Raw genomic sequence first — 144,179 nt, forward strand, 5'->3', positions numbered from 1 at the left:
TAGACAAAAGATTTGTTTTTGTTTTTTTTTTCTATATTTGATGCCTGCCTGCCTGCTTTGTTGCCTGTGTGGTTCTTCCCGTGGGTGTCGTAGAAGGCGACTATGGGATATGGGTTAAATTGTGGCGTAGGCGAGAGGCTGGCAACCTGTCACTGCAATGTCACAGTTTCGTTTCCTTTCGACCCCTTTTTTGCCAAGAGTGGCACTGAAGCTTTAGTAGTTTCATGTGCTCTGCCTACCCCTTTATGGGATACAGGCGTGATTGTATGTATGTATGTATGTATGTATATTTGAATGTATTTTCACATAAAAAGTAAATGTTTTTCATAAAACTGACACTTAAAAGAAGTCGGTTAATGAGCTTTTGTACTTGAGTAACACTAAGATTTTTTTTTCAATTGGTAATAAGAACTAGGCGGTATCACATCTAAAGTATCTAAATGTGGTCTTAAAATCTTTCAGGTTATTCAGGCCCACGGTGTATATACAATACATCTATACATAGACCAACTACAGACTTATTTTTGAGATTTGTTTTGTCATGTCATAAAAATGTCGGAATATCATCACATGAGGTGGAAGAAACAAAATGGTAATTTTAATAGCTACCAAGGACGATTACAATTAAATGGTTCTTGATAGCTACTAATTTATTTCATTATTTAAAGAAACATTAATATCAATGTTTCCCGAAAAACAAAACAAAGAAATGAGGCTTTTAAAGTTTCTTGTATTTGTATGTGATGGCAATGGTATCTAAAAGTTTCAACGTTTCACTGAATTGTCTCAATATTTTACTGTATCGGAAACGAGCAGCTGCTACTGAAAAGACCATGCCCCTAAATAAATTTTGATTACAACTAGCAGTCATAATCATCCTTGAACTATCGTGGTTTATGGCATCAACTAATCTTAATTATTGGTATAATAAGCTAAGCACTAGCTTTTACAAAACCAGGCCGTCCCTATCGCACTTACAAATAGGGCGATAGGGACGGCCTGCTATTTTATCGTCTATCGCGCGACCATGCTTCCCGTGCTGACTAGACTTTATGGGGATTAATTCGGCTTCCTTAAAATGTTTTTTTTTTCTTCAGCGTAAAGCGACCAGGTAGTTCCTAGACTTTCAAGAAAGACATCTTTAGGAAACCGGACTAATCCAAACTAGCCCAAGTTTACCATCTGGGGTGGAAGCACAGGCATTCGCTTTCATGAAACTAGTGTCTACGCCAAAACCTGTGATTGGTTGCCACTGACTTCAGGGTTTCAAGAGCCGTGGCAAAATGTGGAATAATGCAAATAGTTCAGTAGGTACGATCGTACATGACATGACTCTTGCTGGTATATCTTTTATATGTAGGTATTGCGAAATAGGAAAAACAAACATTTAGGGTCTAAATTGAATTATAATAGGGTCTAAATTAAGATTATGCCTCGTGTCAAACCAAGGTAAGTTGACAGTACAGCTCTTGTGATGGCACAAACCACAAACTTCACAAGTGTCGTTTACGCGTCAAACTTCAATGAAATTATGACGGTTACTTTACCCTTGAACAGGTGGAGCTACCAAAACCACTGCCAACTTAGCTTAGTCTTGACTCTAGTAATTAGTAAATAGGTATAAATTGTTGACTGCGCTGAATCATAGGCAGCCTAATATAAATAATTAAATATAATTCGAAGCTTATACATACTGTACGTACATAAATAGTACCTACCGATGTCTATTAGATTCCCAGAAACTGAAGATACACTTTTAATTTCAAACGCAAAGAGAAAGTATATAAGTACCTACACTTACGGGATCACCTATACAAAACGTTCACCAGCCCCGCAGAGCGTGCTCGTTTCCTTGCCTGTTCCGAGTGGGAGTCGGGCGCATGGCTACACACTTTGAGCGACAAGTCATTATTTCGTACTCAGTAAAGTCTACCAATCACAACGATACCACTTGTCAGCAGTATACTCTCCAGTAGTCTCCAGTCACATCAACTTTTTCCGAGACCCTCTCGCCGCTCTACTAATACATAAAACATGGCTTAATAACGGCAAAGTAAATTTACGTGTTTATAGTAATCGTAACTGAGCATTGCATAATAATCTAAAAACATAGCTTAATAACCGCAAAGACACTAAACAATTTTATACTATCGTATATGCTCTAAAAAAATGCTGTAACCGTTTTTAAGCTATGCAATGACTACTAACATCGAAATAATTTGTATGCATTCCTAATCTAAAAGCCCGCTATATGACAAACCAGCGACGATTACTAGGTTTTAGCATTGTCATTCTTTTTAAAAGGAGTTTATCATTTTAGCAATGTCCTGTTTACCTGCAGTACCTGCACTAAGTTTCAAGAGCAATTCAATTTGTTAATTGAATAAAAGACAACTGTATGATATTGTAACCATTTATTTGCATGCATAAAAAACCTCGTTATAAGTTATGCTACAAATCAACATATTTATACTTAATATAATATTCTAACATTAGTGAAAACTAACATAACATTAATATGAAACAATAAAATTCGCTTTTTACATTGCAACAAATCAATTTGCTATACCGACACGGCGAAAGGTGTCGCTCTTGGATATCCAAAGTTATTCGTATTATTACTATAATACACTATTAAAATAATGTTTTTATTAGCGAGTTATATAAGGTTACAAACGGTTGACATTGGCAGTTCTTACAAAAAGAAACACGGATTTCATTTATTATTCGCCAAGCAAGTGAAAATAGCAATCTTTATTTATTTTATACTTCAAAAATTCAAAATACATTTAGGATTGTTTGACATAATAATTTTCTCTCTTTTTGCTTGATTCCGTTCTTCTTAAAATGTATTTTTCTTTTTTTGTGCGTTTGATTTTCGACAGTTGTATTATTAATATTAATATTACGAGTGTAGTGCTCTATATCGACGGTGGTTCTACATCGATAAATGGTTATATGTACTTATGTGTAGGTCAGTCCTCCTTTTCTGTATGTAAAACTTCTGGATTTGAAGGGTCTGAATGAATTGGTACAGCAGAATACTTATATATCATACATCTTTTTTTTTTTTCTTTAAACTAGAATCAATATAGAGATCTTTGTTAACAATTTCTGGTAAAATCAGGTGCATCGTTGCTTAAAATTGTATTAACTAGGTTAAATTTAAGTCTGTTTCTCTGTTTTTTGTATGAATTGGAGCGGATAAATCAAGATAAAGCTTCATTTTGGATGATACATATGTTGTCATTTTACAATTTTTACATGTTAGGTATAGAGTTCTTCTTCTTTCGAGTCATCACTTGTAGTTTCAATGCGTCTGCGACGGAATAGTCAAAAACCTTCTTTCCTTATATCAAGATGAGAAGCATTTTACGAATGATTAAAGAAGTAAACGTTGTTCGATTTTGTTACAACGAAGGATAAACCCAAATTCGATGATCTCCAGCAACGGTTTTAGCTTGGACCAGTAAAAGGGAGTTTTAAAATTGATGTATTTTCGTCAGCATTGAAAATTAAAGCAGAAACGTTCGACGTGGCTAAGTTAGGCAAAGAATTCTGAGGTATCAATCTCAAAAATTCTTGAAACAATACACAACGATAGAATGTTCCTTGGTAAAGATCGAGTTGAGCAATCCCCTTCTGTTCTACATTTATTAAACTTACTGCTGGTGTGATGACTTGTGGTCGGTTTTTCGGTATTCATTTTATTCGCAGATCTCTGTTATCGTTTGTATCCTGAAGTTCGTAACAAGCCTAAAAGCAATAACATTAATTAATTTGATTTTTGACTGCATTATTAAATCAGCTTGACGGTAATATAATGTTGCGCAAGTAATCCATACCTACATGGGTACTAAAACATTGTAAGGTTAATAAATGCTTACAAAATGTATGTGGCTATGGCAATGCCTACATAGCAATAGGATGGTACAATGTAATTTCTTGACTTTTTTGTTTACGCTTTATTTGTATACAATTGTTTTAACTGGGCTCTTGATCGAATAACTTATGAGTTAGGTATTTACTTGTCGCGGCAAACGTGTGATAATACGTTAGCAAAACGCAAGTTGTGCTTGAAAAAAAAACCTTAAAAAAAAGATATTTAACACTTACCCGGTCTTCGGTTTCTTAACATTTTAAGGAGAAAATGTTCATTGTCACTACAGCCTTCGCACAACCTTCTGCGCGCGAGCCGTCGACTACGAAGCGCTTCACGAAACGAAGCGCTAGTAGATATCTATCTCTATCGCGCTTGCGTATTGGCGCGACAGAGCCAGCGGCGTATCGCTTTCGTTTGGCGTCGGAGAAATGCCATTCGGCTACGGGGCCCGATAGAGATAGATATCTACTAGCGCTTCGTTTCGTGAGCGTTTCGTGAGCGATTGTGCCATTCGGCTAGCCACCCTGGTCGGACTGGCGCAATAACTTTGGATGGTATACTTTTACAACTAGCGGGGTTTTAGCGTAGCTTTGCTGGTTTGTCCTGTTTCAGTGTGGCATTATGAATATTTTTTAGTAATAAATTCACCGTAAAGCGCAGTAACTAGGTTTTAGTGATGTATTTGTAACCGAAATTCATAGCTGGGCACCGTTAATCAAATAGTTAACTTCGATAATCGTTAATCCGTTACTTAAAAAGTTAACTTCGTTAATCGTTAAAGCGATACATTTCGGTAGATTTAACGGAAGTTAAAGTTAATCGATAATCCGTTAACACGTCATAAAAATAGGACTTCACTGTAGGTATTATGTATTTGTATTTACTCAGTATCCACCAAAAACCATTAAAACCTGTGACGCCAATCGGTAAAAAACCGAAATGTAATAATTACGGTCTCTTCGGGCTTTTACCGCCGTTGGTTGGCTAAATCCTAGGTTTTACTTCGGATTGGTAATTATCGGGTCATTCATGCGGTCGCGATCGTGGTGCGTCGGTTCTTCAGATTGAGATTTGAGATGACAACTCGATGCTGTGGGCCACGATAACTTGGTAGAGTAATCTAAGGCCCGCGCCGGACTCTAACTCGATTCGTCGGTTGTGCGATTTGTCTGTCATGGCTGATGATTGCACTCTATTCCCAGGTTAGTGATCGATCTAGCACGCCTAATTAAGATTTAGAAGATCTCGAATAAGTGATCCAAAGTCGCCAATTGGTCTTTCGATTGTTTACAACCGACGGATCTGCTTTTACCGATAAATCCTAGGTTAGGCCGTACTACGGGCTTTTAAAGTAGCAGTAAAAAAAAAATGAAAATGAAATATTTATTTTTCAAGTAGGCATATTACAATGCGCATATGAACGTCAAATAAAGCTACGCCGGCTCTAACCCTACGCCTCAGCCTCGAGAAGATTTCAGTCCCCCCTCAGTTGGGAGGGGGGTATCCACTATGGGACCGGCAAGAAACTCGGCGGGCAACTTCTTTTCAAAACATTACATCTTATAATTAACATGCAGTTAGGACGTGGTTTTTGCGGCGCAGCGAGCCGCTTGGGGTTCTGGATTAACGATTAACGGACTCGATGAAATTTAACGGAAGTTAACGAATCCGTTAACATTTTTTAAAGTTAACTTAAAAGTTAATCCGTTAACCGAAATGTTAACTTCGTTATTTAACGATTAACGGATTAACGAGTTAATGCCCAGCTATGCTGAAATTACAATGAAAGTCTTTAAATACACGGTTAAAGGACTTTAGCCGTGTTTAAGCGTAGTATTTTATTTAAAAAAGTGAATGTTATAAAATGTAATTACGCAATTAAACGGCTTTAATGGGAATTTATGAAGCTTATGTCAAGTAACGTTGTTATAGTTATGTATCGTGTGATAAAACTATGAAGATAAACAACTGCTAAGCGCTTTAATATAAGTTATAGAAGACAAATGTGGGTTTGCGGTTTTATACTATTGAAAAGGGTTATAAAATAGTGCACTTAGCGAGGTATGTCGACTCTGTATCTCGGTAACTAAAAATGATAAAAATATGATTCCAAGACCAGTCGATGGGGAATTCTTTCCTATTTAAGAATATTTATCCAAATAAAAACTGGTAATATGCAGCTTAGAGGGGTTCTAGTGATAGGACGGCAGTAATATTCTACTAAAAGACGTTCAAACATACAAACCAATTTATAAGTTCATTAAAAATACAGTGATAAATCTTTAATAACTTAATCATAACAATACTGCAGTGTAATCAGTGACTTATTATAAAATAAAAGACTTGGCTTAAAGGTCTCGTAACCAGGCCATAAAATCTTCAAAAAAAAAAAACGTAATCCTGCAAAGGATACGTATAGGAGGTGCAAGCACTAATTGCTCGCCCTTAGAGTTGGTCAAAGGCACCTAGCCTTATCAGAGATAACATACACTAGAGAAATTTCGTTGGGTACCGCGGCGGGCGGGTGGTCTAGTGGTGAGGACGTTAGCCGCGTAAGCTGAAGACCCGGGTTCGATTCCCGGCTCGGCCACCAGTGGGCCCTGTCGTTTTTTCTTTCGTGTATGATATCTATTTAAATTTATAATTTATATATAGTAGTGTAACTACTTGAAAAAAGAACAAATCGAAAAATATTCAATAAAATAATTTGATTTGTTCTCTAGTTGTATAGATGGCAGCACCATGTCTCGCGCTATATCGTAATCCTGCAAAGGATACGTATAGGAGGTGCAAGCACTAATTGCTCGCCCTTCCATACTTAATGTTAAACAGTAAAAAGGTAAACCAATCTAGTATATTTTTTTAATAAAATGACTACCTTTTACTCGTATTAAGAACTTGGAGAAAACTTACAGTTGTAAGTTACCATTACAAATTTGTAAGTACAATATTGTCGTTGTAAACTACAGGCGTTTTTTTACATATTTAAATGTTTATTGGACGGCTTTTACAATGGCTACAATTGTACGTTATCTAATTGTAGGTGTCTTACTTATTTGTAGGTTTTATTGAACAGCACTTGTAGCAAAACTTTACAAATATGTCACTTTTTTACATAATTGTTGAATTGTAATGTTTATTAAATGGGGCCCGATCTAACATGACTTATACTTAGTTTAGTGCCCTATAAACAGTCCAAAATTGCTCGTTTGTATTTAGAACTACAGAAAACATTTTCTTTCTGTAACATTTTTCTATGCTGTCAGTAATATCTATATAAGTATGTATTAAGTTTCCGATAAACCATGTGTACCTATATAATTAATTGTGCTTATAGAATTCACTGCCTTAGCTTCAATCATAGAATCACACAGCATAAGTAGGTTACTACCCCAGGTAAAAAGTTCACCTTTCCAAATTCCAAATAAGCGAATAATTGCTTTAGTGCTAGAGGCCAATAAAGATTGTCTAATTATCTAATCCCTCTAATATTTCTAAGGCAAGTAGGCGTTGATGTTACAAATATAACAAAATAATTTTAACCTGTACTGAGCTTTTCATTCGACAGTTACAAGTTGATAGGTACAACATTTTTTATTGGTAATGTAAATTACTTTACGAGATACTTTTACTTTAGTCATAATCAGAATGCCATGCATTGTCTCCTAAAAATGACGACAATATCATCAGTTCATCGCATGGGGTGGAATGAAACAAGTATGATAATTGTAGTGCCCACAAATTTATTTATAATTGTTAATGAATTTATTATTTAATTAAATATACATATTACACTATACAAAAATTTCTTGATCTAATATAATAATTAAGTACAGTGTAAAGACAAAATAAAATTGTAAAAAAACCTTAGGTAATATGCAGCAAAAACAGTCAAACTTTAATTCTAGAAAAGTACTTACAATTAATAACAACTTCTATGCTACGTAATTTCGTGGACTTATGAAAAATAAGAATATATAAATATATCAGTTGCGTTATACTTGATTTTGGCCATTAAACAAGAAAGAGATATTGTACCTATATGAAATTATACAAAATAAATTGAGTAGTTGAAATAAACTTACAGCAAAAATAAATAAAACATACCAACATCTGGTAAATTACTAATCATTAATGAAAACTACTACGCTACCTAATATCGTAGATTTAAACTATTAGATGATACAAATTGATATATGTATCGCATGTGTTCATTTTAATGAGGTACCCTTTAAAGTCAGGCAATCTTATTGATTTAAAAGAGACATACACATAAAAATGTAAATATTTATAAATTTATAAATTATTATTTATTACATGAATACAATTTAAGATAAATAATCAAATATACTAAGCTAATTGCACTGGGATTCCATAATTTTCTTACAATTAAATGTAAAATTTATAAGTTACAATACAGCTAGTTAGTTCATACTTCATACTTATATTCTAAGTTCGTTAAAAATATAAAACTTTTAGTACAATAATAAAATTCATGCTTTCTTAAATAAAAAAACTACAAAGGTTTAAGTAGGTAGGTTTTATGATATGTTCTTGTTATCTAAACAAGAAGAAGTTTCATTAATCATTATGCGGCGATGGAGGAAAGTTTTTCTTGGTTCGACAGGCGTTTATTTTTATTCTTTTGACGACTGCGGTACATTTTGCTCTCATCAGCACATTTCGTAGTTATAGTCGTTCTAAAAATAAAATAAGCACATTAAATATTTTTGTAAAATAAAATATGTAACATTATATTTTTCGCGTTATGACTATTGGAGTACAATAAATATTTCGGTAGGACTTACCGCACCAAGCTTGCGTTGACCTTTGATTTTTCAACGACAATCTGCACGATGTCATTGACGAGCTCGGGATCGAGACGTTTCTTCGCAGGTTTTCCCGGGAAGGCAGGAGAAGATTTCCCGGTCAATGAATGAGTCGCTAACTCTCTACAAAAAATTTATAAAATTAGTATAACATAAAATATACAAAAACAAGTAATATTAAAATAATTATAAGTATTAAATTATTATACCTCTATATTATACTTATAATATAATAACAAAAAAAGTTACCGGCGTGTAAACACCGAAGTCAACAGTTTCCTTGTCGCACTAGTGTATGATCTCCAATAAATTTGCTTAAGGACCCTGGCTGACACTGTTGCGTATCCCTCTCCAATCGGCACCTGAATTAAAAAATGCGAATAATCAGTAACTATAAATATTCTACATAATTATTTAACTAACAGACACATGAACAGTCAGCTACCGAAGTACGTGGACACATTCTAAATTATTTAAATTAATGAATTTATCAGTGGTATGTGAGATAATTATTTACCGGCTCATTCCCCTTAGGTGTCTTGATGTCATTAATATTTTGCTTGCTTGGCCTGTAATCCTCAGGCTTCCACTCATCCTCAGATGCACCAGTGCCCGAGTTTGGAGTATTGGCCTGCATGTATGGAAAAAGTGATCAAAGTGGTATTATTTAGTATTTATGACAAATATTTCAATTGATGATTTTATTTCTAAATACATGTGCTCCAAAACAGCGTCGAGCTCATTTCAGTATTACAGGTTTTAGCAAAAGAAGGTATGCGATGCCCATACATTGATTCTTCCTATAATCGCTAACTGCTATAAATCACATAAATACAGTATCTTCCTGTTAACAGCAGTTTTGGAATTGCGCTTGCTATGTGACTTTATACACTTAGCTATATTTTTGGAAATATTGTATAAAAGATTAAAAAGATGTGTTAGACACTCTAGTGTCCGATTTGTAGAATCTCATAGATAGCGAAAATTTTGTAGTATTTGTGGAAGTCATTAAAGTTTCCAGATCGTGTATTTTGCGTCACATAGCACAGCAGGCTTTTCTTATAAAAATTTAGCCTACTCTCTTAAAACTTGGTGGTAATTATGGTAGGTGAGTTTGTAGACAAGTGTAACCACTATAAATGAGACAGAGAGTGTAGTTTCCCTTTTTGTTGAGACTACGTTCGGAAGTACTCACTCTCCGACGCCAAACGAAAACGAAACGTAGTCCGGCTCTGTCGCGCCAATACGCAAGGGCGATAGGGATAGATATCTACTAGCGTTTCGTATCGTGAGCGTTTGTGCCATTCGGCTACGCACCCTGAGACTCTGACCGAATAGTTATTTTTTAATATTTGTGAAAAATAAATCAATTCAATTTGATTTTTAAGATTGACTGTCAGAAATTTATTGATGTTTAGTCTACTGACAAATTTCTTGTAGGTTTCAGTGTGTGTAAACGAATATTATTACAAGCTATCGAATTAAGATAAAGTTATGATAAGTAACTCAAAAAACAGCAAGTTATTTAACGTTGCCTTGAAGTGTTGAGTTAAGACATCGTTTTGTATGAAATTTTGTGTGATAAGATCTATCTATTCTTTCTGGAATCATTTTTAAATAAATTCATGAAAATGAAATGTTTAATAAATGAAAAAAGCTGACTTGAGAAATCACATAAAGTTTAGAATGACAAAGATGTTTTATCTTTTTAGAAAAATATCTTTTCACCACACCAACAGTTAAAGGCTTATTTTGCTATTCGAAAACAGATAGCAAAATTGCATTTTATCCACAAGAGTGCAAAGTAATTTCATACAAATTTTAACTTAATGTCTTAAATCTTAAGCTGGCTGGTAGAATTTACCTATAAATGATGATTTTGAATAATAAAAATTAAATAAATTGATGTATTTGATTTATTTCGATGTTTTATAGTCAGTATTTTGTTCGTGTTGGTGTGGTGAAAAATTTTGTGTTTCACTCGGTAGCAAAGTTTGTTTAACCTTCGTGCCTTGAAACCCTCGCAACGCTCAGGATTCCACTTTTTGAACCACTCGCTACGCTCGCGGTTCAATACTGGAACCTTTCGCTTGCTATATCAATAATAGCACGTGCGGTTAAACAACTACTTTGCCCCCTTGTAAAACAAATAACTATTGTCATTCTAAATCTATGCCAAAAGGAAAAGGAGGAAAGGATCTGTGCCAAATTCTTCCTCATTTAAACTCCCTTCCCATTGTTTCAATAAAATACCACGATATTCACCACTGGATTGAGACTTGAAATTTTAAAGGCTTATTTTTTTTAAAACAGGTAACAAGGTTGGTCCATTGATAACCAGATGCGCCAATTGTTATAACAGTTTAGTTATAAGATAATCTTTATTGGCCTCTAGCTCGAAACTAATTGTTCGCTATTTGGAAAAGGTAATTTTCTACCTGAAGTGGTAACTTAACTACCTAGTATAGTATGCGATGTGTTTGAAATTGGTTTATTTTTCGGCAGCCTGTTATTTATATTAAGTATAGGTCTGTCATTATACAGGCAGTGTTTAGTTATTTTATTACATAATAAATATATCAACAATAGCTGTTTATGATCCTCATTGAAAATTCCATATTTCTAAAGAAAGTTTTATATCAGAGATATGATAATAAAATATATTTTTGAATAAAACGTGTGTATATAATCAATTATAATTATAAAATTCATTGCCTTTATTTATGTTAAAGAATACCTATTTATAATGTACCGACCGAGGCAAACGTGAATTCAATTTGTTACCTATTTTTAACTGTGACGGACGTTTTGAATTTAATTAGAGGTACTCGACGATATCAGTGCCGATGCCGTGGTAAACTATCTCGATAGAACGTGAAAAATGAAGTAGTACACAAGAACTATAAGTTCTTACGCTAAGCAAGTCTCATATTAATAACGTTTCATTATATACTACGAATCAAACAACCTATGTTATTGTATATATAAATAATAAATAAATATTGGGGGACACCTTACACAGATCAACCTATTAGCCCCAAACTAAGTTAAGCTTGTACTATGGGTGCTAGGCGACGATATACTAACTTATATAGATACATACATATTTATATACATAGAAAACATCCATGACTCAGGAACAAATATCTGTGCTCATCACCAATCGTCATAGTCATAGTACGTACATGAAACTCATAAAAGCGCCCATTCTCCCCATTATGCACAATTCATGCATTAGACCAGTTGAGGTTCCGTACTCGGTTTGCATCACGCAGAATTGATTCTGTACAAAAACGTTTTCGCTGCGCTGTCCGTCCAGCAGGTTGAATCTCATCAACAATAATTGATACGTATAGATCAATGCCATTTTCACGGATTGTAGAATGTTGCATCTGTAACAATGAGAAAGTAGTTCAACAAGCGTCCTATTGTTATGTCCTATTCTATATAATCAGTATAATCGCTGACGGATTACCCATAGGGCAAAAGTAGGAAATGCGACGGGCCCCGTGAACTAACGAATTGTTACACATTTAACTTCCCCCCCAATCATTCATTTATAGTTACTGTATATAACCATACATATTAATACTCGCTATGCTCGTGGTTCGAAATGTGGAATGTTGAGCGTTGCGAGGGTTTCAAGGCACGAAGGTTAAACAAACTTTGCAACCGAATGAAAGCCAACATTTTTCAATACACCAACACGAATAAATACTAAGTATTAAACATAATCAAATCCACCAATCTAAGTATTTCAACTTATGATTAAAAATAAACATATAAATTTAAAAGGTCAATTCTATCGGCCAGCCTAAGGAGCAAAAGGATAAAATGCAATTTTGCTATCAGTTTTCGAAGAATCAAGAGTCAGTGTGGTGAAATAGTTATTTTCACCACACCAACTGGTAAAGTCTTTCTTTGCTATTCGAAAACAGATAGTAAAATTGCATTTTATCCACAAGGGGGCAAAGTGATTTCATACAAATTTTAACTCGATGTCTTAATCTGGCTGCTAGATTTCACCTATAAATGATAAATATTGAATAAATTGATGGATTTGATTTAGTTTGATGTTTTATAGTCAGTATTTTGTTCGTGTTGGTGTAGTGAAAAATTTTGTTTCACTCGCGGGTGGCAAAGTTTGTTTAACCTTCGTGCCTTGATGCCCTCGCAACGCTCAAGATTCCACTTTTTGAACCACTCGCTACGCTCGCGGTTCAATATTGGATCTTTCGCTTGCTCAGGTATCAATATTGGCACGTGCGGTTAAACAACTACTTTGCCCCCTTGTAAAACAAATAACTATTGTTATACAAGGGATCAAAGTCGTATTTTAACCGAGTGTGGAATTGCAACACGAACTAGCGAATGGATTCTAGGGTTGAACTACGAGCTAGCGAATGGATTCTATGGTTGAACCACGAGCGAAGCGAGAGGTTCGAAAATAGAATCCTGAGCGAAGCGAGTAGTTCAAAAATAGAATTCTGAGCATAAAGAGTGTCGCAATACACACGAGGTAAAATAACTTTGCATCCCGTGTGGTAACACATAAATTTTCAGCTCACTAAAACGAGGACACACGCAGTAAAAACAACTGGAACATAATTTCCACGATGCACCGACCGACAGCACAAAAGTTTCAAAAGTTTCACAAAATTCTATTGGGTGCGTTCCGTTACACGCATTTTGAGATTATGTAATGGAAGAGTCAAAATATAATTTCTTGTACTATTTCTAGTTTTTTATGGCATAAAATTGTTTGATATGAAATTATTTTTTTTCGTTCGCATCACATGATTTGTTAAGACAATTTGAGCACAAGTAGAAAATTGTCGTGTCTGGGACATGCCTTTACAAGAAATTATATTTAAAAAACTAATGACACGTTCGGATTTCAAATATTCTTTGCACTCTTGTGGATAAAATGCTATTTATCTATCTGTTTTTAAAGAATAAAAAAGTCCCTTCCGAGCTAGTGAGGTTAAAACATAATTCACGTTACATTCGGTTGACTCGGTACAGTTTAAATAATATTTAATAATAAAGGACGTATTTAATATGTAGGTACAAGTAATTTATCAATCATTTTATACATATACGCTTCGATTTTATAGACATAGTAGATTGCTCCGAATTTTTTTACGATTAATTTTGAATAGCACATATCACAATAAAAATTTAACCATCAAATAAGTACACTTTTTTAATAATTGTTTTAATAATTGGCGTAAAAACGGGTGCGTTACTATCGATATAACTTTTTTTGATATATTTTTAGTCGTAACAACAAATTATATATACTAAAGCTCCGAATTTTTTTACGATTAATTTTGAATAGCACATATCACAATAAAAATTTAACAATCAAATAAGTACACTTTTTTAATAATTGTTTTAATAATTGGCGTAAAAACGGGTGCGTTACTATCGATATAACTTTTTTTGATATATTTTTAGTCGTAACAACAAATTATATATACTAAACGAATTGTAAAATACTTATTTAATATATTGATAATATTTTCGATTAACATACATTGAGTATAATCCTTATTTTCGATATATTGTATAACATTAAATCCTTCTGAAGCGCAAGTTAGAATCAAATTAAAAGCTTGTGAAAAATGTACAATAAATAAGATTTTTTAGTTATTTACCAGAAAAGTGGATAAGGTTAGAACTTTGACCCGGCTACACACAACGAGCTGCTACCAGAATAACCTAACCATAAAAATTAAAATTTTGAAAAAAAAAAAACCCCGACCGACTAACACTAATTATCTAATCCCTCTAATATTTCTAAGGCAAGTAGGCCTTGATGTTACAAACATAACAAAAGATTTTTAACCTGCACTTAGCTTTTCATTCCACAGGTACAACACCTAGGTACAACATTTTTTATTGGTAATGTAAATTATTTTCGAGATACTTTTACTTTAGTCATAAGCAGAATGCCATGCATTGTTTCCTAAAAATGACGACAATATCATCAGTTCATCACATGGGGTGGAATGAAACAAGTTTGATAATTGTAGTGCCCACAAATTTATTTATAATTGTTAATTAATTTATTATTTAATTAAATATACATGTTACACTATACAACAATTTCTTGATCTAATATAATAATTAATTACAGTGTAAAGACAAAATAAAATTGTAAAAATAACCTTAAGTAACATGCAGCAAAAACAGTCAAACTTTAATTCTAGAAAAGTACTTAAAATTAATAACAACTACTATGCTACGTAATTTCGTAGACTTATGAAAAATAAGAATATATAAATATATCACACGCGTTATACTTGATTTTGGCCATTAAACTCGAAAGCGATATTGTACCTATACGAAATTATACAAAATAAATTAAGTAGTTGAAATTATCTTACAGTAAAACTAATTAAAACATACCTTATGGTAAATTACTAATCATTAATGAAAACTACTACGCTACCTAATATCGTAGATTTAAATTATTATATGATAGAAATTTATATATATGTATCGCATGTCTTCATTTTAATTAAGTACCCTTTAAAGTCAGGCAATCTTATTGATTTAAAAGAGACATACACATAAAATTGCAAATATTTATAAATTATTATTCGTTATATGAATACAATTTGAGATAGATAATCAAATATACTAAGCTAATTGCACTGGGATTGCATAATTTTCTTAAAATTAAATGTAAAATTTATAAGTTACATTACAGCTAGTTAGTTCATCCCTATATTCTAAGTTCGTTAAAAATATAAAACTTTTAGTACAATAATAAAGTTTTTGCTTTCTTAAATAAAAAAACTACAAAGGTTTAAGTAGGTAGGTTGAATGTTTAGTTCATGTTATCTAAACAAGAAGAAGTTTCATTTATCATTATGCGGCGATGGAGGAAAGTTTTCTTGGTTCTTTTTATTTTTTTGACGATTGCGGTACATTTTGCTCTCATCAGCACATTTCGTAGTTATACTCGTTCTAAAAATAAAATAAGCACATCGTAAATATTTTTGTAAAATATGTAACATCATATTTTTCGCGTTATGACTATTGGAGTACAATAAATATTTCGGTAGGACTTACCGCACCAAGCTTGCGTTGACCTTTGATTTTTCAACGACAGTCTGCACGATGTCATTGACGAGCTCGGGATTGAGACGTTTCTTCGCAGGTTTTCCCGGGAAGGCAGGAGAAGATTTCCCGGTCAATGAATGAGTCGCTAACTCTCTACAAAAAATATATAAAATTAGTATAACATAAAATACACAAAAACAAGTAATATTAAAATAATTATAAGTATTATATTATTATACCTCTATATTATACTTATAATATAATGACAAAAAAAAAGTTACCGGCGTGTAAACACCGAAGTCAACAGTTTCCTTGTCGCACTAGTGTATGATCTCCAATCAATTTGCTTAAGGACCCTGGCTGGTACTGTTGCGTATCCCTCTCCAATCGGCACCTGAATTAAAAAAATGCGAATAGTCAGTAACTATAAATATTCTACATACTTAACTAACAGACACATGAACGGTCAGCTACCGAAGTACAATACGTGGACACATTGTAAATTATTTAAATTTATCAGTGGTATGTGAGATAATTATTTACCGGCTCATTCCCCTTAGGTGTCTTGATGTCATTAATATTTTGCTTGCTTGGCCTGTAATCCTCAGGCTTCCACTCATCCTCAGATGCACCAGTGTCCGAGTTTGGATTATTGGCCTGCATGTATGGAAAAAAGTGATCAAAGTGGTATTATTTAGTATTTATGACAAATATTTCAATTGATGAATTATTCATAAATATGTATAAGAATAATGACATATTGATTAATGTATTGTTATTAATTATAAATCATCAAGGACAGATATAAAATAAATAATTAAATAAATAAATATAATAGGACATTCTTACACAGATTGACTGAGGCCCACGGTAAGCTCAAGAAGGCTTGTGTTGTGGGTATGAAAACCTGAAGGCAACGATATATATAATTGAAATATTAAATGAATTACCGTAATACAAGAACTCGAGCTTCGCTTATGGTTTCTTCTATGATTTTGTATTAGGGCAGTTTTCTGCTGATTGCTGATTATTCTTTCATCTTCATCGGTAGCAACATCAGCATCTGGTTTTTCAGCCCTAGAAGGAGGTGAACTCTCGAGAGCTTCCTTTAGCTGTTTGCGTAAAGATTTTATTGTCTCACACATATCCGAAATCAATTCATCGCCATCAGTTTGTGTCCCCTGGTCACGTGTCGTTTTGGACTCAGACTAAAATTAATAAGATTAAAAAAATTAACTTTATTAGTTATTAATTACAAATACATGTATGTATACATATATGCATTAGATAAATTTGTATATGTATAAATTAAATCTACGTATTACGCAGGCGTCACATAATAATACATACAAATATATGTTTAAAAGTAATACATATTAAATTTCATTCTTACGAGAGTCTTAGGAGTACGAGGGCAATTCAGAAATAGAGTAGCAGCGCCCTCTATCTCCAACTTCGCACCCCCTGGGGCGCACTGAAGCTGCAGTAAGGCGTGGGCGGCGTTAAGCTCCATGGATGAGTAAGATGCGTCAAACGACTGAACCGACATATTTTACTAAAACAAGATTGGTTAAAGATTAAAGTAAAAACAGTCCTCTTTATTTATAAAAATTTTAAACATTTATTGTAAAAAGTATCGAATTATTAAAAATAAACGATAATTTCATAGAGGAAGTTCATAAAACAGTAAGTTTTACTTATTCACATATTTTAATATATCTATCGCAGAACCATAGTCATATTTCGTGATGTTTTTAATTATGTCCATTTTATATAAGTAAAATTCTTTTCAATATTTTGAAGTCTTCATACAGGTACAAATGAAAATAGAAATTGAGACAACCATTAAAAATTGGTGTTTAGTAGGATTTTCTCAATATTGAAAAATAAAGTAGGAAAAGACCAAGCCGAGTTAGCGGCGATTTTATTAATAGTACAATCTTCGTTTTATGGAATTATATGGGTCTCGTTTAATAACTTTTAAGCCCGGACGCATAACAACAGTAAAATGACATACTCACAAGGGCCTGATACAGACGGACTGAAATTCAACTGTAACATAATATGTATGTATATGGAAACTGCACGCCGACGACTCTGACGTGCAGTCGACCTGCAGTTACTATACCTACAAGTTGCAGTACGACTATATCGGCCCACATAGTAATACCCACAGTCTCACAAGTTCTACACACTTTACCTAACGTACTAAATAACAAATACAATAAATTAACAAATTTCAATTATAAAATTAAATAATAAGTTAAACACAGTAAGAAAATAATACTCACCCAGTAAGATGATTGAGAACAGCACAAACTCTAATGGACAAACTATTTGAAATTCACACTAGCTTTCAAGCAACCCTCTGGTTAAAGACACAGATGTATACTGAATGATCTATGCCAAATTCTTCTTCATGTAAACTCCCTTCCCATTGTTTCAATAAAATACCACTGGTTGAGACTTGAAATTTTAGAGGCTTATTTTTCAAACCAGGTAACAAAGGTTCGTCCATTGATAACCAGATGCGCCAATTGTTATAACAGTTTAGTTATAAGATAATCTTTATTGGCCTCTAGCTTTAAACTAATTGTTCGCTATTTGGAAAAGGTAAACGTTTTACCTGGAGTAGTAACTTAACTACCTAGTATAGTATGCTATGTGATTGAAATTGGTATATTTTTCGGCAGCATGTTATTTGTGTTGTTAACAGTGTTTTGCCAGACTTTAGGTATTAGGTAATTAAATAAAGTTGGGTAAATAACTATAATGATTATTATTATGATTTTATTTTAGATACTATTGGGACCTATTAACGGATTGACTGCGTTGAATCATAGGGAGCCTAATATAAATATAATTCGAATATTATACATAGTAGCGATATCTATTAGATTCCTGAAAACTGAAGATATACACTACGCATAGAGAAAGGTAGGTACTTACTTATATGCAGGTGATGTTCCTCGCCCACTTTGTCGAAAAAAAAACTGTACTTTAATGTAGGAATTAACAACATCTTTCCAATTAGTTGAAAAAAAAAACGTTAAAAATATGAAACGGGGGATATCAAAATAATAATGATAACCTAACCACAAAATTACAATTTTGAAAAAACCCCCGACCGCGACATAGTAGACCGGTTTTCATGAAACATGGCTAAGAACACTCCCGACTTACTCAGTTTTCAAACAAAAAAAAACTAAATCGAAATCGGTTCATCCGTTCGGGAGCTACGATGCCACAGACAGACACACACACAGACAGACAGACAGACAGACAAACAGACAGACAGACAGACAGACAGGCAGACAGACAGACAGACAGATAGACAGACAGATAGACAGACAGACAGACAGACAGACAGACAGACAGACAGACAGACAGACAGACAGACAAACAGACAGACAGACGGACAGACAGACAGACACGTCAAACTTATAACACCCCGTCGTTTTTGCGTCAGGGGTTAAAAAGAAAAACATACAAACGCATTGATAACGTCTACATTTTTAGATTTGGAAGTCGGTTTAAAATTGGAAATTATCGCATTATTTAAGTATCTCAATAATTAGTTTCTTAAATTGTTAGGAATAATAACAGACAAATTATATAACTCATAATTATGTTTATTTTCTTTTATTTTTATTAAATTTTTATTGTCTACTTCAAAATTTGTCTTTAACAAATCTCAACAACCGATGAGTATAAAATCGAAGCATATAAGCATACCTAGGATCGGCCCGTCGTCACTGTGTAGTATGACCACCCATGCAAGCTATGGTTACCAACATTAAGAAACAAAAAATCCTACCGAACTAAAATTACATCTATTGCCATACACTAAGGACTATTATACAATATTTTGATAGCACAAATCTACGTATTTCCTTCAAAACGTCAAACAAACTTCAAATGATCTCGTAAGTGTCGTAACTCGTTGTTGCAATTTTATAAATACTTAATAAAAGAACTATAGTTTATTATTTGCCAGTGTGAATTGTTTCGAAATAATGATTTTTCTTCCCACCCGCCTGCGCTTAATATTCTACTAAAAGACGTTCAAACATACAAACCAATTTATAAGTTCATTAAAAATACAGTGATAAATCTTTAATAACCTAATCATAACAATACTGCAGTGTACTCAGTGACTTATTATAAAATTAAAGACTTGGCTTAAAGGTCTCGTAACCAGTCCATAAAATCTTTCTAAAAAAAAAAAACGTAATCCTGCAAAGGATACGTATAGGAGGTGCAAGCACTAATTGCTCGCTCTTAGAGTTGGTCAAAGGCGCCTAGCCTTATCAGAGATAACATACACTAGAGAAATTTCGTTGGGTACCGCGGCGGGCGGGTGGTCTAGTGGTGAGGACGTTAGCCGCGTAAGCTGAAGACCCGGGTTCGATTCCCGGCTCGGCCACCAGTGGGCCCTGTCGTTTTTTCTTTCGTGTATGATATCTATTTAAATTTATAATTTATATATAGTAGTGTGACTACTTGAAAAAAGAACAAATCGAAAAATATTCAATAAAATAATTTGATTTGTTCTCTAGTTGTATAGATGGCAGCACCATGTCTTGCGCTATATCGTAATCCTGCAAAGGATACGTATAGGAGGTGCAAGCACTAATTGCTCGCCCTTCCATACTTAATGTTAAACAGTAAAAAGGTAAACCAATCTAGTATATTTTTTTAATAAAATGACTACCTTTTATTAAGAACTTGGAGGAAACTTACAGTTGTAAGTTACCATTACAAATTTGTAAATACAATATTGTCGTTGTAAACTACAGGCGTTTTTTTACATATTTAAATGTTTATTGGACGGCTTTTACAATGGCTACAATTGTACGTTATTTAATTGTAGGTGTCTTACTTATTTGTAGGTTTTATTGAACAGCACTTGTAGCAAAACTTTACAAATATGTCACTTTTTTACATATTTGTTGAATTGTAATGTTTATTAAATGGGGCCCGATCTAACATGACTTATACTTAGTTTAGTGCCCTATAAACAGTCCAAAATTGCTCGTTTGTATTTAGAACTACAGAAAACATTTTCTTTCTGTAACATTTTTCTATGCTGTCAGTAATATCTATATAAGTATGTATTAAGTTTCCGATAAACCATGTGTACCTATATAATTAATTGTGCTTATAGAATTCACTGCCTTAGCTTCAATCATAGAATCACACAGCATAAGTAGGTTACTACCCCAGGTAAAAAGTTCACCTTTCCAAATTCCAAATAAGCGAATAATTGCTTTAGTGCTAGAGGCCAATAAAGATTGTCTAATTATCTAATCCCTCTAATATTTCTAAGGCAAGTAGGCGTTGATGTTACAAATATAACAAAATAATTTTAACCTGTACTGAGCTTTTCATTCGACAGTTACAAGTTGATAGGTATAACATTTTTTATTGGTAATGTAAATTACTTTACGAGATACTTTTACTTTAGTCATAATCAGAATGCCATGCATTGTCTCCTAAAAATGACGACAATATCATCAGTTCATCGCATGGGGTGGAATGAAACAAGTATGATAATTGTAGTGCCCACAAATTTATTTATAATTGTTAATGAATTTATTATTTAATTAAATATACATATTACACTATACAAAAATTTCTTGATCTAATATAATAATTAAGTACAGTGTAAAGACAAAATAAAATTGTAAAAATAACCTTAGGTAATATGCAGCAAAAACAGTCAAACTTTAATTCTAGAAAAGTACTTACAATTAATAACAACTTCTATGCTACGTAATTTCGTGGACTTATGAAAAATAAGAATATATAAATATATCAGTTGCGTTATACTTGATTTTGGCCATTAAACAAGAAAGAGATATTGTACCTATATGAAATTATACAAAATAAATTGAGTAGTTGAAATAAACTTACAGCAAAAATAAATAAAACATACCAACATCTGGTAAATTACTAATCATTAATGAAAACTACTACGCTACCTAATATCGATTTAAACTATTAGATGATACAAATTGATATATGTATCGCATGTGTTCATTTTAATGAGGTACCCTTTAAAGTCAGGCAATCTTATTGATTTAAAAGAGACATACACATAAAAATGTAAATATTTATAAATTTATAAATTATTATTTATTACATGAATGTAATTTAAGATAAATAATCAAATATACTAAGCTAATTGCACTGGGATTCCATAATTTTCTTACAATTAAATGTAAAATTTATAAGTTACAATACAGCTAGTTAGTTCATACTTCATACTTATATTCTAAGTTCGTTAAAAATATAAAACTTTTAGTACAATAATAAAATTCATGCTTTCTTAAATAAAAAAACTACAAAGGTTTAAGTAGGTAGGTTTTATGATATGTTCTTGTTATCTAAACAAGAAAAAGTTTCATTAATCATTATGCGGCGATGAAGGAAAGTTTTCTTGGTTCGACAGGCGTTTATTTTTATTCTTTTGACGACTGCGGTACATTTTGCTCTCATCAGCACATCATAGAGGACCCTGGGCAGTTTTTGACGCCGCCATTTTTTTTTCAAAATGGCCGACTTTTTTTTTTGACAATTTTTCAAATTTATCGTGGAGTGCTCAAATTTTGGTCGTAGAATCTCCAAGCGGCCTTGATTCGAATGAAATAAAAAAAAATTGAAAAGTGCTACAAATGTGGGAAAACTGGCCACTTTTATTTTGTATGGCAACTTTTAAACCGTAAGAGATATCCGGGGTGCTCGACCAAATGTCATACAGGTATCCGAGTAGAAAAAAGTTGCATTAAAAAAAAATCAAAATGGCCGACTTTTTTTTTTTTTTTTTGAAAATTTTCAAAATGGTCCTAGCGCGCTGAGATTAGGCACACGGGTGGACGGTCGCGCTAAGATTAGTATTCAAAAAGAAAATTTTGAAAAATTCAAAATGGCGGCCTTTGAGGGCCAATTGAAATTTGAATGGAGGTTTTTCTTTTAATTACCATATCTCCGTAACGGTACAAAGAAGTGAAAAGTGCTCAAACAAATGTTATACAGTCACCCGAGGTCCATCGAATGGCATTAAAAAAAAATCAAAATGGCCGACTTTTTTTTTGAAAAATTTCAAAATGGTCCGAGCGCGCTGAAATTTTGCACACGGGTAGACAGCCACCCCAAGATTAGTATACAAAAAGAAAATTTTGAAAAATTCAAAATGGCGCCCTTTGAAGGCCAATTGAAATTTGTATGGAGGTCCTTTTTTTAAATCCCCATAGCTCCGTAACGGTAGGGAAAAGGTTAATAGTGCTTGAACTAATGTTGTACAGTTATCTGAGGTCCATCGAATGGCATTTACAAAATTTCAAAATGGCCGACTTTGAAAATTTTTTTTTTTATTTTCGGTCCGAGCGCGTTCAAATTTGGCACGTGGTAAGAACGGGGGCCAAAAATAGAAATGAGAAAAAAAAATTTGGAAAAGTCAAAAACGGTGGCGAGAGGGGACAAAGTCAAATTTCCCTACCAGTTTGTATGAAGGTTTTTTTTAAATCCCCATAGCTCCGTAACGGTAGGAAAAAGGTTAATAGTGCTTAAACTAATGTTGTACAGTTATCTGAGGTCCATCGAATGGCATTTACAAAATTTCAAAATGGCCGACTTTGAATTTTTTTTTTATTTTCGGTCCGAGCGCGTTCAAATTTGGCACGTGGTAAGAGCGGGGGCCAAAAATAGAAATGAGAAAAAAAATTTTTTGGAAAAGTCAAAAACGGTGGCGAGAGGGGACAAAGTCAAATTTCCCTACCAGCCTGAGGGAGCGTTCTACAGCCCGACGGTCATTGCTCCGGTCCAAGTTCCGAGCTGCGTACAGACAGTGCTCCCAAGCAAGAAAATATAAGTAAAAGTGTCTAAAAAGCGACGCGGCGGGCCGGAGGCCGCAGGCCGGAGGTCCAACTTCCCTACAAATCCTACAATCCCCACAGTAACTACGCGGAGGGCCGAAGGCCCGGAGCGTGTCTGACAGGCTCCCAAATACGCGAAGGCCGCAGGCCGAGCTGCGGGCAGAGTGCTCCCAAGCACGCGAAGGCCGCAGGCCGAGCTGCGTGCAGACTGTGCTCCCAAGAAAACAATAACAAAAAGTATCTAAATAAGCGAAGCGGCGGGCTTCGAAACCCAGCGAAGGCCGAAGGCCGAGCTCCGCGTAGGGCCGAAGGCCCGGAGCGTCCCTGATCGGCTCGCCGGCGGACCGGGAAGTTCGAGTTTAAACACGACCCAATAGTAAAAGTGTCTTAGAGAAGCGAAACGACGGGCCGGAGGCCGCAGGCCGCAGGCCCGTCGTGAGCTTCTCAAGACAGTTTTACTATTGGGTCGTGTTTAAGCTCCAACTTCCCTACAACCCCCACAGTAACTACGCGGAGGGCCGAAGGCCCGGAGCGTGTCTGACAGGCTCCCAAGCACGCGAAGGCCGCAGGCCGAGCTGCGGGCAGAGTGCTCCCAAGCACGCGAAGGCCGCAGGCCGAGCTGTGTACAGACTGTGCTCCCAAGCAAAACAATAACAAAAAGTATCTTAATAAGCGAAGCGGCGGGCCGAAGGCCCGACGCGGAGCTTCGAAACCCAGCGAAGGCCGAAGGCCGAGCTCCGCGTAGGGCCGAAGGCCCGGAGCGTCCCTGATCGACTCGCCGGCGGACCGGGAAGTTGAGCTTAAACACGACCCAATAGTAAAAGTGTCTTAGAGAGCGAAACGACGGGCCGGAGGCCGCAGGCCGCAGGCCCGTCGTGAGCTTCTCAAGACACTTTTACTATTGGGTCGTGTTTAAGCTCCAACTTCGCTACAACCCCCACAGTAACTACGCGGAGGGCCGAAGGCCCGGAGCGTGTCTGACAGGCTCCCAAGCACGCGAGGCCGCAGGCCGAGCTGCGGGCAGAGAGTGCTCCCAAGCACGCAAAAGCTAAAGCAAACAAGCAAGGCAATAAATCAAACAAGCAAAGCAAAAAAACAAAAAAGCAAAGCAAAAAAACAAAAAGCATAAGCAAAGCAACATTATATTTTTCGCGTTATGACTATTGGAGTACAATAAATATTTCGGTAGGACTTACCGCACCAAGCTTGCGTTGACCTTTGATTTTTCAACGACAATCTGCACGATGTCATTGACGAGCTCGGGATCGAGACGTTTCTTCGCAGGTTTTCCCGGGAAGGCAGGAGAAGATTTCCCGGTCAATGAATGAGTCGCTAACTCTCTACAAAAAATTTATAAAATTAGTATAACATAAAATACACAAAAACAAGTAATATTAAAATAATTATAAGTATTAAATTATTATACCTCTATATTATACTTATAATATAATAACAAAAAAAGTTACCGGCGTGTAAACACCGAAGTCAACAGTTTCCTTGTCGCACTAGTGTATGATCTCCAATCAATTTGCTTAAGGACCCTGGCTGGCACTGTTGCGTATCCCTCTCCAATCGGCACCTGAATTAAAAAATGCGAATAATCAGTAACTATAAATATTCTACATAATTATTTAACTAACAGACACATGAACAGTCAGCTACCGAAGTACGTGGACACATTCTAAATTATTTAAATTAATGAATTTATCAGTGGTATGTGAGATAATTATTTACCGGCTCATTCCCCTTAGGTGTCTTGATGTCATTAATATTTTGCTTGCTTGGCCTGTAATCCTCAGGCTTCCACTCATCCTCAGATGCACCAGTGCCCGAGTTTGGAGTATTGGCCTGCATGTATGGAAAAAGTGATCAAAGTGGTATTATTTAGTATTTATGACAAATATTTCAATTGATGATTTTATTTCTAAATACATGTGCTCCAAAACAGCGTCGAGCTCATTTCAGTATTACAGGTTTTAGCAAAAGAAGGTATGCGATGCCCATACATTGATTCTTCCTATAATCGCTAACTGCTATAAATCACATAAATACAGTATCTTCCTGTTAACAGCAGTTTTGGAATTGCGCTTGCTATGTGACTTTATACACTTAGCTATATTTTTGGAAATATTGTATAAAAGATTAAAAAGATGTGTTAGACACTCTAGTGTCCGATTTGTAGAATCTCATAGATAGCGAAAATTTTGTAGTATTTGTGGAAGTCATTAAAGTTTCCAGATCGTGTATTTTGCGTCACATAGCACAGCAGGCTTTTCTTATAAAAATTTAGCCTTCTCTCTTAAAACTTGGTGGTAATTATGGTAGGTGAGTTTGTAGACAAGTGTAACCACTATAAATGAGACAGAGAGTGTAGTTTCCCTTTTTGTTGAGACTACGTTCGGAAGTACTCACTCTCCGACGCCAAACGAAAACGAAACGTAGTCCGGCTCTGTCGCGCCAATACGCAAGGGCGATAGGGATAGATATCTACTAGCGTTTCGTATCGTGAGCGTTTGTGCCATTCGGCTACGCACCCTGAGACTCTGACCGAATAGTTATTTTTTAATATTTGTGAAAAATAAATCAATTCAATTTGATTTTTAAGATTGACTGTCAGAAATTTATTGATGTTTAGTCTACTGACAAATTTCTTGTAGGTTTCAGTGTGTGTAAACGAATATTATTACAAGCTATCGAATTAAGATAAAGTTATGATAAGTAACTCAAAAAACAGCAAGTTATTTAACGTTGCCTTGAAGTGTTGAGTTAAGACATCGTTTTGTATGAAATTTTGTGTGATAAGATCTATCTATTCTTTCTGGAATCATTTTTAAATAAATTCATGAAAATAAAATGTTTAATAAATGAAAAAAGCTGACTTGAGAAATCACATAAAGTTTAGAATGACAAAGATGTTTTATCTTTTTAGAAAAAATATCTTTTCACCACACCAACAGTTAAAGGCTTATTTTGCTATTCGAAAACAGATAGCAAAATTGCATTTTATCCACAAGAGTGCAAAGTAATTTCATACAAATTTTAACTTAATGTCTTGTCTTAAGCTGGCTGGTAGAATTTACCTATAAATGATGATTTTGAATAACAAATATTAAATAAATTGATGTATTTGATTTATTTCGATGTTTTATAGTCAGTATTTTGTTCGTGTTGGTGTGGTGAAAAATTTTGTGTTTCACTCGGTAGCAAAGTATGTTTAACCTTCGTGCCTTGAAACCCTCGCAACGCTCAGGATTCCACTTTCTGAACCACTCGCTACGCTCGCGGTTCAATACTGGAACCTTTCGCTTGCTATATCAATAATAGCACGTGCGGTTAAACAACTACTTTGCCCCCTTGTAAAACAAATAACTATTGTCATTCTAAATCTATGCCAAAAGGAAAAGGAGGAAAGGATCTGTGCCAAATTCTTCCTCATTTAAACTCCCTTCCCATTGTTTCAATAAAATACCACGATATTCACCACTGGATTGAGACTTGAAATTTTAAAGGCTTATTTTTTTTAAAACAGGTAACAAGGTTGGTCCATTGATAACCAGATGCGCCAATTGTTATAACAGTTTAGTTATAAGATAATCTTTATTGGCCTCTAGCTCGAAACTAATTGTTCGCTATTTGGAAAAGGTAATTTTCTACCTGAAGTGGTAACTTAACTACCTAGTATAGTATGCGATGTGTTTGAAATTGGTTTATTTTTCGGCAGCCTGTTATTTATATTAAGTATAGGTCTGTCATTATACAGGCAGTGTTTAGTTATTTTATTACATAATAAATATATCAACAATAGCTGTTTATGATCCTCATTGAAAATTCCATATTTCTAAAGAAAGTTTTATATCAGAGATATGATAATAAAATATATTTTTGAATAAAACGTGTGTATATAATCAATTATAATTATAAAATTCATTGCCTTTATTTATGTTAAAGAATACCTATTTATAATGTACCGACCGAGGCAAACGTGAATTCAATTTGTTACCTATTTTTAACTGTGACGGACGTTTTGAATTTAATTAGAGGTACTCGACGATATCAGTGCCGATGCCGTGGTAAACTATCTCGATAGAACGTGAAAAATGAAGTAGTACACAAGAACTATAAGTTCTTACGCTAAGTAAGTCTCATATTAATAACGTTTCATTATATACTACGAATCAAACAACCTATGTTATTGTATATATAAATAATAAATAAATATTGGGGGACACCTTACACAGATCAACCTATTAGCCCCAAACTAAGTTAAGCTTGTACTATGGGTGCTAGGCGACGATATATTAACTTATATAGATACATACATATTTATATACATAGAAAACATCCATGACTCAGGAACAAATATCTGTGCTCATCACCAATCGTCATAGTCATAGTACGTACATGAAACTCATAAAAGCGCCCATTCTCCCCATTATGCACAATTCATGCATTAGACCAGTTGAGGTTCCGTACTCGGTTTGCATCACGCAGAATTGATTCTGTACAAAAACGTTTTCGCTGCGCTGTCCGTCCAGCAGGTTGAATCTCATCAACAATAATTGATACGTATAGATCAATGCCATTTTCACGGATTGTAGAATGTTGCATCTGTAACAATGAGAAAGTAGTTCAACAAGCGTCCTATTGTTATGTCCTATTCTATATAATCAGTATAATCGCTGACGGATTACCCATAGGGCAAAAGTAGGAAATGCGACGGGCCCCGTGAACTAACGAATTGTTACACATTTAACTTCCCCCCCAATCATTCATTTATAGTTACTGTATATAACCATACATATTAATACTCGCTATGCTCGTGGTTCGAAATGTGGAATGTTGAGCGTTGCGAGGGTTTCAAGGCACGAAGGTTAAACAAACTTTGCAACCGAATGAAAGCCAACATTTTTCAATACACCAACACGAATAAATACTAAGTATTAAACATAATCAAATCCACCAATCTAAGTATTTCAACTTATGATTAAAAATAAACATATAAATTTAAAAGGTCAATTCTATCGGCCAGCCTAAGGAGCAAAAGGATAAAATGCAATTTTGCTATCAGTTTTCGAACAATCAAGAGTCAGTGTGGTGAAATAGTTATTTTCACCACACCAACTGGTAAAGTCTTTCTTTGCTATTCGAAAACAGATAGTAAAATTGCATTTTATCCACAAGGGGGCAAAGTGATTTCATACAAATTTTAACTCGATGTCTTAATCTGGCTGCTAGATTTCACCTATAAATGATAAATATTGAATAAATTGATGGATTTGATTTAGTTTGATGTTTTATAGTCAGTATTTTGTTCGTGTTGGTGTAGTGAAAAATTTTGTTTCACTCGCGGGTGGCAAAGTTTGTTTAACCTTCGTGCCTTGATGCCCTCGCAACGCTCAAGATTCCACTTTTTGAACCACTCGCTACGCTCGCGGTTCAATATTGGATCTTTCGCTTGCTCAGGTATCAATATTGGCACGTGCGGTTAAACAACTACTTTTGCCCCCTTGTAAAACAAATAACTATTGTTATACAAGGGATCAAAGTCGTATTTTAACCGAGTGTGGAATTGCAACACGAACTAGCGAATGGATTCTAGGGTTGAACTACGAGCTAGCGAATGGATTCTATGGTTGAACCACGAGCGAAGCGAGAGGTTCGAAAATAGAATCCTGAGCGAAGCGAGTAGTTCAAAAATAGAATTCTGAGCATAAAGAGTGTCCCAATACACACGAGGTAAAATAACTTTGCATCCCGTGTGGTAACACATAAATTTTCAGCTCACTAACACGAGGACACACGCAGTAAAAACAACTGGAACATAATTTCCACGATGCACCGACCAACAGCACAAAAGTTTCAAAAGTTTCACAAAATTCTATTGGGTGCGTTCCGTTACACGCATTTTGAGATTATGTAATGGAAGAGTCAAAATATAATTTCTTGTACTATTTCTAGTTTTTTATGGTATAAAATTGTTTGATATGAAATTATTTTTTTTCGTTCGCATCACATGATTTGTTAAGACAATTTGAGCACAAGTAGAAAATTGTCGTGTCTGGGACATGCCTTTACAAGAAATTATATTTAAAAAACTAATGACACGTTCGGATTTCAAATATTCTTTGCACTCTTGTGGATAAAATGCTATTTATCTATCTGTTTTTAAAGAATAAAAAAGTCCCTTCCGAGCTAGTGAGGTTAAAACATAATTCACGTTACATTCGGTTGACTCGGTACAGTTTAAATAATATTTAATAATAAAGGACGTATTTAATATGTAGGTACAAGTAATTTATCAATCATTTTATACATATACGCTTCGATTTTATAGACATAGTAGATTGCTCCGAATTTTTTTACGATTAATTTTGAATAGCACATATCACAATAAAAATTTAACCATCAAATAAGTACACTTTTTTAATAATTGTTTTAATAATTGGCGTAAAAACGGGTGCGTTACTATCGATATAACTTTTTTTGATATATTTTTAGTCGTAACAACAAATTATATATACTAAAGCTCCGAATTTTTTTACGATTAATTTTGAATAGCACATATCACAATAAAAATTTTACAATCAAATAAGTACACTTTTTTAATAATTGTTTTAATAATTGGCGTAAAAACGGGTGCGTTACTATCGATATAACTTTTTTTGATATATTTTTAGTCGTAACAACAAATTATATATACTAAACGAATTGTAAAATACTTATTTAATATATTGATAATATTTTCGATTAACATACATTGAGTATAATCCTTATTTTCGATATATTGTATAACATTAAATCCTTCTGAAGCGCAAGTTAGAATCAAATTAAAAGCTTGTGAAAAATGTACAATAAATAAGATTTTTTAGTTATTTACCAGAAAAGTGGATAAGGTTAGAACTTTGACCCGGCTACACACAACGAGCTGCTACCAGAATAACCTAACCATAAAAATTAAAATTTTGAAAAAAAAAACCCCCCGACCGACTAACACTAATTATCTAATCCCTCTAATATTTCTAAGGCAAGTAGGCCTTGATGTTACAAACATAACAAAAGATTTTTAACCTGCACTTAGCTTTTCATTCCACAGGTACAACACCTAGGTACAACATTTTTTATTGGTAATGTAAATTATTTTCGAGATACTTTTACTTTAGTCATAAGCAGAATGCCATGCATTGTTTCCTAAAAATGACGACAATATCATCAGTTCATCACATGGGGTGGAATGAAACAAGTTTGATAATTGTAGTGCCCACAAATTTATTTATAATTGTTAATTAATTTATTATTTAATTAAATATACATGTTACACTATACAACAATTTCTTGATCTAATATAATAATTAATTACAGTGTAAAGACAAAATAAAATTGTAAAAATAACCTTAAGTAACATGCAGCAAAAACAGTCAAACTTTAATTCTAGAAAAGTACTTACAATTAATAACAACTACTATGCTACGTAATTTCGTAGACTTATGAAAAATAAGAATATATAAATATATCACACGCGTTATACTTGATTTTGGCCATTAAACTCGAAAGCGATATTGTACCTATACGAAATTATACAAAATAAATTAAGTAGTTGAAATTATCTTACAGTAAAACTAATTAAAACATACCTTATGGTAAATTACTAATCATTAATGAAAACTACTACGCTAATTAATATCGTAGATTTAAATTATTATATGATAGAAATTTATATATATGTATCGCATGTCTTCATTTTAATTAAGTACCCTTTAAAGTCAGGCAATCTTATTGATTTAAAAGAAACATACACATAAAATTGCAAATATTTATAAATTATTATTCGTTATATGAATACAATTTGAGATAGATAATCAAATATACTAAGCTAATTGCACTGGGATTGCATAATTTTCTTAAAATTAAATGTAAAATTTATAAGCTACATTACAGCTAGTTAGTTCATCCCTATATTCTAAGTTCGTTAAAAATATAAAACTTTTAGTACAATAATAAAGTTTTTGCTTTCTTAAATAAAAAAACTACAAAGGTTTAAGTAGGTAGGTTGAATGTTTAGTTCATGTTATCTAAACAAGAAGAAGTTTCATTTATCATTATGCGGCGATGGAGGAAAGTTTTCTTGGTTCGAAAGGCGTTTCTTTTTATTTTTTTGACGATTGCGGTACATTTTGCTCTCATCAGCACATTTCGTAGTTATACTCGTTCTAAAAATAAAATAAGCACATCGTAAATATTTTTGTAACATCATATTTTTCGCGTTATGACTATTGGAGTACAATAAATATTTCGGTAGGACTTACCGCACCAAGCTTGCGTTGACCTTTGATTTTTCAACGACAGTCTGCACGATGTCATTGACGAGCTCGGGATTGAGACGTTTCTTCGCAGGTTTTCCCGGGAAGGCAGGAGAAGATTTCCCGGTCAATGAATGAGTCGCTAACTCTCTACAAAAAATTTATAAAATTAGTATAACATAAAATACACAAAAACAAGTAATATTAAAATAATTATAAGTATTATATTATTATACCTCTATATTATACTTATAATATAATGACAAAAAAAAATTACCGGCGTGTAAACACCGAAGTCAACAGTTTCCTTGTCGCACTAGTGTATGATCTCCAATCAATTTGCTTAAGGACCCTGGCTGGTACTGTTGCGTATCCCTCTCCAATCGGCACCTGAATTAAAAAAATGCGAATAGTCAGTAACTATAAATATTCTACATACTTAACTAACAGACACATGAACGGTCAGCTACCGAAGTACAATACGTGGACACATTGTAAATTATTTAAATTTATCAGTGGTATGTGAGATAATTATTTACCGGCTCATTCCCCTTAGGTGTCTTGATGTCATTAATATTTTGCTTGCTTGGCCTGTAATCCTCAGGCTTCCACTCATCCTCAGATGCACCAGTGTCCGAGTTTGGATTATTGGCCTGCATGTATGGAAAAAAGTGATCAAAGTGGTATTATTTAGTATTTATGACAAATATTTCAATTGATGAATTATTCATAAATATGTATAAGAATAATGACATATTGATTAATGTATTGTTATTAATTATAAATCATCAAGGACAGATATAAAATAAATAATTAAATAAATAAATATAATAGGACATTCTTACACAGATTGACTGAGGCCCACGGTAAGCTCAAGAAGGCTTGTGTTGTGGGTATGAAAACCTGAAGGCAACGATATATATAATTGAAATATTAAATGAATTACCGTAATACAAGAACTCGAGCTTCGCTTATGGTTTCTTCTATGATTTTGTATTAGGGCAGTTTTCTGCTGATTGCTGATTATTCTTTCATCTTCATCGGTAGCAACATCAGCATCTGGTTTTTCAGCCCTAGAAGGAGGTGAACTCTCGAGAGCTTCCTTTAGCTGTTTGCGTAAAGATTTTATTGTCTCACACATATCCGAAATCAATTCATCGCCATCAGTTTGTGTCCCCTGGTCACGTGTCGTTTTGGACTCAGACTAAAATTAATAAGATTAAAAAAATTAACTTTATTAGTTATTAATTACAAATACATGTATGTATACATATATGCATTAGATAAATTTGTATATGTATAAATTAAATCTACGTATTACGCAGGCGTCACATAATAATACATACAAATATATGTTTAAAAGTAATACATATTAAATTTCATTCTTACGAGAGTCTTAGGAGTACGAGGGCAATTCAGAAATAGAGTAGCAGCGCCCTCTATCTCCAACTTCGCACCCCTGGGGCGCACTGAAGCTGCAGTAAGGCGTGGGCGGCGTTAAGCTCCATGGATGAGTAAGATGCGTGAAACGACTGAACCGACATATTTTACTAAAACAAGATTGGTTAAAGATTAAAGTAAAAACAGTCCTCTTTATTTATAAAAATTTTAAACATTTATTGTAAAAAGTATCGAATTATTAAAAATAAACGATAATTTCATAGAGGAAGTTCATAAAACAGTAAGTTTTACTTATTCACATATTTTAATATATCTATCGCAGAACCATAGTCATATTTCGTGATGTTTTTAATTATGTCCATTTTATATAAGTAAAATTCTTTTCAATATTTCGAAGTCTTCATACAGGTACAAATGAAAATAGAAATTGAGACAACCATTAAAAATTGGTGTTTAGTAGGATTTTCTCAATATTGAAAAATAAAGTAGGAAAAGACCAAGCCGAGTTAGCGGCGATTTTATTAATAGTACAATCTTCGTTTTATGGAATTATATGGGTCTCGTTTAATAACTTTTAAGCCCGGACGCATAACAACAGTAAAATGACATACTCACAAGGGCCTGATACAGACGGACTGAAATTCAACTGTAACATAATATGTATGTATATGGAAACTGCACGCCGACGACTCTGACGTGCAGTCGACCTGCAGTTACTATACCTACAAGTTGCAGTACGACTATATCGGCCCACATAGTAATACCCACAGTCTCACAAGTTCTACACACTTTACCTAACGTACTAAATAACAAATACAATAAATTAACAAATTTCAATTATAAAATTAAATAATAAGTTAAACACAGTAAGAAAATAATACTCACCCAGTAAGATGATTGAGAACAGCACAAACTCTAATGGACAAACTATTTGAAATTCACACTAGCTTTCAAGCAACCCTCTGGTTAAAGACACAGATGTATACTGAATGATCTATGCCAAATTCTTCTTCATGTAAACTCCCTTCCCATTGTTTCAATAAAATACCACTGGTTGAGACTTGAAATTTTAGAGGCTTATTTTTCAAACCAGGTAACAAAGGTTCGTCCATTGATAACCAGATGCACCAATTGTTATAACAGTTTAGTTATAAGAAAATCTTTATTGGCCTCTAGCTTTAAACTAATTGTTCGCTATTTGGAAAAGGTAAACGTTTTACCTGGAGTAGTAACTTAACTACCTAGTATAGTATGCTATGTGATTGAAATTGGTATATTTTTCGGCAGCATGTTATTTGTGTTGTTAACAGTGTTTTGCCAGACTTTAGGTATTAGGTAATTAAATAAAGTTGGGTAAATAACTATAATGATTATTATTATGATTTTATTTTAGATACTATTGGGACCTATTAACGGATTGACTGCGTTGAATCATAGGGAGCCTAATATAAATATAATTCGAATATTATACATAGTAGCGATATCTATTAGATTCCTGAAAACTGAAGATATACACTACGCATAGAGAAAGGTAGGTACTTATATGCAGGTGATGTTCCTCGCCCACTTTGTCGAAAAAAAAACTGTACTTTAATGTAGGAATTAACAACATCATTCCAATTAGTTGAAAAAAAAAAAACGTTAAAAATATGAAACGGGGGATATCAAAATAATAATGATAACCTAACCACAAAATTACAATTTTGAAAAAACCCCCGAACGCGACATAGTAGACCGGTTTTCATGAAACATGGCTAAGAACACTCCCGACTTACTGTTGTTTATTGACTTTATTGATTGAAGTGACATAGAACATCAGTTGGAATACATATTGTGTAAAAAGAAATATAAATTTGAAATATTGATTAGCCAGTAATACAACATACTCCGCCGTAATCAAAATAAAAATTACAAAGTTAAACCTATCCCTTTTACACAACCCTGATGCTTTATACGCGCTAAAGGCTTAGTGAGAACATCAGCCCACATCTCCGAAGTAGGAGTATAAATGACATTAATGGTTTTGTCATTCAATAAATCGCGTATAAAATAAAAACGCGTGTCAATATGCTTGGTTCTATTGTGATGGACTGGATTCAGAGCCAACGTTTGGGCAGACTGTGAGTCATTATAAATCGGTATAGTAGTCAACTCACCTGTGACTTCAAACATCAACCGTCTCAAAAACACAGCATCCTTCGCCGCACTCGTCAAACATAAGAATTCAGCTTCACTTGATGAAAGAGCAGTACTGGATTGCTTCTTACTCTGCCACGAAATAGCTCCGCCGGACATTGAGAAGTAAAATCCAGTATATGAACGACGATCTACAGGACAGTTGGCCCAATCTGCATCTGCATAGCCGTGTAGATTTCCACCTCCTTTCCTGTAAGTAATACCCAAATCGATAGTACCTTTCAGATACTGTAACACTCGTTTTGCGGCAGTCCAATCGGTTCATCCGTTCGGGAGCTACGATGCCACAGACAGACACACACACAGACAGACAGACAGACAGACAAACAGACAGACAGACAGACAGACAGACAGGCAGACAGACAGACAGACAGATAGACAGACAGATAGACAGACAGACAGACAGACAGACAGACAGACAGACAGACAGACAGACAGACAGACAGACGGACAGACAGACAGACACGTCAAACTTATAACACCCCGTCGTTTTTGCGTCAGGGGTTAAAAAGAAAAACATACAAACGCATTGATAACGTCTACATTTTTAGATTTGGAAGTCGGTTTAAAATTGGAAATTATCGCATTATTTAAGTATCTCAATAATTAGTTTCTTAAATTGTTAGGAATAATAACAGACAAATTATATAACTCATAATTATGTTTATTTTCTTTTATTTTTATTAAATTTTTATTGTCTACTTCAAAATTTGTCTTTAACAAATCTCAACAACCGATGAGTATAAAATCGAAGCATATAAGCATACCTAGGATCGGCCCGTCGTCACTGTGTAGTATGACCACCCATGCAAGCTATGGTTACCAACATTAAGAAACAAAAAAATCCTACCGAACTAAAATTACATCTATTGCCATACACTAAGGACTATTATACAATATTTTGATAGCACAAATCTACGTATTTCCTTCAAAACGTCAAACAAACTTCAAATGATCTCGTAAGGGTCGTAACTCGTTGTTGCAATTTTATAAATACTTAATAAAAGAACTATAGTTTATTATTTGCCAGTGTGAATTGTTTCGAAATAATGATTTTTCTTCCCACCCGCCTCCGCTTAATATTCTACTAAAAGACGTTCAAACATACAAACCAATTTATAAGTTCATTAAAAATACAGTGATAAATCTTTAATAACTTAATCATAACAATACTGCAGTGTACTCAGTGACTTATTATAAAATTAAAGACTTGGCTTAAAGGTCTCGTAACCAGTCCATAAAATCTTCAAAAAAAAAAATCGTAATCCTGCAAAGGATACGTATAGGAGGTGCAAGCACTAATTGCTCGCTCTTAGAGTTGGTCAAAGGCGCCTAGCCTTATCAGAGATAACATACACTAGAGAAATTTCGTTGGGTACCGCGGCGGGCGGGTGGTCTAGTGGTGAGGACGTTAGCCGCGTAAGCTGAAGACCCGGGTTCGATTCCCGGCTCGGCCACCAGTGGGCCCTGTCGTTTTTTCTTTCGTGTATGATATCTATTTAAATTTATAATTTATACAGGGTGGGGCCTGTAACAAAAGCAAAAAATTAAACTGTAGGCTGTACTCCTTAAACTGACCAACATTTCTTCAGCGACTTTTAAAAATTATGAAGTCTTTAATTTTCTTATTTTTCATACAAAATAAATATTAGCTTCAATGGACGCCATTATTGTTGTCATTGACGTTGTCAGTCACACTTTAGACTTAACAGAATTCGCAATACATTACCTCTTAGGAAAAACTTTCAAGGGTGATAAATAACAAAATACAAGTTATTTTTAAAAGTCGCTGAATAAATGTTGGTCTGTGTAAGGAGTACAGCCTACAGTTTAATTTTTTGCTTTTGTTACAGGCCCCACCCGGTATATAGTAGTGTGACTACTTGAAAAAAGAACAAATCGAAAAATATTCAATAAAATAATTTGATTTGTTCTCTAGTTGTATAGATGGCAGCACCATGTCTTGCGCTATATCGTAATCCTGCAAAGGATACGTATAGGAGGTGCAAGCACTAATTGCTCGCCCTTCCATACTTAATGTTAAACAGTAAAAAGGTAAACCAATCTAGTATATTTTTTTAATAAAATGACTACCTTTTATTAAGAACTTGGAGGAAACTTACAGTTGTAAGTTACCATTACAAATTTGTAAGTACAATATTGTCGTTGTAAACTACAGGCGTTTTTTTACATATTTAAATGTTTATTGGACGGCTTTTACAATGGCTACAATTGTACGTTATCTAATTGTAGGTGTCTTACTTATTTGTAGGTTTTATTGAACAGCACTTGTAGCAAAACTTTACAAATATGTCACTTTTTTACATAATTGTTGAATTGTAATGTTTATTAAATGGGGCCCGATCTAACATGACTTATACTTAGTTTAGTGCCCTATAAACAGTCCAAAATTGCTCGTTTGTATTTAGAACTACAGAAAACATTTTCTTTCTGTAACATTTTTCTATCCTGTCAGTAATATCTATATAAGTATGTATTAAGTTTCCGATAAACCATGTGTACCTATATAATTAATTGTGCTTATAGAATTCACTGCCTTAGCTTCAATCATAGAATCACACAGCATAAGTAGGTTACTACCCCAGGTAAAAAGTTCACCTTTCCAAATTCCAAATAAGCGAATAATTGCTTTAGTGCTAGAGGCCAATAAAGATTGTCTAATTATCTAATCCCTCTAATATTTCTAAGGCAAGTAGGCGTTGATGTTACAAATATAACAAAATAATTTTAACCTGTACTGAGCTTTTCATTCGACAGTTACAAGTTGATAGGTACAACATTTTTTATTGGTAATGTAAATTACTTTACGAGATACTTTTACTTTAGTCATAATCAGAATGCCATGCATTGTCTCCTAAAAATGACGACAATATCATCAGTTCATCGCATGGGGTGGAATGAAACAAGTATGATAATTGTAGTGCCCACAAATTTATTTATAATTGTTAATGAATTTATTATTTAATTAAATATACATATTACACTATACAAAAATTTCTTGATCTAATATAATAATTAAGTACAGTGTAAAGACAAAACAAAATTGTAAAAATAACCTTAGGTAATATGCAGCAAAAACAGTCAAACTTTAATTCTAGAAAAGTACTTACAATTAATAACAACTTCTATGCTACGTAATTTCGTGGACTTATGAAAAATAAGAATATATAAATATATCAGTTGCGTTATACTTGATTTTGGCCATTAAACAAGAAAGAGATATTGTACCTATATGAAATTATACAAAATAAATTGAGTAGTTGAAATAAACTTACAGCAAAAATAAATAAAACATACCAACATCTGGTAAATTACTAATCATTAATGAAAACTACTACGCTACCTAATATCGTAGATTTAAACTATTAGATGATACAAATTGATATATGTATCGCATGTGTTCATTTTAATGAGGTACCCTTTAAAGTCAGGCAATCTTATTAATTTAAAAGAGACATACACATAAAAATGTAAATATTTATAAATTTATAAATTATTATTTATTACATGAATATAATTTAAGATAAATAATCAAATATACTAAGCTAATTGCACTGGGATTCCATAATTTTCTTACAATTAAATGTAAAATTTATAAGTTACAATACAGCTAGTTAGTTCATACTTCATACTTATATTCTAAGTTCGTTAAAAATATAAAACTTTTAGTACAATAATAAAATTCATGCTTTCTTAAATAAAAAAACTACAAAGGTTTAAGTAGGTAGGTTTTATGATATGTTCTTGTTATCTAAACAAGAAAAAGTTTCATTAATCATTATGCGGCGATGGAGGAAAGTTTTCTTGGTTCGACAGGCGTTTATTTTTATTCTTTTGACGACTGCGGTACATTTTGCTCTCATCAGCACATTTCGTAGTTACTTTATAGTCGTTCTAAAAATAAAATAAGCACATTAAATATTTTTGTAAAATAAAATATGTAACATTATATTTTTCGCGTTATGACTATTGGAGTACAATAAATATTTCGGTAGGACTTACCGCACCAAGCTTGCGTTGACCTTTGATTTTTCAACGACAATCTGCACGATGTCATTGACGAGCTCGGGATCGAGACGTTTCTTCGCAGGTTTTCCCGGGAAGGCAGGAGAAGATTTCCCGGTCAATGAATGAGTCGCTAACTCTCTACAAAAAATTTATAAAATTAGTATAACATAAAATACACAAAAACAAGTAATATTAAAATAATTATAAGTATTAAATTATTATACCTCTATATTATACTTATAATATAATAACAAAAAAAAGTTACCGGCGTGTAAACACCGAAGTCAACAGTTTCCTTGTCGCACTAGTGTATGATCTCCAATCAATTTGCTTAAGGACCCTGGCTGGCACTGTTGCGTATCCCTCTCCAATCGGCACCTGAATTAAAAAATGCGAATAATCAGTAACTATAAATATTCTACATAATTATTTAACTAACAGACACATGAACAGTCAGCTACCGAAGTACGTGGACACATTCTAAATTATTTAAATTAATGAATTTATCAGTGGTATGTGAGATAATTATTTACCGGCTCATTCCCCTTAGGTGTCTTGATGTCATTAATATTTTGCTTGCTTGGCCTGTAATCCTCAGGCTTCCACTCATCCTCAGATGCACCAGTGCCCGAGTTTGGAGTATTGGCCTGCATGTATGGAAAAAGTGATCAAAGTGGTATTATTTAGTATTTATGACAAATATTTCAATTGATGATTTTATTTCTAAATACATGTGCTCCAAAACAGCGTCGAGCTCATTTCAGTATTACAGGTTTTAGCAAAAGAAGGTATGCGATGCCCATACATTGATTCTTCCTATAATCGCTAACTGCTATAAATCACATAAATACAGTATCTTCCTGTTAACAGCAGTTTTGGAATTGCGCTTGCTATGTGACTTTATACACTTAGCTATATTTTTGGAAATATTGTATAAAAGATTAAAAAGATGTGTTAGACACTCTAGTGTCCGATTTGTAGAATCTCATAGATAGCGAAAATTTTGTAGTATTTGTGGAAGTCATTAAAGTTTCCAGATCGTGTATTTTGCGTCACATAGCACAGCAGGCTTTTCTTATAAAAATTTAGCCTTCTCTCTTAAAACTTGGTGGTAATTATGGTAGGTGAGTTTGTAGACAAGTGTAACCACTATAAATGAGACAGAGAGTGTAGTTTCCCTTTTTGTTGAGACTACGTTCGGAAGTACTCACTCTCCGACGCCAAACGAAAACGAAACGTAGTCCGGCTCTGTCGCGCCAATACGCAAGGGCGATAGGGATAGATATCTACTAGCGTTTCGTATCGTGAGCGTTTGTGCCATTCGGCTACGCACCCTGAGACTCTGACCGAATAGTTATTTTTTAATATTTGTGAAAAATAAATCAATTCAATTTGATTTTTAAGATTGACTGTCAGAAATTTATTGATGTTTAGTCTACTGACAAATTTCTTGTAGGTTTCAGTGTGTGTAAACGAATATTATTACAAGCTATCGAATTAAGATAAAGTTATGATAAGTAACTCAAAAAACAGCAAGTTATTTAACGTTGCCTTGAAGTGTTGAGTTAAGACATCGTTTTGTATGAAATTTTGTGTGATAAGATCTATCTATTCTTTCTGGAATCATTTTTAAATAAATTCATGAAAATAAAATGTTTAATAAATGAAAAAAGCTGACTTGAGAAATCACATAAAGTTTAGAATGACAAAGATGTTTTATCTTTTTAGAAAAAATATCTTTTCACCACACCAACAGTTAAAGGCTTATTTTGCTATTCGAAAACAGATAGCAAAATTGCATTTTATCCACAAGAGTGCAAAGTAATTTCATACAAATTTTAACTTAATGTCTTGTCTTAAGCTGGCTGGTAGAATTTACCTATAAATGATGATTTTGAATAACAAATATTAAATAAATTGATGTATTTGATTTATTTCGATGTTTTATAGTCAGTATTTTGTTCGTGTTGGTGTGGTGAAAAATTTTGTGTTTCACTCGGTAGCAAAGTATGTTTAACCTTCGTGCCTTGAAACCCTCGCAACGCTCAGGATTCCACTTTCTGAACCACTCGCTACGCTCGCGGTTCAATACTGGAACCTTTTGCTTGCTATATCAATAATAGCACGTGCGGTTAAACAACTACTTTGCCCCCTTGTAAAACAAATAACTATTGTCATTCTAAATCTATGCCAAAAGGAAAAGGAGGAAAGGATCTGTGCCAAATTCTTCCTCATTTAAACTCCCTTCCCATTGTTTCAATAAAATACCACGATATTCACCACTGGATTGAGACTTGAAATTTTAAAGGCTTATTTTTTTTAAAACAGGTAACAAGGTTGGTCCATTGATAACCAGATGCGCCAATTGTTATAACAGTTTAGTTATAAGATAATCTTTATTGGCCTCTAGCTCGAAACTAATTGTTCGCTATTTGGAAAAGGTAATTTTCTACCTGAAGTAGTAACTTAACTACCTAGTATAGTATGCGATGTGTTTGAAATTGGTTTATTTTTCGGCAGCCTGTTATTTATATTAAGTATAGGTCTGTCATTATACAGGCAGTGTTTAGTTATTTTATTACATAATAAATATATCAACAATAGCTGTTTATGATCCTCATTGAAAATTCCATATTTCTAAAGAAAGTTTTATATCAGAGATATGATAATAAAATATATTTTTGAATAAAACGTGTGTATATAATCAATTATAATTATAAAATTCATTGCCTTTATTTATGTTAAAGAATACCTATTTATAATGTACCGACCGAGGCAAACGTGAATTCAATTTGTTACCTATTTTTAACTGTGACGGACGTTTTGAATTTAATTAGAGGTACTCGACGATATCAGTGCCGATGCCGTGGTAAACTATCTCGATAGAACGTGAAAAATGAAGTAGTACTGTAAGAGGTTTCGCATTTAGAATGAAACCTTTTACAGCAGTCATGGTCGCTGACTGGCAGTCCCTGATTTAAAATTGGAACGGTATAAGAACGTCAAGGAAAACGGACACTTCAAAGGGGCATTCATATAGAAGCAGCGATTGAGAGTGAACGGTTGTACTTAGCTCCTAAAATATAAAAAAATATTGATTCAAAGCGTTGTTTAAATGTTTGGATGCTCTCCACTGATAGGCCGACTCTCTTACATGGTGGAGGCACTAACGTCTGAAAGTTTCCCCTAGTTTCGGTTTCAGAGTTTTCAGACAACGAACCCCGACCTCACAGCGCGAGGAAGCGCATGCCAAGCGATAAGCTTAAGACGCTGTAAAGAGAAGGAATACATATTGACCATCATCTCCAGTACAACGAGATATTCCGGGTGATATACTTCTTATATTATGTAATACTCATTATCACCCATTCCGTAGTTAAAATATAGCTGTGCAGAATTGACGTAAAAATGGAATGCGAGACATTCAACAGAGCAACGGGCGATCAAGATTGTGTTGTTCAAGAAACTCTACGACTCCTCTTCGGTGACCATGGGCGTCGACGCAAATTGCGTGAACATCAGCTCCATCATACCTATATACTTAATCATACACATATGCAGTAAATCTTCCTAGGTTACATTAGATAGGCAATGTAAATTTAGTTTCAATCTTTTAATTATACATTATATTGTAGAACTTACGGAATAATTGTGATTAGTGAACTAAAATGTACATTATTTCAAAGGAAAAACGACTTGTGACAGAAAATGTCATTTGCCTATCCCTAATGTTAAAAAGGATAATTATTTGTAAATAACCACATAGAACTAATTATTTTGGCGCAATATATAACATGTAGAATACTATACATATTATTTATACAATGTTTATATTAGAATAAAAACTATTTGATAGGCTTATTTATTCCATAATGTTTTCCTATAGCTACCAATAAGGTTAAGTTATATGAAAATATGTAAACTGTGGAATAAAACACACCCCAAACTGTAAATATTTAATAAATAGATACAATCGTTTAAAGTTATAGAGTAATGTCACAACACCCTTATAATTTCCTGACTACAAAGAACAACGTTCATACACATTTCTTTTACATGTATCAAGACAAGGCCGACTAGATGACCAGATGATCCAGCTGCTCACGGTGTGGCGGGATGGCTGGCGGTCATATGCAACCCCCACTTCGTCGTCATCACCAACGTGCAGCACACTACAGCTGTAGCAATCTTCATGAGCCGTACGGGCTCCACTTCACTTCGCAACCGGCGCGGCGGGAAGATTGGCGGCCATGAGAAGCCCCCACTTCAACGCCACCGCCAACAAGAATCGGCATCTTCAAAATTTATTATGTTTTTTCATGTGAAATAAACGTTTTGCCTTGTTTTTTTACTTGAAGTTAGGTGAATTTGCTAACAGCTGTCATGTCAATGTCATCTAGTCATGGCCACAGACAATTAGCTGTCAGAAAGTTCAAAATAAAAGGGTTTAGTCGATGGGCAGGGGTTAGGTTTTTGCCATTGGTTTTCCTAACCATAGTCCATATCTGACTAATTTGCGAGGACCTTGGCTATAGTCCAACTATCCAAATTATGGCGGTCTCAACCGTGGACTAGGCAACCACGCAAAGAGCGTTAGATGTTGGCTACCTTGAATGAGGCTGTCACTATTGGGTGTTAGGAGATTTTTTTTGTGTGTAGGGGGCCTGGCTTAGGTAGGGCCAACCGGTAGTTAGGGTAGAATAGGATAGGATAGGGTGTAGTATTGTGAACAATGGCTGCTTCTAACATAAGGGGGAGGGATATGTAAGAGGTTTCGCATTTAGAATGAAACCTTTTACAGCAGTCATGGTCGCTGACTGGCAGTCCCTGATTTAAAATTGGAACGGTATAAGAACGTCAAGGAAAACGGACACTTCAAAGGGGCATTCATATAGAAGCAGCGATTGAGAGTGAACGGTTGTACTTAGCTCCTAAAATATAAAAAAATATTGATTCAAAGCGTTGTTTAAATGTTTGGATGCTCTCCACTGATAGGCCGACTCTCTTACAGTACACAAGAACTATAAGTTCTTACGCTAAGTAAGTCTCATATTAATAACGTTTCATTATATACTACGAATCAAACAACCTATGTTATTGTATATATAAATAATAAATAAATATTGGGGGACACCTTACACAGATCAACCTATTAGCCCCAAACTAAGTTAAGCTTGTACTATGGGTGCTAGGCGACGATATACTAACTTATATAGATACATACATATTTATATACATAGAAAACATCCATGACTCAGGAACAAATATCTGTGCTCATCACCAATCGTCATAGTCATAGTACGTACATGAAACTCATAAAAGCGCCCATTCTCCCCATTATGCACAATTCATGCATTAGACCAGTTGAGGTTCCGTACTCGGTTTGCATCACGCAGAATTGATTCTGTACAAAAACGTTTTCGCTGCGCTGTCCGTCCAGCAGGTTGAATCTCATCAACAATAATTGATACGTATAGATCAATGCCATTTTCACGGATTGTAGAATGTTGCATCTGTAACAATGAGAAAGTAGTTCAACAAGCGTCCTATTGTTATGTCCTATTCTATATAATCAGTATAATCGCTGACGGATTACCCATAGGGCAAAAGTAGGAAATGCGACGGGCCCCGTGAACTAACGAATTGTTACACATTTAACTTCCCCCCCAATCATTCATTTATAGTTACTGTATATAACCATACATATTAATACTCGCTATGCTCGTGGTTCGAAATGTGGAATGTTGAGCGTTGCGAGGGTTTCAAGGCACGAAGGTTAAACAAACTTTGCAACCGAATGAAAGCCAACATTTTTCAATACACCAACACGAATAAATACTAAGTATTAAACATAATCAAATCCACCAATCTAAGTATTTCAACTTATGATTAAAAATAAACATATAAATTTAAAAGGTCAATTCTATCAGCCAGCCTAAGGAGCAAAAGGATAAAATGCAATTTTGCTATCAGTTTTCGAACAATCAAGAGTCAGTGTGGTGAAATAGTTATTTTCACCACACCAACTGGTAAAGTCTTTCTTTGCTATTCGAAAACAGATAGTAAAATTGCATTTTATCCACAAGGGGGCAAAGTGATTTCATACAAATTTTAACTCGATGTCTTAATCTGGCTGCTAGATTTCACCTATAAATGATAAATATTGAATAAATTGATGGATTTGATTTAGTTTGATGTTTTATAGTCAGTATTTTGTTCGTGTTGGTGTAGTGAAAAATTTTGTTTCACTCGCGGGTGGCAAAGTTTGTTTAACCTTCGTGCCTTGATGCCCTCGCAACGCTCAAGATTCCACTTTTTGAACCACTCGCTACGCTCGCGGTTCAATATTGGATCTTTCGCTTGCTCAGGTATCAATATTGGCACGTGCGGTTAAACAACTACTTTGCCCCCTTGTAAAACAAATAACTATTGTTATACAAGGGATCAAAGTCGTATTTTAACCGAGTGTGGAATTGCAACACGAACTAGCGAATGGATTCTAGGGTTGAACTACGAGCTAGCGAATGGATTCTATGGTTGAACCACGAGCGAAGCGAGAGGTTCGAAAATAGAATCCTGAGCGAAGCGAGTAGTTCAAAAATAGAATTCTGAGCATAAAGAGTGTCCCAATACACACGAGGTAAAATAACTTTGCATCCCGTGTGGTAACACATAAATTTTCAGCTCACTAACACGAGGACACACGCAGTAAAAACAACTGGAACATAATTTCCACGATGCACCGACCGACAGCACAAAAGTTTCAAAAGTTTCACAAAATTCTATTGGGTGCGTTCCGTTACACGCATTTTGAGATTATGTAATGGAAGAGTCAAAATATAATTTCTTGTACTATTTCTAGTTTTTTATGGTATAAAATTGTTTGATATGAAATTATTTTTTTTCGTTCGCATCACATGATTTGTTAAGACAATTTGAGCACAAGTAGAAAATTGTCGTGTCTGGGACATGCCTTTACAAGAAATTATATTTAAAAAACTAATGACACGTTCGGATTTCAAATATTCTTTGCACTCTTGTGGATAAAATGCTATTTATCTATCTGTTTTTAAAGAATAAAAAAGTCCCTTCCGAGCTAGTGAGGTTAAAACATAATTCACGTTACATTCGGTTGACTCGGTACAGTTTAAATAATATTTAATAATAAAGGACGTATTTAATATGTAGGTACAAGTAATTTATCAATCATTTTATACATATACGCTTCGATTTTATAGACATAGTAGATTGCTCCGAATTTTTTTACGATTAATTTTGAATAGCACATATCACAATAAAAATTTAACCATCAAATAAGTACACTTTTTTAATAATTGTTTTAATAATTGGCGTAAAAACGGGTGCGTTACTATCGATATAACTTTTTTTGATATATTTTTAGTCGTAACAACAAATTATATATACTAAAGCTCCGAATTTTTTTACGATTAATTTTGAATAGCACATATCACAATAAAAATTTTACAATCAAATAAGTACACTTTTTTAATAATTGTTTTAATAATTGGCGTAAAAACGGGTGCGTTACTATCGATATAACTTTTTTTGATATATTTTTAGTCGTAACAACAAATTATATATACTAAACGAATTGTAAAATACTTATTTAATATATTGATAATATTTTCGATTAACATACATTGAGTATAATCCTTATTTTCGATATATTGTATAACATTAAATCCTTCTGAAGCGCAAGTTAGAATCAAATTAAAAGCTTGTGAAAAATGTACAATAAATAAGATTTTTTAGTTATTTACCAGAAAAGTGGATAAGGTTAGAACTTTGACCCGGCTACACACAACGAGCTGCTACCAGAATAACCTAACCATAAAAATTAAAATTTTGAAAAAAAAAACCCCCCCGACCGACTAACACTAATTATCTAATCCCTCTAATATTTCTAAGGCAAGTAGGCCTTGATGTTACAAACATAACAAAAGATTTTTAACCTGCACTTAGCTTTTCATTCCACAGGTACAACACCTAGGTACAACATTTTTTATTGGTAATGTAAATTATTTTCGAGATACTTTTACTTTAGTCATAAGCAGAATGCCATGCATTGTTTCCTAAAAATGACGACAATATCATCAGTTCATCACATGGGGTGGAATGAAACAAGTTTGATAATTGTAGTGCCCACAAATTTATTTATAATTGTTAATTAATTTATTATTTAATTAAATATACATGTTACACTATACAACAATTTCTTGATCTAATATAATAATTAATTACAGTGTAAAGACAAAATAAAATTGTAAAAATAACCTTAAGTAACATGCAGCAAAAACAGTCAAACTTTAATTCTAGAAAAGTACTTACAATTAATAACAACTACTATGCTACGTAATTTCGTAGACTTATGAAAAATAAGAATATATAAATATATCACACGCGTTATACTTGATTTTGGCCATTAAACTCGAAAGCGATATTGTACCTATACGAAATTATACAAAATAAATTAAGTAGTTGAAATTATCTTACAGTAAAACTAATTAAAACATACCTTATGGTAAATTACTAATCATTAATGAAAACTACTACGCTACCTAATATCGTAGATTTAAATTATTATATGATAGAAATTTATATATATGTATCGCATGTCTTCATTTTAATTAAGTACCCTTTAAAGTCAGGCAATCTTATTGATTTAAAAGAAACATACACATAAAATTGCAAATATTTATAAATTATTATTCGTTATATGAATACAATTTGAGATAGATAATCAAATATACTAAGCTAATTGCACTGGGATTGCATAATTTTCTTAAAATTAAATGTAAAATTTATAAGCTACATTACAGCTAGTTAGTTCATCCCTATATTCTAAGTTCGTTAAAAATATAAAACTTTTAGTACAATAATAAAGTTTTTGCTTTCTTAAATAAAAAAACTACAAAGGTTTAAGTAGGTAGGTTGAATGTTTAGTTCATGTTATCTAAACAAGAAGAAGTTTCATTTATCATTATGCGGCGATGGAGGAAAGTTTTCTTGGTTCGAAAGGCGTTTCTTTTTATTTTTTTGACGATTGCGGTACATTTTGCTCTCATCAGCACATTTCGTAGTTATACTCGTTCTAAAAATAAAATAAGCACATCGTAAATATTTTTGTAACATCATATTTTTCGCGTTATGACTATTGGAGTACAATAAATATTTCGGTAGGACTTACCGCACCAAGCTTGCGTTGACCTTTGATTTTTCAACGACAGTCTGCACGATGTCATTGACGAGCTCGGGATTGAGACGTTTCTTCGCAGGTTTTCCCGGGAAGGCAGGAGAAGATTTCCCGGTCAATGAATGAGTCGCTAACTCTCTACAAAAAATTTATAAAATTAGTATAACATAAAATACACAAAAACAAGTAATATTAAAATAATTATAAGTATTATATTATTATACCTCTATATTATACTTATAATATAATGACAAAAAAAAATTACCGGCGTGTAAACACCGAAGTCAACAGTTTCCTTGTCGCACTAGTGTATGATCTCCAATCAATTTGCTTAAGGACCCTGGCTGGTACTGTTGCGTATCCCTCTCCAATCGGCACCTGAATTAAAAAAATGCGAATAGTCAGTAACTATAAATATTCTACATACTTAACTAACAGACACATGAACGGTCAGCTACCGAAGTACAATACGTGGACACATTGTAAATTATTTAAATTTATCAGTGGTATGTGAGATAATTATTTACCGGCTCATTCCCCTTAGGTGTCTTGATGTCATTAATATTTTGCTTGCTTGGCCTGTAATCCTCAGGCTTCCACTCATCCTCAGATGCACCAGTGTCCGAGTTTGGATTATTGGCCTGCATGTATGGAAAAAAAGTGATCAAAGTGGTATTATTTAGTATTTATGACAAATATTTCAATTGATGAATTATTCATAAATATGTATAAGAATAATGACATATTGATTAATGTATTGTTATTAATTATAAATCATCAAGGACAGATATAAAATAAATAATTAAATAAATAAATATAATAGGACATTCTTACACAGATTGACTGAGGCCCACGGTAAGCTCAAGAAGGCTTGTGTTGTGGGTATGAAAACCTGAAGGCAACGATATATATAATTGAAATATTAAATGAATTACCGTAATACAAGAACTCGAGCTTCGCTTATGGTTTCTTCTATGATTTTGTATTAGGGCAGTTTTCTGCTGATTGCTGATTATTCTTTCATCTTCATCGGTAGCAACATCAGCATCTGGTTTTTCAGCCCTAGAAGGAGGTGAACTCTCGAGAGCTTCCTTTAGCTGTTTGCGTAAAGATTTTATTGTCTCACACATATCCGAAATCAATTCATCGCCATCAGTTTGTGTCCCCTGGTCACGTGTCGTTTTGGACTCAGACTAAAATTAATAAGATTAAAAAAATTAACTTTATTAGTTATTAATTACAAATACATGTATGTATACATATATGCATTAGATAAATTTGTATATGTATAAATTAAATCTACGTATTACGCAGGCGTCACATAATAATACATACAAATATATGTTTAAAAGTAATACATATTAAATTTCATTCTTACGAGAGTCTTAGGAGTACGAGGGCAATTCAGAAATAGAGTAGCAGCGCCCTCTATCTCCAACTTCGCACCCCCTGGGGCGCACTGAAGCTGCAGTAAGGCGTGGGCGGCGTTAAGCTCCATGGATGAGTAAGATGCGTGAAACGACTGAACCGACATATTTTACTAAAACAAGATTGGTTAAAGATTAAAGTAAAAACAGTCCTCTTTATTTATAAAAATTTTAAACATTTATTGTAAAAAGTATCGAATTATTAAAAATAAACGATAATTTCATAGAGGAAGTTCATAAAACAGTAAGTTTTACTTATTCACATATTTTAATATATCTATCGCAGAACCATAGTCATATTTCGTGATGTTTTTAATTATGTCCATTTTATATAAGTAAAATTCTTTTCAATATTTCGAAGTCTTCATACAGGTACAAATGAAAATAGAAATTGAGACAACCATTAAAAATTGGTGTTTAGTAGGATTTTCTCAATATTGAAAAATAAAGTAGGAAAAGACCAAGCCGAGTTAGCGGCGATTTTATTAATAGTACAATCTTCGTTTTATGGAATTATATGGGTCTCGTTTAATAACTTTTAAGCCCGGACGCATAACAACAGTAAAATGACATACTCACAAGGGCCTGATACAGACGGACTGAAATTCAACTGTAACATAATATGTATGTATATGGAAACTGCACGCCGACGACTCTGACGTGCAGTCGACCTGCAGTTACTATACCTACAAGTTGCAGTACGACTATATCGGCCCACATAGTAATACCCACAGTCTCACAAGTTCTACACACTTTACCTAACGTACTAAATAACAAATACAATAAATTAACAAATTTCAATTATAAAATTAAATAATAAGTTAAACACAGTAAGAAAATAATACTCACCCAGTAAGATGATTGAGAACAGCACAAACTCTAATGGACAAACTATTTGAAATTCACACTAGCTTTCAAGCAACCCTCTGGTTAAAGACACAGATGTATACTGAATGATCTATGCCAAATTCTTCTTCATGTAAACTCCCTTCCCATTGTTTCAATAAAATACCACTGGTTGAGACTTGAAATTTTAGAGGCTTATTTTTCAAACCAGGTAACAAAGGTTCGTCCATTGATAACCAGATGCACCAATTGTTATAACAGTTTAGTTATAAGATAATCTTTATTGGCCTCTAGCTTTAAACTAATTGTTCGCTATTTGGAAAAGGTAAACGTTTTACCTGGAGTAGTAACTTAACTACCTAGTATAGTATGCTATGTGATTGAAATTGGTATATTTTTCGGCAGCATGTTATTTGTGTTGTTAACAGTGTTTTGCCAGACTTTAGGTATTAGGTAATTAAATAAAGTTGGGTAAATAACTATAATGATTATTATTATGATTTTATTTTAGATACTATTGGGACCTATTAACGGATTGACTGCGTTGAATCATAGGGAGCCTAATATAAATATAATTCGAATATTATACATAGTAGCGATATCTATTAGATTCCTGAAAACTGAAGATATACACTACGCATAGAGAAAGGTAGGTACTTATATGCAGGTGATGTTCCTCGCCCACTTTGTCGAAAAAAAAACTGTACTTTAATGTAGGAATTAACAACATCATTCCAATTAGTTGAAAAAAAAAAAAACGTTAAAAATATGAAACGGGGGATATCAAAATAATAATGATAACCTAACCACAAAATTACAATTTTGAAAAAACCCCCGACCGCGACATAGTAGACCGGTTTTCATGAAACATGGCTAAGAACACTCCCGACTTACTGTTGTTTATTGACTTTATTGATTGAAGTGACATAGAACATCAGTTGGAATACATATTGTGTAAAAAGAAATATAAATTTGAAATATTGATTAGCCAGTAATACAACATACTCCGCCGTAATCAAAATAAAAATTACAAAGTTAAACCTATCCCTTTTACACAACCCTGATGCTTTATACGCGCTAAAGGCTTAGTGAGAACATCAGCCCACATCTCCGAAGTAGGAGTATAAATGACATTAATGGTTTTGTCATTCAATAAATCGCGTATAAAATAAAAACGCGTGTCAATATGCTTGGTTCTATTGTGATGGACTGGATTCAGAGCCAACGTTTGGGCAGACTGTGAGTCATTATAAATCGGTATAGTAGTCAACTCACCTGTGACTTCAAACATCAACCGTCTCAAAAACACAGCATCCTTCGCCGCACTCGTCAAACATAAGAATTCAGCTTCACTTGATGAAAGAGCAGTACTGGATTGCTTCTTACTCTGCCACGAAATAGCTCCGCCGGACATTGAGAAGTAAAATCCAGTATATGAACGACGATCTACAGGACAGTTGGCCCAATCTGCATCTGCATAGCCGTGTAGATTTCCACCTCCTTTCCTGTAAGTAATACCCAAATCGATAGTACCTTTCAGATACTGTAACACTCGTTTTGCGGCAGTCCAATCGGTTCATCCGTTCGGGAGCTACGATGCCACAGACAGACACACACACAGACAGACAGACAGACAGACAAACAGACAGACAGACAGACAGACAGACAGGCAGACAGACAGACAGACAGATAGACAGACAGATAGACAGACAGACAGACAGACAGACAGACAGACAGACAGATAGACAGACAGACAGACGGACAGACAGACAGACACGTCAAACTTATAACACCCCGTCGTTTTTGCGTCAGGGGTTAAAAAGAAAAACATACAAACGCATTGATAACGTCTACATTTTTAGATTTGGAAGTCGGTTTAAAATTGGAAATTATCGCATTATTTAAGTATCTCAATAATTAGTTTCTTAAATTGTTAGGAATAATAACAGACAAATTATATAACTCATAATTATGTTTATTTTCTTTTATTTTTATTAAATTTTTATTGTCTACTTCAAAATTTGTCTTTAACAAATCTCAACAACCGATGAGTATAAAATCGAAGCATATAAGCATACCTAGGATCGGCCCGTCGTCACTGTGTAGTATGACCACCCATGCAAGCTATGGTTACCAACATTAAGAAACAAAAAAATCCTACCGAACTAAAATTACATCTATTGCCATACACTAAGGACTATTATACAATATTTTGATAGCACAAATCTACGTATTTCCTTCAAAACGTCAAACAAACTTCAAATGATCTCGTAAGTGTCGTAACTCGTTGTTGCAATTTTATAAATACTTAATAAAAGAACTATAGTTTATTATTTGCCAGTGTGAATTGTTTCGAAATAATGATTTTTCTTCCCACCCGCCTCCGCTTAATATTCTACTAAAAGACGTTCAAACATACAAACCAATTTATAAGTTCATTAAAAATACAGTGATAAATCTTTAATAACTTAATCATAACAATACTGCAGTGTACTCAGTGACTTATTATAAAATTAAAGACTTGGCTTAAAGGTCTCGTAACCAGTCCATAAAATCTTCAAAAAAAAAATCGTAATCCTGCAAAGGATACGTATAGGAGGTGCAAGCACTAATTGCTCGCTCTGAGTTGGTCAAAGGCGCCTAGCCTTATCAGAGATAACATACACTAGAGAAATTTCGTTGGGTACCGCGGCGGGCGGGTGGTCTAGTGGTGAGGACGTTAGCCGCGTAAGCTGAAGACCCGGGTTCGATTCCCGGCTCGGCCACCAGTGGGCCCTGTCGTTTTTTCTTTCGTGTATGATATCTATTTAAATTTATAATTTATATATAGTAGTGTGACTACTTGAAAAAAGAACAAATCGAAAAATATTCAATAAAATAATTTGATTTGTTCTCTAGTTGTATAGATGGCAGCACCATGTCTTGCGCTATATCGTAATCCTGCAAAGGATACGTATAGGAGGTGCAAGCACTAATTGCTCGCCCTTCCATACTTAATGTTAAACAGTAAAAAGGTAAACCAATCTAGTATATTTTTTTAATAAAATGACTACCTTTTATTAAGAACTTGGAGGAAACTTACAGTTGTAAGTTACCATTACAAATTTGTAAGTACAATATTGTCGTTGTAAACTACAGGCGTTTTTTTACATATTTAAATGTTTATTGGACGGCTTTTACAATGGCTACAATTGTACGTTATCTAATTGTAGGTGTCTTACTTATTTGTAGGTTTTATTGAACAGCACTTGTAGCAAAACTTTACAAATATGTCACTTTTTTACATAATTGTTGAATTGTAATGTTTATTAAATGGGGCCCGATCTAACATGACTTATACTTAGTTTAGTGCCCTATAAACAGTCCAAAATTGCTCGTTTGTATTTAGAACTACAGAAAACATTTTCTTTCTGTAACATTTTTCTATGCTGTCAGTAATATCTATATAAGTATGTATTAAGTTTCCGATAAACCATGTGTACCTATATAATTAATTGTGCTTATAGAATTCACTGCCTTAGCTTCAATCATAGAATCACACAGCATAAGTAGGTTACTACCCCAGGTAAAAAGTTCACCTTTCCAAATTCCAAATAAGCGAATAATTGCTTTAGTGCTAGAGGCCAATAAAGATTGTCTAATTATCTAATCCCTCTAATATTTCTAAGGCAAGTAGGCGTTGATGTTACAAATATAACAAAATAATTTTAACCTGTACTGAGCTTTTCATTCGACATTTACAAGTTGATAGGTACAAATTTTTTTATTGGTAATGTAAATTACTTTACGAGATACTTTTACGTTAGTCATAATCAGAATGCCATGCATTGTCTCCTAAAAATGACGACAATATCATCAGTTCATCGCATGGGGTGGAATGAAACAAGTATGATAACTGTAGTGCCCACAAATTTATTTATAATTGTTAATGAATTTATTATTTAATTAAATATACATATTACACTATACAAAAATTTCTTGATCTAATATAATAATTAAGTACAGTGTAAAGACAAAATAAAATTGTAAAAATAACCTTAGGTAATATGCAGCAAAAACAGTCAAACTTTAATTCTAGAAAAGTACTTACAATTAATAACAACTTCTATGCTACGTAATTTCGTGGACTTATGAAAAATAAGAATATATAAATATATCAGTTGCGTTATACTTGATTTTGGCCATTAAACAAGAAAGAGATATTGTACCTATATGAAATTATACAAAATAAATTGAGTAGTTGAAATAAACTTACAGCAAAAATAAATAAAACATACCAACATCTGGTAAATTACTAATCATTAATGAAAACTACTACGCTACCTAATATCGTAGATTTAAACTATTAGATGATACAAATTGATATATGTATCGCATGTGTTCATTTTAATGAGGTACCCTTTAAAGTCAGGCAATCTTATTGATTTAAAAGAGACATACACATAAAAATGTAAATATTTATAAATTTATAAATTATTATTTATTACATGAATACAATTTAAGATAAATAATCAAATATACTAAGCTAATTGCACTGGGATTCCATAATTTTCTTACAATTAAATGTAAAATTTATAAGTTACAATACAGCTAGTTAGTTCATACTTCATACTTATATTCTAAGTTCGTTAAAAATATAAAACTTTTAGTACAATAATAAAATTCATGCTTTCTTAAATAAAAAAACTACAAAGGTTTAAGTAGGTAGGTTTTATGATATGTTCTTGTTATCTAAACAAGAAGAAGTTTCATTAATCATTATGCGGCGATGGAGGAAAGTTTTCTTGGTTCGACAGGCGTTTATTTTTATTCTTTTGACGACTGCGGTACATTTTGCTCTCATCAGCACATTTCGTAGTTATAGTCGTTCTAAAAATAAAATAAGCACATTAAATATTTTTGTAAAATAAAATATGTAACATTATATTTTTCGCGTTATGACTATTGGAGTACAATAAATATTTCGGTAGGACTTACCGCACCAAGCTTGCGTTGACCTTTGATTTTTCAACGACAATCTGCACGATGTCATTGACGAGCTCGGGATCGAGACGTTTCTTCGCAGGTTTTCCCGGGAAGGCAGGAGAAGATTTCCCGGTCAATGAATGAGTCGCTAACTCTCTACAAAAAATTTATAAAATTAGTATAACATAAAATACACAAAAACAAGTAATATTAAAATAATTATAAGTATTAAATTATTATACCTCTATATTATACTTATAATATAATAACAAAAAAAAGTTACCGGCGTGTAAACACCGAAGTCAACAGTTTCCTTGTCGCACTAGTGTATGATCTCCAATCAATTTGCTTAAGGACCCTGGCTGGCACTGTTGCGTATCCCTCTCCAATCGGCACCTGAATTAAAAAATGCGAATAATCAGTAACTATAAATATTCTACATAATTATTTAACTAACAGACACATGAACAGTCAGCTACCGAAGTACGTGGACACATTCTAAATTATTTAAATTAATGAATTTATCAGTGGTATGTGAGATAATTATTTACCGGCTCATTCCCCTTAGGTGTCTTGATGTCATTAATATTTTGCTTGCTTGGCCTGTAATCCTCAGGCTTCCACTCATCCTCAGATGCACCAGTGCCCGAGTTTGGAGTATTGGCCTGCATGTATGGAAAAAGTGATCAAAGTGGTATTATTTAGTATTTATGACAAATATTTCAATTGATGATTTTATTTCTAAATACATGTGCTCCAAAACAGCGTCGAGCTCATTTCAGTATTACAGGTTTTAGCAAAAGAAGGTATGCGATGCCCATACATTGATTCTTCCTATAATCGCTAACTGCTATAAATCACATAAATACAGTATCTTCCTGTTAACAGCAGTTTTGGAATTGCGCTTGCTATGTGACTTTATACACTTAGCTATATTTTTGGAAATATTGTATAAAAGATTAAAAAGATGTGTTAGACACTCTAGTGTCCGATTTGTAGAATCTCATAGATAGCGAAAATTTTGTAGTATTTGTGGAAGTCATTAAAGTTTCCAGATCGTGTATTTTGCGTCACATAGCACAGCAGGCTTTTCTTATAAAAAATTAGCCTACTCTCTTAAAACTTGGTGGTAATTATGGTAGGTGAGTTTGTAGACAAGTGTAACCACTATAAATGAGACAGAGAGTGTAGTTTCCCTTTTTGTTGAGACTACGTTCGGAAGTACTCACTCTCCGACGCCAAACGAAAACAAAACGTAGTCCGGCTCTGTCGCGCCAATACGCAAGGGCGATAGGGATAGATATCTACTAGCGTTTCGTATCGTGAGCGTTTGTGCCATTCGGCTACGCACCCTGAGACTCTGACCGAATAGTTATTTTTTAATATTTGTGAAAAATAAATCAATTCAATTTGATTTTTAAGATTGACTGTCAGAAATTTATTGATGTTTAGTCTACTGACAAATTTCTTGTAGGTTTCAGTGTGTGTAAACGAATATTATTACAAGCTATCGAATTAAGATAAAGTTATGATAAGTAACTCAAAAAACAGCAAGTTATTTAACGTTGCCTTGAAGTGTTGAGTTAAGACATCGTTTTGTATGAAATTTTGTGTGATAAGATCTATCTATTCTTTCTGGAATCATTTTTTAATAAATTCATGAAAATGAAATGTTTAATAAATGAAAAAAGCTGACTTGAGAAATCACATAAAGTTTAGAATGACAAAGATGTTTTATCTTTTTAGAAAAAATATCTTTTCACCACACCAACAGTTAAAGGCTTATTTTGCTATTCGAAAACAGATAGCAAAATTGCATTTTATCCACAAGAGTGCAAAGTAATTTCATACAAATTTTAACTTAATGTCTTGTCTTAAGCTGGCTGGTAGAATTTACCTATAAATGATGATTTTGAATAACAAATATTAAATAAATTGATGTATTTGATTTATTTCGATGTTTTATAGTCAGTATTTTGTTCGTGTTGGTGTGGTGAAAAATTTTGTGTTTCACTCGGTAGCAAAGTATGTTTAACCTTCGTGCCTTGAAACCCTCGCAACGCTCAGGATTCCACTTTCTGAACCACTCGCTACGCTCGCGGTTCAATACTGGAACCTTTCGCTTGCTATATCAATAATAGCACGTGCGGTTAAACAACTACTTTGCCCCCTTGTAAAACAAATAACTATTGTCATTCTAAATCTATGCCAAAAGGAAAAGGAGGAAAGGATCTGTGCCAAATTCTTCCTCATTTAAACTCCCTTCCCATTGTTTCAATAAAATACCACGATATTCACCACTGGATTGAGACTTGAAATTTTAAAGGCTTATTTTTTTTAAAACAGGTAACAAGGTTGGTCCATTGATAACCAGATGCGCCAATTGTTATAACAGTTTAGTTATAAGATAATCTTTATTGGCCTCTAGCTCGAAACTAATTGTTCGCTATTTGGAAAAGGTAATTTTCTACCTGAAGTAGTAACTTAACTACCTAGTATAGTATGCGATGTGTTTGAAATTGGTTTATTTTTCGGCAGCCTGTTATTTATATTAAGTATAGGTCTGTCATTATACAGGCAGTGTTTAGTTATTTTATTACATAATAAATATATCAACAATAGCTGTTTATGATCCTCATTGAAAATTCCATATTTCTAAAGAAAGTTTTATATCAGAGATATGATAATAAAATATATTTTTGAATAAAACGTGTGTATATAATCAATTATAATTATAAAATTCATTGCCTTTATTTATGTTAAAGAATACCTATTTATAATGTACCGACCGAGGCAAACGTGAATTCAATTTGTTACCTATTTTTAACTGTGACGGACGTTTTGAATTTAATTAGAGGTACTCGACGATATCAGTGCCGATGCCGTGGTAAACTATCTCGATAGAACGTGAAAAATGAAGTAGTACACAAGAACTATAAGTTCTTACGCTAAGTAAGTCTCATATTAATAACGTTTCATTATATACTACGAATCAAACAACCTATGTTATTGTATATATAAATAATAAATAAATATTGGGGGACACCTTACACAGATCAACCTATTAGCCCCAAACTAAGTTAAGCTTGTACTATGGGTGCTAGGCGACGATATACTAACTTATATAGATACATACATATTTATATACATAGAAAACATCCATGACTCAGGAACAAATATCTGTGCTCATCACCAATCGTCATAGTCATAGTACGTACATGAAACTCATAAAAGCGCCCATTCTCCCCATTATGCACAATTCATGCATTAGACCAGTTGAGGTTCCGTACTCGGTTTGCATCACGCAGAATTGATTCTGTACAAAAACGTTTTCGCTGCGCTGTCCGTCCAGCAGGTTGAATCTCATCAACAATAATTGATACGTATAGATCAATGCCATTTTCACGGATTGTAGAATGTTGCATCTGTAACAATGAGAAAGTAGTTCAACAAGCGTCCTATTGTTATGTCCTATTCTATATAATCAGTATAATCGCTGACGGATTACCCATAGGGCAAAAGTAGGAAATGCGACGGGCCCCGTGAACTAACGAATTGTTACACATTTAACTTCCCCCCCAATCATTCATTTATAGTTACTGTATATAACCATACATATTAATACTCGCTATGCTCGTGGTTCGAAATGTGGAATGTTGAGCGTTGCGAGGGTTTCAAGGCACGAAGGTTAAACAAACTTTGCAACCGAATGAAAGCCAACATTTTTCAATACACCAACACGAATAAATACTAAGTATTAAACATAATCAAATCCACCAATCTAAGTATTTCAACTTATGATTAAAAATAAACATATAAATTTAAAAGGTCAATTCTATCGGCCAGCCTAAGGAGCAAAAGGATAAAATGCAATTTTGCTATCAGTTTTCGAACAATCAAGAGTCAGTGTGGTGAAATAGTTATTTTCACCACACCAACTGGTAAAGTCTTTCTTTGCTATTCGAAAACAGATAGTAAAATTGCATTTTATCCACAAGGGGGCAAAGTGATTTCATACAAATTTTAACTCGATGTCTTAATCTGGCTGCTAGATTTCACCTATAAATGATAAATATTGAATAAATTGATGGATTTGATTTAGTTTGATGTTTTATAGTCAGTATTTTGTTCGTGTTGGTGTAGTGAAAAATTTTGTTTCACTCGCGGGTGGCAAAGTTTGTTTAACCTTCGTGCCTTGATGCCCTCGCAACGCTCAAGATTCCACTTTTTGAACCACTCGCTACGCTCGCGGTTCAATATTGGATCTTTCGCTTGCTCAGGTATCAATATTGGCACGTGCGGTTAAACAACTACTTTGCCCCCTTGTAAAACAAATAACTATTGTTATACAAGGGATCAAAGTCGTATTTTAACCGAGTGTGGAATTGCAACACGAACTAGCGAATGGATTCTAGGGTTGAACTACGAGCTAGCGAATGGATTCTATGGTTGAACCACGAGCGAAGCGAGAGGTTCGAAAATAGAATCCTGAGCGAAGCGAGTAGTTCAAAAATAGAATTCTGAGCATAAAGAGTGTCCCAATACACACGAGGTAAAATAACTTTGCATCCCGTGTGGTAACACATAAATTTTCAGCTCACTAACACGAGGACACACGCAGTAAAAACAACTGGAACATAATTTCCACGATGCACCGACCGACAGCACAAAAGTTTCAAAAGTTTCACAAAATTCTATTGGGTGCGTTCCGTTACACGCATTTTGAGATTATGTAATGGAAGAGTCAAAATATAATTTCTTGTACTATTTCTAGTTTTTTATGGTATAAAATTGTTTGATATGAAATTATTTTTTTTCGTTCGCATCACATGATTTGTTAAGACAATTTGAGCACAAGTAGAAAATTGTCGTGTCTGGGACATGCCTTTACAAGAAATTATATTTAAAAAACTAATGACACGTTCGGATTTCAAATATTCTTTGCACTCTTGTGGATAAAATGCTATTTATCTATCTGTTTTTAAAGAATAAAAAAGTCCCTTCCGAGCTAGTGAGGTTAAAACATAATTCACGTTACATTCGGTTGACTCGGTACAGTTTAAATAATATTTAATAATAAAGGACGTATTTAATATGTAGGTACAAGTAATTTATCAATCATTTTATACATATACGCTTCGATTTTATAGACATAGTAGATTGCTCCGAATTTTTTTACGATTAATTTTGAATAGCACATATCACAATAAAAATTTAACCATCAAATAAGTACACTTTTTTAATAATTGTTTTAATAATTGGCGTAAAAACGGGTGCGTTACTATCGATATAACTTTTTTTGATATATTTTTAGTCGTAACAACAAATTATATATACTAAAGCTCCGAATTTTTTTACGATTAATTTTGAATAGCACATATCACAATAAAAATTTAACAATCAAATAAGTACACTTTTTTAATAATTGTTTTAATAATTGGCGTAAAAACGGGTGCGTTACTATCGATATAACTTTTTTTGATATATTTTTAGTCGTAACAACAAATTATATATACTAAACGAATTGTAAAATACTTATTTAATATATTGATAATATTTTCGATTAACATACATTGAGTATAATCCTTATTTTCGATATATTGTATAACATTAAATCCTTCTGAAGCGCAAGTTAGAATCAAATTAAAAGCTTGTGAAAAATGTACAATAAATAAGATTTTTTAGTTATTTACCAGAAAAGTGGATAAGGTTAGAACTTTGACCCGGCTACACACAACGAGCTGCTACCAGAATAACCTAACCATAAAAATTAAAATTTTGAAAAAAAAAAAAAACCCCGACCGACTAACACTAATTATCTAATCCCTCTAATATTTCTAAGGCAAGTAGGCCTTGATGTTACAAACATAACAAAAGATTTTTAACCTGCACTTAGCTTTTCATTCCACAGGTACAACACCTAGGTACAACATTTTTTATTGGTAATGTAAATTATTTTCGAGATACTTTTACTTTAGTCATAAGCAGAATGCCATGCATTGTTTCCTAAAAATGACGACAATATCATCAGTTCATCACATGGGGTGGAATGAAACAAGTTTGATAATTGTAGTGCCCACAAATTTATTTATAATTGTTAATTAATTTATTATTTAATTAAATATACATGTTACACTATACAACAATTTCTTGATCTAATATAATAATTAATTACAGTGTAAAGACAAAATAAAATTGTAAAAATAACCTTAAGTAACATGCAGCAAAAACAGTCAAACTTTAATTCTAGAAAAGTACTTACAATTAATAACAACTACTATGCTACGTAATTTCGTAGACTTATGAAAAATAAGAATATATAAATATATCACACGCGTTATACTTGATTTTGGCCATTAAACTCGAAAGCGATATTGTACCTATACGAAATTATACAAAATAAATTAAGTAGTTGAAATTATCTTACAGTAAAACTAATTAAAACATACCTTATGGTAAATTACTAATCATTAATGAAAACTACTACGCTACCTAATATCGTAGATTTAAATTATTATATGATAGAAATTTATATATATGTATCGCATGTCTTCATTTTAATTAAGTACCCTTTAAAGTCAGGCAATCTTATTGATTTAAAAGAGACATACACATAAAATTGCAAATATTTATAAATTATTATTCGTTATATGAATACAATTTGAGATAGATAATCAAATATACTAAGCTAATTGCACTGGGATTGCATAATTTTCTTAAAATTAAATGTAAAATTTATAAGTTACATTACAGCTAGTTAGTTCATCCCTATATTCTAAGTTCGTTAAAAATATAAAACTTTTAGTACAATAATAAAGTTTTTGCTTTCTTAAATAAAAAAACTACAAAGGTTTAAGTAGGTAGGTTGAATGTTTAGTTCATGTTATCTAAACAAGAAGAAGTTTCATTTATCATTATGCGGCGATGGAGGAAAGTTTTCTTGGTTCTTTTATTTTTTTGACGATTGCGGTACATTTTGCTCTCATCAGCACATTTCGTAGTTATACTCGTTCTAAAAATAAAATAAGCACATCGTAAATATTTTTGTAAAATATGTAACATCATATTTTTCGCGTTATGACTATTGGAGTACAATAAATATTTCGGTAGGACTTACCGCACCAAGCTTGCGTTGACCTTTGATTTTTCAACGACAGTCTGCACGATGTCATTGACGAGCTCGGGATTGAGACGTTTCTTCGCAGGTTTTCCCGGGAAGGCAGGAGAAGATTTCCCGGTCAATGAATGAGTCGCTAACTCTCTACAAAAAATATATAAAATTAGTATAACATAAAATACACAAAAACAAGTAATATTAAAATAATTATAAGTATTATATTATTATACCTCTATATTATACTTATAATATAATGACAAAAAAAAGTTACCGGCGTGTAAACACCGAAGTCAACAGTTTCCTTGTCGCACTAGTGTATGATCTCCAATCAATTTGCTTAAGGACCCTGGCTGGTACTGTTGCGTATCCCTCTCCAATCGGCACCTGAATTAAAAAAATGCGAATAGTCAGTAACTATAAATATTCTACATACTTAACTAACAGACACATGAACGGTCAGCTACCGAAGTACAATACGTGGACACATTGTAAATTATTTAAATTTATCAGTGGTATGTGAGATAATTATTTACCGGCTCATTCCCCTTAGGTGTCTTGATGTCATTAATATTTTGCTTGCTTGGCCTGTAATCCTCAGGCTTCCACTCATCCTCAGATGCACCAGTGTCCGAGTTTGGATTATTGGCCTGCATGTATGGAAAAAAAGTGATCAAAGTGGTATTATTTAGTATTTATGACAAATATTTCAATTGATGAATTATTCATAAATATGTATAAGAATAATGACATATTGATTAATGTATTGTTATTAATTATAAATCATCAAGGACAGATATAAAATAAATAATTAAATAAATAAATATAATAGGACATTCTTACACAGATTGACTGAGGCCCACGGTAAGCTCAAGAAGGCTTGTGTTGTGGGTATGAAAACCTGAAGGCAACGATATATATAATTGAAATATTAAATGAATTACCGTAATACAAGAACTCGAGCTTCGCTTATGGTTTCTTCTATGATTTTGTATTAGGGCAGTTTTCTGCTGATTGCTGATTATTCTTTCATCTTCATCGGTAGCAACATCAGCATCTGGTTTTTCAGCCCTAGAAGGAGGTGAACTCTCGAGAGCTTCCTTTAGCTGTTTGCGTAAAGATTTTATTGTCTCACACATATCCGAAATCAATTCATCGCCATCAGTTTGTGTCCCCTGGTCACGTGTCGTTTTGGACTCAGACTAAAATTAATAAGATTAAAAAAATTAACTTTATTAGTTATTAATTACAAATACATGTATGTATACATATATGCATTAGATAAATTTGTATATGTATAAATTAAATCTACGTATTACGCAGGCGTCACATAATAATACATACAAATATATGTTTAAAAGTAATACATATTAAATTTCATTCTTACGAGAGTCTTAGGAGTACGAGGGCAATTCAGAAATAGAGTAGCAGCGCCCTCTATCTCCAACTTCGCACCCCCTGGGGCGCACTGAAGCTGCAGTAAGGCGTGGGCGGCGTTAAGCTCCATGGATGAGTAAGATGCGTCAAACGACTGAACCGACATATTTTACTAAAACAAGATTGGTTAAAGATTAAAGTAAAAACAGTCCTCTTTATTTATAAAAATTTTAAACATTTATTGTAAAAAGTATCGAATTATTAAAAATAAACGATAATTTCATAGAGGAAGTTCATAAAACAGTAAGTTTTACTTATTCACATATTTTAATATATCTATCGCAGAACCATAGTCATATTTCGTGATGTTTTTAATTATGTCCATTTTATATAAGTAAAATTCTTTTCAATATTTCGAAGTCTTCATACAGGTACAAATGAAAATAGAAATTGAGACAACCATTAAAAATTGGTGTTTAGTAGGATTTTCTCAATATTGAAAAATAAAGTAGGAAAAGACCAAGCCGAGTTAGCGGCGATTTTATTAATAGTACAATCTTCGTTTTATGGAATTATATGGGTCTCGTTTAATAACTTTTAAGCCCGGACGCATAACAACAGTAAAATGACATACTCACAAGGGCCTGATACAGACGGACTGAAATTCAACTGTAACATAATATGTATGTATATGGAAACTGCACGCCGACGACTCTGACGTGCAGTCGACCTGCAGTTACTATACCTACAAGTAAAGTTGCAGTACGACTATATCGGCCCACATAGTAATACCCACAGTCTCACAAGTTCTACACACTTTACCTAACGTACTAAATAACAAATACAATAAATTAACAAATTTCAATTATAAAATTAAATAATAAGTTAAACACAGTAAGAAAATAATACTCACCCAGTAAGATGATTGAGAACAGCACAAACTCTAATGGACAAACTATTTGAAATTCACACTAGCTTTCAAGCAACCCTCTGGTTAAAGACACAGATGTATACTGAATGATCTATGCCAAATTCTTCTTCATGTAAACTCCCTTCCCATTGTTTCAATAAAATACCACTGGTTGAGACTTGAAATTTTAGAGGCTTATTTTTCAAACCAGGTAACAAAGGTTCGTCCATTGATAACCAGATGCGCCAATTGTTATAACAGTTTAGTTATAAGATAATCTTTATTGGCCTCTAGCTTTAAACTAATTGTTCGCTATTTGGAAAAGGTAAACGTTTTACCTGGAGTAGTAACTTAACTACCTAGTATAGTATGCTATGTGATTGAAATTGGTATATTTTTCGGCAGCATGTTATTTGTGTTGTTAACAGTGTTTTGCCAGACTTTAGGTATTAGGTAATTAAATAAAGTTGGGTAAATAACTATAATGATTATTATTATGATTTTATTTTAGATACTATTGGGACCTATTAACGGATTGACTGCGTTGAATCATAGGGAGCCTAATATAAATATAATTCGAATATTATACATAGTAGCGATATCTATTAGATTCCTGAAAACTGAAGATATACACTACGCATAGAGAAAGGTAGGTACTTATATGCAGGTGATGTTCCTCGCCCACTTTGTCGAAAAAAAAACTGTACTTTAATGTAGGAATTAATAACATCTTTCCAATTAGTTGAAAAAAAAAACGTTAAAAATATGAAACGGGGGATATCAAAATAATAATGATAACCTAACCACAAAATTACAATTTTGAAAAAACCCCCGACCGCGACATAGTAGACCGGTTTTCATGAAACATGGCTAAGAACACTCCCGACTTACTCAGTTTTCAAACAAAAAAAAACTAAATCGAAATCGGTTCATCCGTTCGGGAGCTACGATGCCACAGACAGACACACACACAGGCAGACAGACAGACAGACAAACAGACAGACAGACAGACAGACAGACAGACAGACAGACAGACAGATAGACAGACAGATAGACAGACAGACAGACAGACAGACAGACAGACAGACAGACAGACAGACAGACAGGCAGACAGACAGACAGACAGATAGACAGACAGATAGACAGACAGACAGAAAAAGAAAAACATACAAACGCATTGATAACGTCTACATTTTTAGATTTGGAAGTCGGTTTAAAATTGGAAATTATCGCATTATTTAAGTATCTCAATAATTAGTTTCTTAAATTGTTAGGAATAATAACAGACAAATTATATAACTCATAATTATGTTTATTTTCTTTTATTTTTATTAAATTTTTATTGTCTACTTCAAAATTTGTCTTTAACAAATCTCAACAACCGATGAGTATAAAATCGAAGCATATAAGCATACCTAGGATCGGCCCGTCGTCACTGTGTAGTATGACCACCCATGCAAGCTATGGTTACCAACATTAAGAAACAAAAAAATCCTACCGAACTAAAATTACATCTATTGCCATACACTAAGGACTATTATACAATATTTTGATAGCACAAATCTACGTATTTCCTTCAAAACGTCAAACAAACTTCAAATGATCTCGTAAGTGTCGTAACTCGTTGTTGCAATTTTATAAATACTTAATAAAAGAACTATAGTTTATTATTTGCCAGTGTGAATTGTTTCGAAATAATGATTTTTTTCTTCCCTTAATATTCTACTAAAAGACGTTCCTCCGCTTTTTAATATTCTACTAAAAGACGTTCAAACATACAAACCAATTTATAAGTTCATTAAAAATACAGTGATAAATCTTTATGTGGAATGTTGAGCGTTGCGAGGGTTTCAAGGCACGAAGGTTAAACAAACTTTGCAACCGAATGAAAGCCAACATTTTTCAATACACCAACACGAATAAATACTAAGTATTAAACATAATCAAATCCACCAATCTAAGTATTTCAACTTATGATTAAAAATAAACATAAATTTATATGTATAAAAGGTCAATTCTATCGGCCAGCCTAAGGAGCAAAAGGATAAAATGCAATTTTGCTATCAGTTTTCGAAGAATCAAGAGTCAGTGTGGTGAAATAGTTATTTTCACCACACCAACTGGTAAAGTCTTTCTTTGATATTCGAAAACAGATAGTAAAATTGCATTTTATCCACAAGGGGGCAAAGTGATTTCATACAAATTTTAACTCGATGTCTTAATCTGGCTGCTAGATTTCACCTATAAATGATAAATATTGAATAAATTGATGGATTTGATTTAGTTTGATGTTTTATAGTCAGTATTTTGTTCGTGTTGGTGTAGTGAAAAATTTTGTTTCACTCGCGGGTGGCAAAGTTTGTTTAACCTTCGTGCCTTGATGCCCTCGCAACGCTCAAGATTCCACTTTTTGAACCACTCGCTACGCTCGCGGTTCAATATTGGATCTTTCGCTTGCTCAGGTATCAATATTGGCACGTGCGGTTAAACAACTACTTTGCCCCCTTGTAAAACAAATAACTATTGTTATACAAGGGATCAAAGTCGTATTTTAACCGAGTGTGGAATTGCAACACGAACTAGCGAATGGATTCTAGGGTTGAACTACGAGCTAGCGAATGGATTCTATGGTTGAACCACGAGCGAAGCGAGTAGTTCAAAAATAGAATTCTGAGCATAAAGAGTGTCGCAATACACACGAGGTAAAATAACTTTGCATCCCGTGTGGTAACACATAAATTTTCAGCTCACTAAAACGAGGACACACGCAGTAAAAACAACTGGAACATAATTTCCACGATGCACCGACCGACAGCACAAAAGTTTCAAAAGTTTCACAAAATTCTATTGGGTGCGTTCCGTTACACGCATTTTGAGATTATGTAATGGAAGAGTCAAAATATAATTTCTTGTACTATTTCTAGTTTTTTATGGTATAAAATTGTTTGATATGAAATTATTTTTTTTCGTTCGCATCACATGATTTGTTAAGACAATTTGAGCACAAGTAGAAAATTGTCGTGTCTGGGACATGCCTTTACAAGAAATTATATTTAAAAAACTAATGACACGTTCGGATTTCAAATATTCTTTGCACTCTTGTGGATAAAATGCTATTTATCTATCTGTTTTTAAAGAATAAAAAAGTCCCTTCCGAGCTAGTGAGGTTAAAACATAATTCACGTTACATTCGGTTGACTCGGTACAGTTTAAATAATATTTAATAATAAAGGACGTATTTAATATGTAGGTACAAGTAATTTATCAATCATTTTATACATATACGCTTCGATTTTATAGACATAGTAGATTGCTCCGAATTTTTTTACGATTAATTTTGAATAGCACATATCACAATAAAAATTTAACCATCAAATAAGTACACTTTTTTAATAATTGTTTTAATAATTGGCGTAAAAACGGGTGCGTTACTATCGATATAACTTTTTTTGATATATTTTTAGTCGTAACAACAAATTATATTATATACTAAAGCTCCGAATTTTTTTACGATTAATTTTGAATAGCACATATCACAATAAAAATTTAACAATCAAATAAGTACACTTTTTTAATAATTGTTTTAATAATTGGCGTAAAAACGGGTGCGTTACTATCGATATAACTTTTTTTGATATATTTTTAGTCGTAACAACAAATTATATATACTAAACGAATTGTAAAATACTTATTTAATATATTGATAATATTTTCGATTAACATACATTGAGTATAATCCTTATTTTCGATATATTGTATAACATTAAATCCTTCTGAAGCGCAAGTTAGAATCAAATTAAAAGCTTGTGAAAAATGTACAATAAATAAGATTTTTTAGTTATTTACCAGAAAAGTGGATAAGGTTAGAACTTTGACCCGGCTACACACAACGAGCTGCTACCAGAATAACCCAACCATAAAAATTAAAATTTTGAAAAAAAAAACCCCGACCGACTAACACTAATTATCTAATCCCTCTAATATTTCTAAGGCAAGTAGGCCTTGATGTTACAAACATAACAAAAGATTTTTAACCTGCACTTAGCTTTTCATTCCACAGGTACAACACCTAGGTACAACATTTTTTATTGGTAATGTAAATTATTTTCGAGATACTTTTACTTTAGTCATAAGCAGAATGCCATGCATTGTTTCCTAAAAATGACGACAATATCATCAGTTCATCACATGGGGTGGAATGAAACAAGTTTGATAATTGTAGTGCCCACAAATTTATTTATAATTGTTAATTAATTTATTATTTAATTAAATATACATGTTACACTATACAACAATTTCTTGATCTAATATAATAATTAATTACAGTGTAAAGACAAAATAAAATTGTAAAAATAACCTTAAGTAACATGCAGCAAAAACAGTCAAACTTTAATTCTAGAAAAGTACTTACAATTAATAACAACTACTATGCTACGTAATTTCGTAGACTTATGAAAAATAAGAATATATAAATATATCACACGCGTTATACTTGATTTTGGCCATTAAACTCGAAAGCGATATTGTACCTATACGAAATTATACAAAATAAATTAAGTAGTTGAAATTATCTTACAGTAAAACTAATTAAAACATACCTTATGGTAAATTACTAATCATTAATGAAAACTACTACGCTACCTAATATCGTAGATTTAAATTATTATATGATAGAAATTTATATATATGTATCGCATGTCTTCATTTTAATTAAGTACCCTTTAAAGTCAGGCAATCTTATTGATTTAAAAGAGACATACACATAAAATTGCAAATATTTATAAATTATTATTCGTTATATGAATACAATTTGAGATAGATAATCAAATATACTAAGCTAATTGCACTGGGATTGCATAATTTTCTTAAAATTAAATGTAAAATTTATAAGTTACATTACAGCTAGTTAGTTCATCCCTCCCTATATTCTAAGTTCGTTAAAAATATAAAACTTTTAGTACAATAATAAAGTTTTTGCTTTCTTAAATAAAAAAACTACAAAGGTTTAAGTAGGTAGGTTGAATGTTTAGTTCATGTTATCTAAACAAGAAGAAGTTTCATTTATCATTATGCGGCGATGGAGGAAAGTTTTCTTGGTTCTTTTTATTTTTTTGACGATTGCGGTACATTTTGCTCTCATCAGCACATTTCGTAGTTATACTCGTTCTAAAAATAAAATAAGCACATCGTAAATATTTTTGTAAAATATGTAACATCATATTTTTCGCGTTATGACTATTGGAGTACAATAAATATTTCGGTAGGACTTACCGCACCAAGCTTGCGTTGACCTTTGATTTTTCAACGACAGTCTGCACGATGTCATTGACGAGCTCGGGATTGAGACGTTTCTTCGCAGGTTTTCCCGGGAAGGCAGGAGAAGATTTCCCGGTCAATGAATGAGTCGCTAACTCTCTACAAAAAATATATAAAATTAGTATAACATAAAATACACAAAAACAAGTAATATTAAAATAATTATAAGTATTATATTATTATACCTCTATATTATACTTATAATATAATGACAAAAAAAGTTACCGGCGTGTAAACACCGAAGTCAACAGTTTCCTTGTCGCACTAGTGTATGATCTCCAATCAATTTGCTTAAGGACCCTGGCTGGTACTGTTGCGTATCCCTCTCCAATCGGCACCTGAATTAAAAAAATGCGAATAGTCAGTAACTATAAATATTCTACATACTTAACTAACAGACACATGAACGGTCAGCTACCGAAGTACAATACGTGGACACATTGTAAATTATTTAAATTTATCAGTGGTATGTGAGATAATTATTTACCGGCTCATTCCCCTTAGGTGTCTTGATGTCATTAATATTTTGCTTGCTTGGCCTGTAATCCTCAGGCTTCCACTCATCCTCAGATGCACCAGTGTCCGAGTTTGGATTATTGGCCTGCATGTATGGAAAAAAAGTGATCAAAGTGGTATTCTTTAGTATTTATGACAAATATTTCAATTGATGAATTATTCATAAATATGTATAAGAATAATGACATATTGATTAATGTATTGTTATTAATTATAAATCATCAAGGACAGATATAAAATAAATAATTAAATAAATAAATATAATAGGACATTCTTACACAGATTGACTGAGGCCCACGGTAAGCTCAAGAAGGCTTGTGTTGTGGGTATGAAAACCTGAAGGCAACGATATATATAATTGAAATATTAAATGAATTACCGTAATACAAGAACTCGAGCTTCGCTTATGGTTTCTTCTATGATTTTGTATTAGGGCAGTTTTCTGCTGATTGCTGATTATTCTTTCATCTTCATCGGTAGCAACATCAGCATCTGGTTTTTCAGCCCTAGAAGGAGGTGAACTCTCGAGAGCTTCCTTTAGCTGTTTGCGTAAAGATTTTATTGTCTCACACATATCCGAAATCAATTCATCGCCATCAGTTTGTGTCCCCTGGTCACGTGTCGTTTTGGACTCAGACTAAAATTAATAAGATTAAAAAAATTAACTTTATTAGTTATTAATTACAAATACATGTATGTATACATATATGCATTAGATAAATTTGTATATGTATAAATTAAATCTACGTATTACGCAGGCGTCACATAATAATACATACAAATATATGTTTAAAAGTAATACATATTAAATTTCATTCTTACGAGAGTCTTAGGAGTAAACCAAGGAGTTGCAATAAACCAAGGCACATTTATTTTTCCATTTGAGGGTATTTGTTGTTCGCTGCTAGTAAACAACATTTTTAGACTATTCAGTTTCGAAGATACGTCCTTATTTCATTTCACATTTGAATTCATAAATGATGCAACCGTTTGGTAAGTGGTATATTACAACTTCGGTTAAATTAATATTTTGAGAACCAATGATGAAACATCGTTGCCGTCCCTACGGCACGGGTCGCCTGGTGGAAGGGGAAACCTGAATCGTAAAACAGCACGGGAAGCATGGTCGCGCGATAGATGATAAAATATCAGACCGTCCCTACCGCACTTACTAATAGTGCGATAGGGACGGCCTGATATTTTATCGTCTATCGCGCGACCATGCTTCCCGTGCTGGAGTTGCAAGTTGTTTACAGGTGTTCAGCTGTAGGTACCTGCTGTGAACCGCTACGCATCTACAAGCAGTATCGCTGTGTAGCAGTATGCTATGTGATTGAAATTAGTATATTTTTCGGCAGCATGTTATTTGTGTTGTTAACAGTGTTTTGCCAGACTTTAGGTATTAGGTAATTAAATAAAGTTGGGTAAATAACTATAATGATTATTATTATGATTTTATTTTAGATACTATTGGGACCTATTAACGGATTGACTGCGTTGAATCATAGGGAGCCTAATATAAATATAATTCGAATATTATACATAGTAGCGATATCTATTAGATTCCTGAAAACTGAAGATATACACTACGCATAGAGAAAGGTAGGTACTTATATGCAGGTGATGTTCCTCGCCCACTTTGTCGAAAAAAAAACTGTACTTTAATGTAGGAATTAACAACATCTTTCCAATTAGTTGAAAAAAAAAAACGTTAAAAATATGAAACGGGGGATATCAAAATAATAATGATAACCTAACCACAAAATTACAATTTTGAAAAAACCCCCGATCGCGACATAGTAGACCGGTTTTCATGAAACATGGCTAAGAACACTCCCGACTTACTCAGTTTTCAAACAAAAAAAAACTAAATCGAAATCGGTTCATCCGTTCGGGAGCTACGATGCCACAGACAGACACACACACAGACAGACAGACAGACAAACAGACAGACAGACAGACAGACAGACAGGCAGACAGACAGACAGACAGATAGACAGACAGATAGACAGACAGACAGACAGACAGACAGACAGACAGACAGACAGACAGACAGACAGACAGACAGACAGACAGACAGACAGACAGACGGACAGACAGACAGACACGTCAAACTTATAACACCCCGTCGTTTTTGCGTCAGGGGTTAAAAAGAAAAACATACAAACGCATTGATAACGTCTACATTTTTAGATTTGGAAGTCGGTTTAAAATTGGAAATTATCGCATTATTTAAGTATCTCAATAATTAGTTTCTTAAATTGTTAGGAATAATAACAGACAAATTATATAACTCATAATTATGTTTATTTTCTTTTATTTTTATTAAATTTTTATTGTCTACTTCAAAATTTGTCTTTAACAAATCTCAACAACCGATGAGTATAAAATCGAAGCATATAAGCATACCTAGGATCGGCCCGTCGTCACTGTGTAGTATGACCACCCATGCAAGCTATGGTTACCAACATTAAGAAACAAAAAAATCCTACCGAACTAAAATTACATCTATTGCCATACACTAAGGACTATTATACAATATTTTGATAGCACAAATCTACGTATTTCCTTCAAAACGTCAAACAAACTTCAAATGATCTCGTAAGTGTCGTAACTCGTTGTTGCAATTTTATAAATACTTAATAAAAGAACTATAGTTTATTATTTGCCAGTGTGAATTGTTTCGAAATAATGATTTTTCTTCCCACCCGCCTCCGCTTAATATTCTACTAAAAGACGTTCAAACATACAAACCAATTTATAAGTTCATTAAAAATACAGTAATAAATCTTTAATAACTTAATCATAACAATACTGCAGTGTACTCAGTGACTTATTATAAAATTAAAGACTTGGCTTAAAAGTCTCGTAACCAGTCCATAAAATCTTCACAAAAAAAATCGTAATCCTGCAAAGGATACGTATAGGAGGTGCAAGCACTAATTGCTCGCCCTTAGAGTTGGTCAAAGGCGCCTAGCCTTATCAGAGATAACATACACTAGAGAAATTTCGTTGGGTACCGCGGCGGGCGGGTGGTCTAGTGGTGAGGACGTTAGCCGCGTAAGCTGAAGACCCGGGTTCGATTCCCGGCTCGGCCACCAGTGGGCCCTGTCGTTTTTAGGGTTCCGTACCTCAAAAGGAAAAAACGGAACCCTTATAGGATCACTTTGTTGTCCGTCTGTCCGTCCGTCCGTCTGTCAAGACCCTTTTTCTCAGGAACGCGTGGAGGTATGAAGCTGAAATTTATATCAATTACTCAGGTCTACTGCCCCTTGAAGCTGTGAAAAAATCAAACTTCTAAGCCAACGCAATCAAAAGATACAGCCGTTTATGCCGCAAATTTTCGACACTTGCAAGGGAATCAAAACCTACAGGGTGCTTCCCGTGAACTCAGAATCTTGAAATTTGGTACGAAGCAACGTCTTATAGCATAGATAAAGGAAAAATTACGAAAACCATAAATTTTTAGTTACATCACATAATATATTTTTTTTTAATAATTTTAACCTTACTACCCATTTCCTCATAAACGCGTAGAGGTATTAAATTGAAATTCATACGAAATTTGTACGGAACCCTCGGTGCGCGAGTCCGACTCGCACTTGGCCGGTTTTTTCTTTCGTGTATGATATCTATTTAAATTTATAATTTATATATAGTAGTGTGACTACTTGAAAAAAGAACAAATCGAAAAATATTCAATAAAATAATTTGATTTGTTCTCTAGTTGTATAGATGGCAGCACCATGTCTCGCGCTATATCGTAATCCTGCAAAGGATACGTATAGGAGGTGCAAGCACTAATTGCTCGCCCTTCCATACTTAATGTTAAACAGTAAAAAGGTAAACCAATCTAGTATATTTTTTTAATAAAATGACTACTGTTACAATTTCGGGGAATACCTAAGGGTAAATAAAGTAAACTAGGTATTTATATAGAAAATAATTTTAATGAACTTTCTTTTTGAAAATAATTTCGAACGTAATAATAATACACTACTTAGTAACGCCTAACTGGTAGGGAATGAAACTACCTTTATTATACTACTTATTATAAATTATAACGCTAGCTCAGTCTATTTACTTAAAAAAAAACAAATACCTAAAATTTAGAGCATAGGGGTGAGTCAGTAGTTCTGGTACTGGAAGACCGGGTAAAAGGTAAATTATTAATTAAACAATTAATTTATGTTGGGCGCCTTTTTTTAAAAAAAATAAACGAGGAACGCTCTGACCTTGGGGGACGTCTAACCGAATTGAGGAGAGGTGGCCGCTGCAGCCACGGAATGGGAGCTCGTCCATACCGATCGCCACAGCCTCCTGTCCACCGGTCCAGGCTCGGGAAGCATCAGCTCTGCTCTGTCTTCGAACGTTAACCTCCAAATCTGAGGACCCTGAAATAGGTTGAAAAAAAAAAACAATGACCCTGAGGCTTTCACCAACCCTTAGCGAGGGTTAAAATATTACTCAAACGAATGTGAAACGTACCCATTCCAGAAAAGAAGCCGGCTTGTGGTTCCTTGCATTCATGTCAATGGAAGGGGTCCTCAGTAATTTAAAAAAAATAAAATTATCTGAAAATAATGGACACAAGAATTAGCACTGAACGTAACACAATAAACTGTATTCGAAGATGGAAGAAAATACTTACGATTATGCGATTAATTCGCGATTTAAAATTAGAATGTGGCGCATTGGCCCTTGGAAGAATTTTGAAAACCACCCGTCTACATCTTTTTTTTTTTTTTTTTTTTTATTGATGGCCTTCCCCTCTTTTTACAGGAGGGATTTTGCCAACGACGACGTTAAAGACATACAACGCACGATAAGAATGTTCGGTGAAAATTTTTGGTGGGAAAGGAGCTGGAAACCTAAAACAAAAAAACATTTATTGTTAAGGACATCACAGACAGCACAGGACGAATGTACAGTTTATTAGAGAAAAGAGCGGGAAAGGGCGATAGTTTTGACAGTTAGTAAGCATGCCAACATAAGGAGAAATAAGAGATTGACAATAAAATTGACAGTGTAATATTAATAATTTAGTAGATGAAGGAATATAAAAGAATTTAAAGTATAATGTTATTTTCCTGTATGTGTTTGAGAAGCAATGCGGTAATGGGAGGGTCCATGAGGACCAGAAGCGTTTGAAGATTGATAGGACGCGGGATGTTTTTTGGTAAGAAGTCGTACATCGAGTGTTTAAGCTTGCTGCACGAAAAGAAAATGTGATCAGGAGTTCCTTCGTCAAGCCCGCATTCGCACAGGGAGCTATCCCGAACCCTAATTTTGGCAAGGAACACCGGAGTACAGACGTGACCTAATCGGAGACGGCAGAGTGTAGACGTGGCCCATTTAGTAGCGGAACGGAAGCGGAAAAACCATGGTTTATATGGAATAATTGGTTGTATGTTTCCATAATGTTTTCCAATATGGCGTCTGGAATTGTCCCATAGTTTCTGCCAGTCATCTCTCAAATCACGGTGAGCTTTAATCATTAAATCGGATGCGAGAACCATGCTGTGTGACTCTGAACCATTGAGGATTGCTTGTTTTGCCCACATATCGGCATCCTCATTACCTTCTATCCCGCAGTGGCCCGGAATCCAGACTAATGTTATCTGAAGGCCTTTTTCATGACATCTGTGTAATAATTGTTTCAGATTGAGGATGAATGGGGATAACATTTTCATTTTGAAATGGTTGCCTACTAAAGCCTGTAGGCAGCTTTTAGCATCAGAGAAGATAATAACTTTTGGAATGTTGTGGGACTCAACATATGCCACAGCCTCCATCAACGCTATTGATTCCCCGGTAAAGACAGAGGACTGTGAGGGGCATTTGTATGATAGGAGGACACGGTATCTGGGGATCCAAATTGCTGCTCCGACACAGCTATCATTGTTCAGTTTTGAAGCATCAGTGTATATTGGTAAGAAATCTTCCCACTTTTCCAGTTCTTTGTTTAATTTGCATTTGCTCCTGGGTCACTTTTATTAATGTTAAAATTTAAAATTACTTTGGGGGAGTAGATTAAACATTTATATTCTGTTTAGAATATTGCATTTTTGCCTGTGCTATAAAGTGAGGGAGAGAGGTCTTGGATTTTCCTATAACTAGAAATAAATCTGGGTGTTTCTTTATGAGACCAATATGCATTTTCAGGAATCAAGGAGGAGAGAGCTTGGAGTCGAGGGATGAGCAAGTGATTTGATATGGAACAAGCTCTCAATACATATCGGTCTGCAAGGAGTTGTCTACGGAGAGATAGGGGTGGATCTACACACCTGCATGCAATTCTTTGGCGAAGATTTCATAGCACCCAGGATTATTCGTAGGCATTTTGCTTGAATGGCATCCAACTTTCTGAGTGCTTCTTTATTGCAAGGTTCTAGGACAAAGGAGCCATAGTCCATTTGGCTGCGGATTAAGGCATTATATACAAGTTTTTGGCAGTATGGATGAGCACCCCACCAAACCCCAGAGAGAGATCGAAGTACATTAATACCTCTTTCGCATTTGCCAACAATGTGGTTCAAATGTGGAACACCTGACATTTTGGAATCAAAAAGCACTCCCAGAAATTTTACCATATTGCTGGTGGGGATAATTTGGTCTTCATAGCGAAGAAATACATTTGGGATGGAATGACGGCGTGTGAAAGTAACAGTGCAGCTTTTTGAGGGAGAAAGGGATAAGCCATGCTCATCCAGCCATTCCTTAAGGTATACAAGAGCCTCATTGAGTCTAGCCGTTGCACTGTCCAAATTATGGTCCGCAGTATAAACTACCAAGTCATCCGCGTATTGGAGAATATTACAGAATGGGAGAACAGATTGGTCAATATCAAATGTGTAAAGATTATATAGAAGAGGGCTGAGGACAGAGCCTTGCGGGAGGCCTTGCCATACTATACGAGGAGGGAGGAAAGCTTTACCGGATCTAATTTTGATGGTTCTTCCCATGAAGAGTTTGGAGACAATATTAACAATTCTCACAGGAATGCTCAGCTGAAGCAGTTTTGCTCTGAGCAGAGGGAGCTGCACATTGTCATAAGCTGCAGATATATCTAAGAAGCATGCGGTAAGTTGTTGTTTCTCAGAGAGGGCTAATCTTATGTCTGCAGTCAAGATGGTTAAGCTGTCCGAGGTACTTTACCCCTTGCGAAATCAAAACTGGGTATCTGCTAAGAGTCCTTTGTTTTCAACAAACCATTCCAATCTACATTTCACTAGATGTTCAAATATTTTTCCCATGGTTGCAGATAGAGCTATGGGCCGGTAAGAAGAAGCTTGTTGAGGATCCTTGCCTGGCTTCAAGATTGGGATTACTACTTGGGTCTTCCAATCATCAGGGACCTCACCGGATGTAAAGAACAGATTGAAGAGGTTTAGAAGGTGTTGTTTGCAAAGCGGGCTAAGTTTTTGGATGAAGCAGTACGGAATACCATCCTCACCAGGTGAGCTGTTGCGGAGACCAGTCAAAACCATATCGAATTCCGAGATACAAAAGGGGTTGTCAAATGCAGATAACTGAAGATTAGAGGATGGATTAATGCAGCTTTCTTCCGGGACAGAAGGTGGGGCCAGTTTATTTGCAAAGTCTTCCAACCAGATAGAAGAATCGCAAGATGATGGAGGGTCGGGCTTGAATGACCCTCGAAACTTTTTTATAAATAAATAAATAAATAAATAAATAAATATTATAAGGACATTCTTACACAGATTGACTGAGGCCCACGGTAAGCTCAAGAAGGCTTGTGTTGTGGGTACTCAGACAACGATATATATAATATATAAATACTTATATACATAAAAGAACATCCATGACTCAGGAACATATATCTGTGCTCATCACACAAATGAATGCCCTTACCGGGATTCGAACCCGGGACCGCGGCGTAGCAGGCAGGGTCACTACCGACTGCGCCAGACCGGTCGCCAGTTTTATGTTTCTCCAAACCAGTGATGATGGGGTTCTGGGATTAAGGCTTTCGCAGAATCCCTTCCAACCAATCTTTTTTGTTCTGCTTAAAAGTCGCTTGGTTTGGGCAGATACTTTTTTGTGAGTACTGAAATCTTCAGAGAGACCTGACTCATTATATCTCTGCTCTGCTGCATCTCGTTCCTTAACTGCTGCCGAACAGTCTGAATTCCACCACGGGGGAGATGGAATCTTAGAGCTGGCCGGATTTTTCTTGGGAATGTGGCAGTCAGCTGCTTCTAGGATTATAGATTTAAACAAGAAGTAATTTTCAAGAGGACTTAGAGTATTATTTACTCTAAGAAGTTGATTTAACTTCTCCTCTACTTGAGATGATAAATTGGGCCAATCAGCCTTTTCCAGCTTATACTTTAAAAGAGGTTCTGGTGATGAAAGACTCGATACTGCAGATGCTTTGGAAATTATTATAGGGAAATGATCACTACCGAAAGACTGGTTCAAAACTTGGTAGGAGAGCAGACAAGAAAGATTAGGAGAGCAAGCAGAAAGATCTAAGACTGACTTGGGGTTCTGGCCGGGATATACTCTGTGGGTTGGTGTGCCATCATTAATTATAGATACGTTGATATCATCAAAAAGATCAATGAGAAATGAGGAGAAAGTGTCACTATATGCTGAACCCCAGGAGGAGTTATGACAGTTGAAGTCACCTAAGATCAGAAGAGGATGAGGAACAGAAAAAAGAGAGTAGATAGGTCAGGAATTAAATTTAGATTTGGATGGGGGATATAAATAGATACAATGTTTATTCCCATGACATTAGCGGCGACTGCGTTAATGTTATGGGAATGGGGGAAGCTGGATCTGAGTAAAGGGAATTTTCTATTAATCAATAATGCACTACCTGCACGACCATCATTGCGGTCATCACGGAGGCATGAAAATCCTGGGATCCTAAAGCGGGATCCAGGCCTCAGCCATGTCTCCGAGACGGCCGCGGCCGTAACAGAGTGATCGTTGATTAATTTGATTAAATCAGTTTTGTTTTTAATAATACTACGGCTATTCCATTGAAGGATATTGGTGGCCGTAGGGGCCATAATAGGGGAGCTAACTGAGGCTAGTTCGGTTCTGATGGCTGCAAGGTGATGGGCAACGTTGTTCGGTACGCATTCGCTAATCATGGAGGTAAACTTTTCCATCAGAGTTATCATGAGTGATAGACTGTTGTCATTTGTGGACTCTGTGTAAGATTGGGGGAATGAGAGGGCATGTCCGTTTGGCAATTGAGAAGGAGGTGTAGAAATTATATTTTGGTGAGCATGGCGGTCATAACTGGGGGAAAGTGGCGTCCTAGGTCGGACGGGGCGGTATATAGTCTGTCGGCGGGATTGAGATACACTTGGTCCATTATGTGGGTGTTGTGAATTAGAGGGAGTTGTGTCTATCGGGGGAGAGAGTCGAGGGGCAGCTTCCTGATAAGAGATGTTTTGCTCTGACATTACCAATTTAATAGATTTTTGCCTATTGAATTCTGGGCATTTTTTATCTGTGGCAAAATGACGAGCTGTGCAGAAAAGGCAAGTAATATGCTCTGGAGCAACGTTGCAGGAATCGCCTGGGTGTTTTTTGGCACATTTATAACACCGTGCATCTGATCTGCATTGAGTTTGGATATGTCCGAAGCGCAAACATTTCCTACATTGAATAGTGGGCAACACATATATTTCTACGTTTAGTGATGTGTAGCATGCAAAAATCTTGGAAGGAAGTTTCTGTCCCTCAAATGTAACAACCACAGATTGGGTCGGGACCCATGATGGTGCACTGTCTTCTTTAAGAACCTTTCGTTGGAGACGGCGGGCTTTCAGAATTTTGCCAGTTCCCTCTTTTAAATCCGTAGCCGAGACGAACTCCTCCATTGACCAGTCTACAGGAACACCACGGACAAGGCCCATGCGGGATACATGGTAGGATGGGATCAATGCTGTTAGTTTATTGCGAGCTAAACAGGGGTTCTCCATTAATTTGTTGGCAGCATCTGCGGATTTGCACTCTACCGTAACGCGGTTGCGGCCCATGGATTTAATACCATCCTTTTTGATGTCGGGGACATTCTCCCTTGCAAAAATTTGTCCAACTCTAAGAGGCTGGAGAGACGAACTCATATTAGGAGATTCTGATTCACGTGAGATGTGGACTATGAATGGGCCACAGTCTTTGGTGTCGTATTTGCGCGATTCTTTTTCAAGGTCCGGGTGTTTATATAGTGTAGAGACAGACGCATTGCTAATGTCTCCCTGTGTAGGACGTTTTTCTTGGGGTTCGCGGGCTTGGTCGGCTTGTGTCAATTCCAAGGATCTAGCGTTTCTCTTCCTAATCCCTATATCTACCTCCATTGTATTGTGATCATCCGCTAGATCATTGCAATTGCCACCACCGGGGTCCGGCGGCTTCTCCTTCTCATTCCCTTCCATTACCTTTATTGCCTCTCAGCCGGAAGTTTTTTATGTGTAATTTGTGTATATAGAATAAGTTAGTTAATATACCGTCACCTTTTGTATGTAAATAAAGGAAGTTTTATTTATATAAGGATGATAACCTAAAAACCCAAACAGACTCACTCAATGCGCTTCTGTCAATCGTCTACATCTTTTCCAATATGCAAAGTGTCGGCTGACAGCTCGGCCCACAGATACGTGACGAGATGCATTCGCCTATAGACAACAACTTTAACTTCTGTCTTAAAGAGGGTAATAAAATATTTCCAAAAAGGAACGAAAACTAACAATACAATAATAAATTGGGTTTTATTTTTAATAAATGAAAATTAAAAAGGGATTTTGGAAGGAAATAAATTAACGACGATCGACACGCCATCTTTTGTCATTCTAGCTAACAGCAAACTGGGAAATCAATACAATCCTGCCGATAGATGGCTCTGCCTGTATGAAACCAATAGTTACTTGAATATAATATCATCTAAATAAAAATATACCTACGAGGTTTGAAAAAATATTGTTACATCATTTATAGAGGTTATACTTGACCTATTAAGCTCTTATAGATCTCTGTTTGGCCCAAAGGTTAGCTGGTAGAGAATGCCTTCTGGCATTAAGTTCGCCTTTTGTACATTTTTTTACTGTGCAATAAAGTTTAAATAAATAAATAATAAATAAAACCCACCTACAATACACGAATTCTCCAAACAGTACAAAATGATCCCTATGTATGAGATTCCACAAATCGGGCACAAGTATCTAAGACATCTTTTATACAATATTTCCGAAAATATAGGTATGTGTCAAAATTTACATAGCAAGCGCAATTCCAAAACTGCCGTTATAAGAAGAAAATGTAGTTATGTGATTTGTTGTATTTAGCGATTATAGGAAGAACATTAATTGTATGGATGGGCATCACATGCCTACTTTTGATAAAACCTGTAATACTGAAATGAGCTCGACGCTGTTTTTGGAGTATGTGTGTTTAGAATAAGGTTTAAAATGGCATTGAAAATGAAAAATCATAGAGAATTTTGCACACGCAGCGACGAGGTGTGTTGTTTTTTTAAGCTATCCTCGTTATCATTTTAAGTTTGGTTTTAAGTCGTTCTGTTCCGATTTCTGATGGTTCCTTATATGATACAGAATAAACTAAAAATTAAAACTAACAATAAAATTTACAAGATGTACAACATTTCAAAACTCACCGTCATTTCGGATTATGCGACGTTCTTGCCAAAGTCACTTCTTCCTATTCGCAATTCTGGACAATCTGAATTCTACGCATCCCATCCACAACAATTGGAACATTGCTGGACAACACTACATTCCGGTTGGCTACCTGTCTGAGAATAGGGGCATCAACAAATATGCCCCATCGCTGTCAGTGCGGAGCTATGGTGAACAGTCTTGGCCACCACGGCCTCTCGTGCAGCCGAAGTGCTGGTAGGTTTCCTCGCCACGCCAGCCTCAATGACGTCATCCGGAGGGCCCTTGCTAGTGCAAAAGTGCCGGCCGTCCTCGAACCCAACGGCCTGGTCAGGGTTGATGGCAAGCGGCCTGATGGAATGACGCTGGTGCCTTGGAGTATGGGACGGCCACTTGTCTGGGATGCTACATGTGTAGATACCCTAGCGCCGTCCCATATTCCAAGCACCAAAGTTGTTGCTGGTGCGGCTGCATCCTCGGCTGAAAACCTCAAACGTCGCAAGTAATGTCACCCTCGGCAGCAGCTACGTGTTTGCGGCATTTGGGGTTGAAACCCTGGGGCCCTATGAGGAGCTGTCCAAGCGCCTCATAGAGGCGTCTGGCGACCAGAGGGCTGGCCAATATTTTGCTCAGCGGATCAGCATTGCTATCCAGCGGGGCAATGCGGCCAGCCTTCTGGGCACCTTACCTGCCGGCGAGGAACTAAGTCAAATTTTTTATTTATAAGGTTTTAGCATTAGTGTTTATATTTTATAAGGTTTTAGTACTTATAAGTGTTTTTATTGTTTTAATGTGTTATTGAATGTTTTTAATAAATACCAATTATAAAGCATAGATTTACATATTTAATTCATGTTTCAGTTAGAGCATCTTATTATCTTGATTTTTATAAGACTGGGTTTTTGAAAACTAACTGACAAAATTAATTATGATTTTTTTTCTAATGTACGTTTAGAACAACACACGTATAGAGCTGAATTAGTCCATCTTATTTGTAAAATTTTGACAATTTTGAATACTAAACCAGGTAAATTTATAATTCGTATATCCTGTACTACAATCTTCTCAGAATACATTTTTACATATTATAAGGTTTTGAAAAAGAGTAAACGTGGCTAAGACGAATTCAATGTTTTTCAGAAATTACCTAAACTTAAGTAACAATTTCTTTGAAAATCTACGCCACATCGCATTTATACTTAATTAATCTGCAACGTTTACTTAAATTGCTGGTATGCTTCAGTGATTATAAATTGCTATTATTTATTTTTGGCAATTTTTTGAAAACGAGCCCTCACCGGTACAATTATTATGACTTTTGGACATTTTCTCATATTTTGTTAGACCAAGTAGAAAAAGTCTAATCCAAGTCCAATATCTTTTAACTGAATTGTTCATAATGGACATTTTTTCGATTTATATAGTTAATAACACTAGTATATTTAACTGAAATTCCCAAATTGAAAGGGGGACTCATTTCCATTTTAGTTATTTCGCTCCCGTAGCGTCTTAAGGGACGTTAATTAACATTAAAACAACTTAACTAACTTCCAATAGATATTTAAAAAAAAAAATGATTTTTTTGTTTTCTTTTACCGAACAAAAAATGTATTGTAATTTTCATCTAAAAATAATCACCATGTACATTTAACCTGACAAGACGTTTATCATTAGCTGTCATGTCACTCATGTCAATAATTGTATGTATTAAATATCATATGGGTTCAGCGGAAAAACTGGCCAGTTACAATTAAGAGATACTTAAACATGTTCAATTTTCATTAAATGATTACACTATCAGGCTGTTTTAACATAGCAAATTTGTTTCCTAGTTTTCTCAAAAAAAAAAAACATAACCTATGTTGTTTCATACGTAAATATACTCCAGGAACGGAGTACTATCAGCAGCAAAAATATGTGTGACTAATTTGTTAACACCTTATATAGTATTAGTTCTTTAGCATCCAGTGAATTCCTCTAATATTTCCTAGGTATGTAGGCCTTGATCTTGATGTAACAGACATAATAAGGATTTTTACCTGCACTGCACTACACTTTTCATTCCACAGTTCCAAGTGGGCAGGTAGGTACAGCATTTTTTATTGGTAATGTAAATATTTTCGAGACACTTTTACTTTAGTCCAAAGCAGAATGCCATGCATTGTTTCCTTCCTTAAAAATGACGAGAATGTCTTCAGTTCATCGTATGGGCCGGAATGAAACAAGTGTGATAATTTTACCCACAAATTTATTTTTTAATTTAATTAAACATACATGTTATACAATACATCTCTTGATCTAAATTAATAATAATGATTATTATTTTTTGGTACATGTTAATTACCTTAATTATAGAAAATTACTAATAATTAATAAAACACTACTATGCTGCATAATTTCTTAGACTTATGAATTAAAAGATGTTAGAAATCTATCGCATGCGTTTGTCTTAATTTTGGCCGTTATTTGTTATAAAATGATATTGTACGAGTAGGTACTTACATGAAATTAAACAAAATAAACTCATTTAAAAATACCTTAAATAACTTACAGCAAAAATAATTAGAACTTATCTTCTGGTAAAATACTAATACTTCATTAAAACTGCTACTTATGCTACGTAATTTCGTAGACTTTACTTACGTAATTTAATACATGATAAAGATTGTTCTATCGCATGTGTTCATTTAATTAGGTACCATTTAAAGTCAGACAATCTTATTAACTTTGACTACTACACACAACGAGCTGCTACCAGAAAAATAGGTTAGGTTAGAACTGTGACCCTTAAACATTTGTACATTTTGTACTGCTATCAGAAAAATAGGTTAGGTTAGGTTACAACTGTGGGCCCTTCAAAAAATAATTAAATTAATGCATGAAATATTTTAAACTGTTTGCTAGTTATATTGTACTAGGTATATATCATTAGATAATTATACCATATATGCGCATATTATAAATTAGTGTGTTATACGAAATAATAATTATACAAAATTAAAGTAGCTATTTTGTTGTTATACCAAATGTTGACTATGTCTAATGAATGATTATATCCTTCAAATGTTGTTATGTCAAATGTTACTATACCAAAAAAAGTACCAATCATTATACACCCCGAAAAAACAAACAAAACAGAACTATTGACATGATATCATAATTTCCATTTTTAAATTTTCAAAACTGGTGGCCAATTAGGTGTTGGTCTGTTTGCTGCTTAACGTCCTTTCATGTTCTGTAGGAAAGTGAGCAAGGAACATCACATAGGACCAAAACTTGCTTCTGGGGATCTAATAGGTATTGCTACTATAAGAAATATCGAATAGGCTACGAAAAAGGTTCGGTGCAGTCAACCTAATTATAGTACCATCATAGACAGAATATACCACATTAATAATTACACAATTATTTACTCGAAATGAAAACGTTACAAACAAAATAAAAATTACGCGAATGCCCTATAGAATGGCATAATTACATTTAATAAAAAAAAAAACATGCTTCACTCACGGAATCAAGCAGCATAGGCAGGTTACTACTCGTACTCCAGGTAAAAAATAGTTATTTGTTATACAAGGGGGCAAAGTTGTATTTTAACGCCGAGTGTGGAATTGAAAAACGAGCAAGTGAAAGGATTCTATAGTTGAACCACGAGCGAAGCGAGTGGTTCGAGAATAGAATCCTGAACTTGCGAGTTTTTTAACACACGAGAAGTAAAATACATTTGCACCCGAGTGTAACAGAAAACTTTTCCCCTCACTGTAGCGAGGAAACTACAACGCAATAAATAAACTTTTTAACAAAAAATAAAACCGCCTTCAAAAATAAGCGCGTTACAAAACACGGAGAAACTAAAAAGCAAAAAATAATAAACCTTTGAATTCAGATTTCTTGTCGTATTGCAATAATCTAAACATCCAAATTATAAACAAATCAATTATTTTTGCAGTCGGTACCAGACCTGTTCGTCGCCTTGCTATTGCCTGTTTGCCCCACCCAACCATACGTAGGCTGGCACCGACTCCAAAAATAATTGATTTGTTTATAATTTGGATGTTTAGATTATTGCAATACGACAAGAAATCTGAATTCAAAGGTTTATTATTTTTTGCTTTTTAGTTTCTCCGTGTTTTGTAACGCGCTTATTTTTGAAGGCGGTTTTATTTTTTGTTAAAAAGTTTATTTATTTGTTGATTTTTAGTGGTTCCTATTGATATTATACGTATCAGTCCGAATACATGTACACTAGTGAAAGAATTATCCTTTAACTCCTAACCATTGAGGAGTTGACCTTCCATCATCAGCTCAGCCACATAAAATTATTACCATCAGGCGTAAATACTGGTTTACCTTTGAAAAATACACTAAAAACATAATTACATGTGCCTATAACATTTGAAGAGTTCCCTCGATTTCTCCAGGATCCCATCATCAGACCCTGACTTGGTGCCAATGGGACCATCTCGGGGTTATACCCGTTCGATCAAAAAAAAAATTTTGAAAATCGGTCCACAATTCTCGGAGATATCGAGGAACATACAAAAAAAAAAAAAAAAAAACATTCAGTCGAATTGAGAACCTCCTCCTTTTTTGAAGTCGGTTAAAAATGCGTTTATCACTGCTTCCAGTAGTTCCACAGGTGGTAAATCATCTTTATTACCCGATTCACCTACTTTTATTAATTTTAAAGCAGTTAATTTGATTTTATTCAAGGTCAAATTACTTTACCCACTAGTGGATAAAATGCGTTTTTACCCGCTGGTATTAAAGGACAAAACGCGTGTTTCCGAGCTAGTGAGGGGAAAATTACCTTTCCAAATAACGTGCGCTTTTCTAAATTCCAAATAAGGAAACAATTGCTTTTATGCTAGAAGCCAATAAAGATTATCTTACAACTAAGCTGTTATAACAATTGCCGCAACTGGTTATCCATGGACGGTACTTGTTACCTGATTTAAAAAATAAGCTTCTAAATTTTCAAGTCTCAAGTCTCACCTCAACCAGTGTTGAATATCGTGGTATTTTGTTGAAACAACGGGAAGGGAGTTTACATGAAGAAGAATTTGGCATAGATCGTTCAGTATACATCTGTGCCTGTAACCAGAGGGTTGCTTGAAAGCTAGTGCGAATATCCAATAATTTTGACCAATTCGCCGTGTCTTGCGTGGGCGACGGTCGCGCGACCGTCGCCGTCGTGTCTCATCAAATCGTCTACTTCCATATCGATAAGGTTTGATTTCCGTCGCCCCCGCAAGCCACGGCGTTAGAGTTTATGCTGTTCTCAATCATCTTACTGGGTGAGTATTGCTTTCTTACTTTAACTTTTTTTATTGAAATTTGATTACTTATTTATTTTATAAGTTAGGTAAAATGTGTAGAACTTACGCGTTACTCTGTGAGCCGATACAGTCGTACCTACTGAAACATTTATAGTAACTGCCCGTCATAGTCGTCGGCGTGCAGTTTCCATATACTCGTATGTTGCTGTTGGATTATAGCCCAACTGAGCCCAACTGTATCGTTCCTTTACGAAATATGTGGTGTTGTGTTGTTACTGTTGTTAGATTTCCGGGCTTAAAAGTCAAATGAGGCTCAAATAATTCTATAAAACAGTAATGTGTACTGTTATAATCGCTGATAACTCAGCTTAGTCAGCCTACTTTATTATAACATCTATTAAATACTATTTTTAATGACTACATCGATTTCCATTAGACGTATGTATTTTATTTGGGATATATCCCTTTAGGAGCTATATAAATACTGTACAGATATAGAACATCTATTCCATCGTATTTTCTAAGAAACAAAACTGACTTAAAATGAAAATGAAAATGAAAAATGAAAAAATGAAAATGAAAATTGTTTATTTTGGTTACAATATTTTATACAATGTACAATAAATTTTGCTAAGAGTCTCCTAATAAGTATTATAAATACTTGTGGCAGAAGACTCCGCTACTAACTACAAGGGTTTATATTAAGTAGTAACCGAACATAATCTTAGAAACATGTATCAAATACAATTATGACTGTATGAACTTAAGCTAAAGTAAAGTTTACATACTTAGGTACTATATCATAAAATTTTAACAATATTATTCACATTCATTACAAACAACAACCATTACTGCACTCTGCGTGTGTGTGTGTGTGTGTGTGTGTGTGTGTGTTCGAGAATAGAATCCTGAACTTGCGAGTTTTTTAACACACGAGAAGTAAAATACATTTGCACCCGAGTGTAACACAAAACTTTTCCCCTCACTATAGCGAGGAAACTATAACACAAAAAATGCGTTTATCACTGCTTCCAGTAGTTCCACAGGAGGTAAATCATCTTTATTACTAGATTCACCTACTTTTATCAATTTTAAAGCAGTTAATTTGACTTTATTCAAGGTCAAATTACTTTACCCACTAGTGGATAAAATGCGTTTTTACCCGCTGGTATTAAAGTCGACAAAACACGTGTTTCCGAGCTAGTGAGGGGAAAACAATATTATACATTCAATTAAAATATGAAAAAAAGGAGAACGGTTATTAGGCTTAACACTAACATAATTGTGGTTTTGTTTTAGTACATTTTGTCGGTTCAGTCGGTTGACGCATCTCACGCATCCATGGAACTTGACGCCGCCCACGCCTTACTGCAGCTTCAGTGCGCCCCCGGGCGTGCTAAGTTGGAGATAGAGGGCGCTGCTACATTATTCCTAAACTGCTTAACTACCACTTAAACTCCGGTAAGAATCAAATTAACCTACAATATTATGTAGTTTTGAACAGATGTTTGTCTGTAGTATGTAGAGTTACTTAGGTACATGCATTTTTAATTAATAACTAATGACGTTCATGTTTTTTAATCATAATAATTTTAGTCTGACACCGCTATTCAGTCGCAATGTACGCCTCTGAATACTCCTAAGTCGGTTCGCAGTAATCGCAGTGTCAGTTCTGGAGATGAAAATTCAGACTTACGTTAATATCTCACAACGTTTTATTTGAAATACCTACGTTTATCGGTAAACAATAACAACAATTCAAATTTTTGCAGATCAATAGTCCTTTCCACAGACCTATTGCGTACAAAAAACAAATGTATCCACAAAAATTTTTAAGAAAAAAAATGGTGATTTTTGTATTTTTAAAGGAACAGCATGCATTTAGGTACGGAACAGTGACATTTGGTGCAGTGGAACTGCTGATGATGGCCAGAACGGAACTATTCAAATCTGAACGGCACGCTTATAGTGACTTTGGTATTTTTATACGAACAGCATGCACTTTCGTCCAGAACAGTGACATTTGGTGCAGTGGAATTTCTGATGATGGTCAGAACCGAACTTCTCAAATCTGAACGGCACGCTTATAGTGACTTTGGTATTTTTATAAGAACAGCATGCACTTTCGTCCAGATCAGTGACATTTGGTGCAGTTGAACTGCTGATGATGGCCAGAACCAAACTCCTCAAATCTGAACGGCACGCTTATAGTGACTTTGCCATTTTTATAAAAACAGCATGCACTTACGTCTAGAACAGTGACATTTGGTACAGTGGAACTGCTGATGATGGTCAGAACCGAACTCCTCAAATCTGAACGGCACGCTTATAGTGACTTTGGTATTTTTATAAGAACAGCATGCAATTACGTCCAGAACAGTGACATTTGGTGCAGTGGAACTGCTGATGATAGTCAGAACCAAACTCCTCAAACCTGAACGGCACACTCATAGTGACTTTGGTATTTTTGTAAGAAAAGCATGCATTTAAGTTCAGAACAGTGACATTTATTTAGTTATGTTTGTTAAGCATATTGAGTTTTGAAGTCAAAGTTTGTCAAGCTTCGATTTCTTATAATATAATCGGATTCATGAGGAATTGAGGAAACTCCTCAAACCTTAACGTTATACGTATATTCATTTGTGTTGCCATCTAATAGTTAAAGCATTAAAAGCAGTTTTAAAAAATACTTACACATTTCTACATAATCCAACATTCGCAAGTAGCTTTCACCAGAACCCGAAAGGCGACGGTTTTTTTTCTTAAAAATTATTTAATGTTTGTTATTCGATATCTCCGTTATTTCTGAACCAATTTTGAAATTTGGATGATTCTGAAGTACTTACAGATGAGAATGATTATCAGAACGGATCTCTAACCAGGGGCGGCTCACACTTAATCAGCAGTTCCACTGCACCAAATGTCACTGTTCTGGACGTACATGCTGTTCTTATAAAAATACCAAAGTCAATATAAGTGTGCCGTTCAGATTTGAGGAGTTCCGTTCTGACCATCATCAGCAGTTCCACTGCACCAAATGTCACTGTTCTGGACGTAAGTGCATGCTGTTCTTATAAAAATACCAAAGTCACTATAAGTGTGCCGTTCAGATTTGAGGAGTTCCATTCTGACCATCGTCAGGAGTTCCACTGCACCAAATGTCATTGTTCCGTACGTAAATGCATGCTGTTCCTTTAAAAACACAAAAATAACCATATGTATGCCTTTCAGATTTGAAGAGTTCCCTCGATTTCTCCAGGATCCCACTGGTTCTGAGAAAAATGGGACCAATCTGTATGCATATACATTCAATAAAAAAAAATTCAAAATCGGTTCAGTAACGACGGAGATATCGAGGAACAAATATAAAAAAAAATACAGACAAATTGAGAACCCCTTCCCTTGAGATTTGGAAGGTGGTTAAAAATACACGACAGACACGCCTTGCCAGCCAGGCAAGGCTCCCTGAGAAAGAAGAATGAACAAAAGGACCGTTCTAACGGTTACGAGTCCAAAACTGATTTGAAGACCGTAAGCCTCAAAACGACGCGTGATCAGGTGACTCACACTGATGAAGATGAATTGATTTCAGTGCAGTATGAGACAATAAACTTTTACGCAAACAGCTAAAGGAAGTTCACCTCCTTCTGGGGCTGAAAAACTAGATCCTGATGTTGCTACCGATGTGATAAAAATAAAAGAGCTCAATCAGCAGAAAACTGCCCTAATAAAAAATCATAGAAGAAACCATAAGCGCAGCTCGAGTTCTTGTATTACGGTAATTCATTTAATATTTCAATCATTTATTTGATATCTATACTTGATTATTTATAATTGATAACAATGAATTTTGATTCTTTTAGGGAATTTTAGGTCTATTGTACTCAGAATCACGAGTACTTTCAATCTCACTGGGAGACAACAAGTGTCCCAGAATTTCCATAAATTTTTGTTACTCCATAAAACATGTACGGAAAATGGTAACAAAATAAGAAAAAAAATGAAAAAATCGTATGGCACAAGTTTTTTAATCACTAGGATTGAAAAAGCTAGTAATTCTAAGTAGAAAAGCATTTTTTTTAAATTATCACACTTCATAAAAGTGGCAAAAAGAAGAAAGGCTCTTTAATAACTTTTTTTCCTTACTTGTAGGCTAATAGTCCAAACTCGGACATTCAATGCATCTGTAATGCATCTGCTGATGAGTGGAAGTCAAGGCAAGCTTGGTGCGGTAAGACTTACTCAAATATTTATACTAATAACACGAAAAATATAATATTACATATTTTATTTGAAAAAAATAGGTAATTAAGGATGTTTTTTATTTTACGTTTACAACTAGTATAACTCCGAAATGTGCTGATGAGAGCAAAATGTACCGAAGTCGACAACAGAATAAAAAGAAACGCTTTTCGAACCAAGAAAACTGTCCTCCATCGCCGCATAATGATTAATAGTTTATTAAATGAAACTTCCCCTTGTTTAGATAACATAAACATAACATAAAACCTACTTAACCCTTCTAGTATTTAAGTTAAGCAAAGTTAACAAAGCATGAATTTAACTAAAAGTTTTATATTTTTAATGAACCCAGAATATAAGTATAAACTAACTACTCGGAGAAGACTGGAGAAGACTTTCATTGAAATTTTGTTAGACACATTTTAGACAAATTTTCTTTCAGAATTAGTATTGATTGAAGGTAATCTAAGGTTCAACATCGTACCTACTAACAGCAATACTCTGTATTGGCTAACCATCGCTATACGTTATGCCCTTGTAATAAGGATTACAAATGTACAGTGACAAATGTCCGATATGACGAAAATGCTCAATGAAAAATTGGCTAAATAGTAATCAGAAAACAAGCAAAAAGGGTGGAATATATTTCTATAAGTTATTTCTTTGGATAAGTCTGACACCGCTATTCAGTCGCAATGTATGCCTCTGAATACTCCTAAGTCGGTTCGCAGTAATCGCAGTGTCAGTTCTGGAGATGAAAATTCAGACTTACGTTAATATCTCACAACGTTTTATTTGAAATACCTACGTTTATCGGTAAACAATAACAACAATTCAAACTTTTGCAGATCAATACTCCTTTCCACAGACCTATTGCGTACAAAAAACAAATGTATCCACAAAAATATAGACACGCCTTGCCAGCCAGGCAAGGCTCCCTGAGAAAGAAGAATGAACAAAAGGGCCGTTCTAACGGTTACGAGTCCAAAACTGATTTGAAGACCGTAAGCCTCAAAACGACGCGTGATCAGGTGACTCAAACTGATGAAGATGAATTGATTTCAGTGCAGTATGAGACAATAAAATCTTTACGAAAACATCTAAAGGAAGTTCACCTCCTCCTGGGGCTGAAAAACTAGATCCTGATGTTGCTACCGATGTGATAAAAATAAAAGAGCTCAATCAACAGAAAACTGCCCTAATAAAAAATCATAGAATAAACCATAAGTGCAGCTCAAGTTCTTGTATTACGGTAATTCATTTAATATTTCAATCATTTATTTGATATCTATACTTGATTATTTATAATTGATAACAATGAATTTTGATTCTTTTAGGGAATTTTAGGTCTATTGTACTCATAATCACGAGTACTTTCAATCTCACTGGGAGACAACAAGTGTCCCAGAATTTCCATAAATTTTTGTTACTCCATAAAACATGTACGGAAAATGGTAACAAAATAAAATAAAAAATGAAAAAATCGTATGGCACAAGTTGTTTAATCACTAGGATTGAAAAAGCTCGTAATTCTGAGTAGAAATAGCATTTTTTTTTAATTATCACACTTCATATAAGTGGAAAAAAAAAGAAAGGCTCTTTAATAACTTTTTTTCCTTACTTGTAGGCTAATACTCCAAACTCGAACATGCAATGCATCTGTAATGCATCTGATGATGAGTGGAAGCCTGAGGATTACAGGCCAAGCAAGAAAAATATTAATGACATGAAGATACCTAAGGGAAATGGGCTGGTAATATTTTTTTATATCTAACGTACCATTGATAAATTCATTGATTTAAATAATTTACAATGTGTCCATGTTTTTTGGTAGCTGGCTGTTCATGCGTCTGTTAGTCAATTATGTAGAATATTTATAGTTACTGACTATTTGCATTTTTTAAATTAAGGTGCCGATTGGAGAGAGATACGCTATTAGTGCCAGCCAGGGTCCTTAAGCAAATTGATTGGAGATTAAGGAAACTGTTGACTTCGGTGTTTACACGCCGGTAACATTTTTTTCTGTAATTATACTATAAGTATAAAATATTATTTTGATATTACTTGTTTTTGTGTATTTTATGTTGTATTAATTTTATATATTTTTGCAGAAAGTTAGCGACTCATTCTTTGACCGTGAAATCTTCTCCTGCCTTTCCGGGAAAACCTGCGAAGAAACGTCTCGATCCTGGGGGCCGATTTTTGAGTCTCACTGTCACTAAAATACCAGTTGAAAACGGTGAATTGCCTATTATTTTTAGTGACAATTTTCTGAATTCGAACGTCGTGACACTCAAAAAAAACCGGCCAAGAGCGTGTCGGGCCACGCTCAGTGTAGGGTTCCGTAGTTTTCCGTATTTTTCTCAAAAACTACTAAACATATCAAGTTCAAAATAATTTTTCTAGAAAGTCTTTATAAAGTTCTACTTTTGTGATTTTTTTCATATTTTTTAAACATATGGTTCAAAAGGTAGAGGGGGGGACGCACTTTTTTTTCCTTTAGGAGCGATTATTTCCGAAAATATTAATATTATCAAAAAACAATCTTAAAAAACCCTTATTCATTTTTAAATACCTATCCAACAATATATCACACATTGGGGTTGGAATGAAAAAAAAATCCGCCCCCACTTTACACGTGGGGGGGGGGGCACCCTAATAAAACATTTTTTTCCATTTTTTATTTTTGCACTATGTTGGCGTGATTGATATACATATTGGTACCAAATTTCAGCTTTCTAGTGCTAACGGTTACTGAGATTATCCGCGGACGGACGGACGGACGGACGGACAGACAGACATGGCGAAACTATAAGGGTTCCTAGTTGACTACGGAACCCTAAAAATCGGCACCCTGAGCGCTTGAATGACATCGTGCAATTTGTTGAAAAATCAAAAGTCAAGGCAAGCTTGGTGCGGTAAGGCTTACTCAAATATTTATACTAATAACACGAAAAATATAATATTACATATTTTATTTGAAAAAAAAAATAGGTAATTAAGGATGTTTTTTATTTTATTTTTAGAACCAGTATAACTACGAAATGTGCTGATGAGAGCAAAATGTACCGCAGTCGTCAACAGAATAAAAAGAAACGCTTTTCGAACCAAGAAAACTTTCCTCCATCGCCGTATAATGATTTATAGTTTATTAAATGAAACTTCCCCTTGTTTAGATAACATAAACATAACATAAAACCTACTTAACCCTTCTAGTATTTAAGTTAAGCAAAGTTAACAAAGCATGAATTTAACTAAAAGTTTTATATTTTTAATGAACTCAGAATATAAGTATGAACTAACTACCTGTATAAATATAACTTATAAGTTATATGACTTATAAATGTAATTGTAAGAAAAGTATGCAATGCCAGTGGAATTAGCTTAGTATATTAGTTTATCTGTCTCAACGTGCGTTAATAATAAATAAAATAGATTCACCTACTTTTATCAATTTTAAAGCAGTTAATTTGACTTTATTCAAGGTCAAATTACTTTACCCACTAATGGATAAAATGCGTTTTTACCCGCTGGTATTAAAGTCGACAAAACACGTGTTTCCGAGCTAGTGAGGGGAAAACAATATTATACATTCAATTAAAATATGAAAAAAAGGAGAACGGTTATTAGGCTTAACACTAACATAATTGTGGTTTTGTTTTAGTACATTTTGTCGGTTCAGTCGGTTGACGCATCTCACGCATCCATGGAACTTGACGCCGCCCACGCCTTACTGCAGCTTCAGTGCGCCCCCGGGCGTGCTAAGTTGGAGATAGAGGGCGCTGCTACATTATTCCTAAACTGCTTAACTACCACTTAAACTCCGGTAAGAATCAAATTAACCTACAATATTATGTAGTTTTGAACAGATGTTTGTCTGTAGTATATAGAGTTACTTAGGTACATGCATTTTTAATTAATAACTAATGACGTTCATGTTTTTTAATCATAATAATTTTAGTCTGACACCGCTATTCAGTCGCAATGTACGCCTCTGAATACTCCTGAGTCGGTTCGCAGTAATCGCAGTGTCAGTTCTGGAGATGAAAATTCAGACTTACGTTAATATCTCACAACGTTTTATTTGAAATACCTACGTTTATCGGTAAACAATAACAACAATTCAAATTTTTGCAGATCAATAGTCCTTTCCACAGACCTATTGCGTACAAAAAACAAATGTATCCACAAAAATTTTTAAGAAAAAAAAATGGTGATTTTTGTATTTTTAAAGGAACAGCATGCATTTAGGTACGGAACAGTGACATTTGGTGCAGTGGAACTGCTGATGATGGCCAGAACGGAACTATTCAAATCTGAACGGCACGCTTATAGTGACTTTGGTATTTTTATACGAACAGCATGCACTTTCGTCCAGAACAGTGACATTTGGTGCAGTGTAATTTCTATTGCGTACAAAAAACAAATGTATCCACAAAAATATAGACACGCCTTGCCAGCCAGGCAAGGCTCCCTGAGAAAGAAGAATGAACAAAAGGACCGTTCTAACGGTTACGAGTCCAAAACTGATTTGAAGACCGTAAGCCTCAAAACGACGCGTGATCAGGTGACTCAAACTGATGAAGATGAATTGATTTCAGTGCAGTATGAGACAATAAAATCTTTACGCAAACAGCTAAAGGAAGTTCACCTCCTTCTGGGGCTGAAAAACTAGATCCTCCCCTCACTATAGCGAGGAAACTATAACACAAAAAATGCGTTTATCACTGCTTCCAGTAGTTCCACAGGAGGTAAATCATCTTTATTACTAGATTCACCTACTTTTATCAATTTTAAAGCAGTTAATTTGACTTTATTCAAGGTCAAATTACTTTACCCACTAGTGGATAAAATGCGTTTTTACCCGCTGGTATTAAAGTCGACAAAACACGTGTTTCCGAGCTGGTGAGGGGAAAACAATATTATACATTCAATTAAAATATGAAAAAAAGGAGAACGGTTATTAGGCTTAACACTAACATAATTGTGGTTTTGTTTTAGTACATTTTGTCGGTTCAGTCGGTTGACGCATCTCACGCATCCATGGAACTTGACGCCGCCCACGCCTTACTGCAGCTTCAGTGCGCCCCCGGGCGTGCTAAGTTGGAGATAGAGGGCGCTGCTACATTATTCCTAAACTGCTTAACTACCACTTAAACTCCGGTAAGAATCAAATTAACCTACAATATTATGTAGTTTTGAACAGATGTTTGTCTGTAGTATGTAGAGTTACTTAGGTACATGCATTTTTAATTAATAACTAATGACGTTCATGTTTTTTAATCATAATAATTTTAGTCTGACACCGCTATTCAGTCGCAATGTACGCCTCTGAATACTCCTAAGTCGGTTCGCAGTAATCGCAGTGTCAGTTCTGGAGATGAAAATTCAGACTTACGTTAATATCTCACAACGTTTTATTTGAAATACCTACGTTTATCGGTAAACAATAACAACAATTCAAATTTTTGCAGATCAATAGTCCTTTCCACAGACCTATTGCGTACAAAAAACAAATGTATCCACAAAAATTTTTAAGAAAAAAAAAATGGTGATTTTTGTATTTTTAAAGGAACAGCATGCATTTAGGTACGGAACAGTGACATTTGGTGCAGTGGAACTGCTGATGATGGCCAGAACGGAACTATTCAAATCTGAACGGCACGCTTATAGTGACTTTGGTATTTTTATACGAACAGCATGCACTTTCGTCCAGAACAGTGACATTTGGTGCAGTGGAATTTCTGATGATGGTCAGAACCGAACTTCTCAAATCTGAACGGCACGCTTATAGTGACTTTGGTATTTTTATAAGAACAGCATGCACTTTCGTCCAGATCAGTGACATTTGGTGCAGTGGAACTGCTGATGATGGCCAGAACAAAACTCCTCAAATCTGAACGGCACGCTTATAGTGACTTTGCCATTTTTATAAAAACAGCATGCACTTACGTCTAGAACAGTGACATTTGGTACAGTGGAACTGCTGATGATGGTCAGAACCGAACTCCTCAAATCTGAACGGCACGCTTATAGTGACTTTGGTATTTTTATAAGAACAGCATGCAATTACGTCCAGAACAGTGACATTTGGTGCAGTGGAACTGCTGATGATAGTCAGAACCAAACTCCTCAAACCTGAACGGCACACTCATAGTGACTTTGGTATTTTTGTAAGAAAAGCATGCATTTAAGTTCAGAACAGTGACATTTATTTAGTTATGTTTGTTAAGCATATTGAGTTTTGAAGTCAAAGTTTGTCAAGCTTCGATTTCTTATAATATAATCGGATTCATGAGGAATTGAGGAAACTCCTCAAACCTTAACGTTATACGTATATTCATTTGTGTTGCCATCTAAAGCATTAAAAGCAGTTTTAAAAAATACTTACACATTTCTACATAATCCAACATTCGCAAGTAGCTTTCACCAGAACCCGAAAGGCGACGGTTTTTTTTCTTAAAAATTATTTAATGTTTGTTATTCGATATCTCCGTTATTTCTGAACCAATTTTGAAATTTGGATGATTCTGAAGTACTTACAGATGAGAATGATTATCAGAACGGATCTCTAACCAGGGGCGGCTCACACTTCATCAGCAGTTCCACTGCACCAAATGTCACTGTTCTGGACGTACATGCTGTTCTTATAAAAATACCAAAGTCAATATAAGTGTGCCGTTCAGATTTGAGGAGTTCCGTTCTGACCATCATCAGCAGTTCCACTGCACCAAATGTCACTGTTCTGGACGTAAGTGCATGCTGTTCTTATAAAAATACCAAAGTCACTATAAGTGTGCCGTTCAGATTTGAGGAGTTCCATTCTGACCATCGTCAGGAGTTCCACTGCACCAAATGTCATTGTTCCGTACGTAAATGCATGCTGTTCCTTTAAAAACACAAAAATAACCATAAGTATGCCTTTCAGATTTGAAGAGTTCCCTCGATTTCTCCAGGATCCCACTGGTTCTGAGAAAAATGGGACCAATCTGTATGCATATACATTCAATAAAAAAAAATTCAAAATCGGTTCAGTAACGACGGAGATATCGAGGAACAAATATAAAAAAAAATACAGACAAATTGAGAACCCCTTCCCTTGAGATTTGGAAGGTGGTTAAAAATACACGACAGACACGCCTTGCCAGCCAGGCAAGGCTCCCTGAGAAAGAAGAATGAACAAAAGGACCGTTCTAACGGTTACGAGTCCAAAACTGATTTGAAGACCGTAAGCCTCAAAACGACGCGTGATCAGGTGACTCAAACTGATGAAGATGAATTGATTTCAGTGCAGTATGAGACAATAAAACCTTTACGCAAACAGCTAAAGGAAGTTCACCTCCTTCTGGGGCTGAAAAACTAGATCCTGATGTTGCTACCGATGTGATAAAAATAAAAGAGCTCAATCAGCAGAAAACTGCCCTAATAAAAAATCTTAGAAGAAACCATAAGCGCAGCTCGAGTTCTTGTATTACGGTAATTCATTTAATATTTCAATCATTTATTTGATATCTATACTTGATTATTTATAATTGATAACAATGAATTTTGATTCTTTTAGGGAATTTTAGGTCTATTGTACTCAGAATCACGAGTACTTTCAATCTCACTGGGAGACAACAAGTGTCCCAGAATTTCCATAAATTTTTGTTACTCCATAAAACATGTACGGAAAATGGTAACAAAATAAGAAAAAAAATGAAAAAATCGTATGGCACAAGTTTTTTAATCACTAGGATTGAAAAAGCTAGTAATTCTAAGTAGAAAAGCATTTTTTTTAAATTATCACACTTCATAAAAGTGGCAAAAAGAAGAAAGGCTCTTTAATAACTTTTTTTCCTTACTTGTAGGCTAATAGTCCAAACTCGGACATTCAATGCATCTGTAATGCATCTGCTGATGAGTGGAAGTCAAGGCAAGCTTGGTGCGGTAAGACTTACTCAAATATTTATACTAATAACACGAAAAATATAATATTACATATTTTATTTGAAAAAAATAGGTAATTAAGGATGTTTTTTATTTTACGTTTACAACTAGTATAACTCCGAAATGTGCTGATGAGAGCAAAATGTACCGAAGTCGACAACAGAATAAAAAGAAACGCTTTTCGAACCAAGAAAACTGTCCTCCATCGCCGCATAATGATTAATAGTTTATTAAATGAAACTTCCCCTTGTTTAGATAACATAAACATAACATAAAACCTACTTAACCCTTCTAGTATTTAAGTTAAGCAAAGTTAACAAAGCATGAATTTAACTAAAAGTTTTATATTTTTAATGAACCCAGAATATAAGTATAAACTAACTACTCGGAGAAGACTGGAGAAGACTTTCATTGAAATTTTGTTAGACACATGTAATGCAATAAGTATGAAAATTTTCTTTTAGAATTAGTATTGACTGAAGGTAATCTAAGGTTCAACATCGTACCTACTAACAGCAATACTCTGTATTGGCTAACCATTGCTATACGTTATGCCCTTGTAATAAGGATTACAAATGTACAGTGACAAATGTCCGATATGACGAAAATGCTCAATGAAAAATTGGCTAAATAGTAATCAGAAAACAAGCAAAAAGGGTGGAATATATTTCTATAAGTTATTTCTTCGGATTAGTCTGACACCGCTATTCAGTCGCAATGTACGCCTCTGAATACTCCTAAGTCGGTTCGCAGTAATCGCAGTGTCAGTTCTGGAGATGAAAATTCAGACTTACGTTAATATCTCACAACGTTTTATTTGAAATACCTACGTTTATCGGTAAACAATAACAACAATTCAAACTTTTGCAGATCAATAGTCCTTTCCACAGACCTATTGCGTACAAAAAACAAATGTATCCACAAAAATATAGACACGCCTTGCCAGCCAGGCAAGGCTCCCTGAGAAAGAAGAATGAACAAAAGGGCCGTTCTAACGGTTACGAGTCCAAAACTGATTTGAAGACCGTAAGCCTCAAAACGACGCGTGATCAGGTGACTCAAACTGATGAAGATGAATTGATTTCAGTGCAGTATGAGACAATAAAATCTTTACGCAAACAGCTAAAGGAAGTTCACCTCCTTCTGGGGCTGAAAAACTAGATCCTGATGTTGCTACCGATGTGATAAAAATAAAAGAGCTCAATCAGCAGAAAACTGCCCTAATAAAAAATCATAGAAGAAACCATAAGCGCAGCTCGAGTTCTTGTATTACGGTAATTCATTTAATATTTCAATCATTTATTTGATATCTATTATACTTGATTATTTATAATTGATAACAATGAATTTTGATTCTTTTAGGGAATTTTAGGTCTATTGTACTCAGAATCACGAGTACTTTCAATCTCACTGGGAGACAACAAGTGTCCCAGAATTTCCATAAATTTTTGTTACTCCATAAAACATGTACGGAAAATGGTAACAAAATAAGAAAAAAATGAAAAAATCGTATGGCACAAGTTTTTTAATCACTAGGATTGAAAAAGCTAGTAATTCTGAGTAGAAATAGCATTTTTTTTTAATTATCACACTTCATAAAAGTGGCAAAAAAAGAAAGGCTCTTTAATAACTTTTTTTCCTTACTTGTAGGCTAATACTCCAAACTCGGACATGCAATGCATCTGTAATGCATCTGATGATGAGTGGAAGCCTGAGGATTACAGGCCAAGCAAGCAAAATATTAATGACATGAAGATACCTAAGGGAAATGGGCTGGTAATATTTTTTTATATCTAACGTACCATTGATAAATTCACTAATTTAAATAATTTACAATGTGTCCATGTTTTTTGGTAGCTGGCTGTTCATGAGTCAGTTAGTTAATTATGTAAAATATTTATAGTTACTGACTATTTGGATTTTTTAAATTCAGGTGCCGATTGGAGAGAGATACGCAATAGTGCCAGCCAGGGTCCTTAAGCAATTGATTGGAGATTAAGAAAACGGTTGACTTCGGTGTTTACACGCCGGTAACATTTTTTTCTGTAATTATACTATAAGTATAAAATATTATTTTGATATTACTTGTTTTTGTGTATTTTATGTTGTATTAATTTTATATATTTTTGCAGAGAGTTAGCGACTCATTCTTTGACCGTGAAATCTTCTCCTGCCTTTCCGGGAAAACCTGCGAAGAAACGTCTCGATCCTGGGGGCCGATTTTTGAGTCTCACTGTCACTAAAATACCAGTTGAAAACGGTAAATTGCCTATTATTTTCAGTGACAATTTTCTGAATTCGAACGTCGTGAGACTCAAAAATCGGCCCCCTGAGCGCGTGAATGACATCGTGCAACTTGTTGAAAAATCAAAAGTCAAGGCAAGCTTGGTGCGGTAAGACTTACTCAAATATTTATACTAATAACACGAAAAACATAATATTACATATTTTATTTGAAAAAAATAGGTAATTAAAGATGTTTTTTATTTTATTTTTAGAACCAGTATAACTCCGAAATGTGCTGATGAGAGCAAAATGTACCGAAGTCGACAACAGAATAAAAAGACACGCTTTTCGAACCAAGAAAACTTTCCTCCATCGCCGCATAATCATTAATAGTTTATTAAATGAAACTTCCTCTTGTTTGGATAACATAAACATAACATAAAACCTACTTAACCCTTCTAGTATTTATGTTAAGCAAAGTTAACAAAGCATGAATTTAACTAAAAGTTTTATATTTTTAATGAACTCAGAATATAAGTATAAACTAACTACTCGGAGAAGACTGGAGAAGACTTTCATTGAAATTTTGTTAGACACATGTAATGCAATAAGTATGAAAATTGTCTTTCAGTATTAGTATTGATTGAAGGTAACCTAAGGTTCAACATCGTACCTACTAACAGCAATACTCTGTCTTGGCTAACCATCGCTATACGTTATGCCCTTGTAATAAGGATTACAAATGTACAGTGACAGTTGTCCGATATGAAGAAAATGCTCAATGAAAAATTGGCTAAATATTAATCAGAAAACAAGCAAAATGGGTGGAATATATTTCTATAAATTATTTCTTCGGATTAGTCTGACACCGCTATTCAGTCGCAATGTACGCCTCTGAATACTCCTAAGTCGGTTCGCAGTAATCGCAGTGTCAGTTCTGGAGATGAAAATTCAGACTTACGTTAATATCTCACAACGTTTTATTTGAAATACCTACGTTTATCGGTAAACAATGACAACAATTCAAACTTTTGCAGATCAATAGTCCTTCCTTTCCACAGACCTATTGCGTACAAAAAACAAATGTATCCACAAAAATATAGACACGCCTTGCCAGCCAGGCAAGGCTCCCTGAGAAAGAAGAATGAACAAAAGGACCGTTTTAACGGTTACGAGTCCAAAACTGATTTGAAGACCGTAAGCCTCAAAACGATGCGTGATCAGGTGACTCAAACTGATGAAGATGAATCGATTACAGTGCAGTATGTGACAATAAAATCTTTACGCAAACAGCTAAAGGAAGTTCACCTCCTTCTGGGGCTGAAAAACTAGATCCTGATGTTGCTACCGATGTGATAAAAATAAAAGAGCTCAATCAGCAGAAAACTGCCCTAATAAAAAATCATAGAAGAAACCATAAGCGCAGCTCGAGTTCTTGTATTACGGTAATTCATTCAATATTTCAATCGTTTATTTGATATCTATACTTGATTCTTTTAGGGAATTTTAGGTCTATTGTACTCAGAATCACGAGTACTTTCAATCTCACTGGGAGACAACAAGTGTCCCAGAATTTCCATAAATTTTTGTTACTCCATAAAACATGTACGGAAAATGGTAACAAAATAAGAAAAAAATGAAAAAATCGTATGGCACAAGTTTTTTAATCACTAGTATTGAAAAAGCTAGTAATTCTAAGTAGAAAAGCATTTTTTTTAAATTATCACACTTCATAAAAGTGGCAAAAAAAAGAAAGGCTCTTTAATAACTTTTTTCCTTACTTGTAGGCTAATACTCCAAACTCGGACATTCAATGCATCTGTAATGCATCTGATGATGAGTGGAAGCCTGAGGATTACAGGCCAAGCAAGCAAAATATTAATGACATGAAGATACCTAAGGGAAATGGGATGGTAATATTTTTTTATATCTAACGTACCATTGATAAATTCATTAATTTAAATAATTTACAATGTGTCCATGTTTTTTGGTAGCTGGCTGTTCATGCGTCTGTTAGTCAATTATGTAGAATATTTATAGTTACTGACTATTTGCATTTTTTAAATTCAGGTGCCGATTGGAGAGAGATACGCAATAGTGCCAGCCAGGGTCCTTAAGCAAATTGATTGGAGATTAAGGAAACTGTTGACTTCGGTGTTTACACGCCGGTAACATTTTTTTCTGTAATTATACTATAAGTATAAAATATTATTTTGATATTACTTGTTTTTGTGTATTTTATGTTGTATTAATTTTATATATTTTTGCAGAGAGTTAGCGACTCATTCTTTGACCGTGAAATCTTCTCCTGCCTTTCCGGGAAAACCTGCGAAGAAACGTCTCGATCCTGGGGGCCGATTTTTGAGTCTCACTGTCACTAAAATACCAGTTGAAAACGGTAATTGCCTATTATTTTCAGTGACAATTTTCTGAATTCGAACGTCGTGAGACTCAAAAATCGACCCCCTGAGCGCGTGAATGACATCGTGCAACTTGTTGAAAAATCAAAAGTCAAGGCAAGCTTGGTGCGGTAAGACTTACTCAAATATTTATACTAATAACACGAAAAATATAATATTACATATTTTATTGTCTTCGGTTACCGCGATAGTTACTCATGAAATAAAACTACCCGTTGACCACGAACGCTGTAAAGAGTTCGAAACGTCGGGATGTATTTTAAATTCATTATACGCGATTTAATCCGTTTCCATAGTTTTATTTCATGATTACATATTTTATTTGAAAAAAATAGGTAATTAAGGATGTTTTTTATTTTATTTTTAGAACCAGTATAACTAGGAAATGTGCTGATGAGCGCAAAATGTACCGAAGTCGACAACAGAATAAAAAGAAACGCTTTTCGAACCAAGAAAACTTTCCTCCATCGCCGCATAATGATTAATAGTTTATTAAATGAAACTTTCCCTTGTTTAGATAACATAAACATAACATAAAACCTACTTAACCCTTCTAGTATTTAAGTTAAGCAAAGTTAACAAAGCATGAATTTAACTAAAAGTTTTATATTTTTAATGAACTCAGAATATAAGTATAAACTAACTACTCGCAGAATACTGGAGAAGACTTTCATTGAAATTTTGTTAGACACATGTAATGCAATAAGTATGAAAATTGTATTTCAGAATTAGTATTGATTGAAGGTAACCTAAGGTTCAACATCGTACCTACTAACAGCAATACTCTGTCTTGGCTAACCATCGCTATACGTTATGCCCTTGTAATAAGGATTACAAATGTACAGTGACAGTTGTCCGATATGACGAAAATGCTCAATGAACAATTGGCTAAATAGTAATCAGAAAACAAGCAAAAAGGGTGGAACATATTTCTATAAGTTATTTCTTCGGATTAGTCTGACACCGCTATTCAGTCGCAATGTACGCCTCTGAATACTCCTAAGTCGGTTCGCAGTAATCGCAGTGTCAGTTCTGGAGATGAAAATTCAGACTTACGTTAATATCTCACAAAGTTTTATTTGAAATACCTACGTTTATCGGTAAACAATAACAACGATTCGAACTTTTGCAGATCAATAGTCCTTTCCACAGACCTATTGCGTACAAAAAACAAATGTATCCACAAAAATATAGACACGCCTTGCCAGCCAGGCAAGGCTCCCTGAGAAAGAAGAATGAACAAAAGGACCGTTCTAACGGTTACGAGTCCAAAACTGATTTGAAGACCGTAAGCCTCAAAACGACGCGTGATCAGGTGACTCAAACTGATGAAGATGAATTGATTTCAGTGCAGTATGAGACAATAAAATCTTTACGCAAACAGCTAAAGGAAGTTCACCTCCTTCTGGGGCTGAAAAACTAGATCCTGATGTTGCTACCGATGTGATAAAAATAAAAGAGCTCAATCAGCAGAAAACTGCCCTAATAAAAAATCATAGAAGAAACCATAAGCGCAGCTCGAGTTCTTGTATTACGGTAATTCATTTAATATTTCAATTATTTATTTGATATCTATTATACTTGATTATTTATAATTGATAACAATGAATTTTGATTCTTTTAGGGAATTTTAGGTCTATTGTACTCAGAATCACGAGTACTTTCAATCTTTCTAGGAGACAACAAGTGTCCCAGAATTTCCATAAATTTTTGTTACTCCATAAAACATATACGGAAAATGGTAACAAAATAAGAAAAAAATGAAAAAATCGTATGGCACAAGTTTTTTAATCACTAGGATTGAAAAAGCTAGTAATTCTGAGTAGAAATAGCATTTTTTTTTAATTATCACACTTCATAAAAGTGGCAAAAAAAGAAAGGCTCTTTAATAACTTTTTTTCCTTACTTGTAGGCTAATACTCCAAACTCGGACATGCAATGCATCTGTAATGCATCTGATGATGAGTGGAAGCCTGAGGATTACAGGCCAAGCAAGCAAAATATTAATGACATGAAGATACCTAAGGGAAATGGGCTGGTAATATTTTTTTATATCTAACGTACCATTGATAAATTCACTAATTTAAATAATTTACAATGTGTCCATGTTTTTTGGTAGCTGGCTGTTCATGAGTCTGTTAGTCAATTATGTAAAATATTTATACTTACTGACTATTTGGATTTTTTAAATTCAGGTGCCGATTGGAGAGAGATACGCAATAGTGCCAGCCAGGGTCCTTAAGCAATTGATTGGAGATTAAGAAAACGGTTGACTTCGGTGTTTACACGCCGGTAACATTTTTTCTGTAATTATATTATAAGTATAAAATATTATTTTGATATTACTTGTTTTTGTGTATTTTATGTTGTATTAATTTTATATATTTTTGCAGAGAGTTAGCGACTCATTCTTTGACCGTGAAATCTTCTCCTGCCTTTCCGGGAAAACCTGCGAAGAAACGTCTCGATCCTGGGGGCCGATTTTTGAGTCTCACTGTCACTAAAATACCAGTTGAAAACGGTAAATTGCCTATTATTTTCAGTGACAATTTTCTGAATTCGAACGTCGTGAGACTCAAAAATCGGCCCCCTGAGCGCGTGAATGACATCGTGCAACTTGTTGAAAAATCAAAAGTCAAGGCAAGCTTGGTGCGGTAAGACTTACTCAAATATTTATACTAATAACACGAAAAATATAATATTACATATTTTATTTGAAAAAAATAGGTAATTAAAGATGTTTTTTATTTTATTTTTAGAACCAGTATAACTCCGAAATGTGCTGATGAGAGCAAAATGTACCGAAGTCGACAACAGAATAAAAAGACACGCTTTTCGAACCAAGAAAACTTTCCTCCATCGCCGCATAATGATTAATAGTTTATTAAATGAAACTTCCTCTTGTTTGGATAACATAAACATAACATAAAACCTACATAACCCTTCTAGTATTTATGTTAAGCAAAGTTAACAAAGCATGAATTTAACTAAAAGTTTTATATTTTTAATGAACTCAGAATATAAGTATAAACTAACTACTCGGAGAAGACTGGAGAAGACTTTCATTGAAATTTTGTTAGACACATGTAATGCAATAAGTATGAAAATTGTCTTTCAGTATTAGTATTGATTGAAGGTAACCTAAGGTTCAACATCGTACCTACTAACAGCAATACTCTGTCTTGGCTAACCATCGCTATACGTTATGCCCTTGTAATAAGGATTACAAATGTACAGTGACAGTTGTCCGATATGAAGAAAATGCTCAATGAAAAATTGGCTAAATATTAATCAGAAAACAAGCAAAATGGGTGGAATATAGTTCTATAAATTATTTCTTCGGATTAGTCTGACACCGCTATTCAGTCGCAATGTACGCCTCTGAATACTCCTAAGTCGGTTCGCAGTAATCGCAGTGTCAGTTCTGGAGATGAAAATTCAGACTTACGTTAATATCTCACAACGTTTTATTTGAAATACCTACGTTTATCGGTAAACAATAACAACAATTCAAACTTTTGCAGATCAATAGTCCTTCCTTTCCACAGACCTATTGCGTACAAAAAACAAATGTATCCACAAAAATATAGACACGCCTTGCCAGCCAGGCAAGGCTCCCTGAGAAAGAAGAATGAACAAAAGGACCGTTTTAACGGTTACGAGTCCAAAACTGATTTGAAGACCGTAAGCCTCAAAACGATGCGTGATCAGGTGACTCAAACTGATGAAGATGAATTGATTACAGTGCAGTATGTGACAATAAAATCTTTACGCAAACAGCTAAAGGAAGTTCACCTCCTTCTGGGGCTGAAAAACTAGATCCTGATGTTGCTACCGATGTGATAAAAATAAAAGAGCTCAATCAGCAGAAAACTGCCCTAATAAAAAGTCATAGAAGAAACCATAAGCGCAGCTCGAGTTCTTGTATTACGGTAATTCATTCAATATTTCAATCATTTATTTGATATCTATACTTGATTATTTATAATTGATAACAATGAATTTTGATTCTTTTAGGGAATTTTAGGTCTATTGTACTCAGAATCACGAGTACTTTCAATCTCACTGGGAGACAACAAGTGTCCCAGAATTTCCATAAATTTTTGTTACTCCATAAAACATGTACGGAAAATGGTAACAAAATAAGAAAAAAATGAAAAAATCGTATGGCACAAGTTTTTTAATCACTAGTATTGAAAAAGCTAGTAATTCTAAGTAGAAAAGCATTTTTTTTAAATTATCACACTTCATAAAAGTGGCAAAAAAAAGAAAGGCTCTTTAATAACTTTTTTTCCTTACTTGTAGGCTAATACTCCAAACTCGGACATTCAATGCATCTGTAATGCATCTGATGATGAGTGGAAGCCTGAGGATTACAGGCCAAGCAAGCAAAATATTAATGACATGAAGATACCTAAGGGAAATGGGATGGTAATATTTTTTTATATCTAACGTACCATTGATAAATTCATTAATTTAAATAATTTACAATGTGTCAATGTTTTTTGGTAGCTGGCTGTTCATGCGTCTGTTAGTCAATTATGTAGAATATTTATAGTTACTGACTATTTGCATTTTTTAAATTCAGGTGCCGATTGGAGAGAGATACGCAATAGTGCCAGCCAGGGTCCTTAAGCAAATTGATTGGAGATTAAGGAAACTGTTGACTTCGGTGTTTACACGCCGGTAACATTTTTAGGGTTCCGTAGTCAACTAGGAACCCTTATAGTTTCGCCATGTCTGTCTGTCCGTCCGTCCATCCGTCCGTCCGTCCGTCCGTCCGTCCGCGGATAATCTCAGTAACCGTTAGCACTAGAAAGCTGAAATTTGGTACCAATATGTATTTCAATCACGCCGACAAAGTGCAAAAATAAAAAATGGAAAAAAATGTTTTATTAGGGTACCCCTCCCTACATGTAAAGTGGGGGCTGATATTTTTTTTCATTCCAACCCGAACGTGTGATATATTGTTGGATAGGTATTTAAAAATGAATAATGGTTTACTAAGATGGTTTTTTGATAATATTAGTATTTTCGGAAATAATCGCTCCTAAAGGAAAAAAAAGTGCGTCCCCCCCCCTCTAACTTTTGAACCGTATGTTTAAAAAATATGAAAAAAATCACAAAAGTAGAACTTTATAAAGACTTTCTAGGAAAATTGTTTTGAACTTGATAGGTTCAGTAGTTTTTGAGAAAAATACGGAAAACTACGGAACCCTACACTGAGCGTGGCCCGACACGCTCTTGGCCGGTTTTTTTCTGTAATTATACTATAAGTATAAAATATTATTTTGATATTACTTGTTTTTGTGTATTTTATGTTGTATTAATTTTATATATTTTTGCAGAGAGTTAGCGACTCATTCTTTGACCGTGAAATCTTCTCCTGCCTTTCCGGGAAAACCTGCGAAGAAACGTCTCGATCCTGGGGGCCGATTTTTGAGTCTCACTGTCACTAAAATACCAGTTGAAAACGGTGAATTGCCTATTATTTTCAGTGACAATTTTCTGAATTCGAACGTCGTGAGACTCAAAAATCGGCCCCCTGAGCGCGTGAATGACATCGTGCAACTTGTTGAAATATCAAAAGTCAAGGCAAGCTTGGTGCGGTAAGACTTACTCAAATATTTATACTAATAACACGAAAAATATAATATTACATATTTTATTTGAAAAAAATAGGTAATTAAGGATGTTTTTTATTTTACTTTTAGAACCAGTATAACTACGAAATGTGCTGATAAGAGCAAAATGTACCGCAGTCGTCAACAGAATAAAAAGAAACGCTTTTCGAACCAAGAAAACTTTCCTCCATTGCCGCATAATGATTAATAGTTTATTAAATGAAACTTCCCCTTGTTTAGATAACATAAACATAACATAAAACCTACTTAACCCTTCTAGTATTTAAGTTAAGCAAAGTTAACAAAGCATGAATTTAACAAATTTTTTTATATTTTTAATGAACTCAGAATATAAGTATGAACTAACTACCTGTAATGTAACTTATAAGTTATGTGACTTATAAATGTAATTGTAAGAAAAGTATGCAATGCCAGTGGAATTAGCTTAGCATATTAGTTTATCTGTCTCAACGTGGGTTAATAATAAATAAAAAATTATAAATTAATTTGCATATTTAGGTTTATGTCTCTTTTAAATCAATAAGATTGTTTGATTTTAAAGGGTACCTAATTAAAATGAGCACATGCGATAAAATGATTTCTATCAGCTAATAATTTAAGTCTACAAAATTACGTAGAGTAGTAGTTTTCATTAAATATTTGTAATTTAATTTACCATAAGGTAAGTTTTAATTATTTTTGCTGTAGGTTATTGAAGGTAACTTTAAAGAGTTTATTTTGCAAAATTTCATGTAGGTACAAGAATTACGCATGCGATACATTTCTATCACCTTATAATTCATAAGTCTACGAAATTACGTAGCATACTAGTTGTTATTAATTATTGGCCATTTCCTTGAATTAAAGTTTGATTTATTTTTGCTACATGTTAATTGAGGTAATTTTTTTAATTTGTTTTGTCTTTTCACTGTACTTTATTATTCATTTATATCAATAGGATTTTGTATTGTATAACATATATGTTTACATCATTATAAATAAATTTATTAGTACTCAAATTATCATACTTGTTTCATTCCGCCCCATAAGGTGAACTGAAGATACATACATACAATCACGCCTGTATCCCATAAAGGGGTAGGCAAAATACACGAAACTACTAAAGCTGTAGTGCCACTCTTGGCAAATAAGGGGTTGAAAGAAATCGAAACTGTGACATTGCAGTGACAGGTTGCCAGCCTCTCGCCTACGCCACAATTTAACCCGTATCCCATAGTCGCCTTCTACGACACCCACGGGAAGAAATGGGGTGGTGAAATTCTTAACCCGTCACCACACAGGCTGACACAGGCAGGCACAGGCCGTATGAACTGAAGATATTCTCGTCAGTTTTAGGAAAGGAAACAATGCATGGCATTCTGCTTTGGACTAAAGTTAAAGTATCTCGAAAATATTGACTTTACCTATAAAAAATGTTGTACTTAAGGTACCTACGTACCTACTCGTTGTAACTGTGGAATGAGAAGCTCAGCGCAGGTAAAAATCCTTTTGTTATGTTATGTATGTAACATCAAGATCAAGACCTACTTGCCTTAGAAATATTAGAAGGATTCGCTGGATACTAAAGAAATACTATAATATCCCAAGAGCTATCCGGTCTTGCTACTACTGGGAAAATAACTTAATTCTATAACAGTACTTTTTATTTATTTTTAAAATCGGGACTTAATCGCGTATGACTACATATTAAACTGACCTCCAACGTTTCAGAGACGGCGTTGTCCCCGTGGTCCCGGAGAAGACTGGAGAAGACTTTCATTGAAATTTTGTTAGACACATGTAATGCAATAAGTATAAAAATTGTCTTTCAGTATTAGTATTGATTGAAGGTAACCTAAGGTTCAACATCGTACCTACTAATAGCAATACTCTGTCTTGGCTAACCATCGCTACACGTTATGCCCTTGTAATAAGGATTACAAATGTACAGTGACAGTTGTCCGATATGACGAAAATGCTCAATGAAAAATTGGCTAAATAGCTAAATCCTTCTAGGGCTGAAAAACTAGATCCTGATGTTGCTACCGATGTGATAAAAATAAAAGAGCTCAATCAGCAGAAAACTGCCCTAATACAAAATCAAAGAAGAAACAATAAGCGCAGCTCAAGTTCTTGTATTACGGTAATTCATTTAATATTTCAATCATTTATTTGATATCTGTACTTGATTATTTATAATTGATAACAATGAATTTTGATTTTTTTAGGGAATTTTAGGTCTATTGTACTCAGAATCACGAGTACTTTCAATCTCACTGGGAGACAAAAAGTGTCCCAGAATTTCCATATTTTTTTTTACTTTCCTCTTTTGTTACTCCATAAAACATGTACGGAAAATGGTAACAAAATAAGAAAAAATCGTATGTCACAAGTTTTTTAACTACTGGGATTGAAAAAGCTAGTAATTCTGAGTAGAAATTGCATTTTTTTTTAATTATCACACTTCATAAATGTGGCAAAAAAAAGAAAGGCTCTTTAATAACTTTTTTTCCTTACTTGCAGGCCAATACTCCAAACTCGGACACTAATGCATCTGATGATGAGTGGAAGCCTAAGGATTACAGGTCAAGCAAGCAAAATATTAATGACATGAAGATACCTAAGGGAAATGGGCTGGTAATATTTTTTTATATCTAACGTACATACATACATACATACAATCACGCCTGTATCCCATGAAGGGGTAGGCAGAGCACATGAAACTACTAAAGTATCAGTCAGTGCCACTCTTGGCATATAAAGGGTTGACAGAAAACGAAACTGTGACATTGCAGTGACAGGTTGCCAGCCTACGCCACAACTTAACCCATATCCCACAGTCCCCTTCTACGACACCCACGGGAAGAAAGGGGGTGGTGAAATTCTTAACCCGTCACCACACGGGCAATATCTAACGTACCATTGATAAATTCATTAATTTAAATAATTTACAATGTGTCTATGTTTTTTGGTAGCTGGCTGTTCATGCGTCTGTTAGTCAATTATGTAGAATATTTATAGTTACTGATTATTTGCATTTTTTAATTCAGGTGCCGTGCCGATTGGAGAGAGATACGCAACAGTGCCAGCCAAGGTCCTTAAGCAAATTGATTGGAGATCATACACTAGTGCGACAAGGAAACTGTTGACTTCGGTGTTTACACGCCGTTAACATTTTTTTCTGTAATTACTTATACTATACTTAAGTATAAAATATTATTTTTATATTACTTGTTTTTGTGTATTTTATGTTATACATATTAATTTTACATATTTTTGCAGAGAGTTAGCGACTCATTCTTGGACCGGGAAATCTTCTACTGCCTTCCCGGGAAAACCTGCGAAGAAACGTCTCGATCCTGAGCGCGTGAATGACATCGTGCAACTTGTTGTTGAAAAATCAAAAGTCAAGGCAAAGGCTTTCGAACCAAGAAAACTTTCCTCCATCGCCGCATAATGATTAATAGTTTATTAAATGAAACTTCCCCTTGTTTAGATAACATAAACATAACATAAAACCTACTTAAACCCTTCTAGTATTTAAGTTAAGCAAAGTTAACGAAGCATGAATTTAACTAATTTTTTTTATATTTTTAATGAACTCGGAATATAAGTATGAACTAACTACCTGTAATGTAACTTATAAGTTATAAATTATAAATGTAGTTGTAAGAAAAGTATGCAATCCCAGTGGAATTAACTTAGTATATTAGTTTATCTGTCTCAACGTGCGTTAATAATAAATAAAAAAATATAAATTTATTTGCATTTTTAGGTTCATGTCTCTTTTAAATCAATAAGATTGTCTGACTCTAAAGGGTACCTAATTAAAATGAACACATGCGATAGAACAATTTCTATCAGCTAATAATTTAAGTCTACGAAATTACGTAGCGTAGTAGTTTTCATTAATTATTAGGAATTTATTTTACCAAAAGGTAAGTTTTAATTATTTTTTCTGTAGGTTATTGAAGGTAATTTTAAAGAGTTTATTTTGTAAAATTTCATGTAGGTACAAGAATAACGCATGCGATACATTTCTATCACCTTATAATTCATAAGTCTACGAAATTACGTAGCATAGTAGTTGTTATTAATTATTGGCCATTTTCTAGAATTAAAGTTTTATTTTTTTTGCTACATGTTAATTGAGGTAATTTTTACAAATTTATTTTATCTTTTCACTGTACTTTATTATGAATTTAGATCAATAGGATTTTGTATTGTGTAACATAATTATATGTTTACATAAGTATAAATAAATTTATGAGTACTCAAATTATCATACTTTTTTTTTTTTTTTTTTTTTTTTTTTTTTTTATGAAATAGGCAGCAAACGAGCAGACGAGCCGCCTGATGGTAAGCAGTCATCGCCGCCCATGGACATAAGCAATATCATTGGAGCCACTTATGCGTTGCCGACCTTTGAGAACCCTAAATACCTGCTTCTTGAAGAACCCCATGTCATAGCGCAAAGGAAACACCTCAGAAGGAAGCTCATTCCACAACTTGCACGTTCTGGGCAAAAACGAGCGGGAGGCCCGTTTGTTCTTGGTTTGCCACGTGTCGAGAAAGTGAGGATGAACTTTGTTTTATTCCTCCCCATATGATGAACTGAAGATACATACATACATACATACATACATACAGTCACGCCTGTATCCCATAAAGGGGTAGGCAGAATACATGAAACTACTAAAGCTTCAGTGATTCTTGGCAAATAAGGGGTTGAAAGAAAACGAAACTGTGACATTGCAGTGACAGGTTGCCAGCCTCTCGCCTGCGCCACAATTTAACCCGTATCCCATAGTCGCCTTCTACGACACCCACGGGAAGAAAGGGGGTGGTGAAATTCTTAACCCGTCACCACACAGGCTGACACAGGCAGGCACAGGCCGGCTGAACTGAAGATATTCTCATAATTTTTAGGAAAGGAAACAATGCACGGCATTCTGCTTTGGACTAAACTTAAAGTTTCTCGAAAATATTGACTTTACCTATAAAAAATGTTGTACCTACCTACCTACTCGTTGTAACTGTGGAATGAAAAGCTCAGTGCAGGTAAAAATGCTTTTGTTATGTTACGTATGTAACATTAAAATCAAGGCCTACTTGCCTTAGAAATATTAGAAGGATTCGCTGGATACTAAAGAAATACTATAAGGTCATTCGGGGTAATAGTAACTACGGGACAATTGTAACTAATCGAAATATCTTCCATATTTTACATCATTTACTGTAGTTCATTATTTCACCGAAGATGGTGTTGATAGTCGTAATGATCTCTAATCTACACGATTGTGAAGTTTTCGATGATATTAATAGTATGCGCGTGAGAGACAACCTGTCAAACATTCCACAAAAATATGGTTTTAATGTGATTTAACATTTTTTTTCTATTATCATATTAATGATCTCTGATCTACACGATTGTGAAGTTTTTGACGAAACTAATAATACCTATGCGTGTGAGAGACAACCTGTCAAACATTCCATAAGAAATATGGTTTTAATGTGATTTAACATTTTTTTGTACAGTTAGTAGCATAATTATAAACTTTTTTATGTTTTTATGTCCTTCAATCTTCTGATTTTCTTGTTTTAATAGTATTTAGGCGACAGTTTAAATTGCCCCCATTAAATTGCGATGGAGGCTAATTTCGACTATTTGGTAGTTTTACTTGCCCCGCCATATTTTAGATGAAAATCAACAACACCAGTGATGTACACGATTCGAGGTTTTGTATCGATATCGATACAAAACCTCGAATCTCTCTGCTGACTCTGGCTCTGGAAAGGGCTAAAAGTAAATTTTATTGATTATCGATTATTTTAAGCATTTAGTCCCTTATTGGTCTGATTATGAACAGAGAATAAGGTGTGTGCGGGTACAAGGTATGCATTTATAGACACAGTATCGACTGATTTCTAATAGGCACAACTGCCATCACTACTTAGTATGGAGACCACTTTTAATTACCCCGGTGACATCTTGTAAGTGTTTTTTTTTACAAAAACCGACCGCCCTACATAAAATTGAGTATTTAAGTTAGGTTCCTTACGTTTTGACAAACCACATGATATCCGGTTTACCAGTGTAAGTTCACCGTAACGAAACTTATTATCAATAGTTGGAATTCCCCCTCGGCGGGGTAATCATAACTATTTCTTAATTACCGTTGATAGTAGTTTTAGGCAGTCAAAGTTGTACTTTATATTTTAGTAGTCGCAGTTCCCCGCTTGACCTTATATTGGTACCAAAACTAAGGTAAGTAACTAGGTACAGTTTATACCTATTATCACTTACCAGGGATACAAATATACTCCTAATACTTTTTTAATTTGACGATAGTTTTGATATGCAGTGCATCTTGTAGATTGTTAGCTTTAATTTATAGTTTATTCTTTTTTATTGTTTGAATATATAAGACTTATAATCAACAAGAGTGCAAAGTAATTTCATACAAATTTTAACTTGATGTTTTGATTTTGAATCATAAATATTGAATAAATTGATGTATTTGATTTCATTCGATGTTTTATAGTCAGTATTTTGTTCGTGTTGGTGTGGTGAAAAATTTTGTGTTTCACTCGGTAGCAAAGTTTGTTTAACCTTCGTGCCTTGAAACCCTCGCAACGCTCAAGATTCAACTTATTGAACCACTCGCTACGCTCGCGGTTCAATACTGGAACCTTTCGCTTGCTATATCAATATTAGCACGTGCGGTTAAACAACTACTTTGCCCCCTTGTAAAACAAATAACTATTGTCATTCTAAATCTATGCCAAAAGGAAAAGGAGGAAAGGATCTGTGCCAAATTCTTCCTCATTTAAACTCCCTTCCCATTGTTTCAATAAAATACCACGATATTCACCACTGGATTAAGACTTGAAATTTTAAAGGCAATTTTTTTTTAAAACAGGTAACAAGGTTGGTTCATTGATAACCAGATGCGCCAATTGTTATAACAGTTTAGTTATAAGATAATCTTTATTGGCCTCTAGCTTGAAACTAAGTGTTCGCTATTTGGAAAAGGTAATTTTCTACCTGAAGTAGTAACTTAACTACCTAGTATAGTATGCTATGTGTTTGAAATTGGTTTATGTTTCGGCAGCCTGTTATTTATATTAAGTATAGGTCTGTCTTTATACAGGCAGTGTTTTGCCAGACTTTAGTTATTTTATTACATAATATATCAACAATAGCTGTTTATGATCCTCATTGAAAATTCCATAATATTATTTCTAAAGAAAGTTTTATATCAGAGATATGATAATAAAATATATTTTTGATACTTAAAAGTATTATTAAATTTTTGATAAAACGTGTGTATATAATCAATTATAATTATAAAATTCATTGCCTTTATTTATTTTAAATAATACCTATTTATAATGTACCGACCGAGGCAAACGTGAATTCAATTTGTTACCTATCTTTAACTGTGACGGACGTTTTGAATTTAATTAGAGGTACTCGACGATATCAGTGCCGATGCCGTGGTAAACTATCTCGATAGAACGTGAAAAATGAAGTAGTACACAAGAACTATAAGTTCTTACGTTAAGTAAGTCTCATATTAATAACGTTTCATTATATACTACGAATCAAACAACCTATGTTATTGTATATATAAATAATAAATAAATATTGGGGGACACCTTACACAGATCAACCTATCAAAGGCATTCGACCTTGTAGCCTATGACATCCTTTGGGCCAAGTTACGTAATGAGACTAGTGTACCTAAGGAAGTGACAGCCCTGTTTAAATATTGGTACTTACATCATAGCAACTTTGTAAGATGGGGGAATGCAATGTCACCGGGTTATAAATTGATGTGTGGGGTGAGACAGGGTGGGCTGTCCTCGCCAAAGCTGTTTAATTTGTATGTCAACCTTCTTATTGAGGAGCTAAGCAGTACCTATGCCGGATGTCACATTGACGGAGTCGCCACAAATAATTTTAGTTACGCGGATGACATGGTGCTGCTTGGCCCCTCAATGGATGCAATGAGAAGGCTGTTGAAAATATGCGAGTCCTATGCAGTGGCTCATGGACTCAGGTACAATGTTAAAAAAAGCGAGGTGATGATTTTTAAGGCCGGTAGAAAAACATATCCTGCGGTAACTTTAGTGACACTCTACGGTATCCCTTTAAACTTCGTCACCAAGTTCAAGTACCTGGGTCACTGGGTGACTGACAACCTGAGTGATGACCTGGACGTGGAGAGGAGCGTAGGTCGTTGGCCGTCCGATGTAACATGTTGGCCCGCAGGTTTGCGAAATGTACTGCACAAGTAAAGGTTACACTTTTCAAAGCGTACTGTCAGTCATTCTATACTTGCAGCCTGTGGACCAACTTTACGCAGAAGGCGTACAACGGCCTGCGCGTCCAATATAATAATGCGTTCCGGGTGTTGATGGGGCTGCCGCGTTTTTGCAGTGCCTCTGGTATGTTCGCAGAGGCCAACGTGGACAGTTTCGCGGCAATAATACGCAAAAGGTGCGCCTCACTAATGCGTCGCCTGCGCGGCAGCCCCAACAGCATCTTGAGCGGGTGCCCTCTATTTCGCCTATCATTAATTCGCATAATTTAAATTGGCATAACAGATTTGGCATAACATAATTGTTCATAACATTGAATAAGCATAATATTTAAAATGCATAATTCTTATTTCGCATAACAATGAATCTACATAATTGAAATTTGCATACTATTATTTCGTATAACTTTAATTATCCTAAAATGAATTGTCATACTTACTAACTGTACCTATGGATCAAGCGATTGGATCAATCAGGGGCTGATTTTCCAATTTCGAGCGCTCGATTTTGAGTGTTTAATTTAATACTGTCTCACTTATTAAGCATGAAAAAAATAGGGGTTAGTAAGGTACAGCGGGGCAAATCTCGAGTGGGGGGCAAATGTAACTAGTCAATTTCTTCCATGTTTTACAATGTTTGCATTATTAAAAAAAAACTGTTTATTTTTAAGAAACATACATGCATTTATGAACTTAACTGCTAATCTTAAATTAAAAAGATTATTTGAGTTAAAGAGTCTTTATTGTATTTATACATTACTTATTAAGTTTTTTCGTTTTTCATAAGTGTTTTTCAGAAAATAGAGTGTCTACCAGTTATGTAGTAGGCGTGTTCAGTGGATACATGTAATAATGGAAATAGTGTAATAATGGAAAAAATGGATCAGTTAATTGCCTTTTAGTCTAGATTTGCCCCGCTGTACACTAAAGAAATTGAAAATGGATAGTATTTAAATAATATTATTTCATCGTTCAGATTTTCGTAGATTGCACGTGCCAATACTGATACCCGAGCATGCGGAAGATTCCAATATTGAACCGCGAGCGTAGTGAGTAGTTCAAAAAGTGGAATCTTGAGCGTTGCGAGGGTTTCAAGGCACATTAACCTTCGTACGACACGTTAAACATTGCCACCGAGTTTGAAACACAAAATCTTTCACCACCCCAACACAAACAAAATACTGACTATAATACATCAAACTAAATCAAATCCATCGATATCTTCAATATTTATGATTCAAAATCATCATTTATAGGTAAAATTCTATCAGCTAGCTTAAGACATCAAGTTAAAATTTGTATGAAATTACTTTGCACTCTTGTGGATAAAATGCAATTTTGCTATCTGTTTTCGAACAGAAAAGTAAGCCGTTACCCGTTAGTGTGGTGAAAATATAATTTTCTTGTATGCCATTTAAACATTCTACGAAACAAAGTTATGCTTATTATACTTATACCAATTCATCGTTATAACAATTTACATTATGCGCATTAGCATTATACGAAATCTGTTATGCGAAATAATGATATGCGTATTAAACGTTATGCGTAATAAACGGTATGCCAATTCATATTAGGAGTATTCAGTTATGCGAATTAATATAGACCCATCTTGAGCGTATTTATGGAACGTGAAAATGGCCCCATGCTCAACCGATGGCAAATGCTGCACGCTGTCGCCATGTCTAGGTTTTGAGTGTGAACTGTTTTAGTTTTTTAAGTCTTAGCATTAGGTAAATGTCTTACTAACACTAATATTAGTTCTTTAGAGTTGTAATGTTCTACTAACCACCTATGGACTCTGAGTCTGAAATAAATGTTTTTTTTTTTTTTATTAGCCCCAAACTAAGCTAAGCTTGTACTATGGGTGCTAGGCGACGATATACTAACTTATATAGATACATACATATTTATATACATAGAAAACATCCATGACTCAGGAACAAATATCTGTGCTCATCACCAATCGTCATAGTCATAGTACGTACATGAAACTCATAAAAGCGCCCATTCTCCCCATTATGCACAATGCATGCATTAGACCAGTTGAGGTTCCGTACTCGGTTTGCATCACGCAGAATTGATTCTGTACAAAAACGTTTTCGCTGCGCTGTCCGTCTAGCAGGTTGAATCTCATCAACAATAATTGATACGTATAGATCAATGCCATTTTCACGGATTGTAGAATGTTGCATCTGTAACAATAAGAAAGTAGTTCAACAAGCGTCCTATTGTTATGTCCTATTCTATATAATCAGTATAATCGCTGACGGATTACCCATAGGGCAAAAGTAGGAAATGCGACGGGCCCCGTGAACTAACGAATTGTTACACATTTAACTTCCCCCCCAATCATTCATTTATAGTTACTGTATATAACCATACATATTAATACTCGCTATGCTCGTGGTTCGAAATGTGGAATGTTGAGCGTTGCGAGGGTTTCAAGGCACGAAGGTTAAACAAACTTTGCAACCGAATGAAAGCCAACATTTTTCAATACACCAACACGAATAAATACTAAGTATTAAACATAATCAAATCCACCAATCTAAGTATTTCAACGTATGATTAAAAATAAACATATAAATTTAAAAGGTCAATTCTATCAGCCAGCCTGAGGAGCAAAAGGATAAAATGCAATTTTGCTATCAGTTTTCGAAGAATCAAGAGTCAGTGTGGTGAAATAGTTATTTGTTATACAAGGGATCAAAGTCGTATTTTAACCGAGTGTGGAATTGCAACACGAACTAGCGAATGGATTCTAGGGTTGAACTACGAGCTAGCGAATGGATTCTATAGTTGAACCACGAGCGAAGCGAGAGGTTCGAAAATAGAATCCTGAGCGAAGCGAGTAGTTCAAAAATAGAATCCTGAGCATAAAGAGTGTCGCAATACACACGAGGTAAAATAACTTTGCATCCCGTGTGGTAACACATAACTTTTCAGCTCACTAAAGCGAGGACACACTCAGTAAAAACAACTGGAACATAATTTCCACGATGCACCGACCGACACCACAAAAGTTTCAAAAGTTTCACAAAATTCTATTGGGTGCGTTCCGTTTCACGCGTTTTGAGATTATGTAATGGAAGAGTCAAAATATAATTTCTTGTGCGATTTCTAGTTTTTTATGGTATAAAATTGTTTGATATGAAATTATTTTTTTCGTTCGCATCACATGATTTGTTAAGACAATTTGAGCACAAGTAGAAAATTGTCGTGTCTGGGACATGCCTTTACAAGAAATTATATTTAAAAAACTAATGACACGTTCGGATTTCAAATATTCTTTGCACTCTTGTGGATAAAATGCTATTTATCTATCTGTTTTTAAAGAATAAAAAAGTCCCTTCCGAGCTAGTGAGGTGAAAACATAATTCACGTTACATTCGGTTGACTCGGTACAGTTTAAATAATAATTAATAATAAAGGACGTATTTAATATGTAGGTACAAGTAATTTATCAATCATTTTATACATATACGCTTCGATTTCATAGATATAGTAGATTGCTCCGAATTTTTTTACGGTTAATTTTGAATAGCACAAATCACAATAAAAAATTAACAATCAAATAAGTACACTTTTTTAATAATTGTTTTAATAATTGGCGTAAAAACGGGTGCGTAACTATCGATATAACTTTGTTTGATATATTTTTAGTCGTAACAACAAATAATATATACTAAACAAATTGTAAAATACTTATTTAATATATTGATAATTTTTTCGATTAACATACAAAAGTAGATATTTTGTTGTTATACCAAATGTTGACTATGTCTAATGAATGATTATATCCTTTAAATGTTCCTATATCAAATGTTGCTATAAGTACCAAAAAAAGTTATACCAATCATTAGGTACCTACACACCCCGTAAAAACAAACGAAACAGAACTATTGATTTATGACACCATAAGGTATTAGTTTGTTTGCTGCCTAACGTTTTTTCATGTTCTGTAGTAACTTTTTTTTACACTACATCGGTGGCAAACAAGCATACGGCCCGCCCGATGTAAAGCGGTCACCGTAACCAATGGACGCCTGCAACTCAAACAGTGTCACATGCGCCTTGCCAGGTGCTATTAGAAACTTGTACATCCCCTTTTGCTGTGTTAAGTACACAGCAAAAAGGAGTGTACAAGCTCTAAGGAGGGTTCGGGTTGCCGACGACTCAAAGGACAATAGACGGAACAAGTTAGTTCCGTAACTCCTCTCGTCATCAGCACACCGGAACTTTGACCAAGAGAGCAAAGAACATCACATAGTACCAAAACTTGCTTCTGGGGATTTAATAGGTATTACTAAAATAAGAACTATCGAATATGCTACGAAAAAGATTCGGTGCAGTCAACCTAATTATAGTCAGATACTTTACTCAAAATGAAAATGTATAACAAACAAAACAAAATTAAACGAATGACCTGTAGAATGGCATACCTATATTTATTTAAAAAAAGCATGCTTCAATCACAGAATCACGTACCATAGGCATGTTACTACTCCAGGTAAAAAGTTTACCTTTCCATATAACGTGCGCTTTTCTAAATTTCAAATAAGCGAACAATTGCTTTACTGCTAGAAGCCAATAAAGATTATCTTACAACTAAGCTGTAATAACAATTGGCGCATCTGGTTATCAATGGACGAACCTTTGTTACCTGGTTTAAAAAATAAGCTTCTAAATTTTCAAGTCTCAACCAGTGTTGAATATCGTGGTATTTTATTGAAACAATGGGAAGGGAGTTTACATGAAGAAGTATTTGGCATAGATCATTCAGTATACATCTGTGCCTGTAACCAGAGGGTTGCTTGAAAGCTAGTGTGAATTTCCAATAGTTTGACCATTAGAGTTTGTGCTGTTCCCAGTTATCTTACTGGGTGAGTATTATTTTCTTACTTTATCTTTTTTATTGAAGTTTATTTATTTTGTACGTCAAGTAAAGTCTGTAGAGCTTATGGGTGATTCTGTGGGCCGATACAGTCGTACCTACTGAAACTTTTATAGTAACTGCCCGTCATAGTCGTCGGCGTGCAGTTTCCCTATATGTTGCTGTTGGATTAAAGCCCAACTGCTTTACGAAACATGTAGTGTTGTGTTGTTACTGTTGTTAGACTTCCGGGCTTAAAAGTCAAATGAGACTCCTATAATTCTATAACACAGTAATTTGAACTGTTAAAATCGCTGCTAACTCAGCTTAGTCTTAGCTTACTTTATTATTCATTTAGAAACTTCTATTAGACACTATTTTTAATAACCTCATCGATTTCCATTATAAGTATGTATTTTATTCGGGCTATATCCCTTTAGGAATAATATAAATACTGTACAGGAATATCTATTCCATCGTATTTTCTCGGAAACAAAACTGACTTAAAATATTATATCAAAGAGGATCGAGCAGTCCATATGTCTTTGATTATATTGAGCTTTTGTTCTACATTACGTGAACTTGCTCTATTAAACAATATTATATATTGATTTCAAAAAGGAAAAAAAAGGAGAACGATTATTGGGCTTAATACTAACATAATTGTGGTTTTGTTTTAGTGCATTATGTCGGTTCAGTCGGTTGACGCATCTCACACATCCATGGAACTTGACGCCGCCCACGCCTTACTGCAGCTTCAGTGCGCCCCCGGGCGTGCTAAGTTGGAGATAGAGGGCGCTGCTACATTATTCCTAAACTGCTTACCTACCACCAAGCCTACTACTAAAACTCCGGTAAGAATCTAATTAACATAGAATATTATGTAGTTTTGAACAGATTTTTGTCTGTAGTATTATTTAGACGACCGCGTTATACGTAGAGTTACTACCTACATATACAAATTTATCGATTGCATATATCTATACTTAGGTACATGCATTTGTAATTAATAACTAATAACGTCCATGTTTTTTAATCTTAATAATTGTAGTCTGACACCGCTATTCAGTCGCAATCTACGCCTCTGAATACTCCTAAATCGGTTCGCAGTAATCGCAGTGTCAGTTCTGGAGATGAAAATTCAGACGTAAGGCACGTATTCAACCGGGCGACTAAATAAACATAGAAATTGGTATCAAAAATAATAGTTTGGCGACTAAAATGGGGCCTTAAAATATTTCAATATGAGGTAGCATTTTAATGTCATTACGGCTACTGTTTATTCAGACGCGAGTACAAACTATGTATTTATTTGGCAACTGAATTATTATATTGGAAACAATTTAAGAGATACAGTTTAATAGGAAAACGGCTGTCTATTAATATAAAACATACAGTTCTTTTATAGTATTTTATGCAACAGGCGTTTAAAGGAGGTCAAAAAAGACGAGTGGCGTGGGTAACAATTTGAGGCGAAGCCGAAAATTGGGGTCTATATTAATTCGCATAACTGAATACTCCTAATATGAATTGGCATACCGTTTATTATGCATAACGTTTAATACGCATATCATTATTTCGCATAACAGATTTCGTATAATGCTAATGCGCATAATGTAAATTGTTATAACGATGAATTGGTATAAGTATAATAAGCATAACTTTGTTTCGTAGAATGTTTAAATGGCATACAAGAAAATTATATTTTCACCACACTAACGGGTAACGGCTTACTTTTCTGTTCGAAAACAGATAGCAAAATTGCATTTTATCCACAAGAGTGCAAAGTAATTTCGTACAAATGTTAACTTGATGTCTTAAGCTAGCTCATAGAATTTTACCTATAAATGATGATTTTGAATCATAAATATTGAAGATATCGATGGATTTGATTTAGTTTGATGTTTTATAGTCAGTATTTTGTTTGTGTTGGGGTGGTGAAAAATTTTGTGTTTCAAACTCGGTGGCAATGTTTAACGCGCCGTACGAAGTTAATGTGCCTAGAAACCCTCGCAACGCTCAAGATTCCACTTTTTGAATCACTGGCTACGCTCGCGGTTCAATATATGAATCTTCCGCTTGCTCGGGTATTAGTATCGGCACGTGCGATCAGCGAAAATCTGAACGACGAAATAATATTATTTAAATACTATCCATTTTCAATTTCTTTAATAACGTACAGCGGGGCAAATCTAGACTAAAAGGCAATTGTAACTAATCCATTTTTTCCATTATTACACTATTTCCATTATTACATGTATCCACTGTTATGAATAATTATGTTATGCCAAATCTGTTATGCGAATTCAAATTATGCGAATGAATGATAGGCGAAATAGAGGGCACCCCGAAAATTGTTGTTAAGATGCCACGAGTATTTTTTGACTCAGTTAAACACCGTTGCATACAATACTTTTTCTACGACCATGCACTTAGTTTTTAATAGTTTTCTTGATTAAGTTTCTTGTATTTTGACGCACACTGTTTTCTGTATTTTGACGCAAAGGTTTGCACTGTCAGCTCAGCTGCCAAAAGCCTTGCCCCGTACGCGCGCCGTATCGTTATAAGGCGTTGCCATGGTTACAGAACCAAACAATGCGTTTTCAGTTTTTTCGATACTGCGCGCATGCGCGGAAAGCCGGCGGATGCTGGCTTTGAGGAATCGACTTTTATGTAGAGTTTTAAAAATCTGTGCACGACCCTGTAAACGACGAATAACAATTCGGGAGTAGAAAATAGTATTTTATGCAACTGGTGGTTAAAAGAGGTCAAAAAAGGTGAGTGGCGTGGGTAACAATTTGAGGCGAAGCCGAAAATTGTTAATAAAGACGCCACGAGCATTTTTTGACTCAGTTAAATACCGTTGCATACAATACTTTTTCTACGACCAAGCACTTATTTTGAAAGAAAATTATAAATCAACAAATACCTACTTTCAGTCATCTTAGTTATCTAGTGGACCGCCTACCATTTTGAATATGCAGTTTGAGTGCAAACATGAATATAAAACTGTCTATGGTATGGTTCTTTGAAGCCTGGCCACTAAGACGAATCGAGCCGAGTTGAATCGAGTTCTCATACATTTGAATGCGATTCGACGCGTCGCCAATGAACGCAGCAGAAAACGAAGGAGTCTCGACTCTGCGAATTGGTTTGTTAAGTTGGTAGCAATGTATTTACTGAACTGTAACAGCTATATCGTGCTACTTCTACTAAATGTTTTCAGGGTATAGACTAGATAGACTTGTCCTGACATCTTTTATGTAGGCTTTTTAAGTTCTATGCAGGACCTTGTAACTCACGAATAACAGTACGGGAGTAGAAAAAAATATTTATGTAGCAAATTAACATAGAGTACATTTAAAATTTATACATCGGCACTCATCACCTGAGCTGTCATTTTAATTAAAAAAAGGATTCTTATAAAATATAACGGTCGACAAAATATTATACTTATGGGTAATAAATAGGTGTTCGGGGATGCTGGCAACTTCGTCTATAGAATTAATTTAACTTTTCATGACATTTAGTCTATCGAATCTAAGGGTGAGCGCCCACGACGGGGGCAACAGTTGCTCGGCGACTTTCGTATTTGTATGAAAAGTTGCATCGCCTCGTGTGCGCACTTTCATACTAGGTCATGCTCATGGTTGCAACAAAAAAGTCGCCGGCAACAGTTGCCCGTGTGCGCGCTCTCTAAGGCTGGCCTTACACAGTCTTAACATCACTCTGAAAGATTAATTTTTTTGGCAGGAAAACCTTACTCAGATATGTTTTGGCATAAATCGTTCCGCAGATTTTATAATATCGATTCTTATGCTGGCATAATGTTCATGAGCAAAATAATCTTCTAAATTAAGAGTATTTCCGTAGATTTTTGTTTGCATAATATTTAGGCGGTAAAAAGTGGTCCATCTTCTTCCTATTTCTGTTTTGATAGCGAGTCATGTGTGTTGGGGGTGAATGCCTCGGGGACTGTATTTCATTTCCTTTTTGCTATCGTTGTTTTGTTCATACAAAGTACCTAAGAATTATGCCATACTTAGCAAATTTAGTAGGACTTATATTCTACCACAGATCAAATAATACTAGTACAGATACCTAATCCCATACTAAAAATGGGCGCCGTCCTAAGTATTCTAGACCTGTAGGCTAAATTTAATCCACACTCAAAGAGCTAGATGGCGCCAGTAACCACGCGTGGCCAACAAAACTCTTATCAGTATCCTACCTCGAAATAGTCATCAAACTGCAACATCTTGCGACATCTGTTTTAGCTATCACGCACTAAACCTATAACGTCACATGGACGTTTAAAGTCGAACATTACTAGATGGCGTTGCCGTGCGGCTTGTATGTGTGCTCGCCGCGAATATCTATTCCATCGTATTTTCTCGGAAACAAAACTGACTTAAAATATTATATCAAAGAGGATCGAGCAGTCCATATGTCTTTGATTATATTGAGCTTTTGTTCTACATTACGTGAACTTGCTCTATTAAACAATATTATATTTTGATTTCAAAAAGGAAAAAAAAGGAGAACGATTATTGGGCTTAATACTAACATAATTGTGGTTTTGTTTTAGTGCATTATGTCGGTTCAGTCGGTTGACGCATCTCACACATCCATGGAACTTGACGCCGCCCACGCCTTACTGCAGCTTCAGTGCGCCCCCGGGCGTGCTAAGTTGGAGATAGAGGGCGCTGCTACATTATTCCTAAACTGCTTACCTACCACCAAGCCTACTACTAAAACTCCGGTAAGAATCTAATTAACATAGAATATTATGTAGTTTTGAACAGATTTTTGTCTGTAGTATTATTTAGACGACCGCGTTATACGTAGAGTTACTACCTACATATACAAATTTATCGATTGCATATATCTATACTTAGGTACATGCATTTGTAATTAATAACTAATAACGTCCATGTTTTTTAATCTTAATAATTGTAGTCTGACACCGCTATTCAGTCGCAATCTACGCCTCTGAATACTCCTAAATCGGTTCGCAGTAATCGCAGTGTCAGTTCTGGAGATGAAAATTCAGACGTAAGGCACGTATTCAACCGGGCGACTAAATAAACATAGAAATTGGTATCAAAAATAATAGTTTGGCGACTAAAATGGGGCCTTAAAATATTTCAATATGAGGTAGCATTTTAATGTCATTACGGCTACTGTTTATTCAGACGCGAGTACAAACTATGTATTTATTTGGCAACTGAATTATTATATTGGAAACAATTTAAGAGATACAGTTTAATAGGAAAACGGCTGTCTATTAATATAAAACATACAGTTCTTTTATAGTATTTTATGCAACAGGCGTTTAAAGGAGGTCAAAAAAGACGAGTGGCGTGGGTAACAATTTGAGGCGAAGCCGAAAATTGGGGTCTATATTAATTCGCATAACTGAATACTCCTAATATGAATTGGCATACCGTTTATTATGCATAACGTTTAATACGCATATCATTATTTCGCATAACAGATTTCGTATAATGCTAATGCGCATAATGTAAATTGTTATAACGATGAATTGGTATAAGTATAATAAGATAAATCTTCAAGAAAAGAGCGTACACCCATCTTAAAGGCCGGCAACGCACCTCCAACACCCCTGGTGTTTCGGGTGTCCATGGGCGGCAGTGATCGCTTACTTTGTATTTTTTAAGTTGTAAATAAATAAATAAATAATTTTGACAGGCGGAATATAATAATGTGTCACATCTGATGGTGGACTTACTACTCTACGCGTAAATTACCGCTTCGCGCACTCCGCGCATTTGTCAGCTTGTGCAGAGTTTCCGTCTGGCAACGTCGCCTATAGTACGTAGTACATACCTATATCTCAATGAACGGAACGCACACAATCGCACCGTTTCGTTGGCAGTATACTGTAGATAGTGGCAGCTCCATCTAGTGACAATATGCAATAAAATTTAGGTAGCTCGATACTGTCGCGCGCAGGTTGTTCACGTTGTTGCGTCATAGTCAGTAGCAATATATTACGTGATATTATTTCTTTGAAAATTTCTAAAATAATGCATTAAATTTGTGTTGTCATCGATGTTTGTATTTAATTTATAATGTACTTAATTTATGACGCTTCAAATTCCTTTAAATCTATTTGATAAAAAAATAATAATCGTCAATCGTGACACTTGGCGCCATCTATGATTTCTATTTGGAAATAATTTTGCACTGTTCCGGATGAGACCCCATGGTAATACTTAATCCTATTTAAAAATAAATATAAGATGAAATATATAGTATTTTATTTAGTAAATATTTTTTAATAAAATGTGTACCTAGTGGAATATAACTTTTTTTAGCTCGGCTAACTCTCAGCGATACATTCTCTGATAAATAATTACAAGAAAATGTTTATTACAGTTTTCCGGGTCGAGGGGTTCCGGTCAACCGTCTCAAGGAGCTTCCACTGGGCCGTTGTCATTGCCTCAAGTGGTGATGGATACTGACAACACCATCAGCGAAAGTGAACAGGAGGTTGGTATTTACAGTACAGTATATTTTATTTATATTTAACGTGATCTTTGACCGACCCCGCAAATGGCTTCTACAAAGTACCTTACTCATTAATCGCGTGCGATTTGAAAATGTTCGTTGTTAGCTGGCAACCTTTGGCAGTTACTTATTTAAAATCACATGGCATAATTTCATCATCATCATCATAACTTGTGTCTTCTTTCTTTCTTCTTTGCATCCTGTTACTCTCTGATGGGGTGTAGGGCTCCAATCATATTTCTTCTTTTACTCCGGTCTTGGGCAGTTTGGGTAACCTCCTCCCCATGCCTAGCACCCTGAGCTCCTGCTGAACCGAGCGACGCCAGGTCGATTTAGGGCGGCATGGTTTGCGCTTTCTGGGTATATTCTATAATTTGTGTACTTTATAAATATGTAGGTAATTGGAATTACCGTTGTTGTTAGTATCAAAATACCTATACCATTACTTCATTATTACAGATGCCTTATGAAGTCAACCGACGTCACAAAAAGGTCCAAAACGCTCACTACCATCGCGACGCTTCGAGCAGCCGAAGCGGACAGTCCTTTCGAGTCGAAGCTTCAAAGTCTTCAAACCCCAGGAGCCGCTCCATGATCTGCAGCACTCCAGTGTCAGCACAAGCACGACCCGTCTTAACCTTCGACCAGAGCACCCAAGTAGACTTCGACTCGAAAGACCGAAAAGAAATGGTGGAAGAGATTGAGGATATCGTGAGAGGTCTCTACGCCCGCTACTTAGAAATAGTGAATAGATGTCATCGTGAGAATATCCCGTTACCAGAGGCTATTTCTGACCCTTTCGAACAGAATGGTGTGGCTGAACGTCAGAACGGGTCAAGGTCACCTATGGAGCAAGCAGTGGAGGAGGATTTAACGATGAACGGCCATGTTAATGGCGAAGGAGTTTCGAATCCTAAAACTCTGGAAGTTCGTCGAGTTTCTGCGCACACTACCAATACTGGCGAACCGAGCTATAATGGCATCGATTACGATATGGTAGGTACCTACATATCGATAGGTCTATTTTTTTATGTTACATGAAATATTTTATGACAAGACTTCGTGATTAAACAACTACAATTTTAGGTACCGATTGGAGCTGGTAACGCTGTTGTGCCTAGGAGACTGTTGAACGATATAGACTGGATATCCTACAGCGCTGCCACTAGGCAACTTCTCCAAGCAATTTTTCCTCGCAGGTACGGTACGGTAGAATTTGTGAAGACTTCACACACCTACGTGCATTATGATGTTTTACGTAAAACATATATTATTATATTCTGTTTTCAGGGTACTTGCTACTCATTCACTGACTGGCAAGCAATCGCCAGCCTTCATGAACATCCCGCCCAAGAAGCGGCTCGACCCTAAAATCGTGAATGATATCGTGGATACCGTCGCTGAACGCTGCGGCGTTTCTAAACGGCTGGTCAGGTAAAGCTATTGATTTAATCATCTTTTTAAATGTGACTAGCAATCATGGGAGAGGACACACATTGCCGGTACCTATTACCTACGTAATGAAGGCAGATAGTAAAAGATACGGCAGGAAGTTTCGACACATTATATATTCCACAAAGAATGATGGTAAATAAAAAGCGACTGAACCGAATTTAGATAAATCCTATTATAACAAAAGATCAGCAGTCTATAATCGGGTGCGACTACAATTTAGACAAAACCGATGTAGGTACATGAAAGTAATTAAATACTTACAGTATAATATGTGTGCGTCTGCCATCCATAATACTTACACTTCGAACGTGAGCATACTGTGTTGTAAGTTATTGATCTATTTTATTACAGAGGCAGCATTACAATAAAGTGCACTGACGAGGCGAAGCTCTACCGTAATCGGCTGCACTACCGACAGTCCCGCCAGCTCCCGAACCAAGAAAACGTCCCACCCGGGCCGTCCTCAGACGAATCTTCTACCGTCACCGAATAATTTCGCTGACATGGCGCTGCCTAGTTTATAATGAGTATGAGTATGACTAATGCAGGGGTTTCCAATGTGCGCCGCAGACACTCAAAATGCGCCGTGAGGCAATCTTCACCGTTTTACAATAACCGGGCACCATTAATCAAATAGTTAAATTCGATAATCGCTAATCCGTTACTAAAAAAGTTAACTTCGTTAATCGTTAAAACGATACATTTTGACAGATTTAACGGGAGTTAAAGTTAATCGATAATCCGTTAACACGAAATAAAAATTGAATTTTACTTGCATCAATAATCCATGATAATAAAATTATTGTATTATATTACTGTAAAAGCCCGAAGTCGGTACAGCAAAACCTCTCAAAATATCCCTGATGCCAATCGGTTAAAGCTCGAAATGTTACCAAATATCGTTTTAAGTGAATGAATGTGGTCATAAATTGTCCTCCAATTAGCGGCCCTGACACTAATAAGTACCTACAGTCGCCATGGTAAAACCTAGGAGCCACTGTATCAACGTTGCTAATAGCGAAGCGAAGATCACAATACTAGTTTATGCATATTTCGTACTTTTAACGATCGGCAACGGTGAAACCTAGGATTTACCGGTAAATCGATCAATTTGCAGTAGGTATTTCGGGTGTTTTCATTCAGTAGCTTTCAGAACATGTTTTTCGCTGCGCAACTGGCGCCTGCCGGATAAATTTAACGGAAGTTAACGAATCCGTTAACATTTTTTTAAATTAACTTAAAAGTTAATCCGTTTATCGAAATGTTAATTAACGGATTAATATTAATAAGTTAATGCCTAGCTATGCATTTTACCTACATAATTTGAATAAACTAGCTACAGTACGCTGTAGTAACAATTTTAAGTTGCAAATGCGTCGCAGACAGGAAAAGATTGGGAACCCCTGGTATAATGTACAATGAAATTAACTTGGAAATAACGCCATACAATGAATAAATAAATATTAAATGACACTTGTTTTTCATTTAATTAAGCTCATGCCCTTCAAACGCGTGCCGCACGAGACGGGTGGGCAACGCGCATGTTGCAGGTTTCCATAGGTTACGGTGACCGCTTTCCATCAGGCGGGCCGTATACCTGTTTGCCACCGACGTGGTATTAAAAAAAAGAGACAATGTATGGTAGATGGGATTCATGGCCGGACTTCGAAGGACAGGCATTAAAACATCCATCTGCATGCTGGGTAGGTCGTATCAGATATCCTATCATGCATTTTTTTTTTGCAAAAACGACATACTTATCGATCTAATTCACCGAATAGTGGATATAAATTGTAAAACCAAGGTTTGTACATGAACGAGTTAAAGTTACATCGTGTAACAACATTAGAAAATCATGCAGCAAAGCAGTCAACATTTCTATCTGGGTACCCGGAGACAACGAACGCTGCTAAATTTACTAAGTTGTGAATGTACATCAAGAATTGTGTAGTATACGTAACTACAAAAAAAAACAGAAATTAAACAGTGGCAACATTGTAGTGTCGTCCCTTTCAAATCAATAGTTGCGACACAGATCAAATAATACTAGTACAGATACCTAATCCCATACCACAGATCAAATAATACTAGTACAGATACCTAATCCCATACTAAAAATGGGCGCCGTCCTAAGTATTCTAGACCTGTAGGCTAAATTTAATCCACACTCAAAGAGCTAGATGGCGCCAGTAACCACGCGTGGCCAACAAAACTCTTATCAGTATCCTACCTCGAAATAGTCATCAAACTGCAACATCTTGCGACATCTGTTTTAGCTATCACGCACTAAACCTATAACGTCACATGGACGTTTAAAGTCGAACATTACTAGATGGCGTTGCCGTGCGGCTTGTGTGCTCGCCGCGTACGTATAATATACTCGCTCTGTCCGCAACACATGCAAGCGGAATTGAATGAACGAGATCCGCGGCGCCCCACCCCGCGCCCCACGCCCCGCGCCCCGCGACCACGGCGCCGCGCGCCGGCGACCTTGAGTTGAGAGGCCCCAGCCCCCGACCAAAGGATGCATTGATTTGTTAAAATTTAAAGCACTCGAAAGCAGGCGCGTAGTTAATTAGAAATATGGAAATGAATATTATTATGTAAGAAATACATAAGTATAATAGCTAAGAATGTACATGTAGTAAACATAATGAACAAAATGTAAAGTACGTATTTGATAAAACATTTTCGAGAGTAATATTTTTACTCATAAAATTGTGCAAACACTGCAAACTTAATTTAAACTCGGAAACTATTTATTTTCTGAAACATGGTATGAAATGTTGTCATTACGTCCTTTTAAGTTAAAATATGCTTCCCGGTACCACAACGTAGTGTAATTTAAAAATACAGATATAAAATTAATACTTCGCAAATAAATTACGACTATAAACACATAAAATTATTAAAACACCAAGACCAGACAATTTAAGCCTGGCGTCCACTAGGCGCGCCGAGTCGAGCCTTGGTAACCCTTACGCCGTTTTTACATTATCCGATCCGATATCGGATGTCGGAAGGATTTCAATGGAAAAAATCCAAGATGGCGCCTGTAATGTATGGGATATCGGTCCGACATCCGATATCGGATCGGATAATGTGAAAACGCACTTAAATGCATGCTTTTTTTTAATATAAGCATAGGTACTTATATGTATGATAGGCGAAGGTTTCCTGAGTCTGGGAAAATATTAAAAAAAATATTTGACATCGATATTACCTCTAATACTAAATTAGTTGTACTATAATGTATTATGTGGTTAGAAGCTAAATAGGCTAAATCATTTTTATAAAAATATAATGATTATTGGTTAATTATATTAGTATATGAAAAGTTTGACTCGGGTTTTACTGACTATTAGAAAGGTACACTATTCGTGGAACCCCTACAGTAAAATGTTTAAACTTAAAATAATTACTGACTCTGAAAAAATCAGCCTAAATCGCATACATACTAAAATCACCATTTCATCCTTAAGACGATACAGGAGGAGTTAATTCTCCATACAAACGCTCTTGACTATTTACTACCTAGGTAGTTGCTGACGGCGTCGCGTCGAGGTCTCGGCCCACTCCGCCGCAGATCGGCGACCGAGCGCGCATTCGTGTGCGTTCGGAAATCCTAGCCAGTCGGCAATCGTCTCATACTTCCATATCGATAAGGTTTGATTTCGCATGCATCGCATCGGTCGTGCATGTGGCAAATGTCGGAAGGATTTCAAAGGCAAAAATCAAAGATGGCGGCTTCAATGTATGGGATATCGGTCCTACATCCGATATCGGATCGGATAATGTGAAAACGCACTAACGGTTAATGCTTAGGCCGTTTTCACATTATCCGATCCGATATCGGGTGTCAGAGCGACATCCTACATCCGATAAACGCTTCCGATAGTGTCGGATGTAGGTCCGACAAAAAGCGTTGTTCCAAATCAATGAAGTATGATTTTGTATCAAAAAGTATTTAAAAAATGTTTTATATTTAATAATTATAAGCACTATATTCGAAATATTATATTGTAAAATTAAAATAACGGCATAAAAAATACTCAAGAGTGTCAGGCAAAATAAATAATTTTACATTCAATTATATCTACTAAAAGATGATAAAACTAGTATCCGCAATTCGGACCGATGCAACTAATTTGAATCAAAGACCTTTACAGGGGACAGCTCAATCACATTTTTTGCCATACGAAATTAAACCTTATTACTGAAACAGAAAGTCGATCGTATCAGACTAGCGAAAACGGTCCACATGAGAGGGCATTGTTTGGGCTGGTGTCCCTCTCGCACGTGTTGCCAGTGTTAATGAGGTTCCCATATTAGTAGTATTTTTATCTGTATATTACCTGACTTTATAACTTCTTATTTTATTTTAATGTTATATTCAAACTAGGGTTTCGATATATTTCAAAAAATTTGAAAATAATTATAATGTAATTATTTTGATGCCAGTAAATCAAAGATTTGTATAATTAAAAAATACTTTCAATTGGGTGTTAGTAGATTTAGTAGTAACTTTGAAAATTGACTGGTATCCCCAATTTATGACAGTGATGACGTCACTGAATAATGTTGACATTGTCAGCAAGTGCGAGAGGGACACCAGCCCAAACAATTACCTCTCATGTGGACACACTTTTTGACCTAACTAAACAATCTAGTTTAATAATTCTAAATCTATGATTTCCACACGCTGTCGTACGCCATTTTGTTCGTTCTGCTGTCAACCAAAGACCTTTACAGGGGACAGCTCAATCACATTTTTTGCCATACGAAATTAAACCTTATTACTGAAACAGAAAGTCGATCGTATCAGACTAGCGAAAACGGTCCACATGAGAGGGCATTGTTTGGGCTGGTGTCCCTCTCGCACGTGTTGCCAGTGTTAATGAGGTTCCCATATTAGTAGTATTTTTATCTGTATATTACCTGACTTTATAACTTCTTATTTTATTTTAATGTTATATTCAAACTAGGGTTTCGATATATTTCAAAAAATTTGAAAATAATTATAATGTAATTATTTTGATGCCAGTAAATCAAAGATTTGTATAATTAAAAAATACTTTCAATTGGGTGTTAGTAGATTTAGTAGTAACTTTAAAAATTGACTGGTATCCCCAATTTATGACAGTGATGACGTCACTGAATAATGTTGACATTGTCAGCAAGTGCGAGAGGGACACCAGCCCAAACAATTACCTCTCATGTGGACACACTTTTTGACCTAACTAAACAATCTAGTTTAATAATTCTAAATCTATGATTTGAATTTCGATCATTGGCAGCTGTTTAATAGACGACATTTTTGTCACGCACACTACTACAAACGTATACCTACATTATTAACGCACACAAACAAATATTATCGGCTGACACGACAGCTGAATATTCTACGAACACGCGAGCGGGAGCGAGGCTTCCGCGATTTTGGTGACGCAATCATAGACTAAAAAGTTAACCGCGCAGATGTGCCATTTTCATTGTTCCTACTAATGTGTTTCACCTCTAATAGATTTGCGAAATATATTTATTTCAATTTGGAAAATTATTAGGTAACTACTTACTACTTTATGAATTATGTTACTATAATATAAAAAAAAGTTAATTTGTTTATTGATTGTTAATAGTTATTGAGTAAAATTGTATTTTTAGCACGCTCACTTTTTGCTGTTTTCTTTGGCCTGGTCATGAAAAAAGAGAACAATGGATACGCTTTGTCCAAAAAAACTGACCGCACTATATTTATATTATTATATATAAGTATATATTTGTACTTTAAAGAAGAAGATAAATCTTCAAGAAAAGAGCGTACACCCATCTTAAAGGCCGGCAACGCACCTCCAACACCCCTGGTGTTTCGGGTGTCCATGGGCGGCAGTGATCGCTTACTTTGTATTTTTTAAGTTGTAAATAAATAAATAAATAATTTTGACAGGCGGAATATAATAATGTGTCACATCTGATGGTGGACTTACTACTCTACGCGTAAATTACCGCTTTTTTTTTTTTTTTATACTACGTCGGTGGCAAACAAGTATACGGTCCGCCTGATGGAAAGCGGTCACCATAACCTATGGACGCCTGCAACTCAAACAGTGTCACATGCGCGTTGCCACCCATTAGAAACTTGTACATTCCCTTTTGCTGTGTTAAGTAAGTACACAGCAAAAAGGAGTGTACAAGTTCCAAGGAGGGTTCGGGTTGCCGACGACTCAAAGGACAATAGACGGAACAAGTTAGTCCCGTAAGTCCTCCCGTCATCAGCACACCGCACCCTCGTTGAGCTCTGGCAGCCTTACTCACCGGCAGGAACACAACACTATGAGTAGGGTCTAGTGCTATTTGGCTGCGGTCTTCTGTAAGGCGGAGGTACTACCCCAGTTGGGCTCTGCTCTAGATTCGAGCGAGACGATATCCGCTGTGCTGTGCCCTACCACACAAAGCGGAGTATCATTCGCTATGCCCTACCTCCTACAAATAGCTTCGCGCACTCCGCGCATTTGTCAGCTTGTGCAGAGTTTCCGTCTGGCAACGTCGCCTATAGTACGTAGTACATACCTATATCTCAATGAACGGAACGCACACAATCGCACCGTTTCGTTGGCAGTATACTGTAGATAGTGGCAGCTCCATCTAGTGACAATATGCAATAAAATTTAGGTAGCTCGATACTGTCGCGCGCAGGTTGTTCACGTTGTTGCGTCATAGTCAGTAGCAAATTAGCAATATATTACGTGATATTATTTCTTTGAAAATTTCTAAAATAATGCATTAAATTTGTGTTGTCATCGATGTTTGTATTTAATTTATAATGTACTTAATTTATGACGCTTCAAATTCCTTTAAATCTATTTGATAAAAAAATAATAATCGTCAATCGTGACACTTGGCGCCATCTATAATTTCTATTTGGAAATAATTTTGCACTGTTCCGGATGAGACCCCATGATTCTACTAAAAAAAGAACCTAACCCTAACCCACCTTTTGCTAGCAGAAAATAATTCTGCTCTTGTAATATGATTATCATGGCGTTTTTTTTAATACCACGTCGGTGGCAAACTAGCATACGATCGGCCTGATTGAAAGCGGTCACCGCAACCTATGGACGCCTGCAACTCAAGGGGTGTCACTTGCGCGTTACCGACCCATTTGAAGGTTATACACTCCTTTTTGCTGTTTACTTATTATAAAATGATTTGGTACGCGTTCCCTCGCTTACAACTCGCTCGAAAATAGATGTGAGATATTTAAATACTACCCGTGGTTTACGGGTCGCATATACGATGTTTGAATAGAATAAACATTTATTCGTGAACACAGGCAAGACAAAATAACAATAAACACATAATAACAACAAGACAGAAAGGAATGAAGTGCCACGAAATGGCCTCACCTCAGCGTGCAGCGTGTTGCTGGTGACTTCCAGCGCTGATCTTCCGATGAGACCATCGTTTCCATCCATAAAGAAACGATTTTATATGTGTTTAAAAAAAACCTACTTCCCAATATTTTTTTTAGTTGCCTCCGCAATTTAAATACTAGTTTAAACAACGAGCTAAGTATAATTATTTAGGTGTTAACATCTAGGTATATGACTACAAATATTAAAAAACGTATGCTATACAATACTAGGTGCCAATTATTATTTTAAAAGCCAAAGTATTGTTTAATGTTCCTCGGCATTATTTTTGTAGCTTGAAATTTGCTGCCGTTTTTTCAATAATAATGATGCTTAATATTTGAGGCTCATATTTTGTTTTTGTCGCCAAAATATTAAAACACAGCCAAATTATATATTATGGTATGCCCGACATAACTTCCCGTTTCATATTTTAGTTGCCCGGTTAATTATATGTCGTAAGTTAATATCTCAAAACGCAACGTTTATTTGAATTACCTACTTTTATCGGTAAAAACTAACAACAGTTCAAATTTTTGCAGATAAACAGTCCTTTCCCCAGCCCTAGTAAGAAGAACGGCTACGAGTCCAAAACCAATTTGAAGACCGTAAGCCTCAAAACGACGCGTGATCAGGGGACTCAAACTGATGAAGATGAATTGATTTCAGTGCAGTGTGAGGCAATAAAATCTTTACGCAAACAGCTAAAGGAAGCTCTAAAGAAATCACCTCCTTCTGGGGCTGAAAAACTAGATCCTGATGTTGCTACCGATGTGATAAAAATAAAAGAGCTCAATCAGCAGAAAACTGCCCAAATACAAAAACAAAGAAAAAACCATAAGCGAAGCTCGAGTTCTTGTACTACGGTAATTCATTTAATATTTCAATAATTTATTTGATATCTGTACTTGATTATTTATAATTGATAACAATGAATTAATCTATATGTAATTATTTTTATTTTTATTCATGAATTAATTCATCAATTGAAATATTTGTGATGAATACTAAATAATGCCATTTTAATAACTTTTTTTCTTACTTGCAGGCCAATACTCCTAACTCAGACGCTGATGCATCTGATGATGAGTGGCAGCCTGAGGATTATAGGCCAAGCACGCAAAATAGTAATGACAAGAAGATACCTAAGGGGAATGAGTCGGTAAATATTTTTTTTTATATCTAATATACCATTGATAAATTCATTCATTTAAATAATTTACAATGTGTCAATGTATTTCGGTAGCTGGCTAGTGATGTGTCAGTTAGTCATATTATGTAGAATATTGATAGTTACTGACTATTCGCATTTTTAAAATCAGGTTCCAATTGGAGAGGGATACGCAACAGTGCCAGCCAGGGTCCTTAAGCAAATTGATTGGAGATCATACACCAGTGCGACAAGGAAACTGTTGACTTCGGTTTTTACACGCCGGTAACTTATTTTTTTCTGTTATTATATTACACATACAATCACGCCTGTATCCCATGAAGGGGTAGGCAGAGCACATGGCCTACTCAAGTTTCAGTGCCACTTTCACTCAATGTCATTATATTATAAGTATATAATATTATTTTTATATAACTTGTTTTTGTGTTTTTTATGTTATACTATTTTATATATTTTTGTAGAGAGTTAGCGACACATTCATTGACCGGGAAATCTTCTCCTGCCTTCCCGGGAAAACCTGCGAAGAAACGTCTCGATCCCGAGCTCGTCAATGACATCGTGCAGATTGTCGTTGAAAAATCAAAGGTCAACGCAAGCTTGGTGCGGTAAGTCCTACTCAAATCTTTATTATTTTACTCCAATACTAATAACACGAAAAATATAATGTTACATAAATTATTTAAAAAATAATTTACGAAGTTTTTCATTTTATTTTTAGATCCACTATAACTACGAAATGTGCTGATGAGAGCAAAATGTACCGCAGTCGTCAACAGAATAAAAAGAAACGTCTTTCGAACCAAGAAAATTTTCCTCCATCGCCGCATAATGATAAATAGTTTATTGAATGAAACTTCCCCTTGTTTAGATAACATAAAACCTACTTAAACCCTTCTAGTACTTATAGTAGCTAAGCAAAGTTAGCAAAGCATTAATTTAACTAAAAGTTTTATATTTTTAATGAACTTAGAATATAAGTATGAACTAACTAGCTCTAATTAATGTAACTTATAAATTATAAATGTAATTAATTGTAAGAAAAGTATATTAAATTACGTAGCGCAGCAGTTTCCATTATTTCTTAGTAATTTAGCAGAAGGTAACTTTTAATTATTTTTGCTATAAGTTATTTAAGGTAATTTTAAAGAATTTATTTTACATAATTTCATGTAGGTACAATTACGCATGCGATACATTTCTATCACCTCATAATTCATAAGTCTACGAAATTACGTAGGATAGTAGTTTTTATAAATTATTAGTTATTTTCTAAAATTAAAGTTTGATTTTATTTTTGCTATTATGTTAATTAAGGTAATTTTTACAAATTTATTTTGTCTTTTCACTGTACTTTATTATTAATTTATGTTTACATAATTATAAATAAATTTATGAGTACTCAAATTATCATACTTGTTTCATTCCGCCCCATATGATGAACTGAAGATACATACATACATACATACAATCACGCCTGTATCCCATAAAGGGGTAGGCAGAACACATGAAACTACTAAAAGCTTCAGTGATTCTTGGCAAATAAGGGGTTGAAAGAAAACGAAACTGTGACATTGCAGTGACAGGTTGCCAGCCTCTCGCCTACGCCACAATTTAACCCGTATCCCATAGTCGCCTTCTACGACACTCACGGGAAGAAAGGTGGTGGTGAAATTCTTAACCCGTCACCACACAGGCTGACACAGGCAGGCACAGGCCGGCTGAACTGAAGATATTCTCATCATTTTTAGGAAAGGAAACAATGCACGGCATTCTGCTTTGGACTAAAGTTAAAGTATCTCGAAAATATTGATTTTACCTATAAAAATTGTTGTATCTACCTACCTATTCATTGTAACTGTGGAATGAAAAGCTCAGTGCAGGTAAAAACCGTCCAAGAGCGTGTCGGGCCACGCTCAGTGTAGGGTTCCGTAGTTTTCCGTATTTTTCTCAAAAACTGAAGAACCTATCAAGTTAAAAACAATTTTCCTAGAAAGTATTTATAAAGTTCTACTTTTGTGATTTTTTTCATATTTTTTAAAAATATGGTTCAAAAGTTCCCCCTCTAACGGAAATAATCGCTCCTAAAGGAAAAAAAAGTGCGTCCCCCCCCCCCCTCTAACTTTTGAACCATATGTTTAAAAAATATGAAAAAAATCACAAAAGTAGAACTTTATAAAGACTTTCTAGGAAAATTGTTTTGAACTTGATAGGTTTAGTAGTTTTTGAGAAAAATACGGAAAACTACGGAACCCTACACTGAGCGTGGCCCGACACGCTCTTGGCCGGTTTTTTTTATGTTATGTAATATGTAACATCAAGATCAAGGCCTACACTTGCCTTAGAAATATTAGAAGGATTCGCTGGATACTAAATAAATACTATAAGGTCAGTCGGGGTAATAGTTACTACGGGACAATTGTAACTAATCGAAATATCTTTCATATTTTACATCATTTACTGTAGTTCCATATATGTCCAGATAGCGTATAAGCTCTTTCATCATTTCACCGTAGATGGTGTTGATAGTCGTTATGATCTCTGATCTACACGATTTTGAAGTTTTCGACGAAACTAATAGTATGCGCGTCAGAGACAGCCTGTCAAACATTCCATAAGAAATATGGTTTTAATGTGATTTAACATTTTTTTCTACAGTTAGTTGCATAATTATAAACTTTTTTATGTTTTTATGTCCTTCAATCTTCTGATTTTCATGTTTTAATAGTATTTAAGCGATAGTTTAAATTGCCCCCCCTTAAATTGCGATAGAGGCTAATTTCGACTATTTGGTAGTTTTACTTGCCCCGCCATATTTTAGATGAAAATCAACAACACCAGTGATGTACACGATTCGAGGTTTTGTATCGATATGAATACATTGAATACGTCATTTAGTGACTCTGGCTCTGGAAAGGGCTAAAAGTAAATTTTATTGATTATCGATTATTTTAAGCATTTAGTCCCTTATTGGTCTGATTATGAACAGAAAATAAGGTGTGTGCGGGTACAAGGTATGCATTTATAGACACAGTATCGACAGATTTCTAATAGGCACAAGTGACTTGTGCCGCACAACTGACTTGTGCCGCACAACTCCCATCACTACTTAGTATGGATACCACCTTTAATAGGTACCCCGCTGACATCTTGCAAGTGTTTTTTTACAAAAACCGACCGGCCTACATAAAATTGAGTATTTAAGTTAGGTTCCTTACGTTTTGACAAACCACATGATATCCGGTTTACCAGTGTAAGTTCACCGTAACGAAACTTATTATCAATAGTTGGAATTCCCCCTCGGCGGGGTAATCATAACTATTTCTAAATTACCGTTGATAGTAGTTTTAGGCAGTCAAAGTTGTACTTTATATTTTAGTAGTCGCAGTTCCCCCGCTTGGCCTTATATTGGTACCAAAACTAAGGTAAGTAACTAGGTACATTGTACCTATTATCACTTACCAGAGATACAAATATACTCCTAATACTTTTTTAATTTGACGATAGTTTTGATATGCAGTGCATCTTGTAGATTGTTAGTTTTAATTTTTAGTTTATTCTTTTTTATTGTTTGAATATATATAAGGAACTATCACAAATCGGAACAGAACGACTTATAATCAAACTGAAAATGATAACAAGGGTAGCTTAAAAAAACAACACACCTCGTCGCTGCGCGTGCAAAATTCGCTGTGTGATTTTTGATGATTTTTCGTTTTAAATGCCATTTTAAATAATATTTCTAAATACATGTGCTCC

The 144,179-nt window shown here is 34.7% G+C and overlaps 11 protein-coding genes, 1 long non-coding RNA gene and 5 other non-coding genes across 21 annotated transcripts; 8 read left to right on the forward strand and 9 right to left on the reverse strand.

Annotated features, from left to right (window-relative positions):
- The first annotated feature begins 6,401 nt into the window (after positions 1–6,401).
- Trnat-cgu lies at positions 6,402–6,473 on the forward strand. The gene has a single exon. It is a non-coding gene; the product is annotated as a tRNA-Thr (tRNA).
- A 1,998-nt stretch (positions 6,474–8,471) lies between these two features.
- Positions 8,472–12,095, reverse strand: LOC125231363. The gene is made up of 6 exons (XM_048136809.1): positions 11,898–12,095; positions 9,230–9,343; positions 9,054–9,074; positions 8,962–9,012; positions 8,692–8,835; positions 8,472–8,583 (listed from the first exon to the last, which is right to left on the reverse strand). The coding sequence occupies exons 1-6, from the start codon at positions 12,077–12,079 to the stop codon at positions 8,472–8,474; spliced, it is 624 nt and encodes a 207-aa protein (XP_047992766.1). The 5' UTR covers positions 12,080–12,095.
- Positions 12,096–15,297: 3,202 nt separating this feature from the next.
- LOC125230806 (protein insensitive-like) lies at positions 15,298–17,262 on the reverse strand. Its single transcript, XM_048136029.1, has 6 exons — positions 17,180–17,262; positions 16,737–16,994; positions 16,330–16,443; positions 16,068–16,180; positions 15,796–15,939; positions 15,298–15,690 (listed from the first exon to the last, which is right to left on the reverse strand). Exons 2-6 carry the CDS (start codon positions 16,929–16,931, stop codon positions 15,582–15,584), a joined length of 675 nt encoding a protein of 224 aa, XP_047991986.1. The 5' UTR covers positions 16,932–16,994; positions 17,180–17,262; the 3' UTR covers positions 15,298–15,581.
- A 2,878-nt stretch (positions 17,263–20,140) lies between these two features.
- Trnat-cgu lies at positions 20,141–20,212 on the forward strand. Its single transcript has one exon. It is a non-coding gene; the product is annotated as a tRNA-Thr (tRNA).
- Positions 20,213–24,855: 4,643 nt separating this feature from the next.
- Positions 24,856–25,763, reverse strand: LOC125231364 (protein insensitive-like). The gene is made up of 3 exons (XM_048136810.1): positions 25,398–25,763; positions 25,130–25,242; positions 24,856–25,003 (listed from the first exon to the last, which is right to left on the reverse strand). Exons 1-3 carry the CDS (start codon positions 25,515–25,517, stop codon positions 24,856–24,858), a joined length of 381 nt encoding a protein of 126 aa, XP_047992767.1. The 5' UTR covers positions 25,518–25,763.
- Positions 25,764–31,705: 5,942 nt separating this feature from the next.
- On the reverse strand, positions 31,706–33,408 carry LOC125230835 (early boundary activity protein 1-like). The gene is made up of 6 exons (XM_048136065.1): positions 33,350–33,408; positions 32,907–33,164; positions 32,500–32,613; positions 32,238–32,350; positions 31,967–32,110; positions 31,706–31,870 (listed from the first exon to the last, which is right to left on the reverse strand). Exons 2-6 carry the CDS (start codon positions 33,099–33,101, stop codon positions 31,750–31,752), a joined length of 687 nt encoding a protein of 228 aa, XP_047992022.1. The 5' UTR covers positions 33,102–33,164; positions 33,350–33,408; the 3' UTR covers positions 31,706–31,749.
- Positions 33,409–33,457: 49 nt separating this feature from the next.
- LOC125231365 lies at positions 33,458–40,485 on the reverse strand. The gene is made up of 5 exons (XM_048136811.1): positions 40,120–40,485; positions 39,852–39,964; positions 39,581–39,724; positions 35,518–35,747; positions 33,458–33,510 (listed from the first exon to the last, which is right to left on the reverse strand). Exons 1-5 carry the CDS (start codon positions 40,237–40,239, stop codon positions 33,458–33,460), a joined length of 660 nt encoding a protein of 219 aa, XP_047992768.1. The 5' UTR covers positions 40,240–40,485.
- Positions 36,943–37,014, forward strand: Trnat-cgu. The gene has a single exon. It is a non-coding gene; the product is annotated as a tRNA-Thr (tRNA).
- An 8,048-nt stretch (positions 40,486–48,533) lies between the features above and the next one.
- On the reverse strand, positions 48,534–50,261 carry LOC125230834 (early boundary activity protein 1-like). The gene is made up of 6 exons (XM_048136063.1): positions 50,179–50,261; positions 49,736–49,993; positions 49,328–49,441; positions 49,066–49,178; positions 48,795–48,938; positions 48,534–48,698 (listed from the first exon to the last, which is right to left on the reverse strand). Exons 2-6 carry the CDS (start codon positions 49,928–49,930, stop codon positions 48,578–48,580), a joined length of 687 nt encoding a protein of 228 aa, XP_047992020.1. The 5' UTR covers positions 49,931–49,993; positions 50,179–50,261; the 3' UTR covers positions 48,534–48,577.
- Positions 50,262–53,766: 3,505 nt separating this feature from the next.
- Positions 53,767–53,838, forward strand: Trnat-cgu. Its single transcript has one exon. It is a non-coding gene; the product is annotated as a tRNA-Thr (tRNA).
- A 1,379-nt stretch (positions 53,839–55,217) lies between these two features.
- Positions 55,218–56,955, reverse strand: LOC125230795 (protein insensitive-like). Its single transcript, XM_048136012.1, has 4 exons — positions 56,590–56,955; positions 56,322–56,434; positions 56,051–56,194; positions 55,218–55,942 (listed from the first exon to the last, which is right to left on the reverse strand). The coding sequence occupies exons 1-4, from the start codon at positions 56,707–56,709 to the stop codon at positions 55,825–55,827; spliced, it is 495 nt and encodes a 164-aa protein (XP_047991969.1). The 5' UTR covers positions 56,710–56,955; the 3' UTR covers positions 55,218–55,824.
- Positions 56,956–62,911: 5,956 nt separating this feature from the next.
- On the reverse strand, positions 62,912–64,622 carry LOC125231366 (early boundary activity protein 1-like). Its single transcript, XM_048136812.1, has 6 exons — positions 64,540–64,622; positions 64,097–64,354; positions 63,689–63,802; positions 63,427–63,539; positions 63,156–63,299; positions 62,912–63,050 (listed from the first exon to the last, which is right to left on the reverse strand). The coding sequence occupies exons 2-6, from the start codon at positions 64,289–64,291 to the stop codon at positions 62,912–62,914; spliced, it is 705 nt and encodes a 234-aa protein (XP_047992769.1). The 5' UTR covers positions 64,292–64,354; positions 64,540–64,622.
- Positions 64,623–70,465: 5,843 nt separating this feature from the next.
- Positions 70,466–71,950, reverse strand: LOC125230836 (protein insensitive-like). Its single transcript, XM_048136066.1, has 5 exons — positions 71,651–71,950; positions 71,243–71,356; positions 70,981–71,093; positions 70,711–70,854; positions 70,466–70,605 (listed from the first exon to the last, which is right to left on the reverse strand). The coding sequence occupies exons 1-5, from the start codon at positions 71,843–71,845 to the stop codon at positions 70,497–70,499; spliced, it is 675 nt and encodes a 224-aa protein (XP_047992023.1). The 5' UTR covers positions 71,846–71,950; the 3' UTR covers positions 70,466–70,496.
- Positions 71,951–74,297: 2,347 nt separating this feature from the next.
- On the forward strand, positions 74,298–74,369 carry Trnat-cgu. The gene has a single exon. It is a non-coding gene; the product is annotated as a tRNA-Thr (tRNA).
- A 28,956-nt stretch (positions 74,370–103,325) lies between these two features.
- Positions 103,326–108,121, forward strand: LOC125231014. Of its 4 annotated transcripts, none has more exons than XR_007177581.1 (4): positions 103,326–106,560; positions 106,937–107,316; positions 107,418–107,678; positions 107,784–108,121. It is a non-coding gene; the product is annotated as an uncharacterized LOC125231014 (long non-coding RNA). The 4 variants fall into 4 exon arrangements; XR_007177580.1 differs by having other exon boundaries at positions 106,937–107,062; positions 107,220–107,316; positions 107,418–108,121; XR_007177582.1 differs by having other exon boundaries at positions 103,326–104,049; positions 104,392–106,560; positions 107,418–108,121.
- Positions 108,122–108,189: 68 nt separating this feature from the next.
- LOC125231013 (protein insensitive-like) lies at positions 108,190–111,832 on the forward strand. 2 transcript variants are annotated; one of them, XM_048136351.1, is made up of 5 exons: positions 108,190–108,956; positions 109,330–109,455; positions 109,613–109,710; positions 110,373–110,633; positions 110,739–111,832. In XM_048136351.1, exons 2-5 carry the CDS (start codon positions 109,429–109,431, stop codon positions 110,854–110,856), a joined length of 504 nt encoding a protein of 167 aa, XP_047992308.1. In that variant the 5' UTR covers positions 108,190–108,956; positions 109,330–109,428; the 3' UTR covers positions 110,857–111,832. The 2 variants fall into 2 exon arrangements, with proteins under 2 accessions (XP_047992308.1, XP_047992307.1); XM_048136350.1 differs by having other exon boundaries at positions 108,190–109,455.
- An 18,485-nt stretch (positions 111,833–130,317) lies between these two features.
- Positions 130,318–133,311, forward strand: LOC125231430 (protein insensitive-like). The gene is made up of 5 exons (XM_048136885.1): positions 130,318–130,367; positions 130,845–131,381; positions 131,472–131,584; positions 131,676–131,819; positions 132,192–133,311. Exons 1-5 carry the CDS (start codon positions 130,329–130,331, stop codon positions 132,331–132,333), a joined length of 975 nt encoding a protein of 324 aa, XP_047992842.1. The 5' UTR covers positions 130,318–130,328; the 3' UTR covers positions 132,334–133,311.
- The last annotated feature ends 10,868 nt before the right edge of the window (positions 133,312–144,179 follow it).

This window comes from Leguminivora glycinivorella, chromosome 11 (assembly GCF_023078275.1).
Source record: "Leguminivora glycinivorella isolate SPB_JAAS2020 chromosome 11, LegGlyc_1.1, whole genome shotgun sequence".
In the NCBI taxonomy this organism is placed as follows: Eukaryota; Metazoa; Arthropoda; class Insecta; order Lepidoptera; family Tortricidae; genus Leguminivora; species Leguminivora glycinivorella.

Bases quoted from the DNA above. Each gene is read 5' to 3' on its own strand.
- LOC125230835 (XM_048136065.1), bottom strand. From the start codon at position 33,101: ATGTGTGAGACAATAAAATCTTTACGCAAACAGCTAAAGGAAGCTCTC. The intron at 32,351-32,499 runs GTAAATAATTAT...TTTTTAATTCAG, and splicing joins CACCTAAGGGGAATGAGCCG to GTGCCGATTGGAGAGGGATA. The intron at 31,871-31,966 runs GTAAGTCCTACC...TTTTATTTTTAG, and splicing joins GTCAACGCAAGCTTGGTGCG to AACGAGTATAACTACGAAAT.
- LOC125231430 (XM_048136885.1), top strand. From the start codon at position 130,329: ATGGATACTGACAACACCATCAGCGAAAGTGAACAGGAG. The intron at 131,382-131,471 runs GTAGGTACCTAC...CTACAATTTTAG, and splicing joins ATGGCATCGATTACGATATG to GTACCGATTGGAGCTGGTAA. The intron at 131,820-132,191 runs GTAAAGCTATTG...ATTTTATTACAG, and splicing joins GTTTCTAAACGGCTGGTCAG to AGGCAGCATTACAATAAAGT.
- LOC125230836 (XM_048136066.1), bottom strand. From the start codon at position 71,845: ATGTGTGAGACAATAAAATCTTTACGCAAACAGCTAAAGGAAGCTCTC. The intron at 70,855-70,980 runs GTAACTTTTTTT...TATTTTTTGTAG, and splicing joins ACTTCGGTGTTTACACGCCG to AGAGTTAGCGACTCATTCAT. The intron at 70,606-70,710 runs GTAAGTCCTACC...TTTTATTTTTAG, and splicing joins GTCAACGCAAGCTTGGTGCG to AACGAGTATAACTACGAAAT.
- LOC125231013 (XM_048136350.1), top strand. From the start codon at position 109,429: ATGAAGATACCTAAGGGAAATGGGATG. The intron at 109,456-109,612 runs GTAATATTTTTT...TTTTAAATTCAG, and splicing joins TACCTAAGGGAAATGGGATG to GTGCCGATTGGAGAGAGATA. The intron at 110,634-110,738 runs GTAAGACTTACT...TTTTACTTTTAG, and splicing joins GTCAAGGCAAGCTTGGTGCG to AACCAGTATAACTACGAAAT.
- LOC125231365 (XM_048136811.1), bottom strand. From the start codon at position 40,239: ATGCAGGCCAATACTCCAAACTCGGGCACTGGTGCATCTGAGGATGAG. The intron at 35,748-39,580 runs GTAAGTCCTACC...TATTACTTACAG, and splicing joins GTCAACGCAAGCTTGGTGCG to GAAAGGAGGTGGAAATCTAC. The intron at 33,511-35,517 runs GTGAGTTGACTA...ATCTTGTTTTAG, and splicing joins GTTGATGTTTGAAGTCACAG to TAAAATATGTCGGTTCAGTC.
- LOC125230795 (XM_048136012.1), bottom strand. From the start codon at position 56,709: ATGCAGGCCAATACTCCAAACTCGGGCACTGGTGCATCTGAGGATGAG. The intron at 56,195-56,321 runs GTAACTTTTTTT...AATTTTTTGTAG, and splicing joins ACTTCGGTGTTTACACGCCG to AGAGTTAGCGACTCATTCAT. The intron at 55,943-56,050 runs GTAAGTCCTACC...TTTTATTTTTAG, and splicing joins GTCAACGCAAGCTTGGTGCG to AACGACTATAACTACGAAAT.
- LOC125230806 (XM_048136029.1), bottom strand. From the start codon at position 16,931: ATGTGTGAGACAATAAAATCTTTACGCAAACAGCTAAAGGAAGCTCTC. The intron at 16,181-16,329 runs GTAAATAATTAT...TTTTTAATTCAG, and splicing joins CACCTAAGGGGAATGAGCCG to GTGCCGATTGGAGAGGGATA. The intron at 15,691-15,795 runs GTAAGTCCTACC...TTTTATTTTTAG, and splicing joins GTCAACGCAAGCTTGGTGCG to AACGAGTATAACTACGAAAT.
- LOC125231363 (XM_048136809.1), bottom strand. From the start codon at position 12,079: ATGGCATTGATCTATACGTATCAATTATTGTTGATGAGATTCAACCTG. The intron at 9,344-11,897 runs GTACGTACTATG...CCATACATGCAG, and splicing joins GGCGCTTTTATGAGTTTCAT to GCCAATACTCCAAACTCGGG. The intron at 9,013-9,053 runs GCAACAGTGTCA...AATTTATTGGAG, and splicing joins TGCCGATTGGAGAGGGATAC to ATCATACACTAGTGCGACAA.
- LOC125231366 (XM_048136812.1), bottom strand. From the start codon at position 64,291: ATGTGTGAGACAATAAAATCTTTACGCAAACAGCTAAAGGAAGCTCTC. The intron at 63,803-64,096 runs GTAATTCATTTA...CCATACATGCAG, and splicing joins GCTCGAGTTCTTGTATTACG to GCCAATAATCCAAACTCGGA. The intron at 63,540-63,688 runs GTAAATAATTAT...TTTTTAATTCAG, and splicing joins CACCTAAGGGGAATGAGCCG to GTGCCGATTGGAGAGGGATA.
- LOC125230834 (XM_048136063.1), bottom strand. From the start codon at position 49,930: ATGTGTGAGACAATAAAATCTTTACGCAAACAGCTAAAGGAAGCTCTC. The intron at 48,939-49,065 runs GTAATTTTTTTT...AATTTTTTGTAG, and splicing joins ACTTCGGTGTTTACACGCCG to AGAGTTAGCGACTCATTCAT. The intron at 48,699-48,794 runs GTAAGTCCTACC...TTTTATTTTTAG, and splicing joins GTCAACGCAAGCTTGGTGCG to AACGAGTATAACTACGAAAT.
- LOC125231364 (XM_048136810.1), bottom strand. From the start codon at position 25,517: ATGCAGGCCAATACTCCAAACTCGGGCACTGGTGCATCTGAGGATGAG. The intron at 25,243-25,397 runs GTAAATAATTAT...TTTTTAATTCAG, and splicing joins CACCTAAGGGGAATGAGCCG to GTGCCGATTGGAGAGGGATA. The intron at 25,004-25,129 runs GTAACTTTTTTT...AATTTTTTGTAG, and splicing joins ACTTCGGTGTTTACACGCCG to AGAGTTAGCGACTCATTCAT.